Genomic DNA, 113607 nt, shown 5'->3' on the forward strand with positions numbered 1-113607 from the left:
GCCCCAAATTTCTGCCTCAAAACTGATTTCCTCAAACTGATACCCAGACTTGCAACTGATTCATACATTCTTGCAGAGTCACACTTTAAAAGCACATATCAAGCAAGTAGAGCCAAAACACCCCTATGATGGGGTAGGGTTTTCCTGTCCTAATTGCGTCAGGAACTAGGGGTTTCCCTACACAAACATGCGGTTTCATACAATCCTGCATTCGGGTGAGCAACCTGTCCTAGTTTGGAACAGTCTCTAAGGCTTCCGATATGCAACTAGGTTGATTGGTCAAAAAGGGTGCCTCAGCAAGACCACCTAATATACCTCTCGCTCCTAACACCGAGAAGTGAAAGGAGGATCAAACGGTACAGTGGTAGTCCAGATCCAAGGTTTGTGTTCCCATCATGGCAGAGCCCGCAACCGGTCAGTCTTATGGCACGCTTTTCCAAGTAAGCCTCCGACAAACCGTTCAGGAATAGCATACGGCAAACACTGTAACTTAGGCGCACCAATGCAAATGCAATGCAAAGAAACACATAAATATAGACAAAACAACATATCATGAGTTCGAGTCAAATTCTCTAAATCCCCAACAGAATCGCCAGAAACTATAGACTCGACTTTCTTCGCGCCCCCTTTCGAAGAGCTCGAATTGGTCCTACAGTTCGAACTCCTGTCACGATTCTGAATCTAATTTCACAAAGTGCAATGTGAAACTGATAAACACCAAAGAGTCTAATCCGGCAAATCATTTTGGAAAATCGATTTTGAATCAAATAATGCCAAAACTAGACTGCTTTGCCAGATTACAGAATCGCCAACTAAATATTTTATTTGGGCAAAATTTAGGAAACCCTGACTCGTGCCAAAGGTCATGTGTCTGTCATCACCAAAGTTGCCTTGGCTCGGGAACTTGGGTGTGGGAGGGGAAGGTCCTGAGATGAGCACCACCGCTCGCTCGATCGAAGGATCGGCCTCTACTAAGCATGATATGTTGTTTTATAAATACATGTGTTCTTATTCTGGTTATTAGCTAACTTTAGTATGTGACGCACACACAAGAAAGTATAGACTAAATCGCAAGAATTGGAACAAAATAACTCATGTTTGTTTTCGAAAATGGTTCGAAATTGCCACCCTCAGGTGGGCTAAAATGCGGATTTGCCACCTCAAGTGGGCTTAAAACATGATTTGCCACTTCACAAAGTGAGCTTAAAACTCACATTCGTCGAATTGTTCCAATTCAAGCAACAAAGCCTTCATCCATAGGCATTCATGTAGTTAATCAAGTAAGCACATAGCCTCATGGCAAGCATGCGAAACATGGCAACACTCACACTCATGCAAGCATGCTAAAGCATAAAACTTACAGAGTACTCCAAGCCAAAACAAAAGCTAGTTAAAAACAATGCATGATCCTAAATATGTTAAGATGCCTAATGCAACACATGCAACATGAAATTAATAGACTTGGCTACTAAGATAGCATATGAATGCAACAATTTGATAACATGCTTTGAAACACGTATTCAAATAAATATTGAAATTGCAATGCAGTTTGAATGATGCGCCGATCCTCGATGCATGCAAGACAAAAGAATGATGCAAACATGCGAGCATAAGGTATGCTAATTAAAACGTGATCCCTAATCTAACCATCAAGAGCGGATAAATAAAAGGGAGAAAGACGTGGGGTTGGAAGACATACACACACGCACGCACACTTATTACAACATTTTGCCCTCGCGAAGGAGGGTCCGAATGAATAAGCTAACTAGGTAAGCTAATTAAGCTAATACAAACCAAAACTAATTAACTAACTTATTCTAAGCTAATTAATTACAAACCAAATTAATTAATTAAACACTTAACTAATTAATTACAAAACGACTAAGCTAATGAACTAATTAGCTAAAGAATTTAAATGAACGGCCTCGGGAAGCGAGGGATGCTTGCATGCTCGGTTTGCTTCCTCCCGAAAATCCACCGCCTTGCCTTTGGATGCCTCCGTTTACACACTCGTTTGATCTTTGAAAATTGTGCCAACTCCCAGAATGTCGCTGCTCCAACTCAGGAACTTACTGATGCAAAATTCATTTCTGGCCAGTCGACTACCAATGGAGGCTGTCGGCTACCATTGGTGGTCGGTTGGCTTCTTCAACTAGCCGGTCGGCCACTGATTTCATGGATTTCCCTTTTTGCTGCAACAAAGAGCAAACAGAGGCAAAGCAGTGTATTCCAAGGAATATGTGTGTGTACTTCTACTCTCCTTATCATTTCTCAAGCTCAAAGGAGTGTAGCTCTTGGCTCTCAAGCCATCAACCAAGCATTTTCATGCATGATGGCCAAAGAACCAAGCTTATACAAGGTCAATGAATGCACAAACAAGACCAAAAACAACCATCACCCTATCATGCATGATCAAGGGTGATGGTGATTAAGAAAAGTGGCACGTTTCATCACTTTGAGTATGAAACGTCCCATTTTCCTTGTGTTTAGATTGACGTCCGATCCAAACACATGCAATGCAACACAACATGCTTAACTTGCTTAAGTTTTACTTGTCATGTTTTATTTACCCATTTTAGATTACCAATCCATTCTTTAATCGGTTAAGTCCAAGGTGAGTGTCCTCTAATGAGAGGGATCATGCCGTTGGTTAGTAGAAACCCTCAAAAGAGGATTAAAACCATTAAGCACAAGTCTTAATCTCAAACTTAAGCACAACCTTAAGGCTAACCAACCTCAAAGAAAATGGAAAAGTGAAGAAATAAGGGAGGTTATAGATATTTCAGTGCTAAAATTACATGCAAAATGACACTAAATCATGCAAACAACACATGCAATACATGCTAAAAAGCCAAACATAATCAACAACAATCTACTTGTCAAGATATTCAAGCTATTCAACAATTTATTGATGGATCTATTAGGATTAAATTTAATCGATCTCAATCTTCTCGTCGTAATACTTCTAGTATACCTACTGATGTTGAAACTGAAGATGAAATATTTAATACACCTTTATTCAGAAAAAATAGTCAAATTCATCTTGGTCAAAATTCCCATAGTAAAATGAAAGGAATTGATAATTCAACAACTTTCCAAATTAGTAAACTTGTTTATTCTACTCACACACAGCTACATGAAGACGATACTGAGTCTCAAGACTCTCCAACTCAGACTGATTTCGAAGTTATACCTCCAATAAATCCTCAATTAATGACTATTAGTTGACTCTTTACTCCTGATCTTGATAAATTATATATTAAATTTAAATCTAAAGATAATAGGACTAAACGTTATGCATATCGTACCAAATATGATTTGACTCAACAATCAAAAATTACTCGTCAATGGTACAAATTTATGATTGAACATAAAATTGAAATTCTTTTCTTTGAATATTTAGAAGACCATTATAAAAAAGTTCAAACCATTACAAAACATAAATGGAAAACTTTTCCTACTACTACTATTAGTTCTAGCCATCCTCCTTTATCTACTATAATTATTAATCATCACGGCTCCGAAGTCCGAGCCTCTCCTTTTAAGTTACCTGGCACTGATCCTGAAATCAAAAAAGTTATTGAACAAAATAATTATACTAATCAATGTCTAAAAACAATTGGTAAACAATTAGATAAAACAGAAACCAATTTAGATGATTATTCGGCTAACAATACATCTACTAAACAATCTTTAGACCAACCATTGCTTAATTTACCGAGTAACCGTTCTAAACGTAATAGTTTAGTCACCCAAGATAATTCTACTATCAAAGCCATTGAACAATTATTTACTAAATTAACTACCTCTGAAAATGCTTCTCCATCTACTGAGAAAGGTCTTACTGTATTAAACCAACATCCTACTCTTGAATCTGTTTCTACTCATTCAGACCCTAACACAACTGATAATGAAATTAATAATTTAGCTCAACAATTTCAATCAACTACTCTGAATAAACTTCATTATCCTAAACCTAATCCTACAACGCTCACAAAAAATTGGTATTCAAGACCTACTCCCCCTGATCTCCAATATAAAGAAACTAATCTTAGTAATCAATTTTCTGTATCTGCTAAAAAATTATACGAATGGAATATTGATGGTCTTAGTGAAGATCAAATACTTCAAAAATTAAGGGCTTGTTTGGTTTTTTTTTAGGAGAGTTGTTTTTGAAAAAAATTTGGGAGAGTTGTTTTAGAAATTTTTTTAGTTTGTTTGGTTGTATATTTTGAAAGTAGTTTTGGAGTTTGGGAGTCTGGGATGATTTGATATTTTATTGTAATTGAGTAAATGTGTGTGAGAGAAAAAGTGATTGAGAAGGAAAGATGAGAGAGAAAAAGTGATTGATTGATGTGTAAGAGAGAGAAAGTGATTTTAGAAATTTTTTGAGAAAAATCTCAAACCAAACAATTTTTTAGAAATTTTTTTCTAAAACTCAAACCAAACATATCCTAAATCATTTATCTATGGTTGCAAATAGTTATCTTAGTAACTACCCTGATTATACTCAACTTGAAATTGTTTCCTTAATTACTTCTGGCTCTACTGGTATGCTCAAATCTTGGTGGAAAAAATATCTAATTGAAGATCAAAGAGAATCTATTTTACATGCAAGTCAAAAAGATGAAAATGATTTACCTATCTTTGATGAAACTATTGGCTATTATAAACCTGATGGTATAAATACATTAGTTTACACCATAGTTCGCCATTTTATAGGAACACCTACCAATATCTATTCTCGCATACATAATCAACTTAGTAATCTCACTTGTCCAACCTTAAGTGATTTTCGATGGCATAAAGACGTCTTTACCTCTAGAGTTATGTTAAGAGAAGATTGTACTAAATCTTTTTGGAAAGAAAAATTCATTAATGGCTTACCTAATCTTTTTGCTCATAAAATTAGAGATGTTCTTAGTCAACCTATAGGTGTTATTGAATATGATAATTTAACTTATGGTGACATTATTAGTACTATTCAAAAAGAAGGCCTAAGAATGTGTATTGACTTAAAACTTAGTCAAAAGGCTGCTAAAGATAAGCATAAGGCTGCTAAAGATAAGCATAAGGCTAAATACGAATTAGGTCATTTCTGTGAGCAATATGGCTTACCTCTTGTTGCCCCTCTTATCGTAAAAAACATAAGTACAATAAACATAAATCATCTTACAAATAGTCTCATAAGTATAAAAAGCATTATTCACCTTCAAAATCAAATGATAAATTCTATACTAAACCCAAAAAGAAATATTATAAAAAATCACATTCAAAATCTAAATCTAATAAAGATATTACTTGTTATAACTGTGGTCAAAAAGGTCATTATTCTAATAAATGTAAAGAAAAACAAAAATTGAAAGATAAAGTTAATCAACTCCAAATTAATGATGAATCCAAACATCAATTATTTGAAATCTTCCAATTAAACCAATCTGATAATAATTCTTCTTCTGATAATCCTAATACCTCATCTGAATACCATTCACCTAGTGATGATTCTGCTAATAACATTGAATTAGGATGTAATGATATTTGTTGCAAACCAGTTAAACAAATCACTGTCCTTACTAAACAAAATCAAGAAGAAACTGCCCTTATTGAATTAATTGGTCGATTAGAAGATCCCCAGTTAAAACAAAAGTATACTGGCAAATTAAAATCTTTACTTACTAACAGTGATCATAAACCAAAGCATGATAAACCCATTATTAGCTTATCTAAAACTTTAGAAAGATTTAAAAATAAACAAAAAGAAGTTACATTACAAGATTTACAATGTGAAATTAATCAAATTAAACAAACTATTAAAGATTTATAAAGTAAAGATACAGCTTTAGAAGATGAAATTATTACATTAAAACTCAATCAAAGTTTAGATAATTTCCAAGAAAAAGATGATAAAACTCCCGATGACTCTGAACATGAATCTGAACATACTAACCCGGATAATTTTTTGTTTGATAATAGATCACATTAATCCCATAATCTTGAATCTAATAGATTAAATCTTATCAATAAAATCCTTATTCAAAAATGGTATTCAAAAGTCAAATTAATTATTAATGATTTTGAATTAAATATTATTGCCCTAATTGATACTGGTGCTGATCTTAATTGTATTCAAGAATGTTTACTCCCTACAAAATATTATGAGAAAACTAGTGAACAGTTAACTTCTGCTAATGGTAGCAAAATGCATATTAAATATAAATTACCTAAAGTTCATATATGTCAAGATAATGTTTGTTTTAAAACATCATTTGTTTTAGTCAGAAATATGACTGATAAAGTTATTTTAGGAACACCATTTATATTTTTATTATATCCATTTACTACATCTAGTGAAGGAATAACTACTCAAGCTTTTGATCAAATTGTTACTTTTAAATTTTTATCTCCACCTGAAATTTTAGATTTAAATCAATTAAAAGAGTGTTCTATTTCTCAATCTATTAATCGATTAACTCGTCAGTTACTTTTGCTTAAAGAAGAAGTCAATTATAAAAGAATTGAATAACAATTAACTGATCCTGTTATTATATCTCAAATTGAAGAATTTAAATTAAAATTAGAAACAACTGTTTGTTCTACTTTACCCATTGCCTTCTGGCATAGGAAAAAACATGTAGTTACATTACCATATATTAAAAATTTTAATGAACGACAAATCCCTACTAAATCCCGACCTATTCAAATGAATCATGAATTAGTTGAAATGTGAAAAAAAGAAATCAATGAATTATTAAAAAATAGAATTATTAGTCCTAGTAAATCACCATGATCTTGTCCTGTTTTTTATGTAAATAAAAATGCTGAACTAGAACGAGGTGTCCCTCGCTTAGTTATTAATTATAAACTATTAAATAAAGTTTTAGAATGGATTCGCTATCCAATTCTTAATAAAAAAGACTTAATCAAAAGACTTAGTCAAGCTGTTATTTTTAGTAAATTTGATTTTAAAAGTGATTTTTGGAAAATTCAAATTCATCCTAAAGATAGATATAAAACTGGTTTTACTAGATCCTTTGGTCATTATGAATGGAATGTTATGCCTTTTGGACAAAAAAATGCACCTAGTGAGTTTCAAAATATAATGAATGATATTTTCAATCCATTTAGTCATTTTTCCATAGTTTATATAGACGATATTCTTATTTTTTCAAAATCAATTAGTGAGCATTGGAAACATCTTACCGCTTTCTTTTATACTATTAAAAGTCATGGTCTAGTCATATCTGCTCCTAAGATTAAATTGTTCCAAACTAAAGTCAAATTTTTAGGATATGATATTCACCAGAATACAATTCTCCCTATTAGTCTCTCTATTGAATTTGCTTCTAAATTTCCTGATGAAATTCTTGAAAAAACCCAGTTACAACGTTTTCTAGGATCTCTTAATTATATTGCTGAATTTTATAAAGACCTTAGGAAAACTTGTCAACCCTTATTTGATCGGTTAAAAGACAATCCTCCCCCTTGGTCTCCTACTCATACTGCTATTGTTAAACAAGTCAAACAATATGTCAAGTCTCTTCCTTGTCTTGGTATTCCTATTGAAAATTTCTTTAAAATTATTCAAACCGATGCCTCTGATATTGGTTATGGTGGCATCCTTCTCCAAAAAATCACTCCTCAGTCATCTAAACAAATTGTTCGATTTCATTCTGGTGTCTGAAATAAAGCACAAAAGAATTATAGTACTATTAAACAAGAAATTTTATCTACTGTTTTATATATTAGTAAATTTCAAGATGATATTTTAAATCAAAAATTTGTACTTCGTGTTGATTGCAAATCTGCTAAATATGTTTTAGAAAAAGATGTTCAAAATCTTACTAGTATGCAAATTTTTGCTTGTTGGCAATCTATTTTAAGTATTTTTTATTTTGACATTGAATATATACCTGATTGTCAAAATTATATTCTTGATTTTCTTACCAGAGAATTTTTACAAGGTGGATAGTGAGTTACATCATGCCAATTCCCTCTATTCCTTCCCATAAACACCAGATTAAACACTATAAAACCTTAGTCAAACATAATGCTTCTCGCCTTGCCTTTCTCAAATCAACCCATTCACCCACTAAATGTGCTCAATACATTCAATACCATCGTATTAAAGCTCAAAGAAAACAACTTGCACATTATCTTAACTGTTTGCATTCTCATACTGACCAATTAGATATCCTCAGTAGATGCTGATTTACAATCACCTATTTTACAGATGTCTCATCAAAGACCTTTGCGACGATCCAGCAAGGCTCTTGTGCCTTCTAGTCAACCTTATGTTCCTCATCCTTTGGAGCTAGTCACCAAATACCATCCTACTGAATTGGTTAACCGTTACCAAATTCTTGGTAACATTCCTAAACCTAGTTATACATCTGCTTTGGCTACTGATCCTTTTGCTTCATCTAGTCAAGCAGTTACTCCATACCCTCCTAATCCTATTAAATCAGCCCGATCTGATTATGTTAAATCCACCACTACTAATTTTTTTTTAAAGAACCTAGTCACCCAAAGAGTCATACTGTTCATGATCTGGTTAAATCTTATTTCCCTCCTGCATGGCATTTTATTCATCTCCATCCAGAAAAAACAATTACTTTCTATAAAGACATCCTGTTCAACCATTAGTCAATTGTGATTAAACCCATTTATGATCGCACTTATACAAGTAAAATTGTGTACCATTCACTTTATATTCACAACTTTGTTTCTCTGGTCGATTAGGGTTCTCCTTACCAACTGCGAGATTTGCCTGGTCATTCAATTCAATATAGTTACTATGATTACATTGATGCTTGGTTCAAAGTCCTCTTGTATCAAAATGAGTCAAACAGTCACTCTTGGTTTCTTCAATTTGATCAAAAGTTCAAATCCGAGTTACCTACTTGGTATCTACGATGGTAGACTTAGTATGGCGCCATTTTAGAAATCTTCTCATCTGTAATTATGGAACAAGTCAATTATTTCTCCATTGTTTTCTCATTCACTTCTCAGCAAAGGAAATTCCCTCCATTGCTTATTTTTATATCCAAATACAAAATCCCTTGGATATTCAAATGGCAATATGCTGATGATGTTATTTACCGTCAACACATGGTTAAATGGTGAGAAAATTTCAAAATCCCACGCATCATTGAAATTGTTCAAACTGAATTCCCAATCAACATACATGCTCCAACTGCTGTTATGGTTAAAGCTCAGCAGATCCCAGCTGCTCCATTAACACAAGGAAGCCAACTTCCTCCAATCAATCTTGGAAGCCCAACATCCAGTTCTTCCAAGCCCAAGTCATCCAAGTCAGAGCTTAAGTCCAAGTCAGCAAAGTCCATCACTGATCAGCCCAAATCAAAAGAAAAATCAAAGTCCAAGGTTAAGCCTAAATCCAAGTCATCCAAGGATAAGCTTCTTCAAATGGCTCGTCTCCTTATGGCCCAAGCCAAGTCGGATTCGGATAATAGTGATTCAGAAAACAATTCAGACAGTTCAAACTCTTCTGAAGGTTTAACTAATCAGGATCCTTATGGGCCCCAGTTTCAAGATGCTCAGGACCCATATGCTTAATTCAGTCATTGGATTCTATATAGCTATAATTATCAGCTTCAATCAATACTCGTCTTTTGAGAAAAGCTGCTGATATATATATCTATATTGATTCCCTCAGTCACATACCTCCAAGCAATAAATAGTGAAAAAAGTCAACTTCACTGTTCAATATTCATCAAAAAGTCAACATTACTATTCCTCATTCATCATGATTCATCCAACCGACAAATTCAACACAGTAAAAGGCAGCCATCAACTTTAGTCACTCACCGAATGCAGCAGACAACTCCCATGTGCTCCTGATGCTCATTTCAAGTCAAGATCATTCACTCACGAGGCTAACAGTAGTGGCTTTTGATTATAAAAGAGCTTCTTCAATCAAGAATAAGAGAGAGCTAGAAAAAATTGAGAGCATTCCTTCCTCAAGACCTCTTATCTCTGTAATTTTAATTGTTTTTAAGCTATGTATTTTGAAGAACTGCTTGCTTCATTCCAGTAAACAATTGTAAGTTTTAATGTTTTAAATATTAAGTATTTGTATTTACTATTAGTGTTATTTCTGACCTCCTTCCATTTACTACTTCCGTCAAAAAGCAGTAAATGGAAGGAGGTCGGAAATGGCCTAAGAATGTGTATTGACTTAAAACTTAGTCAAAAAGCTACTAAAGATAAACATAAGGCTAAATACGAATTAGGTAATTTCTGTGAACAATATGGCTTACCTCCTGTCGCCCCCAGCTTTTAACCCACTTCCCTCTCTCACAAAAAAACCAAAAAAACATCTTCCCAAAACATCCCATTATTAAACCAATACATTAAATTAAAAAATTCAAAACTAAAACATTTTATATATTAAATATATCGATTACACATTAAAAGCCTAATAACCATCCATTACATAATTATTATCCAAACACATAATAAAAATTAATTTGATAAAAAAATGTCTAAAAAATTTATCAATTTTAGATAATTTTATCTTTAATGGGTAAAAATTATTTTTCAAAATTCAAAAATATTTTTTTAACATTTATTTTTATCAAATTAGTTTATATTTTATCAAATTGATAACTTTACCCTTAAAATTGAACAATGATATATTCAATTATCCTTATTTAAAATAAGATTTAAAATTCAAAATAAATGTATTATAATTAAAAAGTGAAGCATCAGACTGATACGAGTTGTAAACTATAAGCACGATCAGTGTAATTCACCCTATTGGAAAACATGGGCTGGGATCATCTATCCCCATTTCCTGCCCCCATTCCCTGTCCCAGCCTCCACATAACTGTAGACGCGCCCCGAGGGCTTCGTGCTACTACAGTTCGGACTCAAATATCACGGTTCTGAATCTAATTCCGCAAAGTGCAATGCGAGACCAATAAATCACCAAAGAGTCCAAATCCGACAAATCGTTTTGGAAAACTGATTTTTAAGAAAGAAGTGCCAAACATGGACTGCTTTGCCAGATGCAGAGTCGCCACCTAAATATTTTATTTGGGAAAATTTAGGAAACTCTGACTCATTGCCTAAGGCCACATGTTCGTCATCACCAAAGTTGCCTCGGCTCGAGAACTTGGGTACGATTGGGGAAAGTCATCTATGAGCACCCCCGCTCACCCGATCAAAGATTGGCCACTACTAAACATGATATCTTATTTTTGAAAACACATGTGTTCTTATTCCGATTAATTAGCTAGAATTACTATGTGATGCACACAACACACAAGTATAGACTAGATCGCCTAATTTAGAACAAAGCATCACATAATGGTTTGAATGTGCTACTCGCAAGTAGGCTAAGACGTGGATTTTGCCACCCTCGGGTGGCTTAAGAAAACAGGATTTTGACACTCTCAAGTGGGCTTAAACTCGCATTTCGATGAATTGTTCCAATTCAAGTAATCTAACCTTCACCCACAGGCATTCAAGAAGTTATATCACATAAGCAATTAGCCTCAGGGCAAGCATGCTATCATGGTAACACTCACACTCATGCAAGATGCTAAAGCATAAGCATTTACCTAGTACTCCGAGCCAAAACAAGAAACTAGTTAGAAATCACGTATGATCCTAATTTATGTTAAGATGGCTAATGCAACACATGCAAAATGCAACTAGAATAGGCTCGGCTAATCTAAGAATGGCATGTGAAATGCGACAACTCGATACACGTATTCAAGTTGGAATTGAAATACTATGCAATTAGAATGATGTGCCGAGCCTAGTGCGCGCAATACGAATGAATGTATGCAAACATGCTAACATAAGTATGCTAATTGAAACATGACCTAAAACTAACCATCAAAAGCAAGTAAATAAAAGGGAGAAAGACGTGGGGTTGGAAGACATTCACACACGCACGCACATTTATTACAAATTCGCCCCCTCGACGGAGGGTCCGAAAGAATAATACAAATTGACTAATTAACTAACTAACTAGCTAATTAATTATTACACAACACTTAACTAATTAAACAAATTAATTAAGCTACTAAAGCGGTAAAAAGGCCTCGGAAAGAGGGACAAATGCATGCATGCTCGATTGCTTCGCTCGGAAACCCGTTGTCATGCCACATGTTGCCTCTATTTGCACTGTTCTGCACCTCTGAAAACTGCACAAGTCCCAAAAATGCTTCCGAACCACTCCCTGAACACTGTGAGATGTCACCGGCTAAGATATAGGAACACCGGCCATGTGGAATTGGTCACCGACCATTTATGAGGATCTCAATCAACAATGTTTAGTCGATTGGTACTGAAGATGGCCGGCCGGCCATATCTTCCTGCAGAATGCTGTTTTGCTACAGCAGAGGACAAACAGAGCATGGCAATACATTTTCAAGACAATGTATGCACAACCACCCTCCCTATCATGTCATGAGCTCAAGGGAATATGGTTCTCGACCCTCGGATCACCAATCACGCATTTCAATGCATGATGGCTAAAGGAGCCAAGTGTGCAATTCAATATCAAATGAAATGCACAAAACACATAAGGGGCCCCAACCTCTATCATGCTTGATCAAGAGGCAAGGGAATATACACACAATGAAACGCAACCTAAGCATGCAAGCAAGCATGCAAGCAACTCAAGCTTGATACAAGGCTAATGGTGACAAGCATACCAAATGCAATGTAACCTAAACAAGTATGCAAGATGCAACATGAACATTCAAGCATGTAAGGCCTGCAAAGGTGGACAAGTATGCAACAACATACAAAATGGGACAAGCATGTGACAACATGATGAAGGGATAAGCATGCAACATACTAGCATGCAACAACATGCAAGGTACTAAATATGCAACAAGCATGCGACAACATACAAGGCAAGCATGCAACAACATGCAAAGGATGGACTTAAACCAAAATGGACAGCTCTCAAATAGGCCCAAATCAGTGGCCAAAGTGATGAAACAAAGGCATGAAATACACATATAAACATGCATGCTAATGGTCCATTACCTTAAGCATTGTAGAGCAACTTTTAAGAACGCTTAAAGGGAGACAAACATGGATATTAAGCAAACATGTTAAGCTCTGAAATCATGTTAGGAGAGGTGCCAAACCGACCAAAGTACACAAGCAAAGCATGCAAGAAAGTTTAAAGCTTGAAACTAGCCTAAGGGTTCAAACCATGACTATACAAAGCAAGCCCCAAAGGGCCAAGAGGACCTAAAACAGTCCTAAGGCAGGTCCAAACAAGACCTAAAGCAAGCTCGAAACTAACCAACACAAGCTAGAACACAATGCCAAAACATGAGACATGCAAGGCTACCAAAGAGGGTGTTACACTACACCTATCAAAACCAAACATGGTATGATTTAAGCAAATAAAATCAGAGTTATGGCATGTTAGAATGAGCCCAAAAACCCACTTAGATGGCATCCCAAAAACCTAAACATGGAAACATACACAATAATCCATTCAAGAGGCATAAAACACAAACCCTTTAAAGCATTAAAGGAGTGATAAGTGCAAGTACATAAGCATACTATATGGACTGAAATAACATAACAAGCGATGCCAAATCACTGAAATGAGCCAAGTAAAGCATGCTAGAGGATTCAGTACACAAAGCTTACAAACTAGATTGAACCAAAGCTATACAAGGCAAGTCATGGATGACCAATACAACTAAAATCAGATCTTAAACATGATAAAACATGAACAAAATCTTCTTTAAGCTAAGCCAAAACATGCAAGAATGGTAGTCTAAACACAAGATGCATGTTAAGGCAAATAAGGGGATTACAAGGCAAGTAAATGGTGCATGCAAAAGACCATTAAACCAACTTGAAACATAGGTATATTATGGCAAAACAAAGCCTAATACACACTGAAATGAAGCTAAAACAAGCTAAGCAAACAAGCCACCAACATAAGCCATTTATACAAGCATTCAAGACAACAAGGAGAGGGGATGACCCTCTCCTATTTGAGACCTTAAAACACCATCCCCACCACTGAAATCCCTCTGAAAGTGGTGAGAAGGTCAAAATAAGGTGATCTCAAAGCTTAAAAATAAAGCACAAGAACAAGGTCAGACAAGGCCTAAGAGGGGGTAAACAACCCCAAACACAAAAATGACCTTAAACAAAGGTCTTAAGCATTAAAAATCAGAACTTTTATCAGTTATAATCTAAGCTTAAAACAATAAGCAAGAAGGGCTAAAAGCCTAAGCAAGAATGGGGTATCTAAAGCAAGAATGCTCACCCTTGAAGAACACCTTCAAGAACACAACACCAGCACCTTTTTCTGATCGAAAACAGCTCAAGAACCCTAACACCAGCTTCCTAATGCCTCAGCAACCAAGGATGGTGTAATGCTAGGTGTTTGTGTGCAATAGTAGGACAAAATCACACTTTAGGTCACAAAAACACACGCAAAAGTGAAGAGAGGGAGATATAGAGATAGATAGATACAAACTCTTCTAACCCTAATTTCAGAACCCCTGAGAAGAGAGGAGGGCCTCCCCTCTTATAGAATTCCAAATTCAAAGCTTCTAGGAGAAGCTAAGCCAAGGGGCAAATCCCTCCATACACGTGTATGGAGGGGGGAATTGTGGATGCCAGCTATGACAGCTGGCATAAACTATCTGCATAAAGCAGATGAACAAGGCTCAGCCAAAAAATATGGCCGATCGACCAATATAAGTGCTGATCGACCAATATAAGTGCCGATCGGCCAAAATTTTTGGCCAATGGTAAGAAAACAAGGCCGGTGGATTGAGGGAATAGCCAACAAGCCACCCTCTTCCCTTAGAAACAAAAACACAAGTGCTTGGTCCACAACCAAGTACAAAACAGTCAAGTTGAGAGATCTTGAGGCAAGGTGCGCTATCGAGACCTCCGAGAACTCAAAATGAATACGAGCATGGATGACCATCGAGTGTTCAAACGATGACGTCCAAATCTTGAAGACGGTCAAAAATGGGGTGTTTACAATAACCCTTTTCACCACCACCTTTTATGCCTCGCTGTTCTCCTTCGTGCTCTCTCTTCCTTCCGTTTTACTGTTTGTTGCCACCCCTCTTCTCTTCCCCCTCCCTTCCTCCCTCCATGTTATATAGGAAAATAATTTTCTATTAGAAAAAGAAAACAAAAGACAAAGAAAGAGAGGTCGAAATCACGATTACTGAAAAACATGATTTGGTGTTTCGTTGTGTTAAAGCCATTCACCATGTTCTGTCCATCAGCATCATTGCCAAAATCTATGCTACAATTAATCTCTCTTTTAACTACTCTCTTTCATTGATCCCTCCAAAATTTCCTTATCAGGCCTCGTTTAGCAAGCGATTTTTTTAGTCAAAAAGTCAAATAATTATTAAAAAAATCAAAAAATCAAAAACTTATACTAAAAAGTTAAATATTTTATTTTCTTTTTATTTTTTGTACATCTTTTCGTAAAAAGTCAAAAAATAATCCCAAATATATTAATTTTTTTTACATCATATTTTAACCAAAAAATTAAAAAAATATTAAAAAAACATAGTCCCAAACGAGACCTCATTCAAGTCTTTTCCTTCTCGGTTTGTTGGACACAAGTTTTTATTACTTAACCCAAAATTTTGTATTGGGATCTCAATTTTGTCATTTATTTATCGTCTAGGTTTTGAAAATTGTTGCTTTAAAGAAGATTAATTTTCAGTCAGTGTGCGTGTTCTTGATGATGAACCAACTTGTTTGATGCTGTTGGATGCTATACGACACGTGGCGGCATTTGATCAATGGGACAGAGAGTTGGGACATGGTTTCGGGACAGAGGATCCCAACCCGTAAAGGAAACCATGTCGGCGAGATAAAGAGCATGGACGGTTCAGATGCGTCAACTTCGCATAATAATCTCCTCATGCTCTGCTCCAATCCTCTCTCTGTGTCGTAATGTTTACTGTATTTTCTCGAGAGAGAAAATAAGAAAGAAAATAAAGGAAGACATGACGACAAAACTCTCAACATCCACCACCATATCCGTATACACTCCTATTTCCTCCAGAACTAGCCGTTTGAGCTCCTCGGTTCTTATTCCTCGTCGACTATGTTCCTCAGATCTCAAGCTCAACCCTACAAGATTCAGTTTGAGGTGCAATAGCAGCCTCGGACCTGGTGGTCCTGGTCCTGGTATCGCTTCTTTTCCCACTCTATATTATCGATTTTGTTGGAAATTAATACTAATTAGACTAATTCATTGTGCATGCGATTTGGGTTTATTGTAACAAGTGTGAATTTGGAAATTCTTTGGGTATTTATGTGATTCTGAGCGTATAATTAAAGTGGGTTTTTTGTCACTTGGCTATCTCTGTCTCTAAAAACACTTCAATGTTTTTTTTTTTGTTTGTTTGTGATTTCCTGATGTGAGTTTCTCATTACTGTTCTTAATATTGATGTCTGTTAAAGATTTGATGGTAATTTGGGAGATGAGACTTGGAGCATTTCGTGTTGGGGTAATTTAAATGGGTTTTGAAACTGTAGTCAAAATTATTGATTCCTAATTGAAACTACCCATTCACATGCATACATTGAACTTGACCTTTCCATTAGCAAGACGTGGTAAAAAAAAATGCTATCCCTTTAGGTGGTTAATGATATTTTGATAAAAAAGCTAGTAGTTATATTTGTCGATTGTGTTGAGAAAGAAATCATTGTGCATGATCTGTGGTAGCAATTGCATTTTTGGGGGTGGCATGTTAAGCTTGTAACTAGAGTTTGATTGTTTAGTTTTGGTCGTGTTTCCAATGGGGATCCGTTGGAGTGGATTTTATAAGTGATGATGCCCAAAGGTATTGCGATTGTCATCTGGATAGTCATTGGATCTTATGCTTCTAATGGCTTAATTAAACTGGTGAATTATGTATAGTTTGTGAACATGCTAACATGTTGTGTAAGATGCAAATATATCGATCTGTTAGTTTTTTAAACACAATTCTGTTATCATCTTAGGTCCACAGTTTCTCTATCTTCACTGAGAAATTGATACTCACACTGCTTTTTGTTGACCAGAGTTTCAATTCTAGTATGACATTGATAATATTAGTGTATAATGTTGACACTTTCATTGTCTATGTGAATGAGTATGTACTGAAATTTTCAGGTGAGAATGACAGTAGAAGTGTTCTGGATGCATTTTTCTTGGGTAAGGCTCTAGCAGAGGCACTTAATGAGCGCATCGAGTCTACAGTAGGGGAGTTTTTGAGTACAATTGGTAGGTTGCAAGCTGAGCAGCAGAAACAAGTGCAGGACTTCCAGGTAAAAAGTAGTTCAATTAGGATTTATGCGCCTCAAACTGAAGAGTTTGATGCTTTTATTTACTATTATTTTGAGATTCTGTAGTTGGGGAGTTGTCTCAGAAATTCCCTGCTGCAGTGTTAAGAAAGAATCTTTTTTATTTTATTTTAATCATAGTCTCACTTCCGTTGAGAAAACTAAATCTACAAATTAGAAAATAAAAATAGAAAGTTTCTATGCTCTATCAAATTATTCTAAGACTACAAGAAAAGAAAACTCATCTCTTTTCCAGATGTGTGAAGCTATTCCCCCAATATAAAAAATGCATGCTATGTATGTATTACTCCTCTTGCATTTTACAGCTACTGGGTGATGATAACAACCAACGTTTATATCCTTGTGATATTGAGCTCATCCAAAGTGTCTTCTTCCATTATTTTCTTTGCCACTTCAAATAAAACCTTCGATCTATGATATGTTTCATTTTGGTCATCACAAAAGTGAAAGGCACTAAGTAAGGGTGTTGGGCTCCATTAGGGTTTGTAGTTAGAGCCATTAATAATCATGGAACCTCAAGTCATAATTAAATTCAAAATTGTCCGTGCATGAACATGTAGACTTGGTTTCATACTGCGAGCTGCATTAAACATCATCTGCTCTTGCATTGTTTCCTTGTTTGTTGCTTTTAGTTGCACACATCTTATCTACAGGATAAAATAAAATAAAAGTTAACCTGAAATTCTGTATTACTTATGCAGGAAGACGTGTTTGAAAGAGCCAAAAGAGAGAAGGAGAAAGCAGCGCGGGAAGCCATGGAAGCACAAGGACTTGTTCCGAAATCATCTACAGCAAATGGACCAGCTGTTGTTGACAGTAATACTACAACAAATGTACCCTCAGCCACTGATGCAACAACAACAGCAATTTATCCGTCCTTATCCAACTCGAGTGGCCCTGACATTAACACAGATCCAGGCCCTAACGACAAGGACTCCCTTTTAGGGGCCTCAAATGAGGACTGATGATTTCACTTCCTTCTTGTATTGCTTGTGCTCTCTTGATGCATTGTAGTTTTAGGCTGGCTTTCCAATAATAACTCACCATGCTTCTATGACATTTGCTACACAAGCTATATACTTTTGTACGCTCAAGTCTGATATGTGGCTGGGTTGGGTGATATCATTTTCTGTGCAATTGATTTCTCTAGTGAAAACAATTGCTGGATTCACCAATTGATACGGCAGTAAGGGAGGTTCTCGTAAAATTTTCTGATTTACTAGTGAAAGTCAAATGGACCATCACAGTTTCTTTAAAATTGTAGTATGTGCTGTGCTATATAGTATAGAGTCTGATAGTGCAGTGGAATGTTATCCAATTTATGTGGAGGGACATCAGTCCTGGAAAGTGAAAATTCCACTTTGGTCCCATTCCCTTTCTGAACATTGAATTGCAATTGTGGCAAGGAACAATTTTACATGTTTTTAGATCTAAGATTTATGGAGGGAAATGAAATCATTGCACATCCAAGTACAGCAAAAAGAAAGAAAGCCGAAAATAAAAACCTACCTTCTATGGAAATTTAGGGTTCTGCAAATACGGGAAATTATTGAAGATTTTATGTAGTTATTTAGTTCATCATCAATTTTTGGCATAGTTATTTCAAAATCTGTTATCCATTTTTTTTTCCTCTGTAAAGAATTAGAAAGTAATTTGGTGAAAAAAATGTTGGTTCTCTTTCTTTGAGACAAAAGTATTTATTGAAATTAAAAAAACAAAAATGATTGAGAGCTCTAAAAAAAGAGCTTTAAGAAACTCTAATTGTGATAGATCTCATTGTGATGTGACGTGACGTTTTGTGTTAGTTTTTTTTTTTTTTTTGCCTTGCCACATAAGTAGAGTTCTTTTTAAAATTCTATATAATCACTCTTAAAAAAAATGTTTTTTCAACGTTTATTTTTGTCAAACTATTTCTCATTTTTTGAGAATATACATAATTATAGAGAACACAGATTTTAAAAACTCAATCAAACACATTTTTTATTTCTAATAGGGTTTGGATGGTGTACTTTAAAACCTTGACTAGATAATATTTTGATGTTACTATCTACCCATAACTGTTATACTTGGCTTGGAATCAGGTACAAAATAACTCGAACGAGATGGATGGCCAGAGCAAAGAAGCAACTGTATAGCAATAAAGCCAAAAATTACACAAAAACTCCATTGTTCAACCATGAATCACAAAGCTCCCAAAATGTCAATAAAATATTGCAAAATTTAGAAGGAAAAAAACGAAACAAATTTTCTATTGTGGCCTGTAAGTTTCTTCTCCTAATCCTGCTCATCAAGCTCCACTCCAGATGCAAGTACCTCAAATCTTGTTTGATTGCTAGCATCACCATTCCCACTGGCAGATCCAGTCCTGACATAATCCACCTTGAAGTCGTAATCACCATCCATAGCTTCTCCATCTGCAGATGATTTATCTGCTTTTTTCCGCCTCTTCTTCTCTGCTCTCTTCAACTTGGTGTTGAGTATGCCTTCTTCGGCATATAACTTCTCATTTTGCCTGCTACCACCAGTTTTGGCCTTGGGTGCATCATCTTCTTCTTCAGAAGCCATGGCCTCATCGCTATCGCTACCATTATCAGTTGTGTCATTGACCTGACTGTAGCTTTGAGTTGACGGTTCTGGCTGTACATTAGCCTGTGAGGTGAATGAACTTCAAATTTAGGGTCCGTGCACATAAAGATTTTAAAGAAAGCTATTAAGGAAATAATTGTTGTGTTGTGAAGAAATCACAAACCTCAACCATCTGCTCATCAAAGGTAAGAGGGCAATTTGGAGGGACTTCAACATGTTTCACATCATCAAAAGATTTAAGGCTCCCAATAAATGAGGACTCGTTGCTGTAAACCTCATCAATATTGAACTCCTTTCCGAGCTCTGAAACAATTTTTGCTTCAGTCGGTTCATCTTGATTCCTAGTTGGAGGCATTGTATAATATGGGATTTTACCTGAAATGAGAAATAATATCAACACAGGCATTATGTCAAGTGAATTTGAGCTCCTTTTAAGGTATAAATTCTATTTTAATATTTTTCAATGACATTTTGCATGGATCGTTAGGGCAGACAAATTACTATGATTGCCTAGTTGGCCATACCTTCATTCCAGTCATGCAAGACTATTCTTGCAGCAGCTTCGACATCCACAATACCTCCCTTTTTGAGCTTACCCCTAACGGTAGCAACTTTTTGCAAAAAGTCATCGACTGAGTCAAAGCTTGGGAGCTTGTATAACGTTACCAACATTCTCTCCGGGCAGAGTTTTAGGATTTCCTTAACTGCATAGTCAATAGAATTGTGACAAGATGAGTTAGAATATTAAATCAAGAGTGAAGACAATGAAACTCAGAAACTAAAACCACGAAAACAAAGCATCCAACTTTCGGTAAACAGGAAATGCTGGATACAACTTTGTTATTTCTGAGAAATCAACCAAAAAGTTACAAACAGCAACAAAACAGAAACAAAGTTTAACCAATCAGTCTCAAATGTTTGGATCAGCTTTTTCAATACAGTGGCAAACAGAAAACATATTATAGCCAGAAAATTAAACCTATATAAACAGTCATATATTGGCACAAGTTATTAAGCGGCCTTTGCCACATCAGAGATGGCTCCAAAATAGACATCACAACCAAGAATAACATGTTCAGAATTGAACAGATACATATAGTTAGTGCATCAAATTTTCCTTGTCAATTTTACTGTACTAATCAACTAAACACAATCACAGACATCTGTGAAACTAGGTCTCTACCTCAAGAAAGCCCTGTCCTAGCTATTGTGGGTCAACTAAATGAAGTCTGCCCATTCCACTCTCAAATTTCAGGGTAACAAGTTGTTTCTCACCTCATGTTAATTTTGGCACTGCTATTGCCTTAGCATTAAAATCAGAGGGAAACTAGGGCTCTGTTTGGTTGTGTTCTGGAAATGTGATTCCAGGTGTGTTTTTGAGTTGCGTGTTTATTTACGGTTTTTAAAAATCAATTCCACGCTTTGCTTTGAAAACTCTGTCACCCGGATGTCCCCCCGGTCGACCCCCCGGATGTCCCATAGGACGTCCCTACCAGTGAAATTTTTTTGTTTTTTTTTATTTTTTTGTTTTTTTTGGAATTGACACATGTTATGTTTTATATTTTAAATAAAAAATATTTTCCGAATTTTTTAAATTTTTTTGTGAGTTTTGTATAGAATTTTGAGTTATGCGTTTGATTATGAGTCATTAGTTTTTATATCAAATATCACATGTCACATCAAAAATTCCCCACTCAATTTAAAATTATTTTCAAAACTCATAACCAAACAAATTTTCTACACTCAAATCATAATTCCAAAACTCAGAAACTCAAAATACAACTCATATTCTCAAATCATATTTACAAAACTCTACCAAACGCAAGCTAGGTGTTTCTATGATGAAAACAATGCTGGAAATGATTGATTTGACTGATTAAGTCTTCAGCATGGAATTTCAGGCTGCAAGACATCATAAATAATTTACATATAAGATAATATCACTCAACCCAATTCAACCATTTCACAAACCATGTTAAAAGGCCTTAATAAACGGGCTAAATAGAACAGTTGTGCCCAAAAACATAGTCATGGAAGTTAAGTTAAATTCAACCTTGACCACTATATGAAAATTTTCATAATTTGAAAAAAGATATGAATTTATTTAATTTAACTAAGCATATAGCCCTTGATAGAGCTGAAGGGGAAAAAATTATGTAGCCGACCCCACTTGATTGGGACACAAGACTTAGTTTGGCTTGGTTTGTAGAACTATATATAATTTTTATTATAAGACGAAAAAGTAAATTTAAGAAGAAAAGAAAATTGATTACCTGGCCCAATTGGGTCCTCTAATTTCTCAATCTTCTTACAATTTCGAAGAGCAACGGATGCCTCATTCTCCCCAGACTTAAGCATTACAACACCAGGGCAGTCCAGCAATTTGATATTCTTGTCCAAGTGTACTTCTTGCAATGATCTTGTCAATCCTGGAGTAGCACCAACATTTACAACCTGACATCTCTTCAAGCTATTAATTAAGCTGCTTTTCCCAACATTAGGAAGGCCAATAATGCCCACAGTGATTGACTTCTTGATCTGACAAGGGAAAAGGTATTTGAAGTATTAAAAATTGCTATTAATTGGATCAAATATTAATGCAACACAGAGATTAAAGAAATAAGCAAAGCATTTCACAAGGATAGATCTCATATATGGCCACCAAAGAATATAACAACTTTGAAAAAAAAGAAGGAATACAGAAAAAGATTACTCCTTGTACAATTGATTATTGCCCAAAAAGAAGAGTACATCGCAATAGAAGATGCAAGAACATCACATTATAATCAGATGGTGGATGGTGCATGGTCTCCACATCGAGAGCATGCGCACAATTTTGATTCCCATATATAGGCAAACTTCAAGCATCATATGAATGAACTTCAACTAAACAAACCAAGAGCGCAATACTACGCAGAAATTCTCCATCTTCAAGGAAATGATTGTACAATTAATACACAAAAATCTTCATCCTAAATAAATTTATTCTGGATGTACCTCATGGCTTCTTGAGTAATTCTTTAGCAATTTAAGAAGAGTTTCAGCACCAAGACAGTCACTAGTTTGCAGGAGATTGCTTGTTTTTTTGGCCTTCGAGGCAGACTTCCAACCCAAGTTTGACCTTTGCTCCTGGGTGCTGCACTTAAAGGCAACTGCTGGTAACTCCTCCCTAAGATACTTGAGCCATTTTTCAACAGCTTCTCGCGGTACTAGATCTGAGATGCACATACAGATCAAAGTAATTGTCAAGGCAAGCAGATTTGTGCTAAACAGTGGTCTGAATAATATAATTAAAAACAATTCTGGTTCCCTAACATCACAGAGGAATCAAATGTGAGTTGTAGGATAGAATTTATTATATGTTCCCAAGCTAGTACCCTCCAAGAGATATTTTATTTGTCAAGCTCTGCCACAATGTATTTGTTGTCAATGCTTTTATGAGCAACTTCATGAACATGTCAAACTATATTAATCATGTCCCAATATGGTTAAAACAACAGAGAGGAGGGGGAGGGCAGAGCCATTACCAATTTTATTAAGAAGCAATACAAGATGCTTGTCAACACCAGATTTTAACACCATTCTTTCCATATCAATGCAACGGGTACCAAGTGGATCTCGAGCATCTAACACTTCCAAAATGACATCTGATGCTTCAATGACTTTAACCAACTCCTTGTAGAAAGCCCTCTCTGAGTTATCTGTAGAAAAACTAATTATACTCAAGACAATTGAAGAGAAGGGAAATGATGGACACAACATAATTTAGTCCATTCAAAATGCATCTTCCAAGCAAATTCAGTATTAGCATACCCCTGATTGTACCAATTGCAGTGGAAACATCAGACTTCTTCCCCTTTCCAAAATTTTGTTCTTTAGCGGAAGCTATATCAGCCAATTTGGAGATATCATCATCATCCTCCAGTAAACCCAACTTTCTCTTTTTAGCCTGAAAAGTGTAACAAATCCTAGTTAATTGGAAGGGGAAAAAGAAGGGTCCAACCCAGTACACAAGGCTCCTGCACACCGCTTGAACCCCATTTATTTAGAAAGGCCAAAATGGTATTCTTTTAAATGAGGCAAACTATAACATCTAAAGATCAAAAGTACAAAAGAAAAGTTCATAGAGGATAAAGAGAAAAAATAATAATAATGCAAAATAAAAGACCAACATGAAAACAACAAACTTAGTCCCCAATAAATCCATTCATTCCATTCTGATGTGTATCAAATAGTTATACCTTGAAGCAAACGCGTGGTGATACAAATTTTAGAAACAAATCCTGTCATGACATGCAATAGCAATCAATATTCTATGAGCCTAAAACCTTGGGGAATTTAACAAGAAAAATGGACAAAGTATCAAGTATGAGAGGTCAATAAGGTCCAACCAAATGCTAAGGCCCTCTTGGATACATAGGCCAGTTAAACCCAAATAAGACTGCATATGCTGAAAGTAAAACATCGGTCCCCTGCACCTTCAAATTAATCTTGATAGTTACCTTCATACTTAATTCATTCAAAAGCTTTTCCAGATAAAAGATAATGTGAAGATTTCCAATGTGAAAAATTTCAAACTAAACTTTTGATTTTTTTTTTTTTTTCCTTTCAACATAAGGAATCCAAAATGTTTGGAAAAATGCAAGAGAATTCAGCTGCATTTCACCATTCAGCTCTATCAAGGGCTATATGCTAGCTTAATTTAAATAAATTTATATACTTTCACACTACAGCATCACATGTTAGCTTAGATATATTCCCCTACAAATCACAGTTTACATGTTTATTCATAAAATCACCAATATGCACACAATTCTAGCAGCTTGTGAGACCACAACATAAGAATTGAACCAATAACACATTGGACCATTACCCTCTCCTTGCGGGCAGCTTTCTTTTGCTCCAAATCCTCGAGAACACGAGCACGCCGAGCTTCGAGGGCCTTGAGCTCTTGTTCCTTGAAGGGCCAATCATTGGGGATACCGGGGTCTTTCTCGACCTTGGGCTTGCGATTCAAGCCGAGCTTCTTGGCTTCCTTAGCCTTCTTCTTGTGGTGCTCTTTCACTTTCCTTACGACCTTGTACTTCTGCTTTAACGACACCCTCTTGCTCTTACTCTCTGCATACACAACAATCACATCATCAAAATTTCATCTTTTTAACAAAAACACACACACACATACACAACAAAACACATATACATATGGATTTACATACTTTTGCTTCTCTTCACCATCTTTGATTCAGTGCTGGAGACGAATCTGCAGGAACAAAATAAATGAATAAAATTGCATTCGATTTAGTTTTTTTTTATAATTGTGATCTTCTAGGAGTGATACGTTGCAAAAAAATAAATAAAAAATTAAAATCAAGGACAAGAATGCCCACCTGGGGAATTTTGGAGAGAGATGAAGATGTGAGGTTTGAGGGAAACCGACATACAAATGATTTAGGGTTTGGAAGGGAGGTAGGGTTTTATTAGGGTTTCATATGTGGTTTCACTTGAAGGATCGAACCGGACAAAAAACCAAAAAAGGGCTGGGGTGAGAGAGGCTCGAACTCTCGACCTCAGGATAACTCGTTAGAAGCTATGAGACCTACGCGCTAGCCAACTGCGCCACCACCCCAAGTTGACTCCGTTTTGCGTAGTTTGCTTTAAGTTATAAGTAAACTACACAAACAAATAAATTTAGGTTTTGTTTGGTAAGAGTTGAAAAAAATCATATTTTTGCTTTTCTAAATCTTTTGTAATTTAATACTCTCTCTCTCTCTCTGTATTTTTTTAAAACATTTGTGTCAAATTTCTTTTATTTATTTAGCATTTTTTATATTTAAGATCCATCTTAACTTAATAAGTATCTAAAAGTAAAATAAAGACTGATAGGTGGTATTACATAGAATAGCCACTCAATCATGTAGTAGAGTAAGTCACAAAACACACAGTCATGACATTGAGTATGGTTAAGAAGGTGTAAGCTTTGTTTGTCAGGTACTTAAAAAATTAAAAAGTCACTATTCTATTTAAGTCACATTATTTTATTTAAGTTACATCACTTCAAATTTAATCCAAATCTAACCCATATTTCATAAAAAGTTAAAAAATATACTTATTTAGAACATTCCAAACCACCCCTTAGTGTTGTCACCTGAATAGTTAGCTTCTAAGAACATTTTTATCAAACTAAATTATTTTTATTGTTTAGCTAAAATAGTGAGTAGATCACTAAATTTCACTTTCATTAAACTAGCTATCAAGTTACTCATTTTAATTTTAGTGATTTTGACCTAACAAATGCAACTAGTGATTTCACATAGTCAAATATTAAAAAATATTACTTTTTTATATTTTAAAATTAATTGTGTTGAGTTTATAAAAAAATAATTATAATTAAAATGAATACAAATGATATTTAGGGGTTGTTTGGGGTGTCATAAATAAGTACACTTTTTGTCTTTTTAGACTAAAAAGTTAAGGGAAAAAATAGAGATATTTTGGTTAACTTTTTGTCTTTTTACGAAAAAATGTGTAATAAAAAATTTTATAAATAAAATGTATAGGGGAAGAAAATTGAGTAGGTTGTACAGCTGCCCTACTGGGTAGCGTGTCTTACATAGCAAATTATCGCCTCATTTGGGGCAAAGTGTTTAGACAGTGATCTTCGATCCGTGGGGATCACCATGGGTCCCATTTTGATAATCTAAACCATTCAATATGTACAACTCGTCAAGTATTATATGCCTGTAAAAAATCACGTTGATCGGATATCGATAGCTATATGATCGGACTATTTTTTGTTCAACAGTTAACTATGACACCTACCGTTTTGTTTATGCAAAAATGATTTGATCATATAGTTAACGATATCCAATTAAGGTGATTTTTTACAAATGTATAGTACTCGACGAGTTCTACATATTGAACGGTTCGGATTATCAAAACGGAACCCTTAGTGGGCCCCAAGAGCCCAACATTACCATCAAACTTTGTGGCTTTACATATGTAATTTTTTTGTTTTTTGCCCAAAAAGTGTATGACCTGCCTTCCTACTGAGGTAATACGCCTGACAGTGTAATTCAAATTTTTGTATTACAAAAATGTATAAAATATTTTTTTTTAATATTTTTTATTTGTGAATAGTAATGACTTTTTTGTTTTTTGTGTAACTTTTTGATTTTTTTAATTTTTTGAGACTTACCAAACCTGGCCTTAAATAATATAGAAAATGAATAGAGAATTTATTTGACAGTAATGTATTTAAAAAGATGTGTGGCTAAAATAAAAAATATAACTTTTAAGTTAAAATAAAATATAGCAAAATTTTAACTAATGTGATATACTCTAAGATAGTTAAACTTGGAATCTTGATATAACACCCAAACTCTTTCCACTCGATTGTGAAATATTGAATAATTAATGATAATTTGGAAAGAAAATAATGGAAAACAAAAGGCAGTAACATGCAAAAAAAAAAAAAAAGGAGCAAATTTCATTTTATCTCTGTTAATCATATTATTTAATTTTAATGATGTCTAAAATATAATTTGCAACAATTTGAATTTTTTTAATATACATATTTATTTGACACAAAATATTATCATTTTAAAATATATATTTGTCAAATATTAGTTAAATAAAAATATTTTTGAAAACTTTACTATTCACTTTTTGAAAATTTAGGCTGATCACTATTCACTTTTTTACAATATTAAAAAATTGATTAATTATATTATTTTGACAAAAATGATTGATTGGTTGTATTATCGTGACAAATGTGATATTAATGAGTTGTTTCTTTGGACAAAAGTGATATACCCAAATGTAGTGATAGGATATATTTAGTTTAAAATCTCTACAAAGAGGGCATATATTTTCAGATCCATCATAAATATTATTAAACAGATTTTTCTGTATGTAAATATTTGATTAGAACATTATATATATAATGCATATAATATAAATAGAATACATTACGTGCGTTATTAAACTTTTTACACTATATTGATTATATCATATTTTAATCAAACAAGAAGAAAAAGATTGAGTTATATATATATATATATATATTAAACAAGATGGAACAAATCATTTGTTTGTTTAAAAGTTGTGAACTTTGTATTAAATTGTCTACAAAAACGATGGTTCCATGTTTTAAAAAAAAACAAAAAAGAAAAAAGAAAAAATTAGTCTTATTTTTATCTTTTTAATTATTAACATTTGTTGACTATTTAAAATCAAGGAGTGTGCTTATGTAGGCCATGACATTAAGAGCGTGCTTATGTAAGCCATGACATTAGGAGCGTGCTTATGTAAGCCATGACGTCAACAAGGAGCGTCCAACAAGTATATTTTTGTGTATAAATAGAAGTGTTGTGTGTGGAGAAAAATCAAGAACTTGAAGAGAAAATTTTCTTAAGCTCCAAAATTCTAAGTACATTGTATTCTGCTCTTTCACTTTCAGATCTAAGGCCTCGTTTGGGAACCTTCTCTTTTAGTCAAAAAGTCAAAAAGTTACTAAATTAGCCAAAAAGTCGATAACCCATACTAAAAAGTCAAAGATTCTCTCTTCTCTCTACTTTTTGCACATCTTTTCATAAAAAGTAAAAAAGTCATCCCAAACATACTAGTTTTTTTTAGCTCATATTTTAGCCAAATAGCCAAAAAGTTACTAAATTAGCCTATTCCCAAACGAGGCCTAAGTCTAGCCTTTGTTCTTACACTTTCATATCTACTCTTTGTGAGATAATTATTGTAAAAAATGGTTTAAGTACCACTTATTCTTATTCCTTATTTTTGTAAGAGATTTTGTAAGGATAAGACATTTATTGTTGAGTGAGGCTCAATAGATAAGAGTAAGTCCTGTGCTAAATCCACAAACTTGGTGGTGTATTTATTCAATTGATAGTAAAAAATTCTCAATGAGGTTCCTTGGGGAGTAAACATAGGCCTGGCGTGCCGAACTACTATAAATCGCAGTATTTGATTTTCTCTCCCTATCTCTTTTACTTTTATATTGATAATTATTATTATTTTTTTTATTTATTTATTAAAATTCTGAATGTTGTGTTAATTTTAATTTTGTGAAATTTTTAATAACCCAATTCACCTCCCCTCTTGGGTTGCCTATCTGGGATAACAATTGGTATCAGAGCCTAAACTCTAGTTTGTGTGACTTAACCGTCTTAGAGTAAATCATGGCAACCCCTAATTATTCTTTACCCGAGGGACAAGCATCCAATAGGCCACCACTATTTAGCGGCACAAATTTTAGCTATTGAAAAATTAGGATGACTATACATGTTCAATCTAATGATTATGAATACTGAAAAATTATTTGTAATGGTCCAAAAATTCCTACCAAAACCATAGATGGAGTTAGGGTACCAAAACCTGAAGATGAGTGGGATGAATCAGATACTAAAATGGCCCAAATTAATGTCAAAGCTACAAACATGTTGTACTGCACCTTAGATGCCAACGAGTTCTACAGAATTTCCACATGTAAAACCGCAAAAGAAATTTGGGACAAGCATATAGTGACTCATGAGGGAACCAAACAAGTTAAAGAATCTATAGTCAGTTTTCTAGTCTATAATTATGAACTCTTTAAAATGAAACCTGATGAGACTATTCCTCAAATGTTTATTCGCTTTACTGATATTATTAATGGTTTAACTTCTCTTGGAAAAATATATACTAATGCTGAAATTGTAAGAAAAGTGCTTAGGTTATTGCCAAAAAATTGGAAGACAAAAGTCATTGCCATTACCGAAGCCAAGGATTTATCAAAGCAAAGTCTAAATAAGTTAATGGGATCTCTCTTAACTTATGAGCTCATAATGCAAGAAGGAAAGAAAAATGAGGACAACAACAAGAAGAAAGGAATAGCCTTCAAATCCACCTTGAAACATCAACAGGATAAGGAAGATGATTCAGATGAGAATGAAGAAATAGCATTCATCACTAGGAAGTTCCAAAGGTTTGTGAGAAAGAAACAAGGCGTACGAAATTTTTTCAGAAAAGACTTCAACAACAGGATTTTCAAACATGAGAAAATCACAAAAAATCTGAAGTAACCTGCTACGAATGAAACAAACCTAGACATTACAAATCAGAATATCTAGAACTTAAGAAAAAATTCAATAAGGACAAGAAGAAAGCTATGATTGCAGCATGGGGAGAAGATAATGATAAAAGCAACACAGAAACCAAAGTGTGCAAAAATGAGGTTGCTAACCTATGCTTAATGGCACTTGGAAACGAAAATGAGGTAAATGACGAATCCTTTACATTTGATGAATTACAATTAGCTTTTGATGAATTACATGCTAAATTTAAGAAACTTAGTTTAAAAAATAATTGTCAAAAGAAAATAATTTCAAATTTATCAAAAGAAAATGAATCATTGACTTCCAAGATAAATGTTTTAGAAAATGAATCCATGAAAATGAAAAAAGAAAATGAGATTTTAACTTGAAAAGAGTCTTCAATTTCCGAAAAACATTTAGTTGTATTGCAAAAAGAAAATGAGTCTTTAAAAAATGAGCAAATTATTTTGAAAGAAAATATTGAAGACTTGAAAAATACTCTTTCAAAATTCACTCAAAGCAGAGAAACTTTAGATAAAATTCTTAAAAATCAAAATCATATTTTTGGTAGAGCCGGAATTAGATACAAACCTTTTTTCAAAAGTAAAAACTGTCAAAAATGGTTTTGTGTATACATCTTCTAATCACTCTCATCTCACATGTCATTTTTGTGGTACAAAATGTCATATTTCACCTTCATGTCCTGTTAAAGGAAATCATTTTGCTGAAATAAAAAATATGTGGGTCCCTAAGGACAGTTCAAGAGTATCAAATTCTAAATTTTATGGACCTAAAAAAAATGGGTACCAATAGAAAAATCAAATTTTTGTAAGTATGTTTCAAGACAAAATCCAGTAACGATAGATAGTATTTCAACAGTGCATGTTCAAGGCACATGACTGGAAATAAAACTATGTTCGCCACACTTCAACTAAAGGATGACGGATATGTAACTTTTGGCGATAATAGCAAGGGTAAAATCATTGATGTAGGAAGTATTGGTAAAAATCCCTCTCCTATTATTGAAAATATTTTATTTGTTAAAGGTTTAAAACATAACTTGCTTAGCATTAGTCAATTATGTAATAAAGGTTATAGAGTTATTTTTGAAAAAACTCATTGCACTATTAAAAACACCATAGAAAACAAAACTTTATTTATAGGTTATAGACATGAGAATGTATATGTGTTTGATTTACATAATTTATCTTCTCATTTTAACATTAAATGTTTATCTGCTATAAATGATAATGGTTGGCTTTGGCATAGAAGATTAGAACATGCTCATTTGATTTAATTTCCAAACTTTCAAAAAATGAGTTAGTCATAGGTTTACCAAAAATTATTTTTGAAAAAGATAAACTTTGTGATGCATGTCAATTTGGAAAACAAACTAGAATTTCTTTTAAATCCAAAAATATCGTTTCAACTATTAGACCGTTTCAACTCTTGCATATTGATCTATTCGGACTATCTAGAACATTAAGTTTATGAGAAAAATCTTATGCCTTTGTTTGTGTTGATGATTATACTAGATATACATGGGTATTATTTTTAGCACAAAAAATTAAACTTTTTTATAATTTCTCAAAACTTTGTAAAAGAATTCAAAATGAGAAAAATCTTAATATTTGTAGTATTAGAAGTGACCATGGTACAGAATTTGAAAATGATGATTTTATTATGTTTTGTTATGACTTAGGAATATATCATAATTTCTCAGCCCCTAGAACTCCTCAACAAAATGGTGTGGTTGAAAGAAAAAATATAATTCTTGAAGAAATGGCCTGTACTATGCTTTGTGAAAATAATTTACCTAAATATTTTTGGGCGGAAGCTGTTAACACTGCATGCTATGTTATAAACCGTGCCATGATTGGACCTATTCTTAAGAAAACCCCTTATGAACTTTGGAAAAGTAGAAAACCTAATATTAGTCACTTGCGTACTTTTGGTTGTAAATACTTTGTATTAAATAACAATAAAGACAACTTATAAAAATTTGATGCTAAATCGGATGAAACTATATTTCTTGGTTATTCTATGTCCAGTAAAGCTTATAGAGTATTCAATAAAAAAATTCTACTTGTTCAAGAATCTGTGCTATTTTTGATGAATCTAATGATATTATTTCCAAAAATCTTGTAAGTAATGATATTGTAGAAAATCAACCAAGCATGGAGAGCATTTACAAAAAGAAAAATGAAGAAAATCCATTTACGCAAACATGAAGAAGAAATGACAATGGAGAAACTTCAAGAAATATATGCTCTTCCAGAAAGTGACTCAAATCTATCAAAATAATTGAAGTATGCTCATGGCCACCCCAAAAACCTCATCATAGGTGATACGACGGAAAGTATAAAAACTCGTTCATCTGTTATAAATATTTGTGGTAACTTAGCATTTGTTTCACAAATTGAACCAAAATCATTTTTAGAAGCCGAAAATGATGAAAACTGAATTTTAGCAATGTAAGAAGAATTAAATCAATTTGAAAGAAATGAAGTTTGGTTTTTGACCCCTTGACCTAAGGATCATCCCGTTATTGGTACAAAATGGGTTTTTCGAAATAAAATGAACGAATCTGGAGTTGTTACTAGAAATAAAGTTAGATTAGTAGCTCAAGGCTATAATAAAGAAGAGGGAATTGATTTTGATGAAACTTTTGCACCAGTTGCTAGACTTGAAGCTATTAGAATGTTACTTGCTTTTACCTGTTTTAAAGGTTTTAAATTATATCAAATGGATGTTAAAAGTGCTTTTTTAAATGGGTATATTTCGGAAGAAGTCCATGTTGAACAACCTCTCGGTTTTGAAAATCATAAATACCCAGATCATGCTTTCAAACTTTCAAAAGCTTTATATGGTTTGAAACAAGCTCCTAGAGCATGGTATGAAAAATTGAGTAATTTTCTACTTGACAAAGGTTTTTGTAGAGGAAAAATTGATACAACACTTTTTATAAAAATCAAAAAAGAAGATATGCTGATTGTTCAAATTTATGTTGATGATATTATTTTTGGTGCTACTAATGAAAATTTGTGCAAAGAGTTTGCTAAAGACATGCATGGTGAGTTTGAAATGAGTATGATGGGAAATTAAATTACTTCCTTGGTCTACAAATTAAACAAACTAATGATAGAATCCATTTAAATCAAACGAAATATATCAAAGATCTACTCAAAATGTTTGAAATGGAATCATCAAAGCCTGCAGCAACTTCAATGAGCACATCGATAAAAATCGACAAAGATGAGCAAGGTAAACCTGTAGATGAAAAGAAATATCGAGGTATGATTGGTTCTTTACTCTATCTTACTGCAAGTAGGCCCGACATAATGTTTAGTGTTTGTATGTGTGCACATTTTCAATCTGCACCGAAAGAGTCACACATCACCACAGTCAAACGCATTTTCAGATATCTTGTTGGCACTCCAAATTTGGGATTATGGTATTCTAAGGGAACCACCTTTGAACTTTTTAGTTACTTAGATGCCGACTTTGCGGGATGTAGACTTGACCGAAAAAACACTAGTGGCACTTGTCATTTTCTTGGACACTCACTCACTTTTTGGTTTTGCAAAAAATAAAACTCAGTGGCTATGTCAACTACTGAAGCAGAATACATTACCGTGGCTGGGTGTTGTGCACAATTGCTTTGGATGAAACAACAACTTCAAGATTTTGGATTTCACTATGATCATATTCCTATAAAATGTGACAACACAAGTGCCATTAACCTTTCAAAATATCCTATTCAACACTTACGCACTAAACACATTGAAATAAATCATAATTTTCTAAGAGATCATGTACTCAAATGTGACATTGAACTCGAATTTGTGCCTGCAAATCGTCAATTAGCTGACATTTTTACAAAGGCTCTAAATGAATAACAATTTTGTTATATTAGAACTGAACTTGGTATGACGAATCCTCCAATATAATGTTTATATTAAAAAATTATAAATAATAATAATAATAATAATAATAAATAATTAAATAAAATATTTCTAATAATAATTAAAAATAAAAATAAAAATAATAAAATTATATACATATATTTTATCTCTCTCACCGCTCCGTCTCTATCTCTCACCGGCTCTCTCATTTACTCTATCTTTTTCACTTTCTCTTGCTATCTCGTTGTCCCATTCTTCCTCATACCCTCAGCCGACTCCATATCCACCACCACCATGGCCTACAACCAACTCCACCATCCACTATCCACAAAATCATCCATCACTTTCATCATTGTCACCATCCATCCAAATCCCTCACCAATCTTCCAAACTCCGAAATTTGCATCACCATCTTTACCGATTCATCAAGTTCCATCACCGATCCATCCAGATCCGTGACTGATCCATCAAGATCCATTGCCGATCTACACAAATTCATCACCGATCTACCCAATCTTTTCAATTTCTTCCGATCATCAAGGTCATCACCGTTCAACATGTTAAAATTCTTGTTGTATTGTGTTATATTTTTTTACTTGTTGTATGTGCTCAAAATTCTCTTGGATTTAATAACGGTTATTTCTACCTTTGTCTGAAGAAATTGTTTTTATTTTTATTTTCTCCTTTTATGCTAGTGAATTTGGTATAGTTGTTTATGGCCGGATCTTAATGACCTTTGGTATTATAGATTGGTAATTTGTTTCTTCAAATTTATGTAATTTTTAGTGCATTAATTCAGGGGGAGACTCATATATTTTGAGATTAACAATCATTATAAAAATATATAAACCAAAAAAAAAAAAAAACTTGTGTATATTCTGTGCATAATTTTAAGAGGAGTATCTATACATATTTTTTTCTCTTTATCTGCCATACTCCTTATCTGCACCAACAAACAAATTTTTTTGTGCAAATATAGAATTTAAATAAATAAATAAATAATAATAAAAATAAATAAATAAATAAATAAATAAAAAGGAAGAAACGCTCGAAATTTTATTTCAGAAAAGGGAAATATTACTCGATTACATGTAAATTTTCAGAAGGCTTCACATATTTTTTCTTTTTCACTTCTCTTAACAATTTTTCACGAGCCTCTTTTACATGCTTTTCTCTATTTTTGATTTCTGTGAGCCTTGGCATTATCACCGTTGCATAATAATGCACTGCATTCTCCAACTGTGCATTTTTCCTTTTTAGCTCTTTCTTCTCCTTACACATAATAACCAGTTGTTGTTTTAACAAGTACATCTCATCTATCCATTGCTGATTTTCTTATACTCTTGCTTATAATCATCGCGCCATATTAAAAACTAAAGTCATGGCCTGTGTATTAAGAGTCATAGTGTTATTAATAGTATCGATATCATTTCGATTACCAATAACACTAGAACCTTCATTTACAGGCATAGCATGTGCCTATACCACTGGTACTCTCGCATTTGTCTGCATTACAGGCACCTCATGCAGGTCCGACTCATTGATAGATAAGGTAAGGAATGACATGATTACAAAAGAAGCTAAAACAAATTTTTCTCTCCAACACTTGAAGATTTCGTCTCTTTGCCTATGATCTATGTCACTTTTTATACACTCCATCGATCTATTACTCGATGCATATCTGCTCAAATCTTTTGTTTGTCAATATTTTATGCGCTCGAGATACTCCAAAATCCCCACAATGATTCTGACAAGACAGACGACCCATTATTTTATTCTTGGCCGCTCAGATTATTTTGTCAAATGTGTTTGTTTCTTATCTTAATCTTTATTTTGATGATGTCAAAGGGGGAGAAAAAATAAGATTTTTGCTCTTGAAAATTATATGTTGCAGGGTTATCAAATATTTTATCAATTTTATTTTGTGTCAAATCCATACAAATATTGCCATCATCAAAAGGGGGAGATTGTTAATCATATTATTTTATTTTGATGATGTCTAAAATATTATTTGTAACAATTTGAATTTTTTTAATATACATATTTATTTGGCACAAAATATTATCTTTTTAAAATATATATATTTGTTAAATATTAGTTAAATAAAAGTATTTTTGAAAACTTTATTATTCACTTTTTGAAAATTTAGGCTGATCACTATTCACTTTTTGACAAAATTAAAAAATTGATTAATTATATTATTTTGACAAAAATGATTGATTGGCTGTATTATCTTGACAAATGTGATATTAATGAGTTGTCTTCTTTTGACAAAAGTGATATACCCAAATGCAGTGATAGGATATATTTAGTTTAAAATCTCTATAAAGAGGATATATATTTTCAGATACATCATAAATATTATTAAAGAGATTTTTCTGTATGCAAACATTTGATTAGAACATTATATATATAATGCATAAAATATAAATAGAATATATCACGTGTGCTATTAAACTTTTTACACTACATTGATTATATCATATCACACAACACTACATTGATTATATCATATTTTAATCAAACAAGAAGAAAAAGATGGAGTTATATATATATATATATATAATAAACAAGATGGAGCAAATCATTTATTTGTTTGAAAGTTGTGAACTTTGTATTAAATTGTTTACAAAAACGGTGGCTCCATGTTTAAAAAAAGACAAAAAAGGAAAAAGAAAAAATCAGTATTACTTTTATCTTTTTAATCATTAACATTTGCTGACTATTTAAAAGTAAGGAGTGTGCTTCTGTAAGCCATGACATCAGGAGCGTGCTTATGTAAGCTATGACGTCAGCAAGGAGCGTCAAACGGGTATATTTTTGTGTATAAATAGAAGCGTTGTGTGTGAAGAAAAATCAAGAACTTGAAGAGAAAATTTTCTTAAGCTCCAAAATTCTGAGTACATTGTATTATGCTCTTTCACTTTCAGATCTAAGTCTAGCCTTTGTTCTTACACTTTCATATCTACTCTTTGTGAGAGAATTATTGTAAAAGAGGGTTTAAGTACCACTTATTCTTATTCCTTATTTTTGTGAGAGATTTTGTAAGGATAAGACATTTATTGTTGAGTGAGGCTCAATAGATAAGAGTAAGTTTTGCGCCAAATCCACAAGCTTGGTGGTGTATTTATTCAATTGATAGTAAAGAAATTCTCAATGAGGTTTCTTGGAGAGTGGACGTAGGCCTGGCGTGTCGAACTACTATAAATCGCAGTGTTTGATTTTCTCTCCCTATCTCTTTTACTTTTATATTGATAATTATTATTCTGTTTTTATTTATTAAAATTATGAATATTATGTTAATTTTAATTTTGTGAAATTTTTAATAACCCAATTAACCCCCCCTCTTGGGTTGCCTATCTGGGATAACAATCTTTATAGTTTAAGGAATGCGCGATTTATCCTCTTAACATTTAGAAATAATCACATAATCTCCACGTGATTTGTGAATTGAAATACACTTTTAAACATTTTATCAAATTTAACAATAAGTATGAAATAAGTGACAGATATGAGAGGGTTAGAAGTTAACGTGTATTTTGCCGTCCAAATAAATGATAAAATACAAGAATTTTTAAAATATTTTTCATTAAATCGTTAATGGATTTAACTGTGTATTTTAGTCCACAAATCATAAGAAAATGATATGATTATTTTCAAAAATTATGAGGGACACTCTATATGGGCCAAACCATAAGAGTAAAATGAAGTTTGTTAAAAAATAAAATAAAAATAAGGATTTAATCAGTGTGTTTGGTTTGAGTTTTTTAGATTAAGTTTTTTGAAAACTCATTTTTTTGGTTTTCGTGTTTTTTTATTTTTAGTGAATATTTTTAAAATTTTTTTAATTTTTTTTAGATGTATTTTACTTAGATGTATTTAAAAAGTAAAAAAATTGTGAAAAAATATTTTAAATATTTAATAAATATATAAAAATATAAAAAATATATTGAATTCTCGTATTTTTTTTTTATATTTTTAGTATTTAGTGAATTTTTAAAAGGTTTTTTTACAAATTTTTTACTGTTTAGGTATATTTATGTTAGGTATGCCTAAAAAGTAAAAAAAAAAATTGCTTAAAATATTAAAAAATATAGTAAAAATAAAAAATACAAAAAATACGAAAATAGAATTTTCTGAAAAGTGTTTTTGGAAAAATATAACCAAACAAGCTGATGTAATTTTTTTAAAAAAATTCAAACGTTTTTTTCAATAATATGTGGTTGGTTTGTAATTTTTCAAAAGAAAAAAAAGAAAAAAAAAAGGGATCAAAACGAACAAATTTGGACCCTTTATTGGCGGGGTTATGTTATGTTGGTATGTAGAGTGGAGAGGAGAGAGCGAAGAGAGGCAAACAAATATTGACGTAAAAAACCAGGATCGCACATTCCCAATCCTCATAGCCGCCGCGGCCGCCGCCAACACAACGATATTTGATTTTATTTATTTATTGTTTATTTGTTCTTCATCACGACTTCTTAAAACCCTAACCCTAACTGTCTCGCAGCTTTCTGTTTTTCTCCGCACAGCCTCCAGTGATTTCCGTCTTCCTCGGCCTACATACATTGTCATGGTAAGTTGACTCCGTAATTGTTTCTTCTCAGCTTCAATCTCCTTCATCACACCTACAAACACATGTTTATGCATATAAATCTTGACTCAAACTTAAATTTGAGTAAAAATTCACTTCAATCCCCTTCAGTCCTCTATTCAAACCTACACCAAATTGAGTTTTACTCAAATCAGGAAGACCCATTTCATTTATCAAACTTTCTATCAAATCAAAACTTGACACATAGGCAATGTTTGTTTGGGCGGACTGGATTAGCATTGCGATGACTAATAGTGCTAGCACTACCAATTTATCCTATCTTAACTGATAGATAAGTTTAAAATAATTAGTCCGTCTTTCAATTGTTTAACCAAATATTAGATTAATAATTTTATTGAACTATTAGTCCAATCCCAAACTCATGTCCACCCAAACAAACATGGCCATAGGTACTTACTTATACCCAAAATTGTTGTTTGATATATTTGGTTGCAGGGTTAGGCATTTTGGCATGGTGGCACTAGAATGTGTTGATCAACAGGCTGGAAATTTTGTAAATGGCAGCTTATGCAGCTATACTATCATCACATTTCAAGCTGCATGGGCACGGATATTGTGTTTCAAATGGATGCTTTTTGCCCCACAGTTCATCATGTATTAAAATACAAAGGTTTTGTTTTTATTGGTTGATCAGTTCAATGTCTTTAGATGTGTAATTATATTTGCTTGATTTAAACACTAGGTAGTCCACATGAATTGTGAATCTTGATTATGCTTATTGTTCTTTGTAAACACATCTTTTCATAGAATACACAGATGTTTTGAGGTTGGAGCAGGTAGATTGTTTGCAATTATTCTCAAAAATTAAAGGAGGCCGTCACCCATTATTATTACTGCATTGTGCTTCTGGAATGGTGGATTGACTACATATAAACTAACATTTGGTTTATTTGCATGAAATGGCTACCCAAAACGTGACCTGCATTCTCATGCCTGGCAGTCCCAACTTTTATCATTGTATCAAGGAGGGGAGATAGGCTTTGATGTACCTGAAGGAAAGTTAATTGGCTCTAGAAGATGAAAACAAAATTTGTGGGCCCGATAACCTGGCAAATTCGAAGAAGCATTTTTGTCCAAAATAACATGTCCACTATGCCTATTTGAGTTGTTATTTATATTATTATAATTCAGCATCCCACTAGCCATATATATATATATATATATATTATTGTTTGAAATATGTTTTAGGAGTCAAGGGTATTTTTATGGTTCATATATTTGTTTGGTAATGCGGTGTAGTAGTGGTCCAGAAGCATCATCAAAGTACTAGAGTTTCTTCATTTGTATATAGTAGCAGGAAAATCCAGAAGCTTGCTTATATCTATGTAAACTTCCAATTTAATGGTTTTCAGAATTTGAGTTATTGTTTTGTGTGATAATGGCATGATCCTTAGCTCTTGCCAGAGTGAAGCCTAGGGACCTTAGATCTGATTTATATTTCCTTCAGTTTTGCACTCAATTAATCTCCAACCAGAACTTAAAAACCATTATTTTCACCCTTGAAATCTAGCTTAAATTTTTCCTTCAGTGTGAACGTGCTGCCGTCATTTGTGAGTACCAAGTCTATCAGTTTTTTCAGAGAAGTTATTTTTTATAGACTACACGTTTCTCTGTGTGTGTGTGTTTTTCTTCTGTTGGCCCGAGGCTTGTGATATGTTTATTTATTTATTTTTATGTAGCTAGGCACGTTTTCTCCCCCTCTCGAGGGGTGTGGCATTCGGGCATGTGTTGAACACTTGAACTATATTGTATATCCTCTTTATTTGGTAATAAAACACTTACTGGTAGTGGGTGTTCGTCACTGGCATTAGTGAGAAGTATCTTTTAAGGCAGAGTCAAAAACATATCACCTTCGTGCTTCAGAATCCAAGGCATGTTAATTTATACTATAACCCTCGTATTTTTTTTTTTTTTGTTTAGGAGGCATCCCTTTCGAAGTTCGAGAGTTGCACAGCTCTCATCATGGAATGCTTGCAAGTTCAGTGCTCTCTGCATCGCAAATCCGAAAATAAATCCTTACCCCAAGCATAGTTCTATGAGGTGTCATTGCTTGGGAACTTTAATGAATACTGATGGTGCCACAACTTCTGAATGGGTTCCTGTTGTCAATCAAGTGCTTTTAATGGCCAGTATATTCCTCACCTACATGGCTGGAGTAATACCGACTAAGAAGTCGCTTGTAAGCTCCCAAAATGGCATTTCGACTGACTATGCACTTGCTGGAGACTCTACGTTTTCTGGTAGGTAAGCGTAAGCATATCACAGGTTAATAGGTGAAAGATCAATCTAGTCGAGATAAATATCTTAGTTTGGCTGATGATGTTGTTGATTCAATTTGTGTTAGAGTTGTGTTTATTGGTTAGTTGAGATACCTTTTTGCAGAGCTGCTGAGAATGATGAGGAAGCCAACTTCAAGCTTCCCTGGGATATAGTGGAAGAGAAGCTTATGGAGGCTCTAAATGCTATTGAGCATGAGGGTAATTTGGGAAGCAGATTTATCAAATTTGAACAAGACCATGCAAAGCAGCCTTTAAGTTTGTCTGCTGTTGCTGAGGGTCCTAGGTTTCGCTTGCTCTGGATTTCTTTTCAGTGGCTGAAGAAAGAGGCAGGCACTGTCTCTGTTGTCTCCTCAAAGTACAATTACATTGTGTACTGTTATTATAAGAAAGTGAACTTTTTGCTTGACTGGATGATCTTTGGCTTGAGAAATCTCATAAAAAATATCATTATTGAGAAATTTTGGAAAAAAAAATCTTTTTTTTATTGAAGCCACATTTTGCATGTGCTTAGAAGATACTTTTTTTTTTGGAAATGCAAGTATACTTTGCGGAAAGGGCATATCTTTTATTTTCCCTGTTTATTTTGCTGCCCTAGCTTTAAGCAAGTCTTCAGGTGTTTTGTAATTTATGCAAAATTATAGGTGATATGGTGGTATTTATGTTTAAGTAACTTTTATTCAGCACATAGTTAGTGTTGTCCATTATGAAATAATCAATTAACAGGTTGTATAACATCTTGGCAAATAAATCTTTGGACTTCTTTGAGTCTTTTTTTTTTTTCCCCCCCATTCAATAACAAGGCGTCAAATATGGTATTACAGGTGGATAATATCTCAGGAAGGTCTGCTACTGTAATCATGAATGATTGGTCTACAGTTCTCTCTGATGTTATCCAGAAGTCTTGTCAGCCTGTATGTATGACTTGGCTAGAAAATGAGCTTTGCTCAAAAAGCAGTAAACCTGATAAGGTACCTTAAAAAAACTAGCTTGTTCTATTGTAGATATTGCATCAAGTCACATATTGAGATCGATTATCATTATTGTTATTTTTAAATCAGGAACTTCTTTCTTTAACGATTGAGAAGTTAATGGGAGATGGCACTATTTTACAAAACATCAGGAGTTCGGGCAAGGAGGATCTTTATACTGAATTAACGCAATTTCTAATATTTGGTTCTCTCAGGTAAATTTAGTTATGGTTCTCACTGAATTTAGTTATTGATTCCTACTTTTCTTTGTTGTTTTTGTTTATTATGGGAGATCAAGAATTCTCAGAATTTTGTAGATTCGTGGACCTAATTAAATTGAGTTGGATCTTTCAATTAACAAAATTTTCACCAATTTTGGAATATCCTTTCCCCACAATCCAGTGGTCAATGAGCAATTGATATTTCTTGGTGGAGGATGAAAATGTCTTGTACTAGTGGTTTGCGTATGTCGTATTAAAAAAAAAAATAATAATAATTGAAAGACAATTGTGATAGTAACTATTCGTCCATGCTCTACCTATTTGTGAACAAAACTGTTTGTAAGTGTTTATGGGGTACTGTCTTTAAGCATTAGGCACAAAAAATTAGGGCACCCATTAGCAAGGTTGTATGCATGCACACACAATGAAAAAGTAATTGGAAATAGAGCTCAGTCATAGGAGCTTCAGGAGGTAGAAACAAACGCTTATTCTTGCTAATATTAACAAGTAGGACTGTATAATGTTTCCTTGCATTGAAGGAAGGACAAACAATTGATTTTTTTTTTCCCCCCTCTTTTCTTTGCTCATGTGTATATGCATGAAAAAAAAGAGAAATCTTTTTGAAGCCTTTCATTAAATTGGCTTTAAATTTTTTGTAGGCACTAACTCCTATAATACTACCGAGCTAGAGGTTTGTGTGGGAGCCTCCAAGAACTCCTATAACTTGATTTGTGTGTGTCATACCCGAACCCGCCCCTAAAAGTTTGGATCATAACTGGCCAGTAATCCGTGGATCACCGAAGGCCTCAAACGAACATACAAAATATTTATGTTAATGGGGCTATAATGGAAGCATATAATAAAGAGAAGTCTATTGAGCTGTGCCAATCACGAACAAAATCATTGAGTTAACCACGTAACACAATAATACATATACATGCTCATCAAAAATATAAGAGCCAGAGAAAAATCGTACATAATGTTTACAACCCAAGGCCATGAAAGCAAAAACATAATAGAGTCGCAGTGTGGTGTGAGCCAAGACAAAACTTTGTCTCAGAGGCATGACTCGGTTGGGTCACAAAAGGCTCCTGAAGCTGACTCTAAAGGTGTGTTCCATGCTGCTGATTACCTACATGTGCATACATAAAATTGGGTAAGCGAAGCTCAATGAGTAATAATACAGTAAAACAGTATAAGTAGATGATCATAAGGTTCTTTCAATTTCCATAATCATATAAACCAAGCGGCCTTAGGCCCAAGCATATAACAAGCGGCTTCAGGCCCAATCATATGTCAAGCGGCCTCAGGCCCAATCATAACCAGCGGCCTCGGGCCCAATCATATAACAAGCGGCCTCAGGCCCAATCATTTATCAAGCGGCCTCGGGCCTAATTATTTAACAAGTGGCTTCAGGCCCAATCATATATCAAGCAGCCTCGGGACCAATTATTTATCAAGCGGCCTCAGACCCATTCATTTATCAATGTATGGGCCCAAGAGGTGACTCCTACGGACTCTAGAGGTGACTCTCATTGTAGCACTTAGTTCCGTATAGTACTTTGTTCCGTATAGTAAATCAATAGGTCTTAAAAACTGAACAATTTATATCATGTCATAGCATAAACGGAACGGTCTTGGGCCTACCATATCATATTACAAACAATTCACATTCCTTATTCATAACTCATTTCACATTTCTTGGAAACTTGTGCGTTTTGACAAAATACGATATTAAGAAGATCATGTTGTACATAAATCGAAATAGATAATGAAAAACATATTTTTACTATACTATTACTCACAGTGGTTTCCAGAAATGGTTGACCGGTCCTTGAATCAAGACCTGCAAACACAATGCGCATGGCACAACATATCAGAACATAGAATTACTCTCTTGATTAAATTTACTTCTCTTAATCTTTTCTTAACCAAATAAATTAATCCCTTACTTTGCTTCTTAACCAATTATTTTTGTTGGTTCTAAACTCATTAGTCCTCATTGGGTCATAATCCGTGTCTAGGAAAATAGGAAGAAATGAGAAAACTGGGTTAGGAGAGGAAATAGCATGAAACAGTTAGAAAGAAAGTGAACAACCTTTGCTAATTTGAACATATCTATTTGTGTACTAAGAATTTGGATATGAGACCATCACCATTAGAAACTAGACTTTGAGGGCTTGAATTTAGGCTCAAGAATCGCTTAAAACGGAGTCCGAATGAAGGAGATATGGCCTTTTGAAGTTAGGCTGAAACAGGGGTTCCGCACGAGCGGAAGTCTTCACCGCTCGTGCGGCCCAAATCTGTTCGAGTAGAAAAATCGGCCGCTCGAGCGCCCAAGGAGCAGAACCAAAACTTTTTTTTTTCTTCATGTTCCGCTTGTGCGGTGCTCGTGGCCGCTCGTGCGGTCTGGGCAAAATCAAACAGTCCAAAAATGGTTCAAATATGCAAACTTTCTAAACTCATTTCTAAGCCCAAATTCATGTAAAAACAACTAAAAAACATGATATATAAGTATGATACAAGTGTAATTCCACATTATACATATCAACCTTGCATTAATAACAAATTCATGGACTCATCTCTTTCCCATATTCATACATTACATAAACAAATTCAAAATAAATGATCCACGAGCAATCTTTCAACAAACCTTGTTTTCATGAATTATCTAGGGTTTGTTTCATGGGTCAATCACAAAAGTGAACTTAAATCAAACAAAGATGGAGAGATTAGGGTTCAATTTCATGCCTTTAGTTCAAGCCACCACACAACTCAAACCCTAGCTCAAAATTCCTAATTTCTTCATAATTTCAAGACAAAGATGAGTTAGAAACAAAGTTTGTAAGTAAATTTCTATACCTTAACTCAAATCTATGGTTTGCCCCATGATTCCCTTCAAATCCCTAGCTTTCTCCTCTTCCTCTCTCTCTAACTCACACTTTGAGCTCTCTTCCCACAAAATGAAGAACAAGAGGCTAAACACATACACTTAACTCAAAAAAAATCTTAATTTATTTATTACAAATCATAATTTTTCAAATCTCACCAAAGGCTCTAAAAATCATGATAATCACAGATATGAAGTCGGTTTTGGTTTATCGTGCCTCTAACGATATCAATTTTTGCTCAAAGAGGTATTTGTAACTGATATTTCTACATTCAACAGATTAAGTTCCAAAATCACAAAATTCACATACTTGAACTTGCAAATTCATATCAAACACATAATCCCATGCATAATTAAATGTAATACGGGTTGGGTTATCATAGTGTGGGAGCCTTGGTTTATTAGAACTTCATAGGACTAAGAGCTGGAGGACTTTGTTGCTTTGTTATAAGGTGCTTCTGTTGGTTTGAGTTAGAACAGTGATAGATGTAGCAGATTTGGAGCGAAATAATACTGCCATCATTGGAAAGTGTGGACAATGTTTGCATTGAATGAGCATTCTCATGGGTCACTCTGTCTTACTATGTTTTTTCTTTATTTGATCAGCAGCATTTGAGGCAATTTTTATTTGACTATGAATGGTTTAGATTAGAGGAAACGTGTTTCTCAAATTGGTTTTGTACGTGCAAGAAGGGTTTCTAACTTTTGGAGTTTACTGGGTATGCTTTGGTCAGGTTTTTGAATTAATCAGATGCTGCACAAAAGTCGCACAAGTAACAGATCTAGGCAGATGTCAGTGGCAACACCTCTTTGCCTTATGTGGTGCATTTTGAAAGGACATGAACATGTGTACTTTTTAAGGGTTACTAGTAAATAGACTAAAAAGTGATATGTTCCAGTTTGAAAATCAGGAAGTTTTTGGTTCATTATATTATTTTGTACATTTTTTAGGCTGTTTGAGCTTTTTTAAGTTAACCTTTCTGTTTGTTCCTGTATGCTCCATGAGTGCATGTGAGAATTTTCTGTTGATTGAGCTAACGTATCCTGCTAAGGGTTTTGAGATATGGAATAATGGAAGGAAGGCATCTTGTGGCAGATCGGTTGTAAAACTGAAAAAATAATGCCTGAATCCAACCTATGTGTGTGGAATAGAACTTTAATTAAACACAAACTCTTTGATTAACTCAGCCTCATGTAGTTTTGGAGTGATAATCAACTGTGACATAAGCTTTTTGTTTTCGTAGCATGGCTCCCATAGTTAGAAGGATCATTCTACTTCCAACCTCTGTTTTTACGAATTTGTGGTGGAAGATGTATCTGTTTTCTTTTTTGTTTTCTGGTGATATGTAATTCTAAAGTCCTTTTGTATTCCATATTTTGAGGTTACACCTTGTGACACCTTCTGTGTTCTAGCAGGGAGGGTTGCTATTACAGTTGTAGCTTGTTTACCCAGCATGGGGTTGCCATATTAGAGGATTTGGTGATTACATTAGCAGATGGGATTGCAAGCGTGTATTTGGAGCTTATTTCTGTTGACGGTAACATGTCAAATGAAATAAATTACCTTGGTTTGATGCTGTGTGCTTTGTCGACCCGAGAACTTCAGAAATTACGCAATGAGGTACAATTGTTTTCCTGCAGTATGCTTAGTGTTATGATTGTTGATTGTTATGACATGTCATTTTGTTGAAATAATTGGTTATCTGGACTCTCCCTTGAGAAATGTGGTTCACATCACACTTCATAATAGAAAGCATGATTTAGATCTTTATCTTGATCTATTTTTATTGGCTTAGTCCAAACATGTTCTAGCATCATATGTATTATGGTTTAAACCACGAATCCTTTCATACTAATGTGATTTTGACTTGTTCTTTAAAGCTTTTCAATATCATATGTTTGCTGGAAATTTTATCTTTTGCCTTAGAACCATGGAAACATGCATAGGAATCACCTAGTAGCTATGCTAGGGCTTTATTCCCTCTGTAAACCTTGTTTTGGCACATTTTAAGTAAATTTTATGCCGTGAAATTTTCTGTTTTGAACTTGTTAGTAACTTAGTTAATTATATGGACCATACTTAGGCTCTCACGATATTGTTTTGAATGCTTAGGTCATCCTTACATGCTGAAACACATTTTCCCCCCGGATCTTATAAATGGTTTAGGGGTGTTTGGACGTGTCATGTTCTTAGGAACATGTTAATTTGCAGAGATAGATTTATTACCTTGATTTAATGTGATTTCTCGCAAGTTTTTATCTAGTAAACTCTGCTGAAAATTTTAAATTTGGGCTTTACTTAGTGGATCCCCAAGTCTAGATAGCTGATTCTCATAGCAACCTTAAGAGCATATTGTTACTAATATCATATTTTTGATAGTAGAGTAAGTTTAGCATGATGTTGATTTCATGGTGCCTCCCACGGGCTTGCCTTTAAATTGTCCACATTGGCCAAAAAAGCTTTATACATGTGTCATTCCATCATTTTTCCCTAATTGTTCCACCGATAAAAAAATCACAGGAAAATACCAAGAAATAGGCCTACACGCTCCAATCGAATGGCCTCAATCAAATAGGAACCAATTGGGTCAAATGAAAGAGAGTGTTAATTATTGAACATCCTGTATGATCTGATCTGATTGATTTTGAAGGTGGAATTCAACTGTAGGATGATCATATAGTGGTTAATTTGATGGTAAGGTGTGTGTCTTAGACTTGTGTGTAAGGTCAAGCCTAAAAATAAGTTTGCTCATGGATATGAGGTCAACCTCATGATAGTTTTTTCCTAAAAGTATATGATTGTTGATACATGAGAAACTAATGATTAAGGGGGCTGCTGTATATCACTGGTTTATTTCACTTGACGTTTCACCTCCTATGTAGTATTCCAACTGGAGTGGTAAGTCCTACTCTATGAAGTATGAGTACTTCGAAAAACATGCCGTACCCGTACTGAGTACTTACCAGCGTATGATACTTTGTATGGTACTCCTGCATACATACCTTGTACACGAAACACGTATCTAAATTTTTTCTTCTTAATTTTTGGCATGCTCAAACGTACCTAGTACATATCCAGCCGGACCGTACTTCAGTCGAAATAATATTTTCTTCTACTATAGAGATAAAATTTCTTTTACTAGATTTCTTTTTTATTTTTAGTTTTATACCTAGCATGATTTTAAAATTAACTTATGGTTTATAAGTTACTTAATATAATGATATTTAATTTTGGCTTATACCTTTACTTTTGGCATTAAATGTTAATTGTAGATTGGATCTTAACAAATTAAACCATTTAATCAATTTTTGCATTACTCCAAATTAAAAATAAATATTTTTTTACAAACGTATCAAGACGTATCCGAACCCTACTTTTTTTGGATTTTACTGTATCGACGTACCTGTATCATACTAGTACTGGTACCCGCACCCATGCTTCGTAGGTCCTACTATTCTTGTAAATATAGTGGGTCCTACATATACACATGGTTTTTATTGCATGAATACACATGGGAAGTGAAATAAAGAGGTCAATGAGCCATGTTGAACTATCAACAGATGAGCTTTGAGAATTATAATTGGTCAACTAGAGAAGCATAAAGATATTAGCTCTGTTTGGTATAGCTCTGGAACTAACGTTCCAGAGCTTAGTTTGCACATGATGTTTGGTTAGAAGTTTCAAATCATAATTCCACACTCACTTTTGAAAACTTAGTCGAAGGCGGGAAAATTTAGGCTAACCGGTCGTCCGGCCGGTTGACTAGAATAGTGCAAATATATATATATATATATTTTTTTTGCAATTGACATGTGTTAATTTTTATATATTCGAAAAAAATATTTTTCGAATTTTTAAATTTTTTTTATGAGCTTTAATAAAATTTTGAGTTTTGTGTTTGGTTATGAGTTGTAAATTTTTGTATTAACTATCATATGTCACATCAAAAATTCCCCACTCAATTCAAAACTTTTTCACCAAACAAATTTTTCACACTCAAATCATAATTCCAAAACTTACAAAATCAAAATACAACTCCTACTCTCAAATCATATTTAGAAAACTTTACCAAACGCAACTATTGTTGTCTGGTACTTATAATATTTCTTATATGAAAATTAGAGCAATCTATAAAAAAATTTGACTAGACCTTTTGGTTAGTGTAAAGAAGAAGATCACATATGCTTCTTTCACATCCTTCAAATAGATATATGTTTCTTTCACATCAGTGCAAGAGTGGTGTTGGCATTCTGCATTCTTTTTAATATATCTGTCATGGTCTAGGAAATAAGAATTGTAAGTTTATCTCACGCTGCTGCTCATTTATGGATTTTATTGCTGTGAGATATTGGAATGTAGGGAAAAGAATTCTCAAGTTTCACCAATATGAAATTGTGGTTTTGTTAATAGGTGGCTTTGAACCGATGGCTGCATCAGAACATAGAGTTAGTTATATCAATGTATGAGGATAGGTTTGACCTACGCACGCTTGAGAGCCAACTCATTGAGGAACCAAGCAAAACCGAGGCTGAAAAATTAAGTTGGTGGAAGAAGCTTACCATGAGGAAGTCTGGGTCTGTGTCATCTCCATTTCGTTATGTTTTGATAAACTACATCTCCATAACTGTTAAGCGGACTAAGGAATTAAGGGCTTTGACTGGGTGGTATGTTATTTCTTTTTTCTCTGCATATGTTATATATTTACATGCATAACCACATACTACTGATTTGAACATTGGATAGATGTGCATTGTTTTTGGACATCCTTGAAGGGAATAACCAAAAGGGAAAGTTAAATGTTTAGACAATGGTAGGAAAGAAAAAAAGGGTAAAATATGGGCTCTTTTTTTTTCATAAAGAAGGGGCATGTCATTGAAAAGTCATCATTACAGATGCATTAGTCACTTATTCAGTGAACTACTTAAAAACACACTCTGCTCTCAAATGCTAATAACAAGTTCATCAATAAAAAAGGGCTTTTGTTGAACCGTGGTTCAGCAAACGATACAATAGAATTTGTATTGCACACTGGCATGCAAATATATTTATGTTTGAACCAGCCCTTGGGTCATTCAAAAAAAAAAGAGCTCGGGCCACCAAAGCTGAAGTCAGCAGATAGTTGACTATTGTATATTATATGACTTCAGTGAAGACTATGGTCATGATCAAGCCCTAGCCCATGAAATTTGATTGTGAGATGACAACCTAAAATTCCTCATTGGAGGTTCCGTCTTGCATCACCTGGTAGGAAGCACTTTTAGCAGTTCAATTTCTGAGATATCCGAATTAAAGATCTCTGAACCTAGGATAGGAAATTCACTTTGAAGCTGCATCTAACGCTTTAATGTTCCTGATACCATTTCTTTGGCTGTATTTAAGCTCATTCTTCAAATTTCTCTTTCTTCATAGTTGTGAGTACTGCGGATAATTGGGGTAAGTGCATGGTTGTTAGTGCTGATAATGGGGGTTATCAATTACTTTTATGTCTTCTTGATATTATCTTATGTCTTGCAGGAGGTACTACTTCAGCCTCTTTCTGGAGTTAGCAGATATTACAATGCCATTGATTAGAACCGTTTTTGCTAAAGTCAGTGATGCCATCTCATTCTTTCTAGTGTCCTTGATTGGGCGGTCTCTAGGACTTATCTACACTGGTATAAGGCAGTCCCTGCGATGGAAGTGATATTATACATGAAGTTCTCTTTTGTTTTCTTTGCACTTTTCACATTCCATCTTTTCTCGGTTATTCGAGAATATAGATCGATGACAGACGTGTAACACAGTCTGATTAAAATTCTTCATTTTTTTCAGGTATCTTCTCTTCCATTGGTTATTTTCCTGATAAGTTTTTGGCCCTTTTTGAATTCCTTGCATTATTTTAGTTTAGTGGATGCTGTGGTAGCTAGACAGTTCCCCCCCCCCCCCCCCCCATGGATCCAAATATATACCATGTCATTTTCATGAACACATTTTTTACAAAAGCTTTGGTTTGAACTGTGAAGTTTTGTTTCTGGAATAGTTTTGACTTACAAAAGTTTTGTTGATTTTTATTGAATTATTTTTTTTAATTTGAACAAGATAGTTTGGTTAATCACATAAAGGTGATTATTTTTTGATCCGTTTACATAGTAAATTGATTGAATCATAGTTAGGTTCAGAGGCAGGTTGATTATGAATTATTGTAATTATGTAAGAAAAAGAAAGGACGTCATTAAGAATTGGAGAAGAGAGAAGTGTGAAAGAGCAATGCCTTTGTTTATTCAAATATTGTTTATTTCAATTTAATCTCTTTTTGACTCAAAAGTTATACCCACTTGTGACTAAATGAAATGTTGTGGAAGATAAAAAGACTATTATGATATTGATAACCAAAATTTATTGATCCATTTATAAAACTGCTAAATTTGCATGCCATGGAAACTTGCTTGAAGGACTTGGCAAAGGTATTTTTACTTTCAAGAGAGAGTATTTTTTTATGAAAAGAGGAATAAAGCAAGTTTGTGAGAGGCTGATTTGGTGCTAGATCATCCACCAAGTTCACATGCTTGTTCTTCATTTGATTAAGGTTTGAAAGGTTGATTATTTATCTCTCATTGACTTACGTGCGATTGATTCCCAAAAAAAAAAAAAATTATGGCTAATTTTACCATTCTCTCTATCTGCCTCCCTCATAATCTTATATTATTATGACCTTTATATTTGTTGTAAATATATATTTTGTTTAGGACATATTTGTTTTGCATGTGAGATGTATATCTTCTAGTAAGTCTGCTTGAAGCAAATAATGGTGGGGAACACACATGCATGTGGAAAATGACTGGCATTTACATATATTGTTGAGAAGATTACAAAAGAAGTAAAGTGTGCATTTGAGAAGATAATACTTGTGCCCTACCATCTTTCAATGACAATTAAATCACCTTTTTGGTGAGAAACTTCTTATATTATTCACTAATCAATTCAGTGTGTCCAATGCCTTTCTATAAAGCTTTGTCTCCCACTTTGAACCTCTCTCCTTCACTTTCTGTACTAATCATCAAGCTAATTATGAGTTGAAATGAAACCCCTAATTCAGATACTTAAGGGGTGGTCCATTCATGGTTTCTTCTTGTTCTTGAATCTTATATAATATGCATTATTTGGTGAACTTTCAATTTTTTTGTTGTCATCATCAACTTCTGATCACCCTTGATTTTTCAATCTAGATGAGAAAAATCATGAACCATATATTTGACATCAAATCAATTTAAAAGTTGATTTTTCATGATATTTTTTAGAATTTCAACTTCCAACCAAATTTTTAGTTAAATTTGGAAAATGATTAATGAATTACTAATGAATTGTGAACTAAATGTTAGGTAAATTAAAAATATTAAGAATGTCTAATAAAATTATGTCAAATCCATGGTTCTAATATATTTTATTCAAATTTCAAGAAAAATTAATGTAATTTTTCAATTAAAAAAAAATTGACAATAATATTGTAATTAGTGAAAAAATGATTCTGACTGTGCGCACACATGATTGCATGAAAATGGAAAACACAAGAAGATAGAAGAAGAGAGACATGATTACAAAAACAAAAAACAAAATGAAGAAGAAGAAAGAAAGCCTTAAATTCCATTGTTTAAGGTTTGGGAAGAAGGTTTAGAGGTTTTTTTGGCCTATTTTAGTCATAAAAAATAAAATAAGTTATTTTAATCACAACAAACAAAACATCACATTCAACTTACAATTATTATATTCTTCTTTCATAAAAAAATTCAAAATTTTTTTTCCAAATTAAATTTTTTAACTTAGGTTAAAATAATTAAAAAAATTAAAAAATCAATCACTTTTCAAACGGAAGCTTAAAGAATGTATGTATATACACACATTTTTCTCTATAAAATGTGAAAAACTCTTTTTACATGCTATCATTGTACAATTATGAATGGACGCAGACAGTGGGCGTTTTGATAACTTGCTAAATTTTTTTTTTGATTTTTTAGTTTTTTTACATAAAAAAATTACAAAAAAAATCCAAAAATATCAAAATTTTTAGTCAAAAAAAACTACTTAGCCTCCGTTTGGGAAGTAGGTTGGTTTTTTAGCTTTTTGATTTTTTTGGCTATTTTAGCCTGGACTAAAAAGTTTTGTTTGGGAAGGACTTTTTGATTTTTTTTGTGAGAGAAAAGTGTAATAATTATGGGTTGAATGTGATGTTTTGTTTGTTGTGGTTAAAATAGCCTATTTTGTCTTTTGTGACTATTTTAGTCCCAACCTTACTTGCCAAACGGACCCTTAAAAAATTAAAAAAATCAAAAAATTAATTTTTTATCAACTTTCTAAAATATTACAGTGTTTGTGTGTGGGGGCCATATGCAGGGTCTGTTCTACTTTTTCTATTACTGACGTGTTTGGCTGGTGAAAGGTACATCACATGAAAACCAGTTTGGCAGGTGGGACTGTAGTGATTTAAAGCTGAAAATGAACCCTTTTGATGTGTTTATTGATATTATTGATGGCACCTCCAAAAAAAAAAAATTAAATTAAAGGAAAAAAAAATAAAGGAAAGAAGATCTCACTTTTCATGGATTCTACTTTGGACATTTGTGGATTCGTGTGTGTCCATACCCTTGTACCCCCTCAATCTTAATTTGATTAAATATATATATAGGAATTAATGACAAAGGCACAATTTAGTACCTAATCAATTAAAGATAATATATTTTCCCCTACCATCAGAAAATAATGCATCTCACACTTCAATGAATTGGGTTTATTTGAAATTTGTTCTAAGCTCAATAGGGCTGAAGTGCTTAATTTGTGGGTTGCCATGTGCCAGAAATAAAATAAAATAATAATAATAATAATATATGACTCGAGTTCATTAGTTTTTCTGCATATAACATTACTGTTAAAAAAATTAAAATAAAATATACAATATTAAACAAATAAAAATGAAATATACATGAGGGCAAGCATGCATGGATTATCTAGTAAAAGAGGACAAAGTTTAATAAAAACAAGTCCACCATATACCCCAATAAAACAAGCAAGTAGAGCAGCTTGGCATAGTTGCAAAGAAATGGGGCATTTAATACTCAGCTCTGCTACAGAGCCCGAAAGGGTTCGAGCCAAATTTGGCTCGAATTTGAGAAGGAGGAAGAAGAAGAAGAAGAAGAGAATGAGGAAGAAGAGAAGGAGGAGCAGAACTGGAGGGGGCCCTAAAAATAGGGCTGGAGGCGGAGGCGGAGGGAGGCGGAGGCAGAGGCGGAGGCGGGCGGAGGCAGAGGCAGAGGCGACGATCGGCCGACGACCGACGAGCTGCGACGATTGGCCGACGACCGACGACGAGCTCCCACCTCTCCCCTCTGTTTCTCTCTCTCGCCTCTGCTTCTCAGGTTCAACGAAGAAGAAGAAGAAAAGAAAGAAGAGGAAGGAAGAAAAAAAAAAAAAAAATCAAAACCCAAAACGACGTCGTTTTGAGTTTTGAGCCACATTCGGGCCACTAATTTTGGACCCTCAAACATTATTCATTTAATACTAGTCTAATAACATGTACCATCGCCATCTGCCATAAATAAATGTCATGTCACCAATATGGGATATGCATGTGTATAGTTGTCCCCATGACGAGACTTTCAATTATCAAACCCCCACAAGGTTTTATTATTTTTTTTTAACTTGGTTTTTCTTAAATAACAAACCCTTTTCTTAAAGTGTTTAAATATAAATATATGTTTGAATTTTATTGTTTGACTATCACCACTCCCCCAATGAGTTTGAATGCAATAGTGTACCCATGTTTGTTTGGATAGACATGAATTTAAGATTGAATTAATAGTCTAATAAAATTATTAATCTAACGTTTGGTTAAATAATTAAAGTATAGATTAACAATCTATCCGGATATAGTATCCCACATATGACGGACTATTCAATCTCATAAAGAGAGGTGAGATATAAATTAAAAGACTAAGCTAAAGTTTGGACTATTAATCCCCTTATAATTCAAACTCAATCCAAACATAAGATATGATACACAATCCAAAGGATTCGTAGTCATAGGACTATTAGTCATGGAAATACTAATCTAACTTAATTCAGTTTGTCCAAACAAACATGGCCTAGGATACCAACATCCTAATCCAATAATTAAAAGGAGGTAGAGAGCATACAATTTATTATTATATGTATGAACAATAAAATTATTATTATATATAAAGGGTATAAGCACCACATCCCTTTGTAACTGGCAAGTTTAGAAACACAAAAATAAATTACAAAAAAAAAAAAAAAATTATAAACACAGATGAAGTGGCCAACTCTCATTAGTACAATATTGTCTGCTTTGGGTGTATCCTCACGGCTTTGTTATTTCCTTAGGAAAAAGCCTTGTGCTAATTTAAAGAAGTTAGTCAAATTATGTAGTGGAGTGTAGTTTTCTCACGGAACGATATAGGATGGACATCCATTGGACTCCCACATAGGTTTCACATCGCTCCGTGAGGAAACCACACTCCACTACATAAGTTGACTAACTCTTTCAAATTAGTACAAAGCTTTTTCTTAAAGGAAGAATAAAGCCGTGAGGGTACGCTCAAAACAGATAATATTGTGCTAATGGGGGTTGGCTACTTTATTTGGCGCCATCTCTAGAAACTTCCTTCTTAGGAAGGCAGTCCTTTTCCTAAGGAAAGAACAAAGTCGTGAGAATACACCCAAAGCAAATAATATTATGCTAATGAGGGGTTGGCTGCCTCAACAGAATATATAATTTTTTTCAAAAAATAGACTTCACTAACAAATTCTTTAAAATCTTCTTTAATTATGTTTTCGATTTTATAATTGATTTTTGTATTCATTACAGAATTACTAAAAATTCAGTAAATAAATAAAATGAAAAGTATGTGTGAGTTGTATGTGAAATGTGGAGATGTTTGGGTGGTCAGGAAGTGTTAACGAATGGCATCTGCCTGGGTATGAATTGACTAAAAAAAATTTCATTGTAGTCCACAATATTTCAAAAATTTCTCAAAATAATATCAATTGCTGGGGCATTTAGTTGATTCTTAGACCATGAATGGGTAGTGCAGTCAAGCTAGCTTTACAAAATTTTCCCTAGCATATATATCTTGATTAATCCTGCGTGTTTGGCTGCCCAGAATCGAATTTAATTCCTGGGGATTAGGATTCCTCTGATTCTGATGCCATTTGCTAGGTTCAAAACTAATGCATTTAAACTATAAAATAAACAAGTTCAAGTACTGCAAAGAGATAATAATAATCATCAACCATTTTGATTCTAGCTAGCCTAACAACTAGTTTAAGTACTAGGTTAGCTTTCCCCTAAATCATTATGAGAATAATTACCCATGATGAGTGGGAAAAGAATACGAAGAAGATGGTTTACATGAATGATTAATTCTTTATGCCAAGAGCTGATTTCCTTTTGAAATTCCCCTCCCACCATAAAGTAGGAATTGGCTTTCTTATTTTTCTGTTTGACAAAAAAAAAAGTATCCAATTTATTGGTTGGCATGGCATAGAATAGTTACACTACTCATTCATAGAAATACACAAATCGATCACAGAATCAAACACAAAATGTTTATATGGATGGATAAGATTTTTCGAATGTGACTTTCACATACAAATTTTATAAAATTTTATCCATTTATATGTATTTTGTGAGATTACGGTGAGAGTATAAAGGTGTTACGTTTGATTAACCCATAGCATTATGCATATTAATATTCAAAATAATTAAACTACTTTTTGATAGAAAAGAAATTAGAAAGAAAAAAAAAGTTTCAGGTGAAACTCAAATTCAAACAACACGTTTATAAGAAAGTATTTTATCTATCAAGTTAATTCTTTATTTTAAATCAAACAATTAAAGTTATGTAAAAATATTGATTTCAAGTTTTGAGTTTATTCACAACTATCCTATTGGTTAAATAAATAGAATAGTTCCACAATAGTATAAAATTAACTAATGAAACAATGTGTACTATTTACACTGCGTAACTAAATTCACACTAGTTGGCTTTTCTTACATTGAAACCATTGCTTGACAACTATAGCTACTAATCTTTTCGACAAGTTGATCAATCTTTCACAGTGAGAAGACATTTTAGGGAGGAGTGTTCAATGAACATCATCTTATAAGCTTCCCAATTATAAAGACCCACTTTGATTAGAGGTAATCTTTGGCCTCATCAAGATCTATAAATGACCTAATCATATCTAATGCTAGTAAGGCACTAATATATAAGATTGATAGTGCTTACTTCAGTTTGTTGACATTTTAGGTCACAATAGTATGGTCTCTTGCTCTTTTTTTGAGTGTGTTGGTATTAATGGTCTCTTCGTTTTGTTGCTAGCAAGGCTACCTCTTACCTAACTCATTAAGAAGATCATTAAAAAAAATAAAGGATGTCTTGTCTTTAGGATTTAGAAAGTCTAAATCATATTCCTGATTTTTCGGTTGCTAACAAACATCAAATTTAATAATATTTTGAAGGTTCACTCCATTGACTTTTTATACCAAAATGTCATGGAAGATTACAAACAAGCACGTGAGAGATCTAGGTTTCTTCACTTTTTTGTGTCTTGTGTAGGCTCGCATCCACGATTATAGAGGGGTTTGTTTTGGTTTGATTTTCTTCCCATCATTTTATATTTATATTTATATATATATATATATTGTTGACTATGACATTACAAGTGATTCATGGGGGGTAAAAACACATTATCAACCAATAATAGTACGTATACTATAATAGTTGAATTTGAATTATATAACAATAACAAAATAAAAATGTTTGGGAACACTAAAAGGGAATCACTAAAGGGAGCACTAATAATGTGGCAGTGAGTCTCGCCCACTTTCTATGCCTTGTTTTCATTTTTTTAAATTTTTTTTTGTCATTTCTAATATATTAATGCTATTAATAATATATTTTTTAGTGGTCTAAATCATTATTTATAACAAAATTACAAACATCTTTTGTTTTCATACATGAAAAAAAGGTGAGTTAATGCGTCAGATATTTACTCTTTTTTAAAAAAAAAAAGTTATTTTGCTTTGCTTGAAAATTAGGTGACTTAAACCAACTACTACACATTGTTGACATTTGATTAGATGGGTTCTTCAAATGTCACTTCCATGTAATTTATTAATCATTCATTCTAATTAAGTCATGACAATGAGAAGCGTAGGAATATGGCAATATTTATCTACTTTTAAAAGTATATATGTTTGATAAGATGTTACATTTTTATCCCATTATGTGGCCTTTTTAATGTATTTTGATCATTGAGATTCTAATGAAATCCTTAATATGCTTGTCATCAAAACATAATTTTCATGTGTAATCATTGGAGAAGATACAAGGTGTATTTTACATTACCCACTATTTTAATAATATACATATATATATATATATATATATAGAAAGTGGTATTCTTGTATAATTTTTTATTTTTTATTTATAAAATTATTCATAAGAATGATATGATAATGGCTATTTTTGTGAATAAAATGCATGTTGATGAAATTTAAATAATAGACTCATAACACAACACATCATTTTGTATATATTGTGTTTGTATAGCATTAGTTTTTGCATATATATATATATATATATATTTGTACATAGTGCACGGTAAGATCTTAATTTAATACAAACTTCTTTTTTCAAAAGATTAACTATTATAATTTGAACCCGCGGCACATTATTAAGAATTAACCTCATTATTTTTTTTTGGATAATATATATGATGATACTAAAAGCAATAATAACAAAGAAAATCTTTTAGGGGATACAAGCATGATGATGGGGCACTCATTGAAAGAAATATTGAGATGAGTTTTAAAAATAAAAAAAATAAAAACATTGAGATATATAGTAGTACTTTTTCCGTCTCAAAATATTAATCCCTTATTTCATTTTTCATTATCTAAAAATATTAGTTTATTTTCCAAAAATTAAAGAATAAAATAATATAAATTTACTATTTTGCCTTTTCTTTTAAATTCATTAATAATACAGAAAGTACAATTATGACAATTGATATTTTTAAAAAAATATACCATCAAAAGATAATTTAAAAAAATTAATATTTTTAAAATACAATAATTATATTATTAAAAAAAGTTAGACTCCAGAGAGATCATTATTTTAAGACGGGAGAGTAGTACACATAGTACAACCATGTATGGATCATTGTGAATGTATACAATTGGGGGTGGAAGAGGAAGAGGAAGAGGAAGAGGGGCTGTGGGGGGACCCATGCACCACCCACCCTGGAGACAAAGTCCTTCCCTCCTTTGTCCACCTTTCTTTAATTTTCTTTCTTTCTTTCTTTCTTTCTTTCTTTCTTTCACCATTCATTCATCAGAGAGGGAAGCTCTCAGAAGAAGGCAGTGGTGGGGAAATAAAAATACAGAATACGATGCTTTGCTTTCAGTGTGCTTTTTCTCTGTATCTATATCTATATATTTTTCAGAAAACTTATATATATATATATATATGTGGGTTATATCATCCATGCATATCTGTATCTATATCTATGGGGTACATACTAGATAGACCCCCACTCCTTCCAAGCGTTTGATCTCACTCTTTAATCTCTTACAAAATTAACCCCCTCTTCAATCAATTTAGTTCTTGTTGTTTTAATTGCATTAACTTTATCTATGATTTTTTATTTATTTATTATAAACATTGTATTAATTTAGTTTGATTGATAAAATTAGACGAAAATCAAGGAATAAAATATTTTCGACTCACTCTCTTCTTTGTTTGTGGTTGAAGTGTTGCATCTAATAATTTAAAATAATTCACTCTCTTTTGAATAACTATTTTATTATTAATTTATGTTTAATTTGGTAGAAAATATTATTAATTGATACAAATAAAATTAGAAGGACTAAATTGATACAACAGACAAATACTAATGATTGTGAATACCTATCAACGTGAATATTTTGATACTTTGCTTGAGTTTTAATTTTTGTGTATGTAATTAACCATCTTATATTCTCCAATATAGTTCGTGGGCTACTTTTGATTCTTGCCAAAGTTTTAATGGGATAAATCAATTAAAAATTAAGGGCATTTAATTGGTATGGTTTTTCAAAACAAAACAAAGCAGGAAGTGCTTGATAATGGTTTATGAAGACATTCCCTTTAGAATTCATCAAATTTATAATAGTATTTTCTAAATAGCTTTTACGTCTTTACAAAAGCTAAAGTGAAAATAGTTTTTATATGAACAAAATTTATTAAAACTATAAGATTTTCCTCATCATTTGTCAATATGTTCTCATAATCGAGAACTCAAGAGTCTTTAAATCCGCTCTAGAAACGGAAAATCGAGATTGAAATGCACCTCTTAAATCAATTAATTACACAAATGAGAGCAGATTTGAATCATCATTGCTAACGTGGGAATCATACCTATTTATCAACCTCCCAAGGTTTCATTTGTCAAATTTCTTCATCTTCAAAAACAAATAAATAAATAAATAAATTACAAACATACTCTTTGAGATTTACTTAAAATACGGATCACCCTATGGTTTGAAAAATTATAAATATTTGCTTATCATAATTTTTTATTTAACGAAATTATCTAAATTATTAATTGAAATAAAATTTTAAAATCATTAAAAATTATTAATTAATTTAATAATTTATTAAAATAAAATTAAAAATTTTAAAAGGTGATATAATATTTAAAATCACAAAGAACAAATCATATTTTAAACAATCCTCAAAAAATATATTTATAATTTATTCTAAAAAAACACCGTCACATTTGATATATAGATATATGTTGAGCACCGTGTTTGAATTTGAATTTGGCGAAATTTAAAACTTTGGTCAAAAGGGTGACTTTAGACTACTTTTATTAAACCTTTATTAGAGAGAGAAGGGCTTTGTAAAGTATAATATTACCTACAGAGAGATTAAGGTTACACTACTAATTAACCATTCACGCGCCAAAGATGGGCTGTGAAAGGGACACTCTTGTAATATTCTTTTTAGAAAAATGCTTGGAGCACTAATTAGTGCTCCCACTAATTAGGTGACAGTAGGTCCCGTCATTAATAATGTGATGTTTTGATCTTGGAGTTGTATTTTTTTTTATTTTTTTTATTTTTTTAATACATTAATACTATTAATGGTGATGTTTTTAGTGAGATAAATCATTATTGTTCTTCTTATATCATAAAAGAGTAAAAAGCTAAAAAAAACAAAGAACAGAATCACACTATATATTGATTTTAGATAGTTAGGGGGTTCACCAAAGTCAAAGAAAGATTTCTTGGGCTATCGGCCAAGCAAAGAAAAAGACACCACCCCCCTCCTCCTTCCTCCACCTCTCTTTATTTTATTTTTGTGCCACTGCCTTTTTCTTAATTTCTAAGATTCTTTATTTTGCATAATTTACAGGGTGGCCCCATTACTAAGTGATAAGTGAATTTGGATGTGGCAATATGACTATAATGTCCTTTCACCAAGTTAATATTTTCTCCTTCCAATTGAATAAAGAAAAAAAAAAGTAACAATACTAAATGCTAGGCATCATGAAAAATATTTCATAAAAATGATCATGAGCGAATCTCCATTCTTATATTACACTTTGTAACTTATTGTATATTTAATCTAAGGATCAAAAATCTTTTATGATACTTAGTATTGCTGCTTCTTTAACTAAGTATTGATAGGGATAAAAAAATTTAGAGACAGAAAATTATCATGAAAAAAAATAGTAGGAATTACACTTAGAATAAATTAAAAAAAAAAACATATTATTTTTCTTGGTATTTTTCTTGTACAAAGAAAATAATTCCTATGTAATGAGGCACTTTAATTACTATATATATATATATACACATTGATTTTATTCCATTTATTAGTACAACAAATTTATGTTATCAACAGCATTACATATTCATAAAGTTTTGTCTAAAAAATATTTAGAATTTAAAATGTATTGATCAGATTCAATTTTAGTCATATCCCTCGTCACACTAAAATTAAACACTACCATATTTGAATTCTGAATATTTTTTTAACATTTTGGAATTTTCAATTTCCATTCTCCTTAAACCCATGGGCTTTGCTCTATAATTCCATGGTAAGGAAGAGAGGGGTACTTCAATAAATTCATCCATTAATTCTAGCCCTTTCATAAATACTCCCACGTTATATTGTTTTTTTGTGTTTTTGTTTATTCTCATCTCAAACAAATGTGTAGGGAATTTCAAAACCTCCTTTCCATCCTCCACTTTAGCTGAAGCTTCTCTTCTCTCTCTCTCTCTCTATCTCTATCTCTATCTCTTCTTAGCCTTGGGGTGCAACTGGTTAATGGATATTGATCTCTTGTGGGCTATTGGGGGGTGGTTTCTTATTCCTGATTGCATGGCAACATTCAGAACATCATCATCACTCTCTGAAACCTCCACAAAATCACACCCTTTCCTTCTCTTCCTCTCTCTCCTCTTTATCTTCCTCATCCTTGTTCACTCTGAAGATCCATCAACAACGCCATCATCCATGGCTTCCTCAATTCCCACCCGGAGGCTCCTCGCCGATTCTTCCTCATCACCTACCTCTAAAATGAATTTTCACCCTAAAAATACCCACAATTCACATACTTCATCATCTTCTTCAAGTTCCACTCGCAGAGAGTTCGAAGCCGGTGCTCATGAAGTTCCAAGTGGACCCAACCCCATATCCAACAGGTAAGCAAAGCATCGATTGATCGATTCAACCGCCGCGTGAACCAGTGGAAGAAGATGATAGATGATGATATCGGCGTTATAAATATATATATATATATATAGATATAGATATATTTTTATATGTCATCTGTTTTATGACCGCCATTAATACTGCTTGTCCTCAGTGAGAAAGTTTGTTACCTTCTTTTGTTATCTTTGTCATCATCTCCTAGCATTACTTTTCGTTTCTTTTCTTTTCTTTCTTTCTTACCCTTAGAAATTATGTATAGCACCCAAAAAAAAAAAAAAAAAACTATATTTATATTTGTATGTATCGGTTTCATATATATATGTAGACGAGGATGAGGATGAGGATGAGGATGAGGATAGTATTGTTTTGGTTTGCTAAAGATGTTGGAGAGAGAGGTTTTGGTTCATAACTTTATATGTCTTTAATTTTTTTTTTATAGTTTTTTTTGTGTGTGTGGTTTTGCATGAGAATAAATCCAAGACACCATCAAGAAATGTATAATCAATGTGTGAGATGTGCAATATCTGTCCATCAAGAGGTTTTGGTTCACTCACTAATGTTTTTGTAGTTGAAGAAAAAAACCCAAGAATTATTAATTGAAGAGAGAGAAAGAGGAGAGAGAGAAGATCAAGCATGAAGGTGTTTCAAATTGGGTATGAAAGTCTTACAAGCATCAACAAAATCTGACCTACAGGCTGATTAAGGCAGTGGTGTAGTCAGATCTGTAGAATAGTGAGTGAGAGAGAGGACCTTTTGTTTTGCCCGACAAATTATTTGAGAGAAGAAGAAGCTTTAAAAGACTTTGCTTTTGTTTTCACAAACACATCATTCAATAAAGCTGATACCAAACTAATACCAATCCTTGTAATGATTTGATAATAATTATCAATTTGTGATATACATATAATTGAGCAATCTTTTATCAATCAATACAGGCTCTATGTATATGATGATGTGTGTCCTTTTTTGAAGAGAAAACAGTGCAATGTTTCAACAAATTTTCAATGCATTCATTATATCACTTTGTGTATGCTCATGATGCTCATGAATTATTATTAAAGATGGCAAGTCAATAGAAACTGGTGATAAGCAGACTATGAAACGACAATAACAGTATTCACGTAAATTACTCCTTACATTTTGGGTTTTGATTGGGGCTATATATAGATTTATATGTAACAGCATTGGATGCTACTTATATATAAGTTTGTGCTTCAAGAGAGATGAGAGAGAAGAGCCAGATGTGTCTACCAAAAAAGACAATGGGAACAATCCGAGAAGCGGATTTGTGCCACCCCATTTTCTTTTCTTTTTTTTTTTTGTTTTTTTTTTGGTAAATAGGGTTCATTAATTCATTAAGGCTAAGTTTGACTATTCTAAATAAGTATATATTTTTTATTTTTTTATATTTTTTTCATCACATCATCTCTTTATCTTTTTATATATTTTTTATAAAAAAATAAAAAATATATTTATTTAGATCATTACAAACTATCCCTAAATATTGGGTTAAATTTTTTACTTGAATCTGCTATTAGAGCATCTCCAATGGTTTGCCATTGGAGCTGCCATTGCTATATATAGCAGCTGCCATTGAATTTTGATACTCCAATGGCAAAACATAGCAGCTGCTAAATTTGAGAAATGCCAAAACTTGTGTCAAATTTGACACAAACTTTGGCAGCTGCCATTCATGCCAACTCAGCCAAAACCAACGGTTTCCCTCCCTCCCTCCCTCCCTCCCTCCATGCCAACTCAGCCAATTCATCAAACAGATTCACAATTCACAGAAAAAATTTATTATCTGTTTGTCAATTTGATTCATCAAACAGATTCACAAAAAAAAACAAATCCAAAAAAATTACAGATTCATAGATTCATCAAACAGATTCATCAAACAAATTCAAACAAATCCAAATCCAAAAAAATTACAGATTCATCAAACAGATTCACAGAAAAAAAAAAAAACTGATTAATTCACAAAAAAATAGAATTGATGAATTAAAAAACTAGTCAATCTGTTTAAGAAGATTGGGGTAGAGATGAATGAAATGAAAACCAAAATTAAGGAAGATCGGGCATCTCTACACTGATCTCAAGCCCACAGATCAACAAAGGGAGATCGGGCATCTCTGCATTAGAAAGAAACCCAAAGATCAGATTGAACTATCCACCACACACGCACGTAATTTCCACTCCCAATCCTTTTAATCCTAATTATCCTGCAACAAAACAATCTGATTGATCCCACGTATCTTTCCTATTTCAAGGCAACCAAACGTGGCCTTATCGCAAAGGCATCCAATCCAAACACAAAAATCGGCCACCTAATAAACAAAAATCTTCCTTAATTTTTGGATTAACTACTCTGAGATCAGTGGAAGATCGGGAATGGAAAAAAATTACAGATCAGTGAAGATCTGTTTCACTACACCGTACATCCAAAAAAAAATTAGTGAAGAAAAATACATACACTGAACATCCAAAAAAATCTGTTTCACTACTCTGCTGGAAGATCGGGCTTGAGATCAGTGGAGAGATCAGTGAAGATCTGTGAAGATCAGTGAAGATCGGGACCGAGATCAGTGAAGATCTGTGAGGATCTGTTTCACTACTCTGGAAGATCAGTGAAGATCGGGACCAAGATCAGTGAAGATTTGGAAGATTTGAGGAGAGGAGATGGCTGAGCCGGTTGAGAGGAGATGGCTGAGAGGAGATTTGGAAGATTTGAGGAGAGGATCTGTGAAGATCAGTGAAGATTTGAGGAGAGGAGATGGCTGAGCCGGTTGAGAGGAGATGGCTGAGAGGAGATTTGGAAGATTTGAGGAGATGATCTGTGAAGATCAGTGAAGATCGGGACCAAGATCTTGGTGTATAGATAGATAAATAGATTCGACTCACAGGAGGCATATAGATAGATAGATAATGCACGGTTGTTCTACATAGATGGATGGCTGAGCCGTTGGATCATATAATCCAACGGTGCTATTTTGTGAAAGGAATGGACATGGGTTTGAGCAACGGCTCTTTTTCATCTTTTTTTTCAAACAACAGCTATAAATTAACGGGCATTTTTTTCAAACGGTCATATTCTATATTTCTATAAATAAAAACTCTTCATCTCAATTTCATTTCACACCAAACATTTTAAATTTTATTTTTCTTTTCTCTTCTCTTTATCTGAATTTTATTTCACACCAAACTTCACAAATTATTTTATTCTTTGTTTTTTCACACAATCACTATGGAAGGTTCATCAAAAATGAAGAGAGGAAAATCATTTACCACTCAAGAAGATGTGGCAATTTGTAGAGCTTGGTGTCACATTACTGAAGACCCAATTGTTGGAAATTCACAATCTCATGCTCATTTTTGGGGAAGAATTTTTGAAAATTATTGTTCATTGCAGAATGATCGCTCGAGAACACAAGTGTCTATCTCATCTCGATGGGGTGTAATCATGAAATGTTGTAACAAATTTCGTGGGTGTCTAGCGCAAGTCGAAAATCTACATCCAAGTGGGGCGTCACAAGTTGATATAGTAAGATTTCATTTCCATTTATTATGTTAGTTTTTTTATTTGTCTTACATAAAAATTAACTGATTAATTAATTTAATATTTTATTGATATAGATGCTTCAAGCAAAACTGTTATACCATCAAGATGAAAACAAGCATTTTCTTTTTGAACATTGTTGGCCAATCTTGCAAAACAATATCAGGTGGCAAGATGTAACTCCTACGAACACGGTGAAGTCAAGAATACATACACCGTTTTCCCCTAATTCAACCCCTGATTCCCCTATGGATAACTGCATTTCTCTTGAAGATGACACCAGTCCAAGTGTTGGTAACAATCTAACTGTCGATGAGGGCAGTGTCTCTGCAAGGGGAAAAAGGCCGATGGGTAGGAAATCTGCAAAAGAATTATTTCGAAAAAATCAAGTCGCTCAAGTTGAAGTTCAAAAAATGGGCACACAATTGGACACATTTAACCAATACCTTGCTGAGAAGGAAAAGAAAAAAGATGAAAGAGAACAAAAAAGGATTGAAGCACTGCAGGAGATGAAAGAACTTGAGATGAAAAAACATGAATTTGAGATCAGAAAACAAGAACATGAGATGAAAAAGGAAGAACATATGATAATGACTACGGATATTTCTCATTTGGACCCTCAGATGAAAGCGTATTACACAATGCGAAAAAATGAGATTTTCGCCAAGTGGTCCTCAAATGTGAGCAGCCCAAATTTTTATTTCCCCCTACCTCCTGATGAATAATTATAGGATAAATGTTAGTCTTTATTTTTTGCAATATCATTTATTTTTTAATGTAATTTTTAGTCTTTATTTGCAATGTAATTTTTATTTTGTAATGAAATTTTTTTTTTTTTTTTTGAGTATTTTGTATTTCATAATGTAATATTATTTTTTCAATGTATAATGTCCACTAATTTGTATTATAATTTAATATTTTCAATAAAGTATAATGCAAAAAAATAAATATATTTTTTCAAATGAAGGCAATAAAAAGATAAAATACTTTAGCTGATATTAAATGAAGATAATTTTATTATAATAAAAAGACATTATAATATAAATATATAATTTTTTTCAATTTTTTCAATTTTTCATTTTTTTATATTTGTCTAGTTGGGAAAAATATAAATATATAATTTTTTTAACAAACAGGTAAAAAAATGTCACAAAACACAAAAAATAAACAAAATAAAATCACAAAAAACCTATATCCAAACAATACCTACAACCTTGGAGGGAAAGTTGGTTGAGATTTGTCAAAAATAGCAAATGATCATTGGAGCACTATTGCTATAATTTGGCAAAATAACACTATTCATTGCCAAATTATAACAATAGCAATAGCAAAATAGTAATAACCATTGGAGATGCTCTTAGATTTGCGAGCAAGTAGGCAAAAGGTTTTTACAAAAATGACAACGTGGCAAGCATCTGTAGCTCGAGCTGTGCCATCAGTTCAGACATTGAAACTTGAGGGAAGCTATCTTTTATAAAGTGATTTTCAATACAAAATACACGTCTGACATTATGGGTAGATTTGGGAGGGGAGTTGATTTTTTAATTTTTTTTGATTATTTTAATTTAGATTAAAAAATTTGGTTTGAGAAAAGGTTTTTAGTTTTTTTAGATTTTTTTATGAGAGAAAAATGTAATAATTATGGATTAGATGTGATGTTTTATTTTTTATAACTAAAATAATTTATTTTATCTTTTATTGCTAAAATAGTCAAAAAAACCCAATCTAACTTTTCCCAAACCTATTGATTGAAAATAAAAGAAATTATCATTCTGTAGTAATAATAATAGTTCAGATAAATTTCTTATGTTATCGACTTCTATGCGGATTAGCACTACTAAGTGTGTATGTAAAATTAATCATAGAAAATGCTTAACTGTTAAAAAATATTATATGAGAGGGTAATTTATATGCGAATTGGGCTGAGGTGGGCCTTTATGGGCCTCAGTACGAAGGGCTGAGTAAAGAGGCCATAAAGTTTCTCCGATTTTGAAGAGGCTTAAAGTTAGTCCGATCTCAAGCCCAGAAGGTAGACCGGTCCGAGGGACTCTTGATCTTAGTCCGGTTGAAGGACGCTTTAGACCGGTTTAAGGGTGCTTTGAACTTATACCGGTCATGGCGCAGTGAAACTAGATCGATCTAAACCTTGATAAAAAGATAGTTCGGTTTTGAGCATACCATGGTTTGTAGAAAACTATGGGCAGAGAATCGAACTAGGTATAGTTCGGTTAAGCATAGTCGTGATTACTTCGGTCGTATGGTAGGCCGGCCATGGAAGAACCATCTCACTTGGTTTAAGCAGTGAGGGGGTGTTGAAGGATAAACATTATCCTTCATGAGTATGAATCCTAGGAGGACTCTGCATGGAGGAGTAAAAGTCCTACTAGGATTGTGCCACGCAAAACCTATAAAAGCTCACAAACATCACCTATGGAGAGGTAACACAACTTTGATTCTCGAATTCACAGAGCTTCTTGTCTATTTGTCTGTTTTTCTGACTTAGGCATTGGAGAGGTTTCCGGCACACACCTGCCGGCTAGCTCACGTTTGTGTTTTCAGGGAGTAAAGCGACGTCGTACGGAGAAGCGCAAACTTGATCAACAGGATTATACGAGAAGGTTTATTTCTTTCCCGAACAATTGGCGCCGTCTGTGGAAATTCAGACAAGAACAAAACCTCTTGATCAAGCTTCTCCTTTATAAAAGCAATGGCGCACAACAAAGATTTGCCACAGTCCGCCATCGACGGACAAACACCAGAGGGGGGTGCAAGGCGCGAAGGCCTACCTTCTATCCCTCCCATGGCGGACTTGGAGCCCCAACGACATAACCCAGGAGGGATACTAGGGGGCGGCGGACTAACAGCCCCCGTCACTCTCGTTCACAAAGTCCTGACAGGCAAAGGCGGAGGATTGATTCTCAAGTTCTGGAGGACCGCGTGAAGGAGTAAGACGAATCAATAAGGAAGATGGCAGCAGACATGGAGGCCTTGAAGCGCCAGATGAAGGGAAAATGAGTGGCGACAGAAGAGGGGCACAAAAACAAGACGCCCCCTCGCCGCTCAGAAGACCATGGAAGGCATTCCACACCATCACAAACAGAGAGTAGAAGCCTCAGGACAGGCGATACTCAGTCTAGAACCTCTAGAACTCGTTACTCCAGGTCTGAGAGAACGAGATCATTGAGGTCTTACACAGAGGGAAGTACCTGCCGACCCTCACACTCGCACTAAACATCATCCAAACAGACGGAGTGCCAAGATCATCCGATTTGCGGATTATGCTGGAAGAAAAGGCACGATAGAAGGAGGACACCAGGGCGCGCGACCCTCGTAGAGTTTCTGCCCTTCAACGATTGGCTCCTCGATCGCATGGAAGCATCAAGGTTGGAATGCCATTACCACGCCCTGCCTACGAACCGACGGACAAAGCATTAGCGAGACTGCAGACCTCGCCGTTCGTTCCGGGAATTGAAAACGCACTCCTACCTACAGGCTTCCTTCAGCCCAAATTCACTACGTACGAGGGGAAGACGGACCCCTACATTCATCTAAGCCACTTCCGCCAGGTTATGGCGGTATATCGGCGAAATGAGGCTCTAATGTGCATCCTCTTCCCGTCAAGCCTTGGCGATCTAGGCTTGACTTAGTTTGAAAAACTTCCAGAAGGCAGCATAGCCTCCTGGGCGCAATTGGTGGAGGCGTTTGTCACAAGGTTCAGAACAAACACCAAAACCCCGGTGGAGATTGACCAGCTACTATCCATCGACATGGGCGAAAAAGAGACATTAAGGTCCTACAATAGTCGCTACTGGGAGACATTCAACCAGATTGGGGACTGTCCCACCAATCTCGCCATTGCACAATACAAGAGAGGCCTTCCGGTCAGGAACAAACTAAGGGACTCAATCACCATGACACCACCCCTCACCATGGAAGCCTTGATGGAAAGAGTGCATCAGCACATCAGGGTAGAAGAGGATAGTATACGTGCCAAAACAAAATCTGGCACGACCACAGTACCAGAGAAGAAGGCCTCAGCAAAGGTCAACGCGGTAGACCGTCCAAACAAAAACGGACGAGGCAGACGAGACAACGAAGAAGATCAGGATAAAAGATGGTTGAGAGTCCGCACTGCCATAACCACGGTCTTCAAGAAATCGATCTATCGAATTCTAAGTGAAATAAGGGATGAGCCTTTCATCAGATGGCCAGCTAAGCTAGGAGAAGCACAGAAAGACTACGACGAAAGATCACGATGCACCTTCCACAACGCACTGAAAATTGCATGCCATTAAGACAGCATCTGGAGGAGTTGGTGGCAGCCGGTCACCTGGATAAATACATTGAAGGAGGGACGCAACCAGCTCTCCAGGATCACAATAACCCCAATGGATTGCCAGGCGACGCTCCACCTCAAGGCATTATCAATGTGATACATGGAGTCTTTGAACCTGAGTGTGTATGCGAGCTCAGGGGATCAATCAAAAAGGCTGAACACTTAAGAGAGGTGCTAAGTGCCCAACCTGCCATCAAGAAGGGGAAAACAGAGGCCACAAACGTCATGTCTTTTTCGGATAAAGACTTGGAACGGATATATTGCCCTCATAATGATGCCCTGGTCGTCACTCTTCGAGTCAAGGATTTTGACGTCAAACGGATTCTGATTGACCAAGGTAGTTCATGTGAAATCATGTACTACGAAACATTTAAACAATTGAAGCTACAAGACAAAGACTTGGCGCCTGCCGTATCTCCCCTAATTGGATTCAACTCCATGCTAGAATGGCCCGTCGGCAAAATAATTCTTCCAGTCAGAGCAGGAAGCGTGACGAAACAAGAGGATGACCGGAGTACGAGGGCGGCGCGACAGCTGCAGTAAGCCAATACCAGCATGCCACGTGTCATAGGGATGAGAATCGATTCAGTTTGTGATTGAAGGGACGTTGTGACCGAACAAGCACAACTCGGCTTAAGTTTAGCTTGGCTGGAAGGGTTAAAAGTGTATAGCTTGGCTTTAAAGGCTTCAGAGTTTTAGCTCGGCTGACAGGTAATCCCTATCATGCTACGCAGATGGAATTAAGGGGCAATTGAAAGGGTAATTTATATGCGAATTGGGCCGAGCTGGGCCTTTATGGGCCTCAGTATGAAGGGCTGAGTAAAGAGGCCATAAAGTTACTTCGGTCTTGAAAAGGCTTAAAGTTAGTTCGATCTCAAGCCCAGAAGGTAGACCGGTCCGAGGGACTCTTGATGTTAGTCCGGTTGAAGGACGCTTTAGACCGGTTTAAGGGTGCTTTGAACTTATACCGGTCATGGCGCAGTGAAACTAGATCTGTCTAAACCTTGATAAAAAGATAGTTCGATTTTGAGCATACCATGGTTTGTAGAAAACTATGGGTAGAGAACCGAACTAGGTATAGTTCGGCTAAGCATAGTCGTGATTACTTAGGTCGTATGGTAGGCTGGCCATGGAAGAACCATCTCACTTGGTTTAAGCAGTGAGGGGGGTGTTGAAGGATAAGCATTATCCTTCAGAAGTATGAATCCTAGGAGAACTTTGCATGGAGGAGTAAAAGTCCTACTAGGATTGTGCCACGCAAAAACTATAAAAGCTCACAAACATCGCCTATGGAGAGGTAACACAACTTTTATTCTCGAATTCACAGAGTTTCTTGTCTATTTGTCTATTTTTTTGAATTAGGCATCGGAGAGGTTTCCGGCACACACACGCCGGCTAGCTCACGTTTGTGTTTTCAGGGAGTAAAGCAACGTCGTACGGAGAAGCACAGACTTGATCAATAGGATTATGGGTTGGATGTGATGTTTTATTTTTTGTGACTAAAATAACCTATTTTATCTTTTATTGCTAAAATAGCCAAAAAAAAAACCCAATCTAACTTTTCCCAAACCTATTGATTGAAAATAAAATAAATTATCATTCTGTAATAATAATAATAGTTCAGAAAAATTTCTTATGTTATCGACTTCTATGCGGATTAGCACTACTAAGTGTGTATGTAAAATTAATCATAGAAAATGCTTAACTGTTAAAAAATATGATACATAATTTATTTTTAGAATAATGTAGTAGCTATTTGTAAATTATGCTAAACAACAATAAACTACATCAATCTATATGACAATTGTGTATAATTATTATTTTTTATTTTTTTGGTATGTCACTATCTACTACTCAAAGAAAAATGTTATGATAATTAAGGTTGTGTTTGGAGCAGCTCTGGAAACATGATTCCATTGCATTTTTCAATACTTTGTTTGGTTTAAGTTTTCAAAAATCGATTCCAATGTCACATTCCAAAACGCATTTCAGATCATATTTGGAGAGCTGGGAGTTTTTTGAATTTTGAATTTTGAAAAGAGAAAATTGGGTCTACCCGGTCATCCTCCCGAACGTCCCCCCAAACGTCCGATAGGTCGATCGGAACAGTATTTTTTTTGGTGGGCAATTGGCACCTGTTATTTGGAGAAAAAAAATGGGAATTTGTTTTTGATTTTTTTTAACAAAAAATAATTTTTATATTTTACATAAAAAGTATTTTCAAAATTTTTTTAAAAAAATTGTTTTATCAATAATTATTTTTTTGAATTGAATTTTAAAAAGAGTTTGGTTATGAGCGTTGAATAAAATTTTGAATTGTGTATTTGGTTATGAGTTATAAGTTTTTGAATCAAACAATTTTTCTAATTTAAAAATTCATTTCAAAAATTCAAAACTCAATTCAAACATATTTTCAAAACTCATAACCAAACAAAATTTCTCTTTTTAAATCATAATTCAAAAACTCAAAAACTCAAAATACAACTCCATACCTAAATCATAATTCTAAAATTCTACCAAACGCTACCTAATTTTCTTCATAAAAAAAGGGGAGTAATTGCTTTGGCGCAATAAATCTCATCTTTTATTTATTATGAAGAATTACACCTCGGTGTATTTTTTCAAAAAAAAAAAAAAAAAAATTAGTGGTAAGGTTTATAAATATTATTAATTAAATTTATAAACTTTTCCTCTAATCAGTAAATACTTTTCCAAAACTTCACAGAAGTGTAGTTTTCCTTATTTGTTATACCAATGTATGCATGAATGCCGTGTGTAAGGTGTCTAATAATATAGATGAAAGAGAGAGGGGGAGGATTCATGCAATATAATTTGAGACAGAAAAACAAAATGCCCCCCCCCCCCCCCCCCCCCCAAACGGGGAGGAATTAGTATAGGTTGTATCATCAAACATCAAAATAGAATAACCAATGTGGAGAGTAGGAACTTGTGTCAATTAGTATAGGTTGTATCTCCAATACTATAAATCTAGAAGGAAAAAAAAAAAGGTAAACAGAAAAATGCATCTGTGGATAATAACCATTTTAGACATTAGGGTGTGATCTAATGATTTAGTAGTTACACCTTAAGGTGTGGTGAGTGGGAGGTCAAAAGTTTGAGATGATTGAGCAGTGGCGAATCCTTAAGTTGTAATCTAACTATACTAACATAATAACACTGTCTTTGATAAATAAATAAATAAAAAAGAGATCATAATCATTTTAAATGAGACCCATATCACACTAACTTTAAATTTATAACTCATTTTGAAATATCTTTTTCTTTAGTATTTTTGATTTTTGACAGAAACCAAAATAAAAGAGAACCTTTTTTAAAAATATATTTTATTCATGGTTAGTTAAATGTGATACCCAAACATGATCAAATTCTGAGCAAAAAAAAAAAAAAAACATGATCAAATTAATATTTTTTTATAAAATGAACAAAACCTGCCTGCATTAACACTATTTGATAAATGGGCTAAAGTTTTGGACATGAAGTAGTGATAACAAAATTGAAGCTGATGGGCTTGGTAAGAATCCTTTCATTTGGGCTTGGAAAAGTCAGACCAATTCAACCTCTGTTCTCTCTTCTCTGCGCAGGAAGGAGGGAGAGAGAGAGAGAGAGAGCATGAATGAACAGACATGCCAGGTTCATCAAGCTCGGCCTCGACACAAACCCATTGGTCGCCACTCGACTCATCAACGACTACATATCATATTCTCAATCTCCGACCTCTCTGAATCACGCCCACAAACTGTTCGACCAAGTGCCCCAAAAGGACACTGTCCTATGGACCTCCCTAATCTCTTCCTACACTCGCCTCAACCAACCCCACACAGCCCTCCACCTCTTCTCCCTCATGCTCCGTCTATCTTCCCCTTCCCTCCAACCCAACAACCCATTCGTCCTCGCCACTGTCGCTCGCGCCATCGCTTCTTCCCCGGAACACCTCCAATTGGGTCAGATCATCCATGCCCTTGCAATCAAATCTGGGTTTTTACCCAACAATGTTGTTGTTGAAACGGCTTTTTTGGATATGTACTCCAAATGTGGGGTGATTGGTTCTGCACGTAAGGTGTTTGATGAAATGCCGGAGAGAAATTTGGTTACTTGGAATGCAATGATTGTTGGGTATGTTCGTAATGGAATGGAAAATTATGGGTTGGGTTTGTTTTACCAGATGAAGTGTCATGAATTATGCACGCCGGATGAGTTTACTTTTGGGTCTGTATTAGCAGGTTGTGCGTGGACTCAAGATCTGATTTTGGGTATGCAGGTTCATGGGTACATTATTGTCAGTGGCTTTGAGTCGAATTGTGTGAATCCGATCGGTAACATGTACTTTCAGTGCGGTGAAGTTTCTTGCGCTGAAAGACTATTGAATGAAATGCAAGGGAATGTTGTTTCGAAACTCATAAAAATCAGAGGCTATGTCATTAATCAAAGATATCATGATGCAGTTGATTATATTGCTTCTGAGAATAACATTGCAGAATTTTTTAAAGTGGATAGCACTATGTTTGTGCCTCTTTTGACTGTATGCACAGAGCTCTTTTTGCTCAAAGTCGGAAGACAAGTCCATGGCTTTCTTATTGCTTTCTCTAGCTGTCATTGTAATAATTATTCATTGGATGATGGCGATGCAATTATTGGAAGCGCTTTGATCAATATGTACAGCAAGTGCGGTAGCATTGGTGAAGCTCGAAAAGTTTTTGATGCTTGGCTGCCTGCCCAACTTGTGGCTCTTTGGAATTCGATGATATCAGGTTATATGTATAATGGTTTAGTTGAAGATGCTAGGACACTGTGGGAAGAAATGTCAGAGAAAAATGTCATTTCATGGACGAGCATGTTATCTGGGTATGTACAGAACGATATGCCACGAGAAAGTTTAGATTTACTAGCTAAAATGTATTCTAACGGGGATGGATCTAGAGTAGAAGGGAACTGCTTCACTTTTGTAGCGGGTCTTGAAGCATGTAGCTATTTAACAAACTTAGAAATGGGAAAACAAATCCATGCAAAGCTCATGAGGACATTAACTAGAGCTGATACCAATAATGTGGTTGTTGGAACGGCTTTGGTGGATATGTATTCTAAAGCCGGCTATTTGTCCTATGCACAAACTGTTTTTGATTTGATGGTGGAGAGAAATGTAGTTGCATGGACATCTATCATTATGGGGTATGCAGTTCATGGGTTTGGTTTTCGAGCCCTTGATTATTTCCAGCAGATGATGGAAATGGGCGTTGAACCAAATGAGGTGACATTTGTGTCTGTCTTAACTGTTTGCAGCCATTGTGGTTTGGTGGTTGAGGGGTTACAATACTTTAAACTGATGAAGGAGAAGTATAGATTAATTCCAAGGGAAGATCATTACACATGTTTGGTTGATATGTTGGGACGCGCTGGAAGGCTTGAGGAAGCATGGAATTTGCTGGAAGAAATTGATGTTGGAGAAATGAGTTCTAGAGGTACCATTTGGGCCGCAATGCTTGGGGCATGTCAATTGCATGGGAATGTGGAAATGGGAAGGAGGGCAGCTAAGAAGATGTTAGAGACAAAGAAACAAATTTTGACGACTCATATTGCACTTTCTAATGTTTATGCCGGGGCAGGGATGTGGAATGAAGCGTATAGAGTGAGAGAAAATTGGAGCAAAGAAGGTGATGTTAATGGGGAGCCAGGTCTTAGCCACATCTGCACAAACCTTGTGGTTTCTTGATCTAGGTTTCTGGAAAGTTTTTCGTTATAGAAGTAATTTCTTCAGGTTCAATTGATTGGGTATGAACCATCTTTGGACCATACAACTTGTCTTGGAAGAAACATGGTTGTTAAAAGAGGATGCATAATTCCGGATTGCTAAGTGGTATTTAGAAAACAGGGCCACTGGAATAGGATGCATAATCAGGAATGACCAAGAGGTTGGAATGTGTTGGCCACCACAAGGTGATTTTTCTAGAGCTATAGTCTTAACACAATCTTCTGAAGGTTTTAATTGTGTTTTTTTTTTTTTTTTTGAATAAATTTTAATTGTGTTTTTTCAATCAACTCATACTGCTGTAAATGTTGTAAGCATGACTGTAGTGATCTCTTGTGACTTGATGATGTTTAATAGTGTGTTTGATCTTTTTTATTAACAATAGTAAACTATTTTATAAATTATATTGGAAGATGTGCTTCTGGATTAAACTAATGGATGGAATCAGGAAGACTACTTCTTGGACTTTTTTATTCTAGTTATTATTTTCTTTCTTTTTGCCTTTTTGGATGGTGTCATGCTACCACGTGATTGCCTTGTAGTATTTTAACCAATTGAACTTTGAGGGGTAAATTAACTAAAACATAAAAAGAATTATTTGTGTTTGGTTGATTTTGGTTTTATTTGACTAAGAAATACTTCTTTAGAATTCTAGTGGACCAGCTTGGTGTGCCCATGAAAACAAGTAATAAGACAAATGTATTCTTGGTTTTCAAAGTCCCATCAACCAAACCAAATCAAACTAAACCAAATCAAGCCTTAAGTCCCATCAAATAGGGTTGGCTGCATGAATTATTCTTTTTTACTCGACTCTATCCAAGGCCATTCAAATTCCCAACAACCATTGTTAGAAAAAAATAAGAGCTAAGGATTACTTAATTCATATCAAAACTAGTTCTGTGTCTGTTTTGGAGTTTTGGATGTAGTGTGTAGTGTAACTTGGAATCTTGATTTTCTTCCATTGGATGATGCTCTGCTTAATGCATGAACGTTTTCTACGAAGGCTAGAGAAAGTCGGAACCCCTCAATTTTAAGGCCAAGTTTGGCATGCTTGAAAAAAGACAAAAAGTCAAAAAGTCACTATCCTATTTAAGTCACATCATCTTATTTAAGTCACATCACCTCTCTAACACATCACTTCAAACCCAACCCAAACCCAACCCATATTTCATAAAAAGTCAAAAAGTGCACTTATTTAGTCTTCCCAAACTAGGCCTAAGTCTTTTTTCTGTGTCATTTCATGATACCAAAACGTAAGCATGAACCAATTCATGTCTCTGGCCGATTCTACAGCTTCAATCAACACAAAATGATCTCTCCTTTCAAACATGATGCATAAATTTATTTGAGAGAGAATCGATTGAAATGGGTTGGTCATATTCAACGGAGATCAACAGAGGCAATAATGAAGAGATGCGATGCTGTAACGGTAGATCGAAATGTTAGGGGACCGGATAAGCCTAGATTAACGTTGGATAGCGTTGTAAATAGAGATATGAATCTACTTAATTTGACTAACGAAATAGCCTTTGATAGGTTCATGTAACCCAGTGTTTTTAAAGGCTCAAGGCGCACTAAGGCGCCGAAGGTCTCTTGGAGCCTAGGCGAGGCGCGGGCTTTATTGAAGTAAGGCGCACAGTATTCGTAAAAAATAGAAAAATTAATATAGACTAATCATTCATAGTACTAAGACAATTTTTTAAAAAATAAAAAGTAATCAAGATTCAAGACAAAACATAGAATAATTCTCAAAGCCATGAAAGTGCATATTACATAACATTTCAATTTTTAAAGATCAAATAATCCACATTCAATAAAATAAAAACATAAACATTAAACATCTAAAACATAAATATCCAACAAATACTAATATAGGTCTTAACACTTAAAAACATCAATATCAAAAGAAAGAGTAGGTTAGGTCGGTGTCAGTCAATCATCATTCTCAACATCAATGGCAAGCAAACTATCATCTTCTTCTCCATCAGTTGATTTATATCCCTCAACATCTTCCTCCTCTGTGTCACCTGAGCCCGCTTCCTCTTCATCTATTAATAGAAGTGGAGTCAATGTTGATGATTTAGATATCCTCGGTTGTGCCTTTGAGCGTGAACTTGTTGCTCTACTTGCATGGCTACTTTCTTCTACTTTAGAAGCTCTAGCAACAGTGGCCCACGTCAAGCCATCATCATCATCAAACACAAGCTCATTATCTTCATCTGATTCTCCATCCATCCTCCCAAGCAACCACTCATTGCTTTCATCAACATTTTGCAAAGATATGGGATCAAGAGTGTTGCGCATGTCATACCTAAATCTCAATGTTCTATTGTATTTGACATACACTAAATCATTGAGACGTTGTTGTTCCAATCTATTTCTTTTCTTGCTATGAAGCTGCAATTATTAAAAAGATATTAAATTCTATATAATTAGAATAAAAAATATTTGAATTGAACAAAAAATTAGTTAGAATGTTAAATACTCACATGTTCGAATACACTCCAATTTCGTTCACAACCCGATGAACTACATGTTAGGCTAAGGACTTTTATGGCAAAAGTTTGCAAGTTTGGAGTATAAGAACCATATGATGCCCACCAATCAGCTGCGATAATCCACTAGTTAGAAATAATTGTTACCAAGTATTAAGTTTTACTAAAAGTATTACTAAAAATAAACTCTATGAGTTTATAATATATTACCTGGTGCTCTTGTATTTCTTTGCCTAATCGCAACAGACTTGCCAAAAAGACTCTCAGCCTTCATATAAATACTCATCTCATTAGTGATCAAATCTTGAACAGTGACATCCGGGACCAACCTTTGCATGCATTCATAAAACCCATTCATCACTTCATGATCTCTTTGCACCTCTAACGCTTTTGGATAAAAGAATTCTGGGTTAAGAAAATGTGCAGCTGCATGTAAAGGTCGATGCAATTGAACATCCCATCTTTTGTCAATGATTTCGAAAATTTCATTATACTTCTCTTCTTTATGATCAAATGAACTTGCAATGCATTCTTTTGCCCTATCCATTGCCTCATAAATGTATCCCATGGGAGGTTTCTTCTCGGTATCAACCAATCTAAGCACTTTGACAAGAGGACCCGAGACCTTAAGGGCAAACACAACAGTATTCCAAAATGAAGGCATCAACAAAGTTTGTGCCATTCTTTTACCTTGTGGCTCCTTTGCCCATTTGCTTGAGGTCCAGTCTTCGGAGGTGACCATCTTTCTCAAATTGTTTTTTTGTTGATGCATCCTAGACAAAGTCAAAAAGGCGGCTGCAAATCTAGTTTTTGTAGGCTTGATCAAATTCTTCAAATTTGTAAAGCGCCTCATCATGTTTAGCAACGTAGGCCGATTGTAAATGTAGCCATGTACTGCAATACCCCTTTCAAATGTCTTTTTCAATCTAGGTATCTTGAAAATGTCTTCTAACATCAAGTCCAAACAATGAGCAGCACATGGTGTCCAATACAAGTGTTCATACTTAGCTTCCAAAAACCTCCCTATAATGTAACAATAATGAAGAATTATTATTTTCAAGTTTTTAAATTTTAAATACAAAACAAACTATGAGTAAACAATTTTGATGTAAGGAATGAGGAAATATTCTTACCCGCCAACACATTAGCTGCAGCACTATCAGTGATAACTTGCACCACATTCTCTTTTCCAACTTTCTCCACAAACTTGTCTAGTAATTCAAATAGCTTTTGCCCATCCTTTGAATAGCTAGAAGCATCAACCGACTCAACAAACATGGTTCCTCTTGGACAATTAACTAAAAGGTTAATCAATGTCCTTCCTCTCTTATCAGTCCAACCATCTGCCATTATGGAACACCCGTATTTTGCACAATCCTCTTTATGATTCTTCATCAAATCTTCAGTATGTTTCACTTCTTTTTTGAGTTGGGTAACCCGCACTTCATGGTATGTCGATGGCTTCATACCAGGACCATATTGGCCAATGGCTTCAATCATTGGTCCAAAACTCTCATAATTTACTGCATTAAAAGGGATGCCAGCATCATACATCCACCTTGCAAATCTTTGTAGTGCTCGAGCTCTCATTTCTTTTTTGTAAGGGTCATTTGCATCAATTTTGATTTGTTTCCCTTTTACTTGGTCTTTTCGATTTTTCACCACTGATTCAGGATTGGGTGTGAAGTAAACATCCATAGGCCCTTTTCTCTTTGGCGTTTTCGATTTGGATTTGGATTTGGATGAACCTTGGCTACTACTTGTCAACTTGCGGTGTTGATTGACATTGATCTCAACGATATCATCATCTTCATTTTCATCTTCCATGTCCATGTCATCGAAATCAGGCAACATGTTCATTTCTTCTTTTTGTGTCTTTTTTTTGGACATGAACTCTCTAATCTCTTCTCTTACATGAGAAGGACACTTCGGGCAAGCAGTGACATTCCTATAACCTCCCGCAAGGTGTTGTTTCACCCGATAAACACCTCCATTTGATACTTTACTACAAAAATTACACTCAAACTTGTTTAAATTGTTCTCCTCCACCAAATGGGCATATTGCCACGCCGGATCTTTTCTATTACTTTCCGATGTCATTTTCTACTTAGTACTTACTACACAACACAAAAAATAAATAACAAAAAAATAATTTCAGTATAATGAATGTAATGCATGTTATGTGATGAATTAATTAATGAATGTAATGTATGAATCAATTTTCTATTTTTTTAATTAATGATGAATTAATTAATTAATGTACATTCCATTACATTTATTCCTATGTTACATTCAATTTTCTATTAATGTATAATGTATGTAATTTAATGTATGTAATGTATGAATTAATTAATGTTATGAATCAATTTTCAATTTTTTTAATTAATGGTGAATTAATTAATTTCAGTATAATGATGAATCAATTTCAGTATAATATAATCATAATAAATGTAATATATCTATTTTTTTTATTTATGTATGTATGTATGAATTAATTAATTAATTTATTTGTTTATGTAATAATCAGGGTTATGAAAGTCAAATAATTGAAAAAAAAAATTATTTATTTATTTATCATAATCAATTTATTTATTTATTTATTTATTTATGAATTAATTAATTTATGAATTAATTAATTTATCATAATCAATTAATTAAGTTATTTATGAATTTATTTATCAATTAATTAAGTTATTTATGAATTTATTTATTTATTTATCATAATCAAAAGAAAAGAAAAGAAAAAAAAATAAAAAATAAAAAATAAAAACAGATCACCTTCAACGAAGGTAAAAGAAAAGAAAAGAAAAGAAAAAAAACAGAACCTGCGAAGATGATCGAAGAAGAAGGAGAAAGGGAGAGAGTCGATCTGCGAAGCCGATCGAAGTCGATCGAAGTTGAACTCGAGCCTGCGAAGTCGATCGAGAACCTGCGAAGTCGAGTCGATCGAAGTCGAGTCGATCGAAGTCGAGTTGCGAGAAGTCGAGTCGCAGACTTCTGTTTTGGAACACAGGTTCGTAATCGATCGATTAGGGTTCCTATTTGTCTCATATGGTACATGGGTCGTAATCCTCTGTGATTACGAGCCATTCAAAAGGTTATCTGAGCCGTTAGATCAGATCTACGACTTGAACACTGAGTCGCACCTAGGCGATCGCCTTGCACCTCTCTCGCCTTGATCAAGTCGCGTCTAAGGCGAGCGCCTGGTTCAATTCGCCTCGCCTGGTACCTGTACAGGCGCAGCTGCTGAGCCTCGACTCGCCTTGCGCCTAGGCGTGCGCCTAGGCGCGCCTTTGACAACACTGATGTAACCGACCCCACTTGATGGGACTTAAGGTTTGATTTGGTTTGGTTTACCTGTTTTTGCACTGGCCTTGTGCAGTCAACAAAGGCTGCTTGCTAATCATTGGAAGGCAATAACATTTAGTGTCCCCATTCCCACAGAACAAGACAATCAAGAAATTACTTTATTTTGCTTATTTTTGTTTCGCCCACTAACAAATTATTCCCAGGCACTAACTGACACCCTCCATTTGATACCCAAAGACATGCACCTTTATGAAAGCAACAACAACCCCATTTCTCAAATACACCCTTAGCTAGGAAGCTCTCAGTATTTTATTTGTAGCTTCTTCTCCACCTTTGCGTCATGGCATTGAAGTATCACCAGGGAAGATGCAGTGCAAGCAGAGCTGTGGCTCTTGCCACTGCTCTCCTCGTTTCCCTCGCACTTCACTTGGAAACAATTCACGCAGCCACTTTCACTGTTGGTGATTCTTCAGGATGGGATTTTAGTGTTGGAAGCTGGACAAATGGGAAGCAATTCAAGGTCGGGGATATGCTAAGTAAGATGAAATACTCTGTGTCATTTGTAATTACTTATTATTCTTTCTTCTTCTTCCTCTTGTTTTTTCTGCATAATATGATCTTTAATCATTCGTGTCTCGTTTTAGTTTTCAACTATAATCCGTCAGTCCACAATGTGGTGATTGTCGATGTAAACGGGTACAATAGCTGCACATCTTCTGCAACCTCTACAGTTTTCAGCAGTGGGAATGATCAGGTCAAGTTGTCGAAAGGACTTAATTACTTCATCTGTAGCATCCCAGGCCATTGCAATGGTGGCTTGAAGATTACAGTCAATGCTTCCTAGATGGCTAGAACACGAATGCATGATCTACTTGATTTGTACTATCTTATCTTCTAATTTGTATTGATGCATAAATAATCATCATCATTGATGAGAGACAAAACTAGTTGTTTGATCTTTGATGTCCAGTGTTTGTTAATTTTCTTCTTTCAGTAATTCTGTGTTTTGCTTGTGATGATAGAATTGTTGTGTAACAATCTCTTATCACCCAGGTGTGTTTGGAATTACAATTTGAGATGGGTTGAAAGTGGCAAACTATACTATTCTGGTGTTACTTTTTTTTTTTATTGATTGGACAAATTAGACATTTTTTAAGTTAAATAAATAAATTGATGTTAGATAGGATAACTACTAGACAGAACAGAAGCTTGAATCAGTGCCCTATATATTGAGACTCTGAGAACAAGACCTTTTAGTCTAAAACCTGTATACGGTACATAATTCAATAAATGCAGGTGTTTTGAAACAAGGACTGTGATTTTAAAAAAAAGGAGTCAAAACCATATAATGCGCAAATAGTTAATGAGTTTGTTTGGTACAACTTTTAAGCAAGTTAAAAATTAATAATTATAACTCAAAGAGATTTTTATTGATAAATCTCATTTATAAATTTTTTAATTTAAGAAGTTCATGAATGAATTTTTTAACCAATTTAGTTTCATGTATGTATATTTTTATTTCATAAAATCTTTTTTCTTGATTTATACTATTTTCTTAGACTCTTATATCCTTATATTTAATGTTGATATTTAATATTGATATTTAATATTTCTAAACCCTAAACCAAAAAAGTTCCATTTTCATCAAACTTTAATGTCCCTAAACCAAAAAAGTTCTATTTTCATCAAACTTATTAAAATATTTGATAATTGTGATTGTAGTTGCTATTGGTGTTGATGGTGTTCAAAGGATGTGAACCTTCTGGGTTTTTTTTTTTCAAAAAATAATGAAATGATGGTTTGATATATTATTGTCTAGGTGTGTAGTTAGTGTTGTGATCTGAACATTTACATCATTTGTACATTCTTATTCACATCATATTTGATTACCCAAAAAAATAGTGGTGTGTGGTTAATGCATTATTGATGTTGTCATATTTCTGTACTTTGTAAGCTACAATGTGAACATTACCATCATTCTTATATTCAAAACCTTGGCATTACCATTGTGGACATTAACATTTGTATGTGAATATAATATGAAGATTACCATTGAAAAGTATCCATTCCTGCTTAATATTGTCCATTTTTTTTGTCTCAATGCAAATTTTCACACATGTCATCATGATCATATTGATATAGCATTGTGAACATTAACATTTGTATGTGGATATAACATAAAGATTACCATTGAAAAGTATGAATTTCTATTTAATATTGTCCATATTTTTGCCCCAATGCAAACTTTCACACATGTCACCATGATTATGGTGTCTTTATTTATATTCCAGAATTCATGTAAACATTCACATTCGTATGTGTTATTATGAATATTCACATCATGTAATTGACAACACAATTGCAAAAATTTATTTTCAAATTAATGTGAATATAATGACAGTACACATCCTGATCCATGGAAACTAGGAAAATATAATAACAATAAACATTAAATATCAACATTAATGAGGGCAAGAAAGATTGAGGATGTTTTAGTTTTCTTCCCTCAAATAAGACCTAATGAAATAGTAAAAAAGAATATGAGTTCGATGGAATAAAAGTCTTAGAAGGAGATTTATCAAAAAAACTCCCTAAATCAAAAGCTTTAAAGTATTTCTCCCTATGTTTCCTAATAATTATTTTTTTGTTTCAATTTATGTAAGTTATTTTTGTGTCATAAATTTAAAAAAAAAAAAAATTTATACCAAATATCCTGACACAAAAAATTTAAAAAAAATTAAATTTAAACAATTCCAAACAATCCCAATACCACCGCACAAATTTTTTTCACCTTAAATTGCACAGAAGATCAAATTTTGGGTGGCACATTTGGACATGAACCCCACTATTTTAAGGAACGCTAACTTATTTATTTTCATATAAAAAAATTTACAAGCACAAAAGGTACTACGTACTGTGATATAGAATGCATAGATGAGACAAATGTTACAATAATAAATACAAATATTTTAAATTACATATTTATCTCATTATGTGAAATAGTAATTGTTTATAACAGTTGTCGAGGCCAACTCAGACCTTCAAGAATAAATTAAAATTTTAAAAAAATAAAAAATAAAAAAGGTGAGATGTGTGAATGAAGAGATTCAACCTATGGTCCCACAACGGTATTCCAACGTGGCAAACCGTTTCAAATACCCGCCAAAATTGGTTCCCAGGTTTCTCTCCTCAACACATCCCCTTCTAAATTTTCCTTCTCACTCCATTTTCCTCGGAAAATTCGAAGGAAAATCACTCCCCCTTTTTCTTCTCTCTTTCTCCACCAACACATATGTCTTATTTTGGATGATCATAATTTCTCTAGTCCTCCATAATCTTACAGATTTTTCCTCTTTTTTAGTTTTGACTGTTAGCTGTCTTACATATTTATATGGCAAATTTGACTACCCATAAATAGTGTTCTTATACTTTCTAAACAATTTCAACACCTGGGTTTTGATGGGTTTGCCATCTTATTCTTGGCAACCTGTGAAACCCTGTGTTCCACAACCCACAATCTGTGTACTTTTTTCTTTTTCTTTTTCATATATATTTTTTTAAGTAGATGAGGATTTTGTAATTGTTCTTAGGTTTTGGTTGTGTAAAGGATTCTGAGATTTTAATTAATCTGACTCTGCAATTTGTGAGAAAATCTTGTCCCAGTTTGATTCAATTGGCTTGAAAACATGAGTTGTTTTTCGTGCTTTTCATCCCACGGAAAGAAATCAGCAAAGAGATTAAACAGCAAGAAGAGGGAACCTGTTCCTGATGCTGTTGTTCCAAAACAAAAAGAAGCCACCGCACCACCACAGCCCGGTAAGTACATCAGCTTTGCAATCTTAGATTACCAATACATATATACTAGCAGTTGGTTCAAACAACATGGGTATTCAATTTTACATTTAACTTTTAAGCAGTTTCACAATTGAGGGGCAAATTGACAAATGATAAAACCGTTTCGTAGTTTTGGACAGTTTGATGAATGAAAAAACCCATTTAGTAGTTTTTAGATATGGCAGTTACTGAATGTGAAGGGTGTTACTGAAAAAACATTCAGCAGTTATTGTATTATCATCTAATTGATCCATCATTTGTTTGAGGTAATGTTGAAAATTATTTAGCCCACCCCCCCCCCCCCCCCCTTTTTTTTAAATCTATATGAGAGTAAAAGCTCATGGAACATTAGTTTTGTTCTGGTTTATTTGGCTGAGATGATCATAGATTGTAAATTGTACGTCAATTGGTATGAGGGGTTTTGGCTTGCTAGTATCAAATCACTCACTGAATTTTACAATGATCACCTCATAGTTCCATCAATTGAGTGATTTTTTTTTCCCCATTTTTTGGGTAAAATTTGGACAAATTTTTTGAATTGGGTGCAGAGATTCCTAGAAGGGCCCCAGCTGAAGCTCCAATAAAAAAGGATGCCCCTAAAGAAGCTGCCAACAATATTGCAGCACAAACCTTCACCTTCCGTGAGCTAGCCACAGCAACAAAGAATTTCAGACAGGAATGTCTAGTAGGTGAAGGTGGATTTGGACGAGTTTACAAGGGTAAGCTTGAAAAAACCAACCAGGTAATGAATGACTTTCGATTGTTGCATACATTAGGCTAGATATCTTTCATGTTTTGTTTGGAATTATAGTAGCCTTGTGTCGATTATCTTAGGTTGTAGCTGTGAAACAACTTGATCGGAATGGATTGCAAGGAAACAAAGAGTTTCTTGTGGAGGTTTTGATGCTGAGCCTCCTCCACCATCAAAATCTGGTGAATCTTATCGGGTATTGTGCTGATGGTGATCAGAGGCTTCTGGTTTATGAGTACATGCCTTTGGGATCTTTGGAAGACCATTTACTTGGTACTTTCTAAATCATAGTTTTAATGTCCTCAATGTTTGTAAAATTGTAGTTTTAATCTTCTCATTGTGCATAAATTTTGAATTTTCAGATATTCCATCAGGACAAAAATCTTTAGATTGGTTCACGAGGATGAAAATAGCTCTAGGTGCTGCCAAGGGTCTGGAATATTTGCACGATAAGGCCAACCCTCCTGTCATATATCGTGATTTAAAATCATCCAACATTTTGCTGGACAATGAGTTTGTTGCGAAGCTCTCCGATTTTGGGCTAGCAAAGCTCGGTCCTATTGGTGATAAGACACATGTATCTTCGAGGGTGATGGGAACATATGGTTATTGTGCCCCGGAGTATCAAAGAACAGGTCAACTGACCGTGAAGTCTGATGTATACAGCTTTGGCGTTGTTCTGTTGGAGTTAGTCACCGGGCGTAGAGCAATTGACACCACTAGGCAAAATGAGGAGCAAAATTTAGTTTCTTGGGTGAGTTCTTTCACTCCCCCCTTTATACAAATGTTATGTCTTCTATTGCATACAACCATAGTTTAAAAGAACTTTTCTGTTTCTTTTTCTTGGTAACAATGGTATTAAGGACCTTGCCGCGAAAAGCACCTTTTAACTTTTTGACTGGTTTGATTTCTGAGCAGGCAGAACCGATATTCAAAGAACCAAGTAGGTATGTGGAATTGGCAGATCCATTTATTCAAGGAGACTTCCCCGTGAAAAGCTTGAATCAAGCGGTTGCTATTGCTGCCATGTGTCTCCAAGATGATGCCTCGATGCGTCCCTTGATGAGTGATGTTGTCAGTGCTCTCAGTTACCTTGGACCAGGACAAAATGAAGGAACCGGTTCCCCTCTGTTAGCTCCCTTTGATGATGGAGCGATGGGCACACGTGAAAATCATAATGATGAAGAGAGTGCAAAGGAACGCCAACGAGCAGTAGCAGAAGCAATGGAGTGGGGTTCGAATTCAAGGAATAACCAAATGAGATCACAGACTGCAACTGATTCATCCGAGTAGTAACTTCTTATTTTTATTGTAAAGATATGAAAGCAACATGGATTTCTTGCTGTTATGTCTATTCATATAGTATTTTTCTTTTCACATTTGAAGAATTATTACTTGAATTCAACAATGAAGTGAGTATATAGCGATACATGAGAATTATCCCCCCCCCCAAAAAAAGATAATTAAGAAAAAAAAAAAAAAGTGGAGAACATTTGTGTATTTTATAGTATTTTGATGTGGATTGTATGTGGGTGATGTGAAACATTGGTGTTTTATGGCATTTGAATGATTTTTCAACAGTATTGTCTGATTTTTTTTTCTTCTGATTTTTAAATTGCAAAGTATGAAAATTGCAGTAAAAATAGTGGAAAACAAATGAAATAGGGAAGAAATGTGCATAGTTTGGGGCATCTTTGGAGGATTAAAAAAAAATCCTAAAAATTTGAATAGGCAGTTATTAATGAAGGATATATAGACTCTCTTGCTATAAGGGCATCCCAATGCATGAAGTTTCCGTTATTGCGGGATTTAGTTAGACGTAAGCAATCTTATACTACGTGCAAATTGTTTTTGTATTTTGAATCTATGTTGTTACCCAAGTAGGCAACTCAAGAGGGGTGAATTGGGTTAATAAAAAACAAATGCAGAAATTTGAATGTAATAAATCAAGTAAATAAATTTCAACAAGCAATCAATAATATCAAAAATAAAAGATAAAGGAATAAGAGCTTAAACACAAAGATTTATATTGGTTTGATACACCGGGCTTACGTCCACTTCTCAAGGTTCCTCCTCAAGAATTTCTCCACTATGAATCAAATCAGTACACTACCAAAACTTTACCAAGCTTGTGGATTTTTACACAGGGTTTACTTTATCCGTTGAGGACCTCTCAACTAAATGCCTTACTTTACAAGTTTTCACTCAAAATAAAAGGAACAAGAACAAGAGGTACAGCTGTCCTCTCTTACAAGATTTCTCTCTCAAAAGATGTATATGAAAGTGTAAGAGCAGAGGGAATTTTGAGATACACTCAGAATAAACTCATATATGAAAGTGAAAGTACAAGTGTAATATGTAGCAGAGATTGATTAGAAATAATATTGGAATGCTTAGAGTTCTTTACTTCCCTTAGATCTGGAGAAGTGCTGCATTTATAGACCTCAATGTCTTTTAGCCGTTGGAGAGAATGATGGATGTGTCTTCTAACCATTGGAGCAGAGCATGGGTGATGTCTTCTGATTGTTGGAGCAGAGCATGGGTGTATACAGGCTCTTATCAAGCCTTTGGAGATGGAGCCTCCTCAAAAGATGTGATGCCCATTAATATAGATCTTGGTAGGTGGAGATAAGATATGTCTCCATAATGATGATAGCAAAGTCTACTCATAATGATGACAGCAAAGTCTGCTCATAGATTAGAAATGGTAGCTAGGTTTTGAAATCCAAATTTAAGGGTGTAAACCCTTTCTTACTAGAAGACTTGAACTTTGTTCTCTGTCTTTTAGTGTTGACCCTATCATGTTCTTGGTGTTGATCCTTTGCTGCTGAATGACTTAAACTTTGCTCTCTGTCTTTTGGTGTCAATCCTGTCATGTTCTTGGTGTCGACCCTTTGCTGCTGAATAGTCAAAGCTTTGCTCATTGTTTTTTGGTGTTGACCCTATTATGTTTTTGGTGTCGACCCTTTGCTGTTGAACACCAAACCTTTGCTTATTGTTTTTTGGTGTCGACCTTGTCATAGCTTAGTGTCGACCATTTGACCTGTTTTAAGCAAGAGTAACATTTGCACAAGTATACATATTCTATTGTTTTGAGATTCCAATACTTGTGAGAATATAACAATTTAGAAGCATACAACTTTGAAGAGCAAAGATGTACGGAAAAGAAATAAACTTTCTCGTATAATCCTGTTGATCAAGTCTGCGCTCCTCCGTACGTCGTCGCTTTATCACCTGAAAACACAAACGTGAGCTAGCCGACGGGTGTGTGCTGGAAACCTCTTCGATGCCTAAGTCAGTAAGCTTGACAAATAGACAAAAGCTCTATGTATTCAGAAAACAAAGTTGTGTTACCTCTCCAAAGGTGATGTTTGTGAGCTTTTATAGGTTTCGTGTGGCACAATCCTAGTAGGACTTCTACTCCTCCATGCAGAGTCCTCTTAGGATTCATACTCCTGAAGGATAATGCTTATCCTTCAACACCCCCCCTCACTGCTTAAACCAAGTGAGATGGTTTTACCATGGCCGAACTACCATACGACCGAAATAAGCATGGCCCTACTTAGCCGAACTATAATTAGTTTGGTTCTCTGTCCTTTGTTCCTCTTCCACTTACCAGGGTATGCCCAAAACCGAACTATCTTTTTTCCAAGGTATAGACCGATCTAGTTTAACTGCGCCATGAACGGTATACGTTCAAATCATCCTTCAACCGAGCTAATCACCAAGAGTCCTTCGGACCGGTCTAACTTATGGCCTTGAGAACGGACTAAATTTAAGCCTCTTCAAGACCGGAGTAACTTTTTGGCCTTTTTACTCACCATTCACACCGAGGCCCATAACAACCCAGCTCGGCCCAATTCGCATATAAATTACCCTCTCAATTGCCCCTTAATTCCATCTGCATAGTATGATAGGGATTACTTGTTTATCAGCCGAGCTAAACTATCTTTTAGCCTCTCCAGCCGAGCTAAAACCTTTTAGCTTTTCCAGCCGAGCTAAAAAAAAAACCCCCTTAAGCATATCCAGCCGAGCTAAAACCTTCCAGCCTATCCAGCCGAGCTAATTACACACCGGGCTCCGCTTGTCCGGTCAAAATGTCTCTTCAATCACAGCATCTGAATCGATTCCCATTCTAACGACACGTGGCAGGTTGCTATTGGCCATCCACAGCTGTAACGCCGCCCTCGTACTTCGCAATATTCGAATAGTTCCCGTCTCCAGCTCTTTCACCAACACAAGCTCTTTTGCATTTCAAAATCACTCACCATACTATTCAACTTCTCTCTTTAAACCTCCATTGCTCTTCAACTTCTGAGCTCGTGTTCTCTATTGCTGCTATTCTCATCTCCAGTTCTTGCCTCTTCATCTGGTAAGCACTGCATCTCTATCTTGCTTTCCTTGTTTTCGTACTTTGTTTTGTGTGTTTTTGCAACATTTTTTTCCATTTGCTTTGCTTCTTCTGAAAACACTATGTTAGTATAATCCTCAGGTATTCATGAAATAACCTGTAGAACACTACTTTTGATCCAAAATTACACATAACCGAACTAATAAACTGTTTGTAGTTTGATGCCAGTGAGACCAGACTATACAACCGAACTAACACTCGTACCAGTAGTTTCAATAAGTCAAACCTTTTGTTTTATCATAGCCGAGCTAAGAAACCGAACTAATTCTACAATCAGTGTATTGGGAAAACCTCAATTCCGACCGAACTACGGCTTCGGGGCTAAACCAGCTTTCTAAGTTTTTAGACCGAACTCAGAAAGCTGCCCCTAGGAGCTCAACCGGTCTAACAGAACCTCCTCTCAACCGAGATATCAATCACCTTGTTGGAACCGAGATAGATCCTGTAACATCCTATATAGCCGAAGTAGGTCTTTTATTTTCTTTACTTTTTTTTCTTTGTAGCACGGTCCAACGATCTGTGCTTAACACCTTTGTTTTCCACTTTGCAGACTTAGGTTGCCCAGGCACTCCGAGCGCTCAGTCGAGCTACTGAGCACAATTTTGCCACCAATCTAATTTATTCATAACTTATAAAATAAATGGGGAAGCATAGATTTTTAGTAAATACTCTGGGCGGTCTAGCCGAATTCCGAAAAGATTACAATATACACGACGACGTCCAACTCACTTTAGCCGAACAAGATGTTGTACCATGGGGCAAAGAAGGCTTTGTACCCTTTACCCTTCTTTCAATAATAGAAACCGGGCTAAGATTTCCAGTCCAACCCCTAATTTGTGAATTCCTTAGGCAAACCAGACTCTGCCCAACCCAGCTTTCCACCAACTCCTACCGTATAATAATGGGTATAGCCGAACTAAACCGCCAAGCAGGCATTAACCTCGGTCTAGCCGAAATCTTTCACCAGTATTCCATGGGTTCGAAGGAAGACAGCTGGGTGTACTATCTTAGAATACGCCGTCGACGTGAGAAAATAATAAAAAACACACCGGATAAAGACTTGAATGATGACGATTTTTTCTGGGTGTCTGGGAACTTTGAGGATCACCAAGCCCAGATCCCTGGCCGAAGTATTAATTGGAAAAAAGGAACACCTGGTATAATTACTTCGGTTTCCTTGTCTGCTTCGTTTTATTTCGGTTTCCTATTCTGTAACCGAGCTAACAGTGTCTTTTTTGGCAGATTCAGCCCATCTTCAATCACTTTACAGCTACCCCAATCTAGGAACTCTCCGCGCCGCACTACGGTATCCAGAACGGAGTTGGGCCAAGCTGTTAAGTTTTGAACCGACATACAGATACAACGGCCGCCGAAAAGCGAGAGTGACCGACTTTCTGCTAGAGGAGGCCCCCGAACCGGACCCAACCTTGCCACAAATTAGGCTAATCCCACTGACCGCTGAAGAAGAAATGGCCAAGAGAAACAGAGTCAAGGCCCTCTTGACCGAGACAAACAGGGCCGAGGTACCACCACCAAACCAAACACAAAAAGCCGTGGTGGCCCTACCATCCCAACAGCCTTCATCATCTCGGGCGAACATGCGTGCCCGGACTAGCCAAACCGAGCAGCGCCTTGTAGACGAAGATGAGACCATTCTTCCGCCACCAAGCCTTCCACCGAGCCCTCAGCCGGAGAGATCCGGCCGATCTAGCTCTTCCAAGTGGGCACCCAAGCTCACTTTCCAGAACCGAGATATCCAGGACACCGACTCGGTGGTCGCAGAGAAGGATCACGTACTGGCCTTCAATCTGGCCAAGAGTGTGTGTCTTCCAAAAGACATGGAGCACCACCATAATCAACTGAACACCGAACTGAAGTCCATCCGGTCTTCAACGAAATCAATGATTCTGGTAAGTAGCTTTTTTCGATCTTTCTAATTCTTCCAAGTTTCAGTTCGGCTAAAAAAGAAACAATTCTTTTGCAGGCCATTCAGAAAAACAATATCACTCACAGGCGAGTGTTGGAGCTAAGGAAAACAACTAGGCAAGCCATGGCAGACGCCGAAGCCAAGACTGCCGAACTAAATCAATCCTAACAGAGGACGGCCGAGCTGGAGGCCGAGATAACTCGTCTAATCGGACTAGTTACCTTGGCTAACACCGACAAACAAAGAGCGCTAACCGAGATGAAAGACAAGTATTTGCGGGAACTGGCGAAACTCGAGGGTATTAAGGACGCCGAAATAAAAGTTTTGAAGAAGAAAGCTGAAGACGCCGAGCTGAAGGGCTTTAAGGAAAGCGAAGCTGAATACATCCAGCAGTGTGAAGCTGCGAAGGACTTGTTCTTCAAGTGCGGCTGGAGGGGTGCCGTGGAGCAGCTCGGTTGTGGTCCTGACACCGAGGTCTACAATGCTCCTCAGTATTTTATTCCGGCCTCACTGGCGGAGTATGCAGCCGATCTTCAGAAGCAATTCCTTGAAGCGTCTGACGATGATGAAGAGAATGAGCCAACTGATACTCCGGTTGACAATGTTCCAGTTAACCAATCAGTTCGGGCGGAGCCTGTGGTAGAAGATTTGACCATTGAGCAACCAGCTGAAATCGAGCTCCAGGCCGAGACCGAGCTCCCAACTCAGATTGTAATTCCGTCTGAAACTGGACTTCGGGTTGATGCCGAGCTGGATGCCGAAATTGATGACCTTTTTAGCTGATTTTGTATTTTTTCTTTTTCTTCTTTTTGCTTCGACTTGTAACCGGGCTGGGAGCCCTTCCCTTGTAATTGCTCTGAACTTGATCAATGAGAATCATCTTTTCTGTTGCTCTGAACTTGATCAATGAAAATCATCTTTTCTGTTACAACACTTTTTTCGGTTTGAACTGTATGCTTATACTTGTAATGACTTTTCCATGATCTTTTCACTTTCAACTGTTATCTCGGTTTAAATTCCTATTTGAGCTTGCTTTCTAATAGTAGTGTGGCCGAGATACTTTATTACAGTCCTAGCTGATCAATCTGGCTAAGCATACTCGCCAACCACTCTTTAGCCGATATACTTATTCCAGCTGAAGAGTATCAAGAGTTGGTTTAATCCCTCCAACCACTCTTTTTCCGATATACTTACTTCGGCTTTAGAGTAATGAGAGTTGGTTTAATCCAGCCAACCACTCTTCAGCCTATGTCCTTACTTCGGCTGAAGAGTATAAAAGGTCGGTTTAATCCAACCAACCACTCTTCAGCCTATGTCCTTACTTCGGCTGAAGAGTATAAAGAGTTGGTTTAATCCAGCCAACCTCTAAGTTGGTTTTTTTTGCCAACTTAAAATAAAATATTTGGTTATTCCGACCAAACGTCCTGCAGCCTGGATCCTTATCCTGGGCTTAGGAAGTGGTGTTGGTTTAATCCAGTCAACCTCTAAGTTGACTTTTTTCCTGCCAACTTAGAATAAAATGTTTGGTTATTCCGACCAAACGTCTGGCAGCCTGGATCCTTATCCTAGGCTTAGGAGGGGTGTTGGTTTAATCCAGCCAACCTCTAAGTTGGTTTTTTCCTACCAACTTAGAATACAATGTTTGGTTATTCCGACCAAACGTCCTGCAGCCTGGATCCTTATCCTGGGCTTAGGAGGGGTGTTGGTTTAATCCAGCCAACCTCTAAGTTGGTTTTTCCTGCCAACTTAGAATAAAGTGCTTACAATGTTTCGAACTTGCTAAAACTATCTTGTACAGAAAATAACTATGCTGAAAAGAATTGACTTTGTCTTATTGATGAGGAGAAAAAAATTACACCAAATTTTAAAAGAAAAAACTAAAAGTAAAATAACTTGAGATTGGCAGTATTCCATGACCTGGGAATCGCTTTGCCATCCGTATCTTCCAAGTGGTATGCCCATTTGCCTGCTAATCCAACCACTCTGTAAGGTCCTTCCCAGTTGGGTCTTAACTTGCCATCTCCCGGTACCAAGGTGTTTCCCATCACTTTGCGCAGTACCCAATCGCCGATCTTGAATTGCCTTGGATGCACTGTCTTGTTGTATTTCCTGGATAACTCTTGCTGATATGAGGCAATGTGAACTAGTGCTCTTTCTCTTCTTTCTTCTGCAAGGTCGAGTTCCAATGTTATGGCTTCGCCGTTTAAGTTTGGATCAAAATTTTCGCTTCGAATTGTGGGGAAGCCAACTTCTAGTGGGATTACTGCTTCCATACCGTAGGCTAAGGAGAATGGTGTTTCTCTTGTTGACCGCTGAGGTGTGGTGCGGTAAGCCCATAAAACATGAGGAAGCTCTTCCGCCCATTTGCCTTTGGCTTTCTCCAACCTTTTCTTCAACCTATCCAAGACTACCTTGTTTGAAGCTTCTGCCTGTCCATTTGCTTGGGGATATGCTGGTGTAGAATTATAGAACTCTATCTTGTACTTTTCACAAAAGCCTCTGAAGATTCTGCCGTCGAACTAAATGCCGTTGTCTGAGATTAGGGCTTTTGGTATGCCAAACCGAGTGATGATATTCTGCCAGACGAACTTCTTTACATCTGTTTCCTTGATTGATACCAATGCTTATGCTTCCACCCACTTTGTGAAGTAGTCTGTTGCTGCGAGAAAGAACTTCCTGTTGCCGGGTGCTGTTGGAAGTGGTCCTACTATGTCTAAGCCCCACATTGCGAAAGGCCATGGGCTAGTCAATGGTAGGAGTTCTCTAGCTAGTTGATGTATTTGGTGTACGAATTTTTGGCATTTCTCGCACTTTTTCACATATTTCTCTGAGTCTACCTGCATGTATGGCCACCAGTATCCTTACGAAATGGCCCTGTAAGCTAGCGATCTTCCTCCTTGATGGCTTCCGCACACCCCTTCGTGTATCTCGTATAAGAATGCTTCCACTTTGCTGGGGTGGACACACTTTAGATAGGGTCCTGAGAACGACTTTGTGTATAATGCCAGAGATGGGGAGAGCCAAAATCACTGTGACTTTGCTCTAATTTTGTTGGCTTCTTTCTTTTCTTCCGGTAGGACGCCATCTTTCAAGAATAGTATGATGGGATCCATCCATAAGGGGCCTAGATCGGCGCAGCATACTTCTTCTGCTTCGGGGTCTTCGATGCTTGGTCTTGGTAAGTAGTCGATGAGCAATGGATGAGGGATGGATGTATCTGCCATTGAAGCAAAGCCTGCTAGTTCGTCTGCTCTGCCGTTCTCTTCCCTGCCTATCTGTTCTATCCTCACTACTTAAATTTCTTGATCTCTTTTCTGACCAATTCTTAGTACTTGGCCATCCTATCATCCTTTACTTCATAGTCGCCAGAAATTTGGTTTACCACCAGCTGTGAGTCGTTGTAGACCATTAGTTCGGTGGCCTTCATGTAGAACGCTGTTTTGAGACCTGCAAGAAGTGCTTCATACTCCGCTTCGTTGTTTGATGCTGGGAAGCCAAGGTTGATTGCTTGCTCCACAATCAGGCCGTCTGGTGAGATGAGGACTATGCCATGTCCTGCACCATGCCAGTTGGATGCTCCATCCACAAAGAGCTTCCACATCTCTCCAACGAACAACTTTCAGCAAGTGGAGGGGTCAGAAGATGTCGTGGGGTCAAGAATGTTGTTGGTGTTTTCTTCAAGGTCCATGCTTGCTGTCTGCCCCTCGCTATCTAATTGTACCAAGTCTTTATTTGTTGGTGAGTCTTGGTTCGGTGTAGCTTGGTTTGCTTCTTCCTTGCTGTCTTTAGTCTGGTCTGCCATGGGATCTGATTGAGTATCCTACACCAGGGGTTGCGCTATTCCAGCATCAACTTCTATCCCTGGTTTGGTTGTATCAGTCAGGTCGACTCGGCAGATATGATGACTTCCTGGTGTGAATTCTGTGACAAAATCTTCCAATGCTTGAGCTTTTATTGCGGTCCTGGGTTGGAACTTGATGTCGTATTGCTCCAACTCTACTGCCCACTTCATAATTTGCCCAGAAAAGTTCGCCCTTTCAAACAAAGCTTTTAATGGAAAGGCTGTGAGGACAACTATGGTATGGGCGTGAAAGTAGTGTGACAACTTCCTTGAGGCCATCATCAAGGCCAGAGCCAGTTTTTCCAGTGGCAGGTACCTTGTTTCAGCTCCCAGCAATGTCTTGCTGACATAGTAGATGGGCAGATGTTGGATCCTTTCTGCACGGACCAACACTGCGCTAATTGCGTGCTGAGAGACTGCTAGGTACAGGAAGAGTTCCTCTCCAGGTACTGTGGTGACAAGCAGTGGCGGAGAGGACATATATTCCTTTAAGCTTTCCAAAGCACGGTCGCATTCTTCATCCCATTCAAACTTGGCTTTTAGTGCATGGAAGAATGGTCGTAGTCTATCCGATGACCGGCTTATGAACCGATTGAGCGCAGCTGCCATGCCGGTGAGATATTGCACTTCTTTTACGGAGTTTGGTCTCTCCAAATCCTGGATTGCTTTGATCTGAGAGGGGTCTGCTTCTATACCCCGGTTGGTCACAAGGAATCACAGGAATTTGCCAGATCCTACTCCGAATGCACACTTGGATGCATTGAGGCGCAACCTGTGCTTCTTCAGGATCTCAAACATCTCACCTAGGTCCTTGAGATGGTCATTCTCATCCTTGCTCTTGACCACCATGTCGTCGATGTAAGCTTCCATTGTTCTGCCTAACAACGGTTCAAACATCTTGGTGACCATCCGTTGGAATGTCGCCCCTGCGTTCTTTAGGCCAAAGGGCATGACCTTGTAATAGTACAGTCCTCTTGGAGTTGTAAAGGATGTGACCTCCTGGTCTGGTTCATGCATGGCGATTTGGTGGTAGCCTCTGTATGCATCCAGAAAACTAAGTCGGTTGTGCCCCGCCGTTAGGTCTACCAGTTGATCTATCCGTGGTAGAGGAAAGCTGTCTTTGGGCACGCCTTGTTGACTGTTTTATAGTCGACGCAGACACGCCACTTGCCATTCTTCTTTGGCACTACGACTGTGTTGGAGATCCATCTTGGGTAGTGCACTTCTCTAATTGCTCCTGCCTCCAGCAGGTTACCTACTTCTTCTGCCACTATCTCGGCATGGTGGAGTGCCGATCTGCGTGTGCGTTGGATGATTGGTCTAGCGGATGGGTGGACATTGAGTTGGTGACAGATGAAGTTGGGATCAATACCTGGCATGTCGTATGGTGTCCAGGAGAACACTTCGATGTTAGAGGTCAAAAATTCCAACACCTCTAATCTCTCAGTGCTGGACAACGACGAACCGAGCAAAAAGAACTTGTTCGGGTTCTTTTCATCTATTCTTACCTCTACCAAGTCCTCCACCGCTTTCTGATCAGCTGCTTTGCTGACATTTGCGAATAGTTCATTGCTCTTAGGTTCTTCCACCGAATGAACATATCCTTTGGCAGCGCAGCTGCCATTCACCGTGACGAAGCATTGCTTCGACATGATCTGATCTCCATAGACTTCTTCAATTACCCCGGTATCGTTGGGGAACCGCATTACTTGGTGGTAGGATGACGCCACTGATCGCATGGCATGCAACCATGTTCTGCCCAAGATGATGTTGTAAGTGGAGGGGACCTTCAATACCCAGAACTCCACTTGTTTCGTCACGCTTCCTGCTCTGACTAGAAGAATTATTTTGCCGACGGGCCATTCTGGCATGGAGTTGAATCCAATTAGGGGAGATACGGCAGGCGCCAAGTCTTTGTCTTGCAGCTTCAATTGTTTAAATGTTTCGTAGTACATGATTTCACATGAACTACCCTGGTCAATCAGAATCCGCTTGACGTCAAAATCCTTGACTCGGAGAGTGACGACCAGGGCATCATTGTGAGGGCAATATATCCGTTCCAAGTCTTTATCCGAAAAAGACATGACGTTTGTGGCCTCTGTCTTCCCCTTCTTGATGGCAGGTTGGGCACTTAGCACCTCTCTTAAGTGTTCAGCCTTTTTTATTGATCCCCTGAGCTCGCATACACGCTTAGGCTCAAAGACTCCATGTATCACATTGATAATGCCTTGAGGTGGGGCGTCGACTGGCATCCCGTTGGGGTTATTATGGTCCTGGGGGGCTGGTTGCGTCCCTCCTTCAATGTATTTATCCAAGTGTCCTGTTGCCACCAACTCCTCCAGGTGTTGTCTCAATGGCGTGCAATTCTCAGTGCGGTGCCCCTTTTCTTTATGGAAGGTGCACCGCGATCTTTCGTCGTAGTCCTTCTGCGCTTCCCCTAGTTTGGCTGGCCATCTGACGAAAGGCTCTTCTCTTATTTCACCTAGAATTCGGTAGATCGGTTTCTTGAATATCGTGGTTATGGCCGTGCGGACCCTCAACCATCTTTTATCCTGGTCCTCTCCGTTGTCTCGTCTGCCACGTCCGTTTCTGTTCGGACGATCTACCGTGTTGACCTTTGCTGAGGTCTTCTTTTCTGGTGCTGTGGTCGCGCCAGATTTTGCTTTGGCACGTGCGCCATCCTCCTCCACCCTGATGTGCTGATGCACTCTTTCCATCAGGGCTTCCATGGTGAGGGGCGGTGTCATGGTGATTGAGTCCTTTAGTCTATTCCCGACTGGTAGGCCTCTTTTGTATTGTGTGATGGCGAGATTGGTGGGGCAATCCCCAATCTGGTTGAATGCCTCCCAGTATCGACTATTGTAGGATCTTGGCGTCTCCTTTTCGCCCATGTCGATGGAGAGTAGTTGGTCAATCTCCACCGGGGTTTTGGTGTTCGTTCTGAACCTTGTGACGAACGCCTCCGCCAATTGTGCCCAGGAGGCTATGCTGCCTTCTGGAAGTTTTTCGAACCAAGTCAAGCCTAGGTCGCCAAGGATTGATGGGAAGAGGATGCACATTAAAATCTCGTTTCGCCGATATACCGCCATAACCTGGCGGAAGTGGCTTAGGTGAATGTAGGGGTCCGTCTTCCCCTCGTACGTGGTGAATTTGGGCTAAAGGAAGCCTAAAGGCAGGGGCACGTTTTCGATCGCCGGAACAAACGGCGAGGTCTGCAGCCTTGCTAATGCTTTGTCCGTTGGTTCGTAGGCAGGTGTGGTAATGGCATTCCAACCTCGACGCTTCCATGCGTCTGAGGAGCCAACCGTTGAAGGGCAGAAACTCTGCGAGGGTCGCGTGCCCTAGTGTCTTCCTTCCATCGTGCCTTTTCTTCCAGCATGATCCGCAAATCGGATGATCTTGGCAACTCCGTCTGCTTAGATGATGTTTGGTGCAAGTGCGAGGGTCGGTAGGTACTTCCCTCTATGTAAGACCTCAATGATCTCGTTCTCTCAGACCTGGAGTAACGAGTTCTGGAGGTTCTAGACTGAGTATCGCTTGTCCTGAGGCTTCTACTCTTTTCTTGTGATGGTGGGGAATGCCTTCTATGGTCTTCTGAGCGGCGAGGGGGCGTCTTGTTTTTGCGCCCCTCTCCTGTCGCCACTCCTCCCTCATCTGCCGCTTCAAGGCCTTCATGTCCGCCGCCATCTTCCTTATTAATTCGTCTTGCTCTTTCACGCGGTCCTCCAGAATTTGAGGGTCAATCCTCCGCCTTTGCCTGTCCGGACTTTGTGAACAAGAGTGACGGGGGCTGTTAGTCCGCCTCCCCCTAGTATCCCTCCTGCGGTTATGTCGTTGGGGCTCCAAGTCCGCCATGGGAGGGATAGAAGGTAGTCCTTCACGCCTTGCACCCCCATCTGGTGTTTGCCCGCCGATGGCGAACTGCGGTAGATCTTCATTGTGCGCCATTATTCCTAAAGAGGTAAAGCTTGATCAAGAGGTTTTGTCTTGTCTGATTTTTCCACAGACGGCGCCAATTGTACGGGAAAGAAATAAACCTTCTCGTATAATCCTGTTGATCAAGTCTGTGCTCCTCCGTACGTTGTCGCTTTATCACCTGAAAACACAAACGTGAGCTAGCCGGCGGGTGTGTGCCGGAAACCTCTCCGATGCCTAAGTCAGTAAGCTTGACAAATAGACAAAAGCTCTGTGTATTTAGAAAACAAAGTTGTGTTACCTCTCCAAAGGTGATGTTTATGAGCTTTTATAGGTTTCGTGTGGCATAATCCTAGTAGGACTTCTACTCCTCCATGCAAAGTCCTCCTAGGATTCATACTCCTGAAGGATAATGCTTATCCTTCAACACCTCCCCTCACTGCTTAAACCAAGTGAGATGGTTTTACCATGGCCGAACTACCATACGACCGAAGTAAGCATGGCCCTACTTAGCCGAACTATAATTAGTTTGGTTCTCTGTCCTTTGTTCCTCTTCCACTTACCAGGGTATGCCCAAAACCGAACTATCTTTTTTCCAAGGTATAGACCGATCTAGTTTAGCTGCGCCATGACCGGTATACGTTCAAAGCATCCTTCTACCAAGCTAATCACCAAGAGTCCTTCGGACCGGTCTAACTTATGGCCTTGAGACCGGACTAAATTTAAGCCTCTTCAAGACCGGAGTAACTTTTTGACCTTTTTACTCACCCTTCACACCGAGGCCCATAACAACCCAGCTCGGCCCAATTCGCATATAAATTACCCTTTCAAAAGATATGAGAATATTTTGAAAACTTTGAATAATTAAATAAGCTGAAGATATTTGTTAATAATCAAAATTAATAAAATTAAAATGTAAATAACCTTGGGGCTAACATATGATATTCAAATCATAATGAAGTAATCTTAGGCTTGGTTTGGCATGTTTGAAAAAAATTAAAAAGTTAAAAAGTTACAAACGGGGCCACTATCCTATTTAAATCACATCATCTTATTTAAGTCACATCACCTCTCTAACACCTTACTTCAAACTCAACCTAAACCCAATCCATATTTAATAAAAAGTCAAAAAGTGCACTTATTTAGATCATCCCAAACAACTCATTACTATGATGTCTCAAACACCCGTTCTTTGATAAACTCTCCTGCTTCATTAGACAAAAAAATTATAATTCTTGACAATTAAACAAAAAAAATTATAAGACATATTTAAAAAGTTATTGATACCAAATTTCTCTATCTAAGAAATTTAAAATTATTTACAAATGAAGGAAATGGATGTAAATGTCACACATATATATATATACATATATATATATCAAGAAAATTATATCAGAACAACAATCAACTATTGAATTAACAAAAATGGTTGAAATGAATTTATACAGTCAATCTAAGTAATTGAGACAATTACTTTTGAGTTATAAATTTAACAATAGGCACAGAGTGGCACAGCATGGGATTGATTGATGTAATTGACTTGCATTTTGTGGCCAAAAATAATAAATTTATAGTTTATATATAATCACATTCTAAAATGAGGAAAAATTAATAATATCATAATATATCTAACGTGTGAAAGGAAAAGTAATAAGAAAGAGATTGGGTTGTGATTTTGTGACTATAATCAAAAGAAATGTGTATATATCCCCCATCTTTGTAATTCTAAATAAAGGCAAAAATAAAATAAAATAATTTTAGATGAATTTTTATAAGAAAAAATAAAATGTCAAAGAAGTTAAGGAATTATCAAATCAAGGATCATAATCGTAGATCCAATTTTATTTTATACATTATCATTTTTGTAGATCCAATTTATTATGATCCTTGATTTGATAATTCCTAAAATGTCAAAGAAGTCAAGGAATTATCAAATCAAGGATCAAATAATTTATACATGAAATGACTAGAATACTAACCATTAGCATGGGCCCATTTCATGTATAAATTATTTTGTAGATCCAATTTATCACGTAATCGTAGGAGGATACATATTTATTTTGTTTAAAAATATAATAAAAATGGGGGAAAAAAAGAAAAAAAAAAGTTACATGACTCTATTTAATTGGAAAATATAAGTCGGAATTATTTATTTTTACGGGCCAGTGAATAATTTTCATTACTTGGATCCAAATAGCCCAGTCCAGGTACGCTGGGCTTATGATACAGGCCCGTTCTATTACAAGACAAGCACCTGCCTCACGTTCTTCAATTCCGCGTAAAAAAATAGTAAATAAAATTTCCGCGTAATTTACGGAGAAATAATTCTTCGGTACAGCAGAGACAGCACTACATGGTGCACCAATCCCATTCCCATTGGTTAGGTCTCCTGTAGGTGGGCAAGTTTTAGGAAAAATTATGAAAAAAGATTGGGAGTTCTAAATTAAGAGTTCTAATAGCTTTAATTGGTGTGTGAATCCCATGTGATCTGATGTTTTAGTCTTTTTTTTTTTCTTTTTTTTTTTTGATTTTCCACATCATTAGTGCTCTTTTAAAGCTTCCAAATTAAAGGGATGTATCATTTCTGAAAAATTATTGGTTAATCCTGAAGTATTACGTGATCATGTATCACAAATCACCATGTTCTTTAATCATCCAATACAAAGACCTCTTTTAGTAAGTAGGTTAAAAGTCAACTTATTAGTTTTTTTTGACTTTTTTAGGTTGAGTGGTATTACATGCATCAATTAGTATATTAATTATTGTACTAATAGATACTATGACATTGTTATTTCAAAGTTATAGGCCTCATCCATTATACAAATTAGAATTAATTACCTAAAAGTCTTATTTATAAATGTTATGATAACTTAAGTCATATTTAAGATTTTTTTGAACCAATAAGTCCTATTTAGTAAAACTAAAAATATTATCAGTTTTTTTCAACTTTTAAAATTAAAAAATTATCACTTTTAATCATTTTACTACTGATAAAAAAACAGAGTATGAGATTAACGTTTTTATCCTTCTACTTGTTGGTTTGATTCAACTATCCAATAAAATCGAGAACATTAACAGTTTTTTTTTTTAATTTTAAAACTGAGAACATTATCAATTTTTTCATTTAAATTTTTTTTTCAGTCGTGCACATCAATGCTCCATCATCATGTTCCTTTATAGTAGAGGTTGTTGCAGGTCTGTTGCGACCACGGAACCTCCAATCTGCTATCCGTCCGCCGGATTGGCGAATTTAACAAAATCAATCCACATCCATCCGCCAATCCGGCTGATACGGATTAAACGAATTGGCAAATGAATGTGAATTGATTTGGCTGTTTAAAATTTTACAAATTTTTTTGATTCCATTCTGCATTAAAAAGTGAACCACTTGGAAAACTAATTTTGTATCTCAAGTTAGGAAATGGTCACTGATAAATGGCAGTGCTTACCAAATGTTTGGCAAATTTGAAATAGAAGGAGCTATGCAATTACTAGGCAGTAGAAAATACAACTTTCCACACATACATATGTCCATATATTCATATATTAACATATATATAAGCAAAATGAAAAATAGAAATCAAAAGCAGTAATTCCAGTGGTATTGAGCTATGATTATCAATTATGCACATTTTTCTGAAGATAAAATGCAGAAGTATTACATTTAAGAAACAAAATTCACCATAGCAATGAAAAACAACTCCATCACATCAATTTTTTCTTTTTGTGAAAAATTATTGAGACAAAATTTAACTGAGCAAAAGTTCAGAAAAGATACACCTCCGAAAGCAGCTCATCCAGCAAGGACCGATGTATAAGTGTTGGATCAACAAATGTTTATTGCTTGCATTCCCACAAGGAGGGATTGGTCTTACATGAACTCCATAAAGATCTAGGATTTAAAAGTAAATAAACATAAAAGATAATGAAAATTCAAAACTATTTACTTTCTCAAAAAATAACTAAGCCTATAACAAAGAAAATCCTCATTGCATCAGCTATATGAGAACATTAAAAAGAGGGACTAATATAGAAACTTTACTAAGCCATGGTATTTGTGTTACAAAGAACTGTGCAGTCCTCAGTCGTGAAGCTGCTTCAAGCTTCGTTGGAATTTTCAAAGCAAAAGCTGAAAGGACCATAAACATTGATTCGATTTGAATTAAATTAACACATACCACATAAAAAATTAAAATATATATATATATAAAAAACATTAAAAAAAACCTATAGAATTGAATGAATTTGACTTCAGAAAATTAAAAAAAAAAACCAGATAAAATTACTGTAAATATTGACCATTTGGTCAATGCCCAGATGGTAAAATCCAAAGAATCGATCGAATTCGTAGAAATAATAAAAGGAAAATCGTAATTTCGATAAATATTTGCATTGAAACAGAGGTGTATGTAAGAGGAATTAGGGTAATTGTAGGAACTCGAAAACCTACTTAAAGTCAAGAGGGTATCACGATGGTGGTTCTTCCTCAAAGAAGAACTAGCGCAAATCTTTGTTTCTCGAACATTTTCTTGAGAAAATTTGGGAAATAGAAACGCAAAGTAGGAAAATAGAAACCAGTTGAATCAAGCTCATTGCAGAACACAGAACACATGTTAAGAAGAAATGAAGGGAAGAAGAAAATAGAAGAGAAGATGAGAAGATAAGAGAAGAGAAGAATACCTTCCAATCGAGGCTTTGATCGTTGCTCACCGTTACTGTGGCCGATCGTTGCTTACTGCCACCGTCGCCGATCTCGGAAAGTCGCTCGCCGCCGTTCAAGTAAGAGAGAGGCAAAGAGTTGAGAGAGAGTCGAATGAAAAACCTAGGGTAACAAAAACGTGAAATGAAAAATGGGGGCAAGACAAAGGGGAAAAGTGGGAAAATATGGGGCGCAGGCGGGTCAAGTACAAGAATAAAATTGGCAAATAATCCGCTACCCGACCCAAACCCTTAAAACTGGAAATTTTAGGCCCGCATCCATCTGCCACGTGTCATGCATCCACTCAAAGCACATCAGGGTCGAGCCGGGTCGGGTTGATTTGACGGGTCGAACCATCCACTACCCATCCCTACTTTATAGACACAAAAATTTTAATTTTGTACAATTTTTTTTTTCCACATAATTTTGTTTTAGTTTTTCCAATTAAAAGTTGATATTTTAAAATTTTAAAAATCAAAATATATGTCAAATCATCATGTTCCTTTATAGATAATAATAAATGATGAACAATTATTATTTGAAAAACAATTCCGACTATTAAAATTTTAATGAGATTTGAAGGTTCAAAAATCTTAATTAGAACTTAATGAAATATAAGTTCATAAATTAAGACTTTGTGTAAATGACCCTACAAACAATAAGATCTAAAGTCTTTAAAATTATGACACATCAATTGTTAATACACTAATTAATATATATAGTTTTATTCTTTTCAAAAATGTTTAAGAGCACTAAAAGTAAAACTCTTATGTGACAGCAGACCCCACTTATAAATGATTTAATATATATGTCTTTTATTTTTTATTTTTTGCTCTATACCACATCATTTGTACTATCGTGAGAGTTTCAAATTTAAAATTATGAATCATTACTCTATTATTTTAAGTCACATTATTATTTTATTTTTTTCAAAAAAAATTAAAATTTTAACTTTTAAATATACTTCTCAAAATAAATTAAACTCGTTCTGAACTCATCAATAACTTCTCCAGTTTTAGGGCATTGCTATCGACTTATCAGACTATCCACCAATCAAATTCTGGTAAAGCACCAGCTGGTCTTGCACCTGGACCACCCAATAGCTTCTCGTATTCACGAATATCAAAAAACCTCCCAAGTAAGATCTGGGTTTCCGAATCCAACTCCCAGTTTCTCTCTAAAAATTGCAGATTCAAGCGGGTAATCGAATACCTTGATTACTCTCTTTTCTTTCAACTTCGTTTCAGATCAGATGTGCTTGTTATATTCAAATCAATGGTTTTGATTCTGGAACCGTTAGGTTACCATTTTTTTTAGGGTCTCAATTCGCTTCTTGATTCTTAAATCTTGTGGCAAACTATCTGGGTTTGCCATTACAAGCTTTGAATCGTTTTTTTTATCGCCCAATTAATTATCCGTTCTGGGTACTTTGAATTTGATTCAAAATCGTGTTGGAAAGGCATGAACAGTCAAGTTTGGAGATGGGTTTTAGGGTTGATGTATATTATTGCTGTTGCAGTCATATGGATTGCTGCTAGTTTTGTTGTACAATCAGTTGTAGATGCAGGTGTTTCTCCGTTTCTGATAACCTACATTTGCAATTCATTGTTTGTGGTTTACATTCCCATAGTTGAAATTGGTCGCTTTTTGGAGGATAGATATGGAAGTATATTCTTTTGGAGAAATAGAAAAGATTGTAGTTTGCAAGAATTGGGAGAATCAGAAGTGGTAGTGCTTCTTCACCAGAGTGATACAGGTGTTCAAGTTCAATCTGGTGTGGTTTTGGAACAACAAGAATTGAAATACCATGAACAAGGTATTGTTATGGAACCAGAGAGTCATGCTTGCAAACCTACTTTTGGCGAAGATGGTAATAAGGATTTGGATTCAAAAGGGCGTTGGACACGCAGCAGAGTGGCAAAGGTCAGCTTGCTGATATGCCCATTTTGGTTTCTAGCACAACTCACCTTCAATTTCTCCCTGAAATATACTACAGTTACGGTAAGGCAATTTGATTCTTGCTACAGTTTTGGTTGTGTTTTAGTTTTCTTTGTTTTCTGTAAGTGTTTGAGGAAACAAAACCGATGACGAGTTTGAAATTCATATTGTTTTCATTTTTATGCAAAAACGGTATTTGAAAAGTTAGAAGTAAATTGTTTGGCTGTGTTTTAGTTTTCTTGATTTTCTTTGTTGTTTCTGTATTTTGTGTTTGAGGAAACAAAAACAATTAGAAGTTTGAAATTCATATCGGTTTCATTTTTGTGCGAAACAGATTTTGAAAAGTTGAAAGTAACTTTTTAATGTTTCCTAGAAAGTGGGTTTCTTTTAGAAGAATTTTCAATTCACCAAACAAGTATATTATTATGATTTTCACAAACATAACCAAATAAGCCCTAATTTATTCTCATTATTCTTGTGTACAGTCAAATACCATCTTAAGCAGTGCTTCCAGCCTTTTCACCTTTGTGGTCGCTCTTGCATTTTTGGGCGAGAAGTTCACTTGGGTCAAGCTGATTAGTGTTCTTCTTTGCATGGGAGGAACCATAATTGTCAGCTTGGGTGACTCTGAAACCGGGTTAAGTGCAATTGCTTCAAATCCTGTGCTTGGAGACATTCTTGCTCTTGTGTCAGCAGCCTTGTATGCTGCGTATATAACCCTTATTCGTAAAAAGCTACCAGATGATGAGGAGGGGAAAAGTGGCCAAGTCAGTATGGCACAGTTTCTTGGGTTCTTAGGTTTATTCAACCTATTGATATTCCTACCCGTTGTCCTCATACTTAATTTTACCAAGCTGGAAAGTTTTAGTATGCTGACATGGAAGCAAATTGGTCTAATTGTTGGTAAAGGTATGTGCATCAGTAAATATTTTTGATTTTTTAAATTTGTTTCAGATATGATATTTCCTTTTTAAAACATTGCATCTGATGTCGTTATAATTTTGTGGCTTGTAGAAGTTATTTTTCTTCATGTAACTATTTGTTTATTGTTCTATTGAGGTAAGTATGTCATTTATGTAACTTCAACATGCCCATTTTGGTTATCTTTTTCGTTGTCGGACAATCCTGACACATTTTTCATACACCGTGGCACTAAAATTATGACAGCCCCTTGTCTTGAATCCATCGAGTCACTTGACATAACTCATTTTAGTGTCCTTGTTTAAGCAATGCATATGCATAGTTACACATGTAACCATGTCCACATAAGCTATTTTTGCATGTTTATGTGACCATTTATTTTATTTTATGTTTCTTTGGTTTTGTTGCAACCTTTTTTTTATGTCTTGTTGGATGGGCCTTGCCTGGGATAATTTTGGTACATGGTTGAATGTGCTCATCCTGGATATGCAAGGTACCTGAAATGTTTCTTTTACTTGGTTATAGTTGTTGGTATTAGTCTGTGATTTTATGACTTAAAGGCCTCTATGAATGAACCACTTTTCCAAGTAAATTATAAGTTTCTAGATTGCAAACCAATTCTAGCAAGGTTCTCTACTGAAGATGCATCTTTATAATTCCTTATACCCATTCTTGGGTAAAGATCGTATATTAAGCTCATATGCATAATTTTGAATAAACCAGATCATTGGTTCAGTACAATTGCTTCAAATCCTGTACTTGTGTGATAAAGCTCATATGGATAAATATCCTATCCTTGTGTGATAATCGGTCCCAGAAGATTTTATTGATTTTCTTGTGGATATACTAAGTTTTTATCCAGAAGAGTTTGTTATTTGCCATTATGTCAGGGCTGGCAATGGAGAACCTGCATTAAGAGTTTGTTCTTGAATTTGTTAGGAATATGCTAAGATTTAACATGACCTTAGACTTCTTATTGGTTATTTTGTGAGGCACCAGCCTTTTTTTTTTTAGGGGGGGGGGGGGGGGGGGGGGGTTTCTTTTTTTTTTTAATTTTCAGCAGGAATATTGCTTATTTTGAATTGGGAATTTTGATATTTTGGTTGTGAGAAGATGTCACAATATCTTTGGATATTTTGGGAAAGACAAGATGATTGCCTTCATATAGTGAAACTTGAAGAGATGCCCCACCCCCCACAACCCGACACCCAAAAAAATAAGGAAAAATGATAAAGAAGATAATCTTACGGGGCTGAGTGAATTGATACAGAAATAGAGTATGATAAAAGGAAGGAGCACAAAGCGTTCTTGGTGCTCCTGTTAGAAACCCCTGAACTCAACTTTTTCTGGGTATGCTTAACTGTATGATTTGCATTCCATTGTAACCTTTTGTTATAAGGATCAGGTTCTGGGCAAGCAGTGATGGCTGAGCATGATTAAGCTTTGCTTGGGTGCCGGGCACAAACTTGTTGATCATTAAAGTGGTTGCCTGGATATATGGCTTTGTTGCATCGGTTTTTGAGTGTTGAAATTAAATATGTACGTATAGCTCAGAAGACCCATTATTGGAATTTCCAGAACAATTAAAAGGCATAAGCCAAAGTCTTTGAAATGAACTCAGTTAATTTCATCCCACATGACACTAAGGCCTCGTTTGGGGAGTGGCTATTTTAGCCAAAAAGCCAACTAAAACTAGTCACACCACCTCTCTACTTTCTGCACATCTTTTCGTAAAAAGCCAAAAAGTTACTAAAATAGTCTGTTCCCAAACGAGGCCTAAGCCTTATAAAACCCTAATAACAAGCAGTGACATAATAAATTGACCTTACCTGGCTTAGTAATAATGCAAGTGTAAGCGCAATATTTTATTCCTCAAATCCTATAAAGCATCTGAAACAAACAAAAAAAACAAATAAGGTCAGGTTCTGGGCAAGCAGTGATGGCTGAGCATGATTAAGCTTTGCTTGGGTGCCGGGCACAAACTTGTTGATCATTAAAGTGGTTGCCTGGATATATGGCTTTGTTGCATCGGTTTTTGAGTGTTGAAATTAAATATGTACGTATAGCTCAGAAGACCCATTATTGGAATTTCCAGAACAATTAAAAGGCATAAGCCAAAGTCTTTGAAATGAACTCAGTTAATTTCATCCCACATGACACTAAGGCCTCGTTTGGGGAGTGGCTATTTTAGCCAAAAAGCCAACTAAAACTAGTCACACCACCTCTCTACTTTCTGCACATCTTTTCGTAAAAAGCCAAAAAGTTACTAAAATAGTCTGTTCCCAAACGAGGCCTAAGCCTTATAAAACCCTAATAACAAGCAGTGACATAATAAATTGACCTTACCTGGCTTAGTAATAATGCAAGTGTAAGCGCAATATTTTATTCCTCAAATCCTATAAAGCATCTGAAACAAACAAAAAAAACAAATAACAATATAAATTAGAACTCCTAACATAATTCTGATGAATGAAATGCATCAATTTATTTTTCTTGTGAATCTTGAATCACCTAGGATGCATTGTATAGGGTTTGGTGATGGTGATTATCTGTCTAGTAGTATAATTTTTCTTCTTGTGTAATGACCAAGTTTCATAATATTGTTATGGATGAGATTGTTTAAGCATTGCATGCTGGTACTCTTGTGTTTACGTTTATTTCCCTTGAATATGGTAAGAATTTGGTGTTGGTGTTGGTGTTGGTGGTTTATGGAGGTTTTCAATGTTTCAAAGAAGCACATAATAGGCTCACTAGACCAACAATACAATAGGGCTAGGAAAGAATGAAACATTATAGAAGTCATATATGACAGAGCAGTTGCCTGTTAGGGAATGATTGAAGAATAGACTAGCTTCTAAGCTAGTAGGTATGGTTGTTAATGGCTGACCTTGTTTGGCAAACTCTAAAAAAGTTACTTTTTGGCTAAAGCCTGTTTGTTTTTAGCTAAAAACACAAAGGATTCACTTAATTTTGCCACTTACAAAAAAGGCAATTTTTAGCAATTACCAAATGCATAAGCTTTTTAATTTCTAAAAAAGCAATTGCCGAACCTCGCCTGAGTTTTTCTAAGCTAATTTCGTTCATTTCCGTTCCCATGAGTCAATAACCACCCAAGTCCCTTTGCTAGTAGCGGGTGCATTTTTTCTATGAGTAATGCTTTACAAATAGTATCTTTGTACAAATTTTTCATGCAATTTCAAACTGAAATGCATGCCATTATAGCTCATAATTTCAAAAATACCACTATTACATCATGGATAGGTTTTTTGTTCTATTTCTAGACCGTTTTCCTTGTGCTTTACATATCGGGGTATGTCTTTGTTCTGGATTTCCTTCTCCTTGTATTTCTGTACCATTTTCCTTTTGCTTTACAAATCGGGGTATGTTTTTGTTCTGGATTTCCTTCTCCTTGTATTATGTGTCTAGATGATATATGGAATTGTGGGGAACATGCAATTTCAATGTCTAATATTTTTATGTCATCGTGTTTAGGCTTGTTGGATAATGTGCTAAGCGATTACTTATGGGCCAAGGCCGTTCTTCTGACGACCACCACGGTAGCAACAGCAGGACTTACCATTCAGGTGCCTTTGGCAGCTGTGGTTGATTCACTGACTGGGAATGCACCCAATCCCATGGACTACATTGGAGCCGCAGCTGTTATGGTTGGCTTTGCAGGCATTAACATCCCTTCAGATGCCTTTTCAAGATCAAAGGATGTCAGTTGCGAACTAAAAGAACATGGAAATGTCAGCTCAGCCTGATTAAGATCACCTTTTACTGGTCGGTCAAAACACAACAGCCACTTCCTTGCATGTCTTTTTTTTGCTGGTGTTGAATTAATATTTCCAGTGTAGCATATTGTGAGTTTTACAGATGTTATATAGGCAAGTGTACAACATTCTTAATTCTTTAAATTACCAATGTCAGCAGGCACTTATAAATACAACTTCATGATTTCAGGTATAAATTGCTCTATGGGTGTGTTATCTGGGTGATTATTCAGTATTCTCGGAGTATGGACACGTACTCCATAAGGTTTTGATTGGTGGAGAGACACAAGGGCCCACGATTTATGTTGGAGATGAGGAGACAACATGAGACTAATTAATTGATGATTGATTTGGAGTATGGACACGTGGTGCTCCGGGAGTATTGAATAATTTCCCGTGTTACCTTTTGGTATTTTAGTAATTAGACTAGTATTTTGTTTCAACTATATTTTAATTTATTTGGAATTTAAGTTTGACAAATAAAAAGGCATTCATCAGTTCCACTGAGTGAGGGTTTGACAAATTTTTGTAGCAATTTTTTGCTTTTTTTATTTTGATATTTAGTGAATTTTTTTTTAAAAAAAATATATATATATATATATATTTATCATTTAAAAAAAAAAACATTTTAAGCCTTGTGATTAGACTAGACTACCTTAAAACTTAAAATAAGCAAAATTTGAAAGAAGGTAAAAAAATAATGAATTAATTTTCTTGGCTTTATCTTGTGTTTGTTGTTTTTATTTTTGTTTTTGTTTTTTTCGAATTTGGTTCAATTTTTTGGAAAGGATTTTCGCCTTAATACTCAAGACCTAAAAGAAAAATCATAAAACAATTTACAAAAGACACTCAACACAAAAAGTTTTGAAAAAAAAAAATAACTAAAAAAGTTGTGCCGTGCTTAATCTTAACCGCCGCACAAAACACTACGGCTATAAACGAGTTACATTAATCAAAAATTGGATTTGAAAATTTAATAATTTTAATATATATTTAAACTACAAATTTTTTTTAGGTGGTTGTCTGTTATGAAATTTTGTAAACAAATTCTTACTAATCTTCCAACTTATTCATTTTGACAGGTAGAAGAAGCATTTCATAGGGTAGAAAATCCATTTTAAACTGTTTTTATTCCAATTAATTTATAAAATATTCTTATATTTTAATAAATCCTATTATTTGAACATTTAATATATCATATTCTAATTCTCATATTTAAGATATTTTATAGACATTTCTACCCTTCCAAATATTTTTTTGAACAAACATTAATGTTGTGAACATTCACATTACAGAATATTTACATTTATAATGTGAATATTATTAAAAATATTTTGATAACTATATCACCTAAAAAATTTATTAGAAAATAAGAAAATAATATAAACTAAATGAAACATAAATAAGTGAAAAGAGATTTATGAAAAAGTGTCCCTAAAGTTAAACTACTTTGGCTAACGAAAATGCTAGACTCTAAAATTTTATTAA

The 113607-nt window shown here is 35.2% G+C and overlaps 9 protein-coding genes and 1 non-coding gene across 13 annotated transcripts; 7 read left to right on the forward strand and 3 right to left on the reverse strand.

The window, feature by feature from the left end:
- Positions 1-15881: 15881 nt before the first annotated feature.
- LOC114273736 (uncharacterized) lies at positions 15882-18604 on the forward strand. The gene is made up of 3 exons (XM_028215547.2): positions 15882-16185; positions 17156-17310; positions 18048-18604. Exons 1-3 carry the CDS (start codon positions 15888-15890, stop codon positions 18309-18311), a joined length of 717 nt encoding a protein of 238 aa, XP_028071348.2. The 5' UTR covers positions 15882-15887; the 3' UTR covers positions 18312-18604.
- An 849-nt stretch (positions 18605-19453) lies between these two features.
- On the reverse strand, positions 19454-25569 carry NSN1 (GTP-binding family protein). Its single transcript, XM_028215546.2, has 10 exons — positions 25320-25569; positions 25149-25192; positions 24806-25050; positions 23746-23881; positions 23460-23633; positions 22930-23147; positions 22206-22470; positions 20457-20636; positions 20096-20307; positions 19454-19995 (listed from the first exon to the last, which is right to left on the reverse strand). The coding sequence occupies exons 2-10, from the start codon at positions 25165-25167 to the stop codon at positions 19621-19623; spliced, it is 1824 nt and encodes a 607-aa protein (XP_028071347.2). The 5' UTR covers positions 25168-25192; positions 25320-25569; the 3' UTR covers positions 19454-19620.
- On the reverse strand, positions 25471-25558 carry TRNAM-CAU (transfer RNA methionine (anticodon CAU)). Its single transcript is given in 2 exon segments — positions 25471-25506; positions 25521-25558. It is a non-coding gene; the product is annotated as a tRNA-Met (tRNA).
- A 12638-nt stretch (positions 25570-38207) lies between the features above and the next one.
- Positions 38208-50874, forward strand: LOC114273734 (phosphoglycolate phosphatase). Its single transcript, XM_028215544.2, has 9 exons — positions 38208-38495; positions 38970-39144; positions 40455-40778; positions 40917-41139; positions 41635-41781; positions 41872-41996; positions 46309-46513; positions 49304-49557; positions 50408-50874. The coding sequence occupies exons 2-9, from the start codon at positions 39032-39034 to the stop codon at positions 50574-50576; spliced, it is 1560 nt and encodes a 519-aa protein (XP_028071345.2). The 5' UTR covers positions 38208-38495; positions 38970-39031; the 3' UTR covers positions 50577-50874.
- Positions 50875-62262: 11388 nt separating this feature from the next.
- LOC145806949 (CLAVATA3/ESR (CLE)-related protein TDIF-like) lies at positions 62263-62643 on the forward strand. The gene has a single exon (XM_082904819.1). It carries the CDS (start codon positions 62263-62265, stop codon positions 62641-62643), a length of 381 nt encoding a protein of 126 aa, XP_082760945.1.
- Positions 62644-74175: 11532 nt separating this feature from the next.
- LOC114273782 (pentatricopeptide repeat-containing protein At2g13600) lies at positions 74176-76269 on the forward strand. The gene has a single exon (XM_028215594.2). It carries the CDS (start codon positions 74176-74178, stop codon positions 76267-76269), a length of 2094 nt encoding a protein of 697 aa, XP_028071395.2.
- A 1779-nt stretch (positions 76270-78048) lies between these two features.
- On the reverse strand, positions 78049-81729 carry LOC114273780 (uncharacterized). The gene is made up of 4 exons (XM_082905694.1): positions 79934-81729; positions 79011-79823; positions 78795-78913; positions 78049-78702 (listed from the first exon to the last, which is right to left on the reverse strand). Exons 1-4 carry the CDS (start codon positions 80898-80900, stop codon positions 78238-78240), a joined length of 2364 nt encoding a protein of 787 aa, XP_082761820.1. The 5' UTR covers positions 80901-81729; the 3' UTR covers positions 78049-78237.
- Positions 81730-82111: 382 nt separating this feature from the next.
- LOC114273762 (basic blue protein) lies at positions 82112-83205 on the forward strand. Its single transcript, XM_028215576.2, has 2 exons — positions 82112-82645; positions 82754-83205. The coding sequence occupies exons 1-2, from the start codon at positions 82450-82452 to the stop codon at positions 82951-82953; spliced, it is 396 nt and encodes a 131-aa protein (XP_028071377.1). The 5' UTR covers positions 82112-82449; the 3' UTR covers positions 82954-83205.
- A 2323-nt stretch (positions 83206-85528) lies between these two features.
- Positions 85529-88102, forward strand: LOC114273760 (Protein kinase superfamily protein). Its single transcript, XM_028215575.2, has 5 exons — positions 85529-85925; positions 86492-86685; positions 86778-86967; positions 87057-87448; positions 87613-88102. The coding sequence occupies exons 1-5, from the start codon at positions 85796-85798 to the stop codon at positions 87985-87987; spliced, it is 1281 nt and encodes a 426-aa protein (XP_028071376.1). The 5' UTR covers positions 85529-85795; the 3' UTR covers positions 87988-88102.
- Positions 88103-106333: 18231 nt separating this feature from the next.
- On the forward strand, positions 106334-112642 carry LOC114317737 (EamA-like transporter family). Of its 4 annotated transcripts, none has more exons than XR_014350581.1 (4): positions 106334-107488; positions 107911-108334; positions 111839-112233; positions 112310-112642. XR_014350581.1 is itself a non-coding variant. In XM_028264491.2 (4 exons), exons 1-3 carry the CDS (start codon positions 106949-106951, stop codon positions 112108-112110), a joined length of 1236 nt encoding a protein of 411 aa, XP_028120292.2. In that variant the 5' UTR covers positions 106334-106948; the 3' UTR covers positions 112111-112129; positions 112310-112642. The 4 variants fall into 4 exon arrangements, 2 of the variants coding, with proteins under 2 accessions (XP_028120292.2, XP_028120291.2); XM_028264491.2 differs by having other exon boundaries at positions 111839-112129; XR_014350582.1 differs by lacking the exons at positions 111839-112233; positions 112310-112642 and adding an exon at positions 109407-109921 and having other exon boundaries at positions 107911-109183.
- Positions 112643-113607: the final 965 nt, after the last annotated feature.

Source organism: Camellia sinensis, chromosome 14 (assembly GCF_055761805.1).
Source record: "Camellia sinensis isolate YWXY chromosome 14, ASM5576180v1, whole genome shotgun sequence".
Classification (NCBI taxonomy): domain Eukaryota; kingdom Viridiplantae; phylum Streptophyta; class Magnoliopsida; order Ericales; family Theaceae; genus Camellia; species Camellia sinensis.

What these genes read in the sequence shown, in the direction of transcription:
- LOC114273736 (XM_028215547.2), top strand. Translation starts at nt 15,888, where the DNA reads ATGCGTCAACTTCGCATAATAATCTCCTCATGCTCTGCTCCAATCCTC. An exon ending in ACCTGGTGGTCCTGGTCCTG is followed by an intron (nt 16,186 to 17,155) that starts GTATCGCTTCTT and finishes TGAAATTTTCAG; the next exon opens with GTGAGAATGACAGTAGAAGT. An exon ending in AACAAGTGCAGGACTTCCAG is followed by an intron (nt 17,311 to 18,047) that starts GTAAAAAGTAGT and finishes TTACTTATGCAG; the next exon opens with GAAGACGTGTTTGAAAGAGC.
- NSN1 (XM_028215546.2), bottom strand. An exon ending in AGAGGACCCAATTGGGCCAG is followed by an intron (nt 20,637 to 22,205) that starts GTAATCAATTTT and finishes TTGACTATGCAG; the next exon opens with TTAAGGAAATCCTAAAACTC. An exon ending in TTGATGAGCAGATGGTTGAG is followed by an intron (nt 19,996 to 20,095) that starts GTTTGTGATTTC and finishes TTCACCTCACAG; the next exon opens with GCTAATGTACAGCCAGAACC.
- LOC114273734 (XM_028215544.2), top strand. Translation starts at nt 39,032, where the DNA reads ATGGCAGCTTATGCAGCTATACTATCATCACATTTCAAGCTGCATGGG. An exon ending in GACTCTACGTTTTCTGGTAG is followed by an intron (nt 40,779 to 40,916) that starts GTAAGCGTAAGC and finishes ACCTTTTTGCAG; the next exon opens with AGCTGCTGAGAATGATGAGG. An exon ending in TTAAGGGCTTTGACTGGGTG is followed by an intron (nt 49,558 to 50,407) that starts GTATGTTATTTC and finishes TATGTCTTGCAG; the next exon opens with GAGGTACTACTTCAGCCTCT.
- LOC145806949 (XM_082904819.1), top strand. Translation starts at nt 62,263, where the DNA reads ATGGATATTGATCTCTTGTGGGCTATTGGGGGGTGGTTTCTTATTCCT.
- LOC114273782 (XM_028215594.2), top strand. Translation starts at nt 74,176, where the DNA reads ATGAACAGACATGCCAGGTTCATCAAGCTCGGCCTCGACACAAACCCA.
- LOC114273780 (XM_082905694.1), bottom strand. Translation starts at nt 80,900, where the DNA reads ATGACATCGGAAAGTAATAGAAAAGATCCGGCGTGGCAATATGCCCAT. An exon ending in TGCAGCTAATGTGTTGGCGG is followed by an intron (nt 79,824 to 79,933) that starts GTAAGAATATTT and finishes GTTACATTATAG; the next exon opens with GGAGGTTTTTGGAAGCTAAG. An exon ending in AAGAAATACAAGAGCACCAG is followed by an intron (nt 78,914 to 79,010) that starts GTAATATATTAT and finishes GGATTATCGCAG; the next exon opens with CTGATTGGTGGGCATCATAT.
- LOC114273762 (XM_028215576.2), top strand. Translation starts at nt 82,450, where the DNA reads ATGGCATTGAAGTATCACCAGGGAAGATGCAGTGCAAGCAGAGCTGTG. An exon ending in CAAGGTCGGGGATATGCTAA is followed by an intron (nt 82,646 to 82,753) that starts GTAAGATGAAAT and finishes GTCTCGTTTTAG; the next exon opens with TTTTCAACTATAATCCGTCA.
- LOC114273760 (XM_028215575.2), top strand. Translation starts at nt 85,796, where the DNA reads ATGAGTTGTTTTTCGTGCTTTTCATCCCACGGAAAGAAATCAGCAAAG. An exon ending in AGCTTGAAAAAACCAACCAG is followed by an intron (nt 86,686 to 86,777) that starts GTAATGAATGAC and finishes CGATTATCTTAG; the next exon opens with GTTGTAGCTGTGAAACAACT. An exon ending in TTTGGAAGACCATTTACTTG is followed by an intron (nt 86,968 to 87,056) that starts GTACTTTCTAAA and finishes TTGAATTTTCAG; the next exon opens with ATATTCCATCAGGACAAAAA.
- LOC114317737 (XM_028264491.2), top strand. Translation starts at nt 106,949, where the DNA reads ATGAACAGTCAAGTTTGGAGATGGGTTTTAGGGTTGATGTATATTATT. An exon ending in TGAAATATACTACAGTTACG is followed by an intron (nt 107,489 to 107,910) that starts GTAAGGCAATTT and finishes TCTTGTGTACAG; the next exon opens with TCAAATACCATCTTAAGCAG. An exon ending in TGGTCTAATTGTTGGTAAAG is followed by an intron (nt 108,335 to 111,838) that starts GTATGTGCATCA and finishes CATCGTGTTTAG; the next exon opens with GCTTGTTGGATAATGTGCTA.